This window comes from Parasteatoda tepidariorum, chromosome 5 (genome assembly GCF_982258835.1).
Source record: "Parasteatoda tepidariorum strain Cologne lab strain chromosome 5, Ptep-v5.0, whole genome shotgun sequence".
In the NCBI taxonomy this organism is placed as follows: domain Eukaryota; kingdom Metazoa; phylum Arthropoda; class Arachnida; order Araneae; family Theridiidae; genus Parasteatoda; species Parasteatoda tepidariorum.
This window is the reverse complement of record NC_141759.1, coordinates 16,551,353-16,695,531: the sequence shown is the minus strand read 5'-3', so window position 1 is coordinate 16,695,531 and position 144,179 is coordinate 16,551,353. Positions and strand designations below refer to the sequence as shown.

Genomic DNA, 144,179 nt, shown 5'->3' with positions numbered 1-144,179 from the left:
AGTTTCATACTTGGTATTCTTGGCGTACTTATTACTTATAGCTCCCTCATGATCAATACCTGAATGCACTGGATGCTTTAGAAAATAATGAGTCAAAAGTAAAATTTGCTTAAAGAAAATGGCAACATTGTGTATTGAATTTAAGCTAGAGAAAGACAAGATCTCTATCAAAATCTAGCAAATTAAAAGTGAAATAAAATATATACAGTCTGATTAAACTTTCTGACACTATTCAACTCGAATAATTATTTCAGTTTTTCTGTGTAGTGATTCGTTTGGCTTTGATAGCGTTTTAAGTTCCTGTTGGATGAAATGTTAATAAATCGTAACCCTTTGCACCAAAATTTTTAATGAAACTGTAACAAAACACACATCAAATTATCAAATAGAAAATATTTAAGCGAAACAAAATTAATAAATGTAAAGTAAAAGTTGTGTACACAAAAACATACATACCTATTAACCATAACAGTATGTAATATTTACATCAAAATATCTTCTTTAAGCAATTTATCAAAGTTAATGCACACATTATACAGAAAGAATTAAGAATCGGTAATATTCAGTATTTTTCTGAAAAGTTCTGTGTAGTAGCACAACAAACTGCTGTAAGTGAAAACTTTTTTTAAAGTTAATAAAGAAAACATATTAAAAATAATAAACTTAAAAATACATATACAGATATTCATTATCCTCGTATCTTTTCGAAGTGAATAAAAAGAAATAAAAAAGGGACACAAATGTGTCGTAAATCCAGAATTTAAGATTCTAGTATAGTTAAGGGCTCGTTACTGGATACAAGGCTGCAATCCCCAAAATGAGGAAAACAGTCCTGTATCTCAGTAATATTGATACGGAAGATCAATATTGCTGACAAGGGAAACTAGGGAAGTGTGACTCGCCAATTTTGAAATAAACTAGCGGGATGTATGCCTTATGAGGAATAATTTTAGAGGGCAACATTCGTTTCGGCCCATAGAGGGTCCTAAGAGAGATAAAAAATAATTAAGTATGTAGAAAAATCGGTATTTCATTACTTCAATGCAGACTATTAGTCATTGTAATTATCTTATACTCCAATTAATTTTATGGTACTTTCACGTACTATATAATGCATATTTATTGTCAAAATTGATTTCGAAAATTTTATATATCTCTAGTTTTTCAGAAAAAAAAAATTAAAAAAAATTGGCATTTTAAAAAAAAAAAAAATTGGCATCAAATTTTTTAAATTTTTTTTTTCAAAAAATTTTCCAATATTAAAACTAGTAAACAGTAATAAATTTCATTTATATGAGAGTCGAAATATAATACGCATTTTCCCAAACTGATGGAATTTTTTCATATTTAATGTGTATCCAAAAATGTGATTTATAATTTTTTTTTTTTCATATTGTTAGATCTTGCAAAAAAATCTGAAATAATTTATGTGATTGCATAAAATTAAATTGCATTTATAAAAATGTTTTCAAATTTGTTTGGCGGGAAATTTGAACCTAAAAAAATATTTCAGTTTTCAATGATTTTCTTTTTTTCTTGAAAGGTCAACAGTACTATATAAACATTTGTAAGTATTTGTCGCCTTAATAGGCACATTTTTTTTCTTAATTTTTTTTATTGCACAACTGGTAAAAAATGAAAAAAAAAGTTTCAAAAAAATTTTAATTTTTTGCCAAAAAATTAACATATTATTAAAAAAAATTGTCCTGTGAATTGTTCAATATTTTGTCAAAACATTGCTATTTTTGAAATATTATTCATACAATTATCTTTATACCTGATATCCTAGCTAATGCCAACTTTTAAAGTTAAATATTTCAAAAATTAGCTAGGATATCAGATATAAAAATAATATTATAAAGATAGTAATATTTTGACAAAATATTGAACAATTCACAGGACAAGTGACATATCACTTCAAATTTTGTGTATACAGTACAGTTGATCTTTTATGAAAAAAATCTAATTGAAATATTAAAAATTTTTTAAGTTCAAATTTCCCGCCAAACAAATTTGAAAACATTTTTATAAATGCAATTTAATTTTATGCAATCACATAAATTATTTCAGATTTTTTTGCAAGATCTAACAATATGAAAAAAAAAAATTTTTTTTTCGTAAATCACATTTTTGGATGTTACATAAGCTATACTCACAAAAAATTCCATCTGTTTGGGAAAATGAGTAATATATTTCGACTCTCATATAAATGAAATTTATTACTGTTTACTAGTTTTAATATTGGAAAATTTTTTGAAAAAAACTTTTTTAAAAATTTGATGCCAATTTTTTTTTTTTAAAAATGCCAATTTTTTTAAATTTTTCTTCCTGAAAAACTACAGATATATAAAATTTTCGAAATCAATTTTGACAATAAATATGCATTATATAGTACGTGAAAGTAGCACAAAATTAATTGGAGTATGAGATAATTACAATAACTAATAGTCTGCATTGAAGTAATGAAATACCGATTTTTCTACATACTTAATTATTTTTTATCTCTCATAGGACCCTCTATGGGCCGAAACGAATGTTGCCCCCTCAAATTATTCTTCATAAGGCATACATCCTACTAGTTTATTTCAAAATTGACGAGTCACACTTCCCTAATTTCCCTTGTGAGATACATGACTGTTTTCCTATCTCGAAATATACAGCAATGAAAAATATGATTTGTTTATGGTTAGACCATATGAGAAACTTCACCCCATATTTATTTTGAATACGGGTAAACACAACCGTTGTAGAAATTTTGGGGGTCGGATCTTCCGTCAAAAAAAGGGGCAACATGTTTAAAAAAGCCCTGCATATGACAATTTCATGAAATAAAATTTATATAATGCAAAACAAATCCCATATTTGTTTTTCTCTTTAATATATTTTTTTTTATTTAATACATTTTATTCATGATTCAGCTTTAGTTTTTCTGGTTCATAATATTTTCTTAGTTTGGAAACATGAACAATTTCTGTTTTTTTCTTTAGTAGGACTTTTTTTTTTTATCTGTTTCATAATTTACATCAGACATCTTTTGAATGATGCTATGAGGACCACTAAAAGTTGAAGAGAGTTTTCAAGTGTTAGGATATTTAGGCTTTTCGTTCATGGCTGCATCACCTGGTGAAAAAATTTTATATCTACAAATCCGAAATAGTAATAAAATTTATTTTTTTCGTGGTAACGTTTTGTGTTTTCGATTGCTATTTTCCTAGCTTCTTCGATTGGAGGATAAATATCCTCTTTTAAGAGACTTTCAAATGGAACTATGCCATTTAATAAATATGACGGAGGAAATTTTGTAACAGAGTGAGGAGTTTAATAATTTTGGTCACGGTATTTTTGAATAATTTTCATTAATTTTACACTTTAAACCTGTGATTATTGTTTGTCTTAATCTCTCTTCTTTGTAATTAGTTTTAGACCTATGAGCTGTAGTTAAACGTTACGATGCTTAAGAAATTTTTTAAAATGAGAAGATGTAAAAGCTACATTTCTATCACTTAAAATTTTGTTAGGTATTTTATTTTGAAAATTTTATGAAGAAAAGTTGTATAAGTTTCTGTTGTAATTGATTTTGAAGAGAAAGTCCACATATACCGAATCAGATGGTCAATAATTAGGGTCAAATACTTTTAAGATAAATTGTAATGTTTTAAACCATCAGCCCTAGTAATTTCAAGTAAGTCAAACGGTTTATCAACCGGAGACATTGCTTGTAAAAGCCCAAATCTTTTTTGTCGGGGCTTTTTATTCCTTTGACATGCGTAACAATGCTAAATAAATTTAGTTATATCAGATATAATATTTTGCCAATAATAAACAGGAGTAAATAAATTAATTGTCTTTTTTTGGATACCAGGATGTCCAAATTTGTCATGAGCAATTTTAAGTAATTTCAATCGTACCGAAAATGGTACCACAATTTAGTAAATCCTTTTTTACGAAGACATAATATATTATTAATTTCGATAAATTTTCCCGTTAAATTGTCTTTTTTTTTTAGCCTCAATAATTTCCGTTAATTGCAAAAGATATGATACCTGACTTCCAACATTGTTTACATTTAATATTGGATCTGGCGTTTCCCTTGAAAGCGTATCAGCTTCAATGCTTGTACTACCTTCTGTATATTTTGCTGTATAATCATACATGCTAAGGTGTGTAAAGACCAACTAAATAATCGCCCTTTAAAATTTTTAATATTTTTTAGCCAAAAGAGTATTGTCCGTATGTATCGTAAATGTTTTTCCAAAAAGGTAATGATGAAATTTACTTAACCCTTTGTTTACGGTGTACCATGTTGTACCATCACATGTGGTTCACATGTTGTTCCAGTCGTAAGCAAAAGGTTAATATGTTCACAATAGCAAGACATTCCAGCTCAGTGATAAAAAAATTCTTTTCATAATCTTACAATGAGCGGGAGTGAAACGCTGCGGGATACAGAACACCAGATTCATAACATTGTTTAAGTATAGCTCCAATACCATTTGTACTACCATCAACGAAAATATGACAATCATAAGAAGGACTAAATATTTCTAATATTGGTTTACTAGTCAAAGCTGATTTAAGAGATTCAAAAGATTTTTGACATTCATCTGTCCACATCCATTTAGTATCCGTTTAAATAAATTGTGTAGTGGAGCTCGAATGGTTGCATATTTATCCATAAATTATCCACACACTTTCAGTTGTTTTTCAGTTGAATTTCTTTTAAATTTTTCAAGAAATAACTTAGAGGAATATTTTTTTCATTTTAGAAGTGTTTAGTTCATGTTTTGCAATAAGGTTTAAAGCTTATAGTGGTTTGAGGGACCGTCAGTAAATTACGAAAGAAAACAAGTCTTTTCGAACACTCAATGCCAGAAATTCAGGTAATAAGCTTGTAACTTGTATCGATTACTTTGTTATTTACACTAACTGCACAAAATTTCGTAAATCTAGCTTAAATATTTATGGAGATATAAAGCATTTTTTTATGCAAGACCAATTTGTAGTCTTATTTTTTTTACATATTTTTATAAATATTCAGTAAAATTTAACGAAATTTTTGGAGCAATTTAATACTAATTATAAATTAATTGCTTTAATTTTTGAAAACAAAGTAAATAAAAATATGCAACATATGAGCATTTAAATAATTCCTTTGAGATGCGCATGCACGGAAAAACCTTTTGTATTGAATTGTATCTGACAACTAATAAAAGAATCTAATTTAAATATATTACAAAAATTTAATTAAAAATTTAATATTTCAGTTCGAGTAAATATTTCAGCAAACATTTCAAGTAATTTTCTATGTTGTTTCGTAAAAACGAAAAATGAAGAAAAAAAACCTTCCAAGTGATAAGGAATTTTATACATATTTAATTTTGTTCTTGTTTCCCAGTTATTACAAGGTAGTGTAACTTGAAATACCACATAATAAATTTTGTGGAAAAACACTCATTATTTTGTAAATTTTTTCTAAAAAGAAGTACAAAAACGGAATATATTGTTTTAATATACAAAACTTTAATATAAAAGTACAAAAACGGAAAATATTGCTTTAATATTTTTACGATTTTTAGATATTTAAATTAGATTTTTTTCCAATAGTTCCCAAACACAATTCACTACAAAATTATGAAAACAATTTTTCAATTTTTTCAGCTCATGCGCAGTGAAGAAGAACTAATATGGATATTCATATCCTACGCATTTTTTTAAATTTTAAAACAACTAATTTCTATTAACTTTAAATTGCTCTAAAAAAGCTATTTAAATTTACAAAATAATGAAGGAAGTATGAGAAATATGTTTAATGTAAATTCAGCCACTGTTTTATCTAAAAACAGCGTTTTTATTGTTGATTAATTAAGTCATTTAATTTGCACAAAAAAGAAATAAAATAACATTGTTTGTATGACTTAGAAACTCGTTATACATTAATTAAATGTTTTTTTTTAAACTTTTTTTTGTTATGGTTTTAAACGGTAACTTCGCACATTTTTTTTGAAGTTGCTCCAACAAGAAAATTTTTAGGTGATAAAATTATAATAATGTCTTAAATTTTTTAATGTTTTCGATCTGTAGTTTCATGCAACCGTAATCTGCTCTAAGATTCAACACTTTTGGTAAAAGCAATTTCACGTTTAGACAAACGTCATATACTTTTTTAAAATATGGAGATTGGACAGCAAAATTAATAAATGCTCGCAACATGCAACATTTCACAATTGCACGCTGTATGCAGTATTAATATTAAAGCCCATGCAATCTTTAACATATTATTTTGAAGTTAATGCATGAGTTTAATTTATTGTGGGTTATTAGTAAACATTGAGCTCTCTTCATAATATTAGACATTTTGAAGCGTTTTGAACCATTTATTGTTCGGCATTCCTACATTTCTAATATGCTTAGAGTTCGAACCTTACCTCGTACTTCGTAAACTAAATATTAATGATATATGGTTTAATTAACAATTTGTTAAAACTGCAGTAAATATCACTCGTATTATTGTACGAAGTTAAAAAGTCACTTCCTTATAACGCATTTTACTTCTTATTATATAATAAATTAGACTGTGCTTTTCGACCTATTGGGCAAAAGTAAATTTTACTATACTATTTTATTTCAGATATTTATTTTTGTGAAAGGTATATTGCTTTGTATTTAAAAATAAAAATAGTTAAATATGTTTTAAGATTGGCTAACTGAAATGTACCAAGTAGTTTTATGATATTTTTAGCATTTGAAAAGTCTTGAAAAAATTATTTCTTGATTTTTGCCACGCTTCCCTCTGTAGTGATTTCTTAAAGTATTATAGTTTTTTTTGTGTTTTCACCTGCTTAAACATTAATTTATAATGTGTATTGTTTTTCTTCTACAACTGTTTACACTTTGTACTTGGGTTTGTACACTTCTTTTACTTCATTGTCAACAAACTTTCAAAAAATACAAATGAAAATTGGCAATGATGGAGCTTTTTGAATTTTCTATTAAATTATTTAAAAAAATATATACATACTCTTGCATTTCACATATGTTTATTAATTAAATGAAAAAAATACTTAAGCAAATGAACCCATGAGGCTAAAGAGAAATACTTAAGCAAAAGCCATCAAGCAATTCTAATTTTTTTTACAAATTTTTCTCTCTTGGGTTGGCATTTTCTTTTCAAAAGATAACGTAACAGATAAAAACATGATTCGAAAAGATCAAAGATAGACAGAAGACTGGTTCCAAGCCACATCCCCATATAGCCTCCTATATAACTGAACAGCTCAATACTCTAAAAATATAGTTTTTGTAAATATATATATATATATATAGGGTTATTGATAATTCCCACCGGAGTTTCTAAGCGTTATAGTAAAAAAAGAACACGAATATGAAAAAAAGAAACATATGAAATTATTCCGAAACTGTTCAAGTTTTTCTTACATTTATTACAGGTGTTCTATGTGTGAACCCTTGGTCACACGGCATACATCAATGCGATAGTCCAGTTCCTGCCCGGAAGGAATTATGAATAACCCTGTATATATATATATATATATATATATATGTTACGGTGAATGAGCGAAATCGATGGTTTTCGACTTTCACCGTTGAATGTTGACAATCACATAGTCGCTTTGGTGAATGTCCGAAATATTTATTACATTCGATTTGATATGAATTTATTCGTGGATATAATTACATTTATTTGGTATTTTAATACTTACTGACGATAGATCAGAAGAAACATCAGTGTTTAGAGTATCGGGCCATACATTTACATTTGACCGGTATACATTTGCTCAGTATACCCTACACTGATGTTTTTTTAAGGTTAAGTGCCACACTGCCCGGTATACATTTGCTCGGTATACCCTACACTGATGTTTTTTTAAGGTTAAGAGCCACACTGCCCGATATACATTTGCCCGGTATACCCTACACTGATGTTTTTTTAAGGGTAAGTGCCACTGCCCGGTATACATTTGCCCGGCATTCCCTACACTGATGTTTTTTTAAGGTCAAGTGCCATTGCCCGGTATATATTTGCCCGATACTCCAAACACTGATGTGTCTTCTAATCTATCGTCAGTAAGTATTAAAATGTAGAATAAATATAAATACATCAAATAAATATAATAATATCAACGAATAAATTAATGTAAAATTGGATATAACAAAAATAACTCAAAAAAGAAACAGCCGTTTTTTACATTTAATAATTGCACCATTATTTTTAATGAGGTTATCTGTGTGCAATCTTTCCATACGCAATAAATAATGTTAGAACTCGCACCGGCAGAAAAATCCGCTAGTTGGAGCTTAAAATACGTAGTCTGCCACATGTGAAGTACAATTCACCTATATTAGATTTCATATGTCTGCTTCTCGAGAAAGACAAAAGCTCGTTGCAGCTAATCTACGGCTATTCTATAAAGAGCTTCCACTTTCAATATTTTACCGATTGAAGCTGTCTGTGCTAACTATTTCCCTCAATTTATGTTTTGTAGAACAAAAATAGAGAAAGTAAAAAGGTCATCAGTACTTTGATAAAAAAGAAAGAACAAAAATATCCTAAAACATAGTAGACAAGAAAATGGATGTATAATGTATATTGTTTATATTCGCCACGGATCGGTAAGTTAAAATTCTATCCGTGGGCCGGATGAAATCTTCCGGCGGGCCACAGTTAGCCCGCGGGCCGTAGTTTGTCCATCATAAACATTCATTGATGGAGACTCTATCATATAGATATTAGTTAATCATAAACATATGAGTCTTATTTCTCAATAAGAATTTCATCACTTACTTGATAGTTTGGCTCATCTATGTGTTTTGTCAACTTGAACGAACGGAAGGAAACTCTAATATTTATCATATTACTGGAAAAAAATGCATCAATTACATTGGGCAATTATATTTTTATTTATTTAATGCAAATTCATAAAGCTCAATTTGTCATACGGACTTAATGATGTATGTTATTCGAAAATGTTATAAGATATTTATTTAAGTTTTTTGTTCCCGAGAAATGTTTTTTTTTTCTAGTTAGGTAAAATATTTATGTAAATGAATGTAATTAAGATTCAAAGCAATGTATACAAAGATAAAGTAATTAGTATACTTCCAATACATTTTGAAATAAATTTAAATATGCTGTGAAATGAACTTTTTAATTTATTGAGTTTTCTGAACTTTTTGTTTTACTTGAGAGAATGAAAAAACTTAACTTACTTAAAAAAAAACAAGTAATTAACACAAAATAAAACTGAAAATAAGAATGCTAATTATTTATATTGTTGAGACATCGTATGGGTAATCTCATAAAGTAATTCAGTGAAATTAGCTCAATTGAGAGCTGTACTTGCAAAAAATTCAATAGTTTTAACTTAGTTAAACGATTTAAAAAGGTAGATAAAAGGTTTAAAAAGGTAGATAAAAGGTTTAGAAATGTAGATCTTTCTATCCTGTGAGCGTTTACCACAATACCACAAAAGTGCTTCGGACATTTTTTAGCATTTTAAAATTTAGTTCCGAACTCTGATAAAATTGTGCATAAAGTGTCATAGAAAATTATTTATTCGAACTCTATAAATTGTAGAACTGAAACGTTACATTATAAAAATTTAATTTAATGGGATGCAAAATGCATTTCGAATTCTTTGCTATATTTCTCATGGAGAGTTAAAGACTGAAATAAATATAATTTTTTTCTCTATTTTTTTAACTGGCTAATGGAAATTCTGAAATCGTTTTCGCTCTTCCTTATGTATATGTTACGTGATTGATCTTAATATTCTTGGCTCTTGGTAACTTACGTCTTTAGTTCTGTCTAACGTAACATATACACCGAAGAGCCATTACATTATGACCAATCTGCTAATAGCATGTAGAACCACCTTTAGCCCTCAAAACTGCTGGCTACTACTTTACCCAAAGTGGTGAAGAAAAGCACATTACTATATCAGGGTCATAATTTTCTTCTCACTACTTTGTGTAAATTAGCTATCAAGTATTTTTCACATTAAAAAAAACAACATAAAGGTGGATAAAATACACGTAAGAGTCCGTGAAGTTATTTTTTAGATAAATTATAAAGTTAACATCTTTAATTTACGAGGAGAAAAAAACTTAAGTTCGTACTTATATATTGTTTTTTTATCAAATGCGAGTAAATAATTTGTCATGCTTCATATATTCTTTTTTCTTGTGTAAGCAATATTTATGAATAATCATGGTTCAATATTGTAGCATTTAAAGCATATGAATTCCATATGCTTTTATATAACCTTGGTACTATCTTGGAATAGTACCCTTTCCTTGATTTAACAGAATTTTTACTAATGTAATGGTCATTTGAGTCTTGTACATTTTTTTACTTATTTTAAAATTATTAACTTACTGACAATCGCTTCCAAATGGGCACTATAAGAGAGAAAAAATGAGTATATATTAGTTTAGCTCAGATGGAAAACCAGTAAAAGTTTCAAAGAAAATGTAAATTTCAGTAATATTTAAGTAATCTTTTTTTTTGTATCATTATATTTTCAACTCCAAAAAGCATGTTGATATTGTCTTTAACCCCTTAACGCACAGATCTTGATGTTCCTCAGGATCCTAGGCTTCAAACCTGTGGCACCCCCCAAAGATAGTTTTTGTTCATCTGTTTTGATTTCAATGTTTTAAATGATATATTTCGTTTGAATACTCCTGATTAAGTTTTTGATGGTTGTTAAACAGCCAGATGAGTTTAGTTTGTCAATGATATTCTTCCAGAAGACACTATTGAAAACTCCTTCTAAGTGTAAAGATATTGCAAGAGTATATTTGCCTTCATGTTGGGCTTGTTGAATGTGCTGTTGAATACCTTCATTACTGCTGTTGTTGATCTATTTTTTTCCATTGAAACCGTGTTGATCATTGTGTAGTATGTAATTGGTAGAATATTGGTCTATTGGTAGGGAATTTATTAAGACCTTTCCCTAAATCGGAAGCATTGAGATCGGTCTATAACAGTCTGGTTTCTTTGGAATCTTTTTAGGTTTTGGTTTTAACACTATTCTGGCTTTCTTTAAAACGAGCTTTCGGCAACACAAACGATGTTAACTATCAACTACGAGTAACATTAAAAAAATTATGCACTTGAAAAAATTTCTGATAAAATTATAGTTAATAGTATTGGTACCTTGAGCACAGCAACTGTAAAATCCGTTTTAATGTCGAATTCATACTTAACATAAAATTCTGTACCTAATTTTACTGATAGACTTTTAATTACAGTGAAATCTCAGTAAATATTACAATAAAAACTAAAATATATGAGATTTTTTTACCGCAAAATTTTATAGAATGAATTTTACTATATAACTTACCAGCACTCACAACCAGTATTTATAAAGTGATTTAATCTGGAATTTTTTACAGTGTGTTATGGAACCCAGTATTCTTTGTGGTTCCTTTATTCTGAGGTGTACAATACGGAATTTACTGCCATGCATAATAATTTACTACTCTACATACTGTCACTGAGAGAGCTAATTGACCAAATCTTATGGCCAGATTGATATCACATTATTTCTTTCATTACTTCAATGCATGAAGAGTTTCCAGGGTTCTACATTCTTTAATTGGTGATCCTAGATCATTAGAATACGAAACTATAGTTCGTTCACCAGAAATTGAGACTTGGCTCCGCCTCCTGGGACGCAGAGTTCATTTCAGCGCGGGAGTTAGAAGAGAAACATCTCCGTTGTTGAAATTGAGACAACCCTTAATTTAAGCTAAACACAAAAAGTGAATTCTTTTTCAGTCACTTACTTTGCTTTATCATCTGTTATTATACCTTTTGTTACACTTGCAAATTAAATATAGTTTAAAGTTAAAAACTGCTGTTCTCCCAGCGAAATGTCTCATAAAGGACAAACTATTCACTCAAAAGAAAGAAATATCATAAAAAATGGTGCAAAATATCATCAAATTTATGAAATATTTATTGTTAAAAAAATTCACATAAAGTTTGCGAAATAAATTTTTTTGCCAAATGATCGCCAAATAGCAAAATTGTTCAGGATTGCTCATAACCTTCTCCCAAAAATAGCGAAATGGTATCGTCGTATACCACGTGATGAAGGCGAAGCCAAGTGCCAACTCCTGGTGAACGAGCTATATCATTCACGCATAAATTGCTCTGTGCCCAGAGAGCTTTAAGTTTTATTTTTGTGGATTAGTAACTGTGCGATTATGAATAGTTACAAAACCGTTCAGTTTTATAATTAGGATTATTTTAACAGTACCAGTAGTAAATGGTTTCAAAACAGTAACAATGAAATTTTTTAAAAATCATAAACAGTATGGTTAATCGGATGGACAGACTGCTGCCGTTTATTTCACTGTAATTTCAGAATGAAAATTCAAACATTGTGAGTCTAAAGACTTACAATGTAAAGTTTTGTTAAAAGTTCAAAGTACTCATGTTGTGTATTGTTGCGAAATTAAAGTAATCTCTCGTTCCAATTCAATTAAGTTTTTAATTTAGTTTTTTATTGCGTTATTTGGAAAAGAAGACCATATACAACAAGCCTGTATGGTATCTACCACTACAAAAGTACAACTACAATTACCTAGTATATAACACAGATTATCTCGATTCTTTGAAGGTGTACCTTTTCATAGATGACGGTTGACATGGTCCATAATTAATTCCCCACATATGTGATTTGAGCGTGATTTGTATACGCAGTAACGCATACTTCGATCTGGTAGCGCCTACTTTGTTGGATGATTCACATTGAACAGTTGAATTGCTATTTATGATTGTGACGTTATCCACCTCCTCACGCTGTTGCTGCTCAATCTCATCTGGATGATACTCAATGTCAGCCTGCATACACTTGACTGCTAAAGGCAACACAGGAGCGACTACGACTGTTAAGTTAATACACCTCTCACATTCAGCACTCAAAAACCCGGTGACCTCAATGACAGCTCTCCCAGTCTTTCACAAGTACAGCAACTAGTGGTATCAGTTCATCGAATTCTATCCCTGATAAAATTTTGGTGCGCTAGTATTGTGGTGTAACTTCCACTACGAATATTAAACATCAATTCACTGCCAATGATAATAATTTGAAATTCAATAGTATTATTTGGATTTATGTTGTATCTTATCTTTAAAAACATTCAACAATTTTATTTTATAAATAAATTATAAGCCCTGAAAGGAAGAAAGTAAACAAATCATGAAATACAGTCGGATCTCTATTTAACAAAATCACTAAATACCAATACTAAGCTCGTTATATGGAAAATTCGTTAAATAGAAAATCACCTTTTAAAATACTTAAGCAGCATAAAGCAGGTTTTAAATTCTTAAACACTAGACATAATTAAAATAGCAATTGATACACTTTTATCTTGTAAACTAGTATCTACTATTTATCATATAAATCTTAACCATAAAAGAAATCTGCATGGAAAGCAAGAATAGAGCAAAACATTATCCAGTGTTACACAATCATGCTATATACATTTCATTTTCAACTAAAAAAAGTCTAAATTTATGTATAAAATTATAGTTGCATTTATTATAAAAGTAATTTTAAACATACATTACCACTGCGTTAAGTTAAATTGCTACGGATGAAATCCGTTAATTTGAAGTGAGTTTTTCGTTTGAAGTGCAAACAAAAAGGGAAAGGGAATTTACTGCTTTCTCTAAGATAAATATTAGACAAAACAGTAATACATTTCATAAAGCAGTGGCTTCGAAAATTAGTTCAAGGTCATTTCCCCCATAAATTGCTTTAACAAGTTTAAAATGTTAAGAAATATTTTGGAAAATAGGGAAAGTCGATCTCAATGAAAAGTTCGTTAAATAGAAAATTCACTTCGTTGTATGAAAGTTATTTTACAAAAAAATTTCCAAAATGCTCTTGGTTCCTCGAAAAAATTCGTAAAATAGAGAAATTCGTAGAATGGAAGTTCGTTAAATAGAAGTCCGACTGTAATTATATTTAAATATATATTTACCAAGGGATACGCTTGTTCCTCATATTTAACTTCATATGTTTGCTCCCTTAACAACCAGCATTTCAAAGGAAAAACAAGTAAATTTATATTCTGTTTACATGGGTAAAATCATTAGAATTTTAAAGAAACATAGGGCGTATAAAAATTATCTTAATACTGAAGGCACTTTTGGGGTCATTTTGCTCATTTTTTGTCATTTATTATTTTGCTTTTGATGATACACTTCATATTCGAAGCTCACATTTGCTTACTTTTTCCAAATTGTGTCTACGTATACTGCATCAAAGTTTCATGCACTTTTGATGATTATTAAAGTAAATAATCATAGAACTATCTAAAACAGCCAAAAGGGGTCATCTTGACCCTCGTAGGAAAAAATCTCATTTTTGAAGTTTCTGACGGTGTTTGAGTTTGCAATATTTTAAACTTGGTGAAGAGGATGCATAGAACATGAATTTGGGTCTGCCGAGTAACAAAAATGTCACATAATAGTTTCCGTTAAATTATATGGCATCTTTGTTTAGATGTTCGAAGCAACTTAGTTAAACTCTTACTGAATTACAAATTCGATATTGCACCTGAAAGATACCATATACATCCTGATTATAAACAGTTATTTTTGTTATAATCTTGAACATGAAAACACTTGGTAAATAGTAATTGTTTGTAAGTCAAAATAAAAATTTATCGCATGATGAATGAGTCACAGACTTCAAGACTATATTTTCAATTGAACCAAAATTTTAAGAAAAAAATCTTTGATTGTTTATCCTTATTTGTTGAAAAACTGTCTCGCCTGAATCACAACTAAGGGAAAATATTGTGCTCGATGTATGGAATCACATCTAAACTCCGAGCATATCTGTCCCGCTAATTACAGATTTGCTTTATCTCAGCTTAATTTTGCTTTAATTTTCATAAGTTTGCTTTAATTTTCATAATCTCAGCATAATTTTGCTTTATCTCAGTAAAACGTGCAAATGAATTTTTTTTCGCCGAAAGAAATGCCCATATAATTTGGATTTTACGCACGAAAATAAATGTTTTTATATTTTAGCTTGTCTCTTCTACGTTATGATAATTCAAATTTTGTAGAGCAAATGGAAACAAAACGCTCAATATACAGGAGAAAAAAGAAAATAATGCCATAATTCTGAATAGTATTCATGTGAGTGTGTATGCAGACAACAGCGTAAAGTAATAGTAAAACTGACAATGACTGCAATGAAAGGAAGTGACAGACGAGTTCCTAAAGAATTGTTTTACGTTATTTAAAGCGTGAAAATGACTCACACTTATTTTTAATATCAATTGTGATATTGCTACTTCAGTGCGTGGATGGTTGTCGCAAAAATCATTCAACCTCATAATAACAAATTACGAGTTTATTCTTGAGCTTGTTAAAGAGATACGAACAAGTGTTTTGTGCATCAGAGATCCTATAATTAATAAGTTTTAAACTTTAAAATAACAGAAACACGCCATTTAACATTTTAAAACACAAAATAAAACTTCTGATAACTATGAGAGATGCTAGAAATTAATTTATCGATGCTTTGCTGTCACTTTCACTTTTCACTGTAGTAAGCCAGCATTAATGTCGAACTGGAAATGGCACTTCCATATTTCAAAATTTTGTTTTGTACTAATGCATATTGTTTATATTCGTATATTTTGATTAATTTCGTATGACTTGTCCTCCCCTGAAGGAATAATCTGTAATATAATATTGCAGTATATACTTATATTTTTATTAAGTCAAATGAAAAAAAAAGTACTCCTTTTTTAATTTCTAAAAATCCTTATATATTGTATTTTTAAAAATATTAATCAATTAAACATAATTTACTTTGGGTAAGACTCCAATTTCCCGAAATATTATTTCTTGAAATATTCACCGAGAAAGTATTGATTTTGAATAGTGAAGAAGAAACGGAGGTAAATGTCCCTGAAATTAGGAGATCCATATTTAAAATTTTAATTGATTTCAGATTCTGTAAATCAGATTGACAGTTTTTTGATAATGTGTGGTATCCTGAACAAATAGCTGATATATGAAATATCGAGTTAAAGGTAAAGTGCATTAGATTTGAGCAAAAGGTGAAAAACATTTTAATACTGGAAGAAGATTACTGCAAAAAGAGAGAAGAAATCTTGCATGAAAAAAAAATGCTCCTTCTCCTATAAAAGTCGGTTTTTTAGATTCTCTAAATTTTATTTTTAAACTATAACTAAGTAACACGGAATAAATAAGTAAATATTGAAATATAGATAACAGAGCTTATGCTTCAGTTTTTAATTTCTTTCTGCACTTTATACAAATACATTACTAAGAAAACCGGGTTTTTTCAGTTTTTGTTATGACATAGCACCTCGGTGAATTTTTTTTCATGATTATATTTTCTTAAAACACATTGAGATCGAGATTTAAGGATATGATTGGTTTGTCTTATTTACTTGTCAACCACTGCAGATTGAATTCTTAAATATATATGATGAATTTCTCTCAATTACTTTTAAAATAGAATTTGAGTTCATGCGCACGACCGGTTCGGCTTTTTTTATTAGTCTGCGCAGACTACTTATTAAATCTCGTGAGGAGGCTTTCTGATGTAGGAGGCGATGAAAAAAGACGCCAAAAAATAAATTTTTCCTGAGATTGGCAGAGCATAAAACTGAAAACCTACTATGTTTCATGGATATGAGTGATTGTAACTAGGCAGAGATATGTTAATAATAAAAATACAAAACTTTATGGTGTTGTTACTTTCGTTTGATAAACCCTCCAAAACATACATCGATTTTATTTTTACAGAATTGACTTAAAATTTAGAATTTTTTTCTGGCGAGGAAAAAAAATTTTAGCAGCTTAAATTTACATAATATTTATTTTTCATAACCTGCTTCAATATAAAAAAAAATAAAATCTATATAAAGATACAACTATCAAAATATTAGATTTTTGTCTGGTTTTTAAAATAATGGATCTTTAAATGCATGAATGTTCATAATTAGACAGCGATATACTATTAATATACTAAAACAAGAATTTGAGGTGTTATTTTCTTTTCTTAGATATAACACTTTAAACCATACTTGTATTTCTCCTTTCGATCGATGAATTTGTGAATTTTCTACGGGGGAGAGAAATTTTTGTTTTTGAGTTAAAAAAAAAACTTGTACAATATTCATTTTTCATTACCTACTTTATAAAAATTAAAATATTTATAAAATTCAACTATCACACATTGTCTTATGTTCAAAATAATAACTATTAAGTGCAACTGAAGACTTAAGTGAAAACTATGACCGACCTAAAAATTAATCATAAAAATATAGCGCTTATTGAAATAGCTTTCTGCTATGTTACTTACCGGCATGCTGGCTGACATTTTCTGTTGCAATATTTATTTTTTTCAGAAGGAAGAAATAAGGCCTTATTACCTGTTCAAAATAGGAAAAATGATTATTTAAAATATTCCCCTAGAAGACCCAGAGAAATTTGACTTAGCAACTAACAATGTGTTGTACTAATTACTACGCTTACTCTTTGGATTGAAGAATGCCTTAAGCATTGTTTAAAATACTATTTTTCAGACATCTCAACAAATTCTCTCAGAATTCTAAATAAATATAAAATCAAAATTGCCACAAATTATTTCGATGTTGTAGAGGAGAGAGGGCTAATGAGGAACCTGCATGTGTTAGTAATCACATAATTTTGATTACTTTGAATAGTCTATATCTTAAAAAATTAACTCACTTTGTTCAAAATCGACTTGAATTTTTTCAAATCATAACTTAAAATGAACATAAGACGAAATTAGCGTCACGTGCCTCAAATAGAGGCGGAGATTGTTCATGACGTCAGAATTCGAGGGGATGGGCAAACTGATTTAAGCGGAACAAAAACTTGTCACAGGGTGAAGCGATGTTGTTTACAAAAGAGTTTTAATTTAATTTTACTTTTCATAAAATTGTTCTAACATTTTGATATAATGCAGATAGAGAAGGATATTTTGTATTTAGAATTGATATTTCTTATTCAAAAATAACAATTTTATCATTCCGAAGTAAACTGGTTATGTAAACTGGTAATAAGTAAACTAGTTTATGCCTGGTGCAATATTTAAGATTAAGAATGCAAATATTTAAGATCAAGAATTGTAAGTTTTGACTGGAGATGCAAATAATTCTTAACCCCTTATTTATTTACTTTTATTTATTCTTAAAATCTTCTCCCCTGCAAAGCAACAAAAAATAAATAAGTATTCATTTGCAACTATTTTTCTTATCTGTAATTTTAAATTTATTCAATATAATTAACTGGACATGAAAGTTGTATTTTAAATTTCTATGCTATTATTAGCGAAAATGTGTTTGAAAAATGCATTTCGCAAAAAAAATTCTTAAAAAATTTACAATATATATATATATATATATATATATATATATATATATATATATATATATATATATATATATATATATATATATATATATATATATATATATATATATATATATATATATATATATATATATATATATATATATATATATATATATATATATATATATATATATATAGTGTTATATAAACAGTGTTCGTAGGAATTTTGCATGGAATACATTGGTGAGGCTTCCATGGCAGGGATGTTGGGTTTTGGCACAGCTATGAAAATATGAAAAAGCCACGAATTTTTGCTGCTCCTGATATTTAAACTGTGATGTCTATTTTTGCTATGATGCCATAGTAAAACATCTTTTGCTTTTAAAATAAATATTTATAATGAGCCATTTTATTAAATGATATCAATTCATTCGAAACACATTCAAATCATAAATTTTTTGTAATTAGATTTAACTTACCTGGAGAGCACAATTGCTCCGTATGAGGAGCATACCATATGTCCGTTTTAATGCAGCGACCTAGCGATTTCCACCTTTGTAATTTGCAGTACTCGATGCATTCCTATTTTAAAAAAAAAAAATTCGTTCAATCAGAAACAACATTTTTTTTTTTAAATATTTTAGATTTATTTATAATTTTTTAGGAACTTTCACTTTGAGTCGTGTTCCAGAATATTGACAAATAAAAAAGTAAGAATATTGAATTTGTTCGCACTCGTTTGCATGTAGGTTAAATCCAATGAAGCTACTCCATTGCTTGGAATTTCTGTTATTTTCTTCATCACACTTTTACAATTTATAAGATTTTACTGTATTTTTAAAATTTTATAATGAGAAACAATAAATCTATTCAAAATTAGTAACATGACATAAATAGAATGTAAGTGTTATGTGTCTTATCTTTAGTTTTTCTGATTTTTGCCAAAGATTTACTAACAGTTTGAAAAGAGGTCTATTGCATCACAAATCTATTATAAACATTACAAAAATAATAACAATACAGAATAGCGTGGTTTTCATGCTTTGGCGTAAAAATAATAAAATGCGTATATGTATGTAAAAAAAATATGTAAAAAAAATGCGAGGAACTGCAAATTTGACCGTAAGATTTTGAGAAAAGACTTAGCTTTGAGCCCATTTTCGAAGCTTATCATACTAAACTTATTTTCCAATAAATATTTTGTAAGGATTCGTCGAATTTTATTTGTATATAAGTTTATCCTTTGTGTTTCAAAAAATAATTAATCATTTCAAATCCTAAATCATTGTCAAAATTCTGCTTTTATAAATTTTTTTATTAATTTCAATTTCCTATGGAAACAATTCCATCATTAATGACCTCATTTTATGTTGAAAAGAAATAAACTCATTTACAAAAGTTTTTAAATACTACAAACTACATATATTTTAGAGTTAAAGATTTTAAATCTAAAATATATGTAGTTTTGAAATCTGAAATAAATAGGCAATTTTCGGACCAATTTTGATGAGAAAAAAATAAGTAAAACGTAGAGAGAGGTTTAACATAATTTTTACTGTAATTATGAGAACAAACTTTTTCTTTTACGAGTATTTCATTATAAAGGGATAACCTCAAAGGAACCTTCTTAATGATTTCATCAATCCCAGAGTTGAAATCTGTTTGTACGAAAAATTTTATTGTTTGAAAACTAAAACGAGAAACAATTTAACTATTATAATTCGTTTAAGCTATATTATTATTAATTAGTGGCCCCAAGGATAAGGAAATGCGTTGGTATCCCCGTTAACCATACTGTGAATGCATTAAATTATATAGCCTAAATAATTTTTAGCAAAGTAGAGTATATATATATATATATATATATATATATATATATATATATATATATATATATATATATATATATATATATATATATATATATATATATATATATATATATATATATATATATATATATATATATATATATATATATATATATATATATATATATATATATATATATATATATATATATAGGAAAATAGATAATTTAAAAGACTTAGGCTGATTAATATAAAAAGGCATTTTATTGCGTAATATGGAGTATGGAAAACAGTGTTCGTGGAATATTTACATTGATGGTCTCCCCATTTCAGGGATGTTTGGCTTTTGGCCCGGATTTAACTAGCCATGGAAATATGTAAAAAGACACGCATTTTTGGCCGTCCCGGGATCTTAAAGGGAGGTTTTGAGAGGGAGTGGTTGCAAGGATCTTCTTATCTTCATGAAACGTCATTCAATTGATAAAATTTAGAGATTTTGATACGCTAAAAGGATAGTGCCTTTCTGGTTCTGGGAAGTTTTTGGGACTATCTTAATGTGTACTTCATCGACGAATTATTGCTCATTAACTTCAGAAAATAATCTTTTATCTAGCCTTATCTGGCTCATCTTTACTTTTTATGGCTCTTTGTGAGAGACCGACTTCTACATCTTAAACATATGTTGTTACATATGGCTTTATTGGAAATATTAATCCATATACAATGTTCAACTTTAAGTGGACTTAAACAGGGAGTAAAAAGGAACAAAATTACAATAACAAACACTGAAAACACATGACAAACACATATTAATACAAAAAGAACACATAGAAAAAAATTAAAGTAAGAAAAAAAATATAAATATAAACAGTGAAGAATGAGGAGTAGTCCTTACAGAGAGTTCATGTGATCTCTGGCATCCCAGTAAAGTTTACACAGATCACCCCGCTCTTGGGATTGTTTGTCCAGTAAAGGGCATACAAGCAAATGGTCTGAGTTCATGGTTCCCGAAATGCAGATTTGGCACTCGCTAGATGGAAGGACACCTATTCTGTTGAGGTGCTCTGCCAAGCAGTCATGGCCTGTTGAGAGTCTGAAGTTTGCCACAGCCTTCTTACGAGGACTGTGACAAAATTTCTCCAACTGTTTTGGATGTTAGCCCAGGGTTTTCCAGTGGAATTTACTGCTTGATTGAGCTTTAGGTTGGTCTTAAGCTTCTCAGAAAATTGTTTTTTAAGGGAGTTTGGTGGAATCGGTTTATTACATTGTGGTTCGAGTGTCCCTTTCTTGGCTAGTTGGTCTGCCTTTTCATTGCCATTGATTCCTACATGCGAAGGGATCCACTGGAACATAATAATTTTGTTGGCATTCTCGAGAAAAATCAAATTATCTCTAATATCTGAAATAGTCTGAGTATCTGAATCATGGTTTATGGCAATTGCCTGGATAGCTGCCTTAGTCGACAAGGATTACTGCTTTAGTGAAGTAATTGATCTTATTCTTAAGGTTTTCCAGGGCTATCGATATAGCGAAGATCTCTGCATCAAAATTTGACATATAGTTTCCCATAGGGGCGCTGTGAGAAAAGAGCTTACTGTGTACTCCTGCTACGGTGCTGTCTTGTATTTTTGAGCAGTCAGTGTACACTCTCGTCCATTCTGGTTCAGGGTATTGCTCTTAGCATGCATAATGCATTATATATATACAGTGGTGGCCAAAAGTGTGGACACTTTTTGAAAGTTTCATGTTTTTCAACTTTGTGTGCTTGTAGAATATATTAATTTTCCCTTAAATACAAACATTTATATATCAAATTGAAGGTAATTTAATGTAGAATTTAATAATAAATACAGTATTACAATATCTGTATTACAAAAAAAGTTATGCAATTAATAGTAAGATCTATCTTAGATTTGCATTTTTTTAAAGTGATACTTACACAATCAATACTTAGTAGGATAACCCTTAATTTTTAAGACAGCTTCACAGTGTCTTTTCATCAAGTGAACGAGTGTTTGGAGTTCATCTTTCGTAATCACATTGTGGCAAGAATCAATTAAAGCTTCAATAAGCTGTCTTTTATTGGATGGACGTTTTTTTCGTACAAGAATTTTCAAACGTCGCCACAAATTTTCAATTGGATTGAGATCAGGGCTGTTTCCTGACCATGGTAATATATCTATGCCTTTATTTTGAAACCATGCTTTGCATACTTTTTCTGTGTAGCATGGAGCTGAATCCTGCTGAAAAATAAATGGTGCGTTGTTGGAGAAGAGATCCCTGATGGAAGGTATCAATTTTGGTTTCAGGGCAGTTTCGATGTATTTTTTGGCATTCAGGATGCCATCAATCACTTGAATTTGGCCCACACTATCTGCTGATATACATGCCCAAATCATGACATTTGTTGGATTTTTAGTAGTTGCTTCAATGCAATGAGGATGAAGCGCTTCACCTACTCTACATCTCACGTATTTTCTACCATCACTTCCAAAGAGCGATATTTTACTCTCATCACTCCAGATTACTTGCTTCCATTGATTTTCTGACCATTTAATGTGTTCTTTTGCCGACTTAACTCGTTTTTCGCGTTGCTTTTGATTTAAATATGGTTTTTTCCTTGGAATTCTAGCTTGTAGTCCAAATCCTGATAAGCTTCTTCTTATTGTTCTTGAACTTACTGCAATACCAGCTGCATTCATTTCACATCTAATGGCATCTGATGACATTTTTCTATCTTGAAGGCACAGCCATTTAATTTTTCTATCTGTAGTAGCACTTGTGCATTTTTTTCGGCCTGATTTGGCATCCTGAATGCCAAAAAATACATCGAAACTGTCCTGAAACCAAAATTGATACCTTCCATCAGGGATCTCTTCCCCAACAACGAACCATTTATTTTTCAGCAGGATTCAGCTCCATGCCACACAGCAAAAGTATGCAAAGTATGCTTTCAAAATAAAGGCATAGATATATTACCATGGCCAGGAAACAGCCCTGATCTCAATCCAATTGAAAATTTGTGGCGACGTTTGAAAATTCTTGTGCGAAAAAAACGTCCATCCAATAAAAGACAACTAAGTGAAGCTATAATTGATTCTTGGCACCATCTGATTACGAAAGATGAACTCCAAATACTCGTTCACTCGATGAAAAGACACTGTGAAGCTGTCTTAAAAATTAAGGGTTATCCTACTAAGTATTGATTGTGTAAGTATCACTTTAAAAAAATGCAAATCTAAGATAGATCTTACTATTAATTGCATAACTTTTTTTGTAATACAGATATTGTAATACTGTATTTATTATTAAATTCTACATTAAATTGCCTTCAATTTGATATATAAACGTTTGTATTTAAGTGAAAATTAATATATTTTACAAGCACACAAAGTTGAAAAACATGAAACTTTCAAAAAGTGTCCACACTTTTGGCCACCACTGTATATATATATATATATATATATATATATATATATATATATATATATATATATATATATATATATATATATATATATATATATATATATATATATATATATATATATATATATATATATATATATATATATATATATATATATAGTGCGCAAAAATAAACTCTATGGAAGTGCACCAAAATATATCTAGAAGAAAATTTGGAATCGATAAATAAAAAAGACATTTTAAAAAATTCTTTTGGTAGGACGGAGAATCTAGCTTGTTTAAAGTAAATGTCCTTGTATTAACTTATTTTTATCTCCAGAAGCTACAGGACATACAATTATCTCATTCAAGTCGAAAAATTTAAATTCAAAACGGAATTTTTCGACATCCTTAAAAATTTTTTTTAAGTATTAAGCCTTAAAAAAAATGAACTGCATTGATTTTTTAGTAAGTTGTGACTAACTATCAGCTTTTCAATCTAAGAACCTACGCCATTATCTTACGTAAAACTTATTTTAATATCGAGTGAAGAAATTTAACATATTGTGCTACTAAATGAATAATTCAAAAGATAAAAACTTCATTTACTTCGAAAAATATAAACATTATAGTAAAGTTTACATGTTTTGATACTTCAAAAATTCACATGAACTACCCTGTTTGTTCTAATGGTCGGATCTTCTAACTCTAGGATTCAATTTTAAAGATTCGAAGGGGGGACCTCAAATATGCTAATTAATTAATAAAGACGATATTTTAAGTTACGAAATTAGAACTTTCTCTTAATAATTAAACTTTTTTTTTCATTGATTTTAAATTCTAGTCCCTGAAATATTAGGTGTAGCCGCAATCCGGGAAATATGATTCCAGTTATTTGGTTACCCTAGTCAAAATTCTTGCTTTACCCATCAAAGAATTTCGATGGTTTATGATGATTTCAGTGTGATTCTTGATAGTCGATCTCCCTATGATTATCACTTTTCACTTTTTTTCTTTATAATTATCACTTACCCACTTTTAAATATGAGCTCATGGTTTTTAACATTTTTGTTAACTAATTTACGTGATTCAATGATGGAAAATGCTGCTTTAATACTATGATGGTTAACCATCAGGAGATGTTTGATTTTCATGGGCAAACAATTATTGAATACCTTATGATAGAAAATGTCATTTTTGTTACTTTGATGGTTAGATATTTGCTTATTAATAAACTTACATCTTAATGCGAATTAATTATTGTTCTACCAAACATCTTTTTTAATACATCTTCACTGTCCCTTACAATTGCGAGACGTGAATTTTGATGTTAAGCAAAATACGAACTTTCTTTCCTATATTCACATTTAATTTTTTTAGGTATTTTCGAATAACAAATTATTTTAATCAACGAAAATTGAGTAATTTATTTCTACTTCATTTTACACTGAGATAATTTAGAGTGCACTTATTAATTGGACTATTTGAGGCTCGTTAGTCCAACCATTAAGTTCGAGTCCTTGAAGATGAAGATCCAATCATTAGATCAAAAGTTATTCTGATTGGCCACTTTTATAGTATTATTTTTTTTATCAATATACAATAATTAAATTAACTCTTGCAAAATGGATCGAAATTTCTGACTGATACAATATAGTAGCAAATCATCCGCATGTTAAGCATGAAAATGTGCCTGTAAATTTTCAGATTGGATTTGTACTTTAAAGATGTTAAAATTAATGATTTTTAATTGATCTTACTTAATTTATAATGTTTATGTTAATTTGATTGGTATTTCAAAATTTTCCCTTAATTTAATGAATTATTTAAATAAAAATTACCAAACATCAGCCATCAATTTTAAGTTTTTCATTAACTCTCTAGAAAAAAGAAATAAAATCTGAACTGTAAAATCCTATTTTCAATATCGGAACTTGTATTTTTTGAAGTGCTTATTGTTCAATGAGTGTAAAAAATTGGAATGTTCTGATCGTAAAGAAAATTTATAAATAGTAAATAATTTTAACTAAAGTACAAAAAACAGTACAAATTTGAGACTTTTAATGTTTACTAAATTTATATAAAATTAAGAAAAATCTAAAGTATAACTATCTTAACATACTTTTTTGTTTAACGGCCCAGTGCCGTTGTTTTCATTCCAAAGACTTAAATAATCTGTGCAGTTTGTACTATATGGATGAGGAAGTCGGATGTCCTCTCTCTGAAAAAAAAATATATGTTTGTTTCTACTTTTTTCCGATAAATGAATACATCATAAAATCAAATACTTATAAAAAATACGATATTTGATGATTACTTCTGATAAGAGAAATGTTCAGTTTTTTTTAGAATGAGAAGAATTCGTTCTAATATCCATATTCATTCTAATATTCATTTCAATATTATTTTTAAACATATGCAATGATTTAAAACTGTTTTTATTTTAAACGAATAAAACTATAATTTTCAACAAAATTATTAAGCAAATTCAATCATTTTTTCCCCTGTAATTTGGAGTTAAATTCATCTCCATTTCCATTTTTTTTTAATGCTTGACTTAATCTAGTCAAATATATTTTGATAAAAATAATGTTTTGAACCTGAGTATACAATATGCCGTTTGTAACTGAAATGAACAAGCTGATAACTTAGCTTAAGAGGCAATTAATAAGGGCCAATATTTCAGCATCAAAGATCCACATTCATTCATTAAGCTTAAAGCTAAAACACAAATTAAGACGGATTGGCAACACTAGAGGGATCATCACCAACCGAAATCAGGAATGTTAATCAGAGAAATTTCACCAGATGTCTCATTCAAACCTTTAGAATGGAATAGGCAGCTAATCCTCTTCTTTACAGAGCATGGCCCCTTTAAAGAGTATCTAAAACGCTTCTGCCTGACTACTGACAACGCGTGTGCCGGTGGAGGAGTAGGAACAGTGTGGCATTATGCAATGGAATGTCCGCTTACCACATCCTAACTCTTTAAGCAACCAAAGCTAGAATTCCTCATAGACTGGAAGAGATCTATCTATAAGAATCCAAAGTTGAAACAGAAGATAACCAACCTGATTACTTTTCTAGAAGAACACGAGGAAATCCTGAAATAATTTTCATGAAAAAAATGACAAAATTATGCAATGCTGAGCATCAACCACTACTAAACTTGACCAATTAGCTCTGGATACTTTCTAATCAAAATCCCCTAACTAATATATTTTCTTCTCTTTTTTGTTTCTATTTACTACTTTTTTTCTCTTTTTTCTATCTGTCTTGCCTTCCAACCTTAACCATTAACCGATAAATGCCCTTTTAGGGGCATAGGAGTGGGGTTAAATGCATAGAGTTGAAATAGTTGGTGTGTGTGCCGTTTGTAACTCATTAATTGATTGTGCTTGGGTACTGAAATTTGGACTGCAGATGAAAGAGGAAGTTTTAGCCTCTGATCTGAAGAATCGTTCAAATATTTCCATTAGGTGGAGGGATGTGAGCTTTTCTCATTGGTTGATCATTACCCATTGTTTCAAGTTAAATTATATATGATTGTGTCTTATCAAATATTTAAGATATTATCAGTGATAGATGCTTCGATTAAACTTAATAAGTTTATTACACGTTCTTTTATATTTAATTGATTAAATATTATTATTTTTCGCCATGCTAGATAGGTGCAATGATTAAAAGGGACATTGTAGCATTAGTGCACAACATGTAACTAAATTGGTATTTTAAACTTATCGGAAATAACGTGTTTATTATGCTTATAATTATGCTTTTAGAAGATGTTTTTGTTAACTTAAGGGCAGCATATCCGATACATGAGAAGAATTTCGAAACCTCCAAATTTTTGGAAAACTCAAGGTGCCGACTTATATACCGATATTCGTTGAGCGCGAAATATTGATGCATTACAAAGCAAAGAGATTTATATCAATAATTCCGTATAAATTCATTCCCTTGAAAATCTGTTTTTAATTTGTCTTGTACAATAATTTTTGCATTTTCTGTCATCATATTTTCTTTACAAAAATAATTATTTTTATTAAAACAATACTTTAAACTACAACGAGGAATAAAATGCTAAGCATAAAAGGAGAGAAGATAATTTACTCAAGAGCTGTTTTAAAAAAAATAACTTCTGCCATCTCTTAATCAAATAAATGAGATCGATCTATACAACGGATGACTTACTTATACACCAAGGTCTACAGTAACATAGAAGGAATTAAAACAACAAAAACATTATATGTTCAAAGGAACAAATTTTTTTATTTTCTCCAAGCAAAGAATGATTTTCTGTCGTCCAGAATGTAATAAAATAAATGTTCGAATTGAGAATAGCACGTAATTATCTAACGATTTAAAGTGCACTGAAAAATTTTGTTCAAAATCTAACGATTCATTATAGAGGGGAGATTAGAAATAATCCAGTTTAAAAAACGGATAAATCTGATAGAATTTATTAATAATCCTTTTTTCCACTTTTAGTTTTAACTGTCTTACATTAATAATCAAGGTATTTTTGATTGTTGTGTTTTTTTTAATAATTGTCATAGTAATTTAATTTGTATAAATATTGTAGAACAATGTAAAAATGTTATCTAGAATATGTTGAGAAACAACTTAAATAATTTTTATCTAGTGTCAATAAAATAATTTATTTGTATTTTGGGAGAGTACTTTATTGCCTTTATATGATAATCAGGTGTATACGTAAAACTCAACAGCATAACTCTGGCGGGAACATTAAAATAATTATAATTTCTAAGTGAAACTCAAATGTTAAAGATTATAAGTTAAAATTCTAAAATAATTTACTTGCCATGGAGACAGATAAGACATTTAAAATAATTTATTTGCCATGGAGACAGATGAAACCTTTAAAGTAATTTACTTGCCATGGAGGCAGATAAAACATTTAAAATAATTTACTTGCCATGGAGACAGATAAAACATTTAAAATAATTTACTTGCCATGGAGACAGATAAAACATTTAAAATAATTTACTTGTCATGGAGACAGATAAAACATTTAAAATAATTTACTTGTCATGGAGACAGATGAAGCATTTAAAATAATTTACTTGCCATGGAGACAGATGAAACATTTAAAATAATTTACTTGCCATGGAGACAGATATAATATAATTAGATCCTCCTTTAAGAACAATTCCCTCCTGGTATGGGTTAACTAGATGTCGACGATTATGAACCACCCCAAAGATTATGGTTTCATCTGTGGCAGAGTAGTATTCCGCGGTCTGCAGATCAAGGCCCAAAATATATTCTAAAATGATTGAAATAAGTCATAAATTACATTAAATAAAACCTTCAAAATAAAAAATTCCGTTTGTACGTTAATGATTGTTTTTATAAATTTTTTTTCACCTTCGAGTCATAATTTTTTTTAACTCATATCAATTGTTTTACTTTAACTCCGTAAACGTAGTCACAGACAGTGCTCGAGTCAACTGACGAAATGAGTTTTTTTTTTCTTTTAAATCCGTTATTTTGTGCAACCATGAGCTTACCTTAGGTGTTTCGTAAAGAAAAGTCAACACCTTAAATAACTCTTGATTTAATGATCGAATTTTTAAGTATTAAGATTCATTCCCAATGATTTCGGAGATTTACCCTATATAAAGTCCATGTCCAAATTATTAGACGCACTATAAGATTTTGTGTAAAATCTTATTTATAAGGTGACATTATCTATCTTTTATGTTCTTACGCTACTGAAACCGGTTTGCGCTAGTTTACGTTCGTGTATTAATTGGTTAAATTAGACGAAATACAATATAAATTCGACGATAGGATAAATTAGACGATATATTATGTAAATATAGAATACTTATTATATCATTTATTATACTAGTATATTATAATAATTAGACAAAAGTATTAGACACCGAGCAGTTTTTTAATAATTACATGTTTTGCACCAGTTTATGCGCAATACTTTTACAGTTAAACATACATGTAATGGGTTTTTATTCAGGATATTTTTCATATACTTCCTGTTTGTATTTATTTTTAACGTATTGCATTACATTGCAAGCCAATTGGTACAGGAGCATTAACAAGTGCAAACCTGTTTCAGCAGTGTAAAAACAATAAAGCTGTATAGTATCACATGATAATTAAGATTTTATACAGAATCTTACAGTGAGTATAATAATTTGGTCAGGGACTGTATACAAACTAAATAGTGTAGATTATGTTTTAAGTTATGAAAACAGTCAAAAAATCACACTCTTCTTTTTCTTTGATGGATACCTGACCGACAAATTATGGGAAGGGATTACCCACAATACGAAAGATATGACTCCACAAGCTTAGAAAGGAGAGTTCCTAAATTTTAATTTAATAATTTATGCTTACTTTTCCCGTTTTCGAGATTTTTTAAAGCGAATTGCAATGTTTTTGCACACAGTTATAAAATTTTTATTTTAAGACAACACTGTTCCAAAGATAATTACGGATTCATTAGAAACACTTCCAAGATTTATTATGAAATCATTTGTTTTATCTTTTCTTTTCTGATTCCTAAGATTTTTTTGACTAGTGTTTTCATTTTCTCAGTGCTTAAATAGTCTCAAACGTATTTACGTTTTGACTTTTTTCTTTTGATAAGGTGTCTAAATGTATACGGTAAAACAGTAGAACTGTAAATGTAAAACGGTCATTAGGGAATTGCATTCATTTGAGAATGTCAAAAAAATTTCTCTTACGCGTTGAATGCCTCGAGGGTCACCGGTGATTGCACTGAGTTTGTTCGCAGGTCACCGGTGACCGGCGGAGCCAGATTATTAGAAACACATAATTCGAGTAAATTTTTAATGCTTTTAATATTATTATCTTTACTAAAATGGTTTGAAGAAATTAATGCAATACATACTGAGAAAATCGTTTTGCCAGATGGGCATGGTATGTAAAATTACCGTGGCATTCAATGTATTAATACGTTTTTGTAACTGTTTTCGTTTCAACTTTGCTTTTGAATTTACTCAGAAGACGCCTTGTCGGATCTCCAAACCTAATTGTGCTATGGTCTTGAAATTTGATCATCCAAGAGTAATAACTTTAGCCCGCGATCATAAAAATCTTTCAAAAATATAAAAGATGTTTTATAAAGGTTTTTGTTCGCATTAGTCTTTTTGGAAATAAAACTGAACATGATTCTGTTCAGGATTTTATTGCTCGTTCGTTAATGTTTAATTATTTTTTCACGTGCAATATATTTTAAGATAAACTTTATATAAAATGAACATAATATCAGGAAAATTAACTGAAAATAAATCAATTTGATTCTTTTAAGATACACTAGATATTTTATTTCTTGCAAAACCATACACAAAATGTTTTTTTTTTTTTCAAAATTATTTCATTATTGTCACGTTTTGTCTTCTTTTTTTAAATGATTTTAAGACAATTTTTTTTTTGTCACCGATAAGGATTACTATATTGAAGGGCAGAATTTGCGCGTGTATTATGGAAGCAACTATAAGGAAGGAAAAAAAATAGTGCGTGGAGTCCCTCCGCGCAGAAGAAGTGAAACTTCGTAATGTGGAAATGAAAATAGGAAGGGGTAGAAATTGATTTTTAGTGAAATCATATTGTTTCTTTAAGACAAACTTTATTAACAATGCTTACAATTCACAATTGATCGCATCTTTTAATTATCATTTTCGAGTGGAGAAATATCCAAATCTATAATATTTACAACGGGATTATGATAACTAAAGTAAGATACGAAATGTTTGAGTTCTATTTTTTCAATATTTCTTGCGAAAACTGCATCAATGGTAGTTCCCCCTTTGGTGGTTGGATCATTCCTACCATTTATCATTTACCATCCAAATTTGTCTTTAAGGAAGGTTAATAATGTTTCAGCTTCAGGTAACGAGAAATTCACATTAAAAATCTCCTGCAAGGATCACAGGCCGCTCACAATAATCAATTTCTTCACCAGTAACGTTTGCCAGAGCTTGTGAACCTGCAGTGGATAGTGGCAATAAAGATTTTGCAATAAATAATTTAATATCCCTCATGGCTGTATTTGGTGAAATATAAATGGCAATTAGAAAAGAGAAAACCTAACAATCAATTGATATTCACAAGAGACGTACCTTGACATAACCTTAAATCCGTGGCATTGTCCGTGGGATTGTTTTCACTCATTTTTTACGATTGTTATCCACCAAGTTTGAAAATAAAAAATACTACCCTATTAAACTATATGTGTATCAAATCAAACTAAAAAAATATTTATAGAAAAACAATACTTTTATGACTTTTATTATTTTAATGATAACTAGTGAGAACCAAAACAATATGGAAAAGAATGAGGGAAAACTGGATCCTACCACGTGATTTCCCGGCCAATAAAAGTGTAGCGTTAAACGTTGAACATAACCTTGTTGGAAGTCGTATAAGAAGTATCACTTCAATATCTCGTAAACTTTAAAGTTAACTCATACTTGCCAAAAGTGTTTGGATAAATAACATCAGGTGAAAACGGCTTGTTTATTTGGGATTCAATGGTGTAGCAAAATGCTGCCCTTCGTCTTCGTGAGACCATAGGAAATTGACTAACGCTAAAAAATAATGTTTTAATAGATTAATAATTTTTAATAAGGACAAAATATTAAATAAATAGATATGATTCACTGATTTTCATATTCATTATGAATCATTGATTTATACCAAATATATTTTCTCTCTCATTGATTCGATTTTTTTTTCTATTCATTACGCGTCTCAATATTTTCCCACTCGTTGATTCAGTTTCGTTACTCTACGAAAATGCTGTATTAAATTGCCGTACAAAATACTTGAAACCTTAGTACAGCAACCGCAATATCCAACCGAACATCTTTCTAGAATGGCGGTGTGAGTTGAATTGGAAAATAATGATATTTTTCTTTTAAAAATATTTCTTTATGAAGCATCAAAAGGCTCAGCAACAACTTAAATCTATTAAAACTGTTAAAATTTAATGGAAACATTGCTGATTACTTAAAGGAGACCTGGTTTCTATTAAAATATCAAAAATCTAAAATAGATCCTAAGTGAACTGGTTGCAGTTGTTGACTGCATTTAAGGTAAACCACTAAATTCGAGAATTTTTGTTCAATTTTGTAAAATTTTACGGTGGAGTTTTATGGCATTCTAAAGGTAAATTTCAATCTCGATTCTGCAAACTAGAGACAAAATAAAGCTGTTTCGTACAGAATGGAAATTTCTTCTCCTTGATAGTCCGAATTAATTTTTGTGGCAGCTGAAACTGATGTTCGAAATTTTCAGTCATTTAAATATTGTGAATCTTAGTCTTCAAGAAGCATAAAATAAAGTATTTCAAGCCGAAGGTAAAATTAGTGTTAGAATTGTGATATCATTGTCTCGTTTCGAATAGAGACTACAATTCTGAAGCATTTCTCAATCTGAGAGAGTCTTTTCAGTATTAGGAGAAAATCTATGAAGGAAACAGGATACTTATTACACAAAATTTACCAATTTTAACCTTTCAAACGTTAGTGTAAATGCATGTCCCTAGTAGGTTAAGTATACCTCATTTCAGTAGATATGCACAATACATTCTTTTGATTTTCCATGTTTCCATTTGGATGAATAGTAGCACTTGTAAAATTGTCAAAGTGGCATAGCTTTAAAATTTAGTGCATCATTTTGCGAAGAAAGTAACTGAAATAGAGCTAAAGAAAAGTGGATGTAGTAGCATAGATATTATTTATATTCCTTTATGTAGTTTTCAATCATGATTTGAAGATTTTTGAAAGTTTATCAAAAGGAAAGCGATAAAAACATATTCATTTTTATACCATGGCATCCCAGTCTATCTCCCAGTATTATTTTTTCCTTGAAACATATCGCTGGTTCAAAGTTAAAACAACACTTCTGCACTCACTTCTCATTGAATGAGAAGTGAGTGCAAAAGTGTCGTTTTGACTTTGAACCAGCGATATGTTATTCAAAATATTATCTTTCATTCTCTCATTGAATGAGAAGTGAGTGCAGAAGTGTCGTTTTAACTTTGAACCAGCGATATGTTATTCAAAATATTATCTTTCAATTATTAATGTTTTTCATTTAAAATTATCAAGGCTATGAAAAAATTTATTTTCTTCTAATAATTCACACTTTGAGTTTAAAACTATGAATGACAGAACAAAAAATTCTTTGATTATCATCCGTATTTAAAAATATAAATAATCTTTCACATACGAACAAGTCTTATCTTTCGCTTTCATGTCTTTCCTGCAGGTATAAATAATATTTGTTGGGCCAAATTTCAAAGCATCTTCCCATGAAGTATAAGATGACATGAAATCAATGTCCTTTTTTGGAACCTAGAAAAAATAAATTGGATTTAGATCATTCCCCGCTTTTTCATAAATTCATTGCAATAATATTTAAAAAAAATCACCTTGTTATATGAAAAAATTATTCAACTGAGCTTGAAAACATTTCGTTTTAAAATTTTGAATGAATTATAGTTTTCGCCTTTTTTAGCTTAGAAATTTGTAAGTAGTTTTGAATAAAATAACCCAACAATACTTTTAGAATTACAGAAAACGTGTATTATTCAAAATATATTTCCTAAAAGAATAAATCATTTCATAGTTAGAATTTTTAAATAGATTAAATTCATATAAGCGAGCATTATCACACGGCAGCATTATCAGCAATAAATCTAAAATCCTCGTAAGCTACTCACAATACTATTTAATGCTAATATTATTGTATTATTTTCTACTATGTTTTTATTTACCAATTAAATTCAGTTATGCAATAGTTTCGCAATAGTTTCAACTTTTTTAGCAAATTTTACGTTTGTGCCGTAGTTAAATTAAATATACATACATACATATATATATATATATATATATATATATATATATATATATATATATATATATATATATATATATATATATATATATATATATATATATATATATATATATATATATATATACACGAGTGTATATGCGGGACAATCCTCGGTAACTAACAAATCAAATGCGCTTCAGTTCTGCAAAAAGAATGCGCTATAAAACAAACCTCTATTTACGCTTTTACCTTAATCTGCGTTCATATTCTGTAATCTGGCAATCTTATTACGAAAATATTTCAAATCATTTTTGAACAGTACAGCATTTGTACATGCAAGTTAATTTGAATTCGCTACTTGCTTTAAAAATTACGTTTTGTGTTTTGTTCTCTATTTATCTCACATTTTATATTTTGTTTTTGCTTAATATGTTTTATCTCGTATATTTTTTACTTAATGTGTTCCATTTTCGTTCAAAAACAATTTTTTAGGGCTTCTCACACTACTATACTCATATATTTTGCTTCGGTCTTGTTTATACAATATTAGAAAGCACTCCTTTTTGCGGATATAACCATGTGAGCTGATGAAGGGATCATATCTTTTCATTATTTTGTTTTCTGGCTTTATAATAATATTTTTAAATATTTTTTTTTCTTCAAATATTTTTAAAAATATTTCATTTTAATAATTTTTTTTCTTTTCTTCTCATTAATCTATATTATATAATTTTGCATGTTTTCACTCCTCTTTTCTTTTTATCCTTTTTTACATATATATATATATATATATATATATATATATATATATATATATATATATATATGCCTCATACGAGTCTTTCTATATAAAATGATAAGCTTAAAACAGATATTTCTTATCAATTTTAAGATGTAGAAATCGGTCTCTCACAAAGAGCCATAAAAAGGCAAGTTAAACCAGATAAGGCCAGATAAAAGATTATTTTCTGAAGTTAATGGACAATAATTTGTAGATGAAGTACGCATTAAGATTGTCCCAAAAATTCCCAGTGTCAGAGTGGCGCCATCATTTTAGCAAATCAAAATCTCTCAATTTTATCATTTGAATGACGTTTCATTAAGACAAGAATATCCTTGCAACCACCTCCCTTTCAGAACCCCTCTTTAAATATCAAGAGCACCAAAATTCATGGATTTTCATATTTTCATGGCTAGATAAATCTGTGCCAAATCCCAACATCCCTGCTAGGGGAATATATATATATATATACACTACCGGTCAAAAGTTTGCGAAAATTTTGAAATCTACGAAAAAATGGTCTAAATTTAAATGTTCATAGAACTGCGAAAAATCATTCAAATTGCATGAAAATTTGATATGTTCTAAAGTGAACCCTCTACATTTAGTTACATATGATCAAATTGCAATACTTTATTTTTTGCGAACTGCATCCAGCTTTTTATCATGGGTTGTTTCTATGGTTAAAAAAGGTGTTAAGTTTGAACACCTGCCAAACTTGCAAAAAACAATTTTTATACTTTCTGTTAATAGAAAATAGTTATTTCAACCGTTCTATGTAAGCCCTAAAAATTTCAGATTGATTTGATTTTTTTTGACGAAGTTATAGATCTTTGAAAAGCATGTGTACTTTTCTCGATTTTTGAGCATTCCACATATGAGGTCTTTTGGTCTATACATCTTCTATCAAAGAACTTTTTAATTTTAATGTTTTCTATATTTTCAACTAATTAATATTGATTATAAAACAAATATTCTTACTCATCATTGTAATTACAAAGAATTTATTATGAATATAATTAAAACAATATCTCATAAATGTCACATTTCATCGAAAATTTGTTTGTTCTTGCAAACGATGCTCTGATATTTCGAATCGAAATCAGTTATGGGACATTTTACAACAGGAATGGAACTCTATATCACTTGAAGTGATTAATGGTTTGTTAGATCGAATGCCACGCATATGTAAGGCTATAATAAAAGCAAAAGGTGGATGGTTCGAGAAATCTAAGATTTAAATGTTAATTTATTTAATTACAAAATACGAATAAGAATATGTTAAATATTTGACCTGTTGTAAATAAAATAGTTAATATGTTAAATATTTGACCTGTTGTAAATAAAATAGTTAAGTAAAAATGCAAATTTTTTATACTATTGATATTATTTTTTTAGAATTATTTATGTAATTATTGTTATAACTTTTTATTTTAATTTAATGTAAAGTAAAAATATCACAACAAAACTAATACATATAAGCAATAAATATAAACAATAAATATAAACAATAATAGTTACAATAATGAATAAAAGTATTTGTTTTATAATAAATATTAATTATTTGAAAATATAGAAAACATTAAAATTAAAAAGCTCTTTGGTAGAAGAGGTATAGACCAAAAGACTGCATATGTGGAATGCTCAAAAATCGAAAAAAGTACACATGTTTTTCAAAATTCTATAACTTCGTCAAAACAAATCGAAACGATTTGAAATTTTGAGGGCTTACACAAAACGGTTCAAATAACTATTTTCCATTAACAGAAAGTACAAAAATTTTTTTTTGCATGTTTGGCAAGTGTTCAAACTTAGCAACTTTTTTCACCATAGAAACAACCCATGATGAAAAGCTAGATTCAGATCGCAAAAAACAAAGTATTGCAATTTGATCATATGTAACTAAATGTAGAGGATTCACTTTAGAACATATCAAATTTTCATGCAATTTGACTGATTTTTCGCAGTTCTATGAACATTTGAATTTAGACCATTTTTTCGTAGATTTCAAAATTTTCGCAAACTTTTGACCGGTAGTGTATATATATATATATATATATATATATATATATATATATATATATATATATATATATATATATATATATATATATATATATATATATATATATATATATATATATATATATATATACATATATATATACATACATATATATATATATATATATATATATATGTATATATATATATATATATATATATATATATATATATATATATATATATATATATATGCCTTTGAAGGCTAGATAATAAAAGAGACTTAGGCTTACTCTCTCAAAAGGGCATTTTATTAAGTTATATTAAGTATTAAAAACATTGTTCACTGGAGTTTTGCATCGTTTACATTGGTAGGTTTCCCTAGCAGTGATGTTGGGATTTGGCGCAGATTTATCTAGCCATGAAAATATGAAAAGCCACGAATTTTGGTGCTCTTGATATTTAAAGAGGGGTTCTGATAGGGAGGTGGTTGCAAGGATATTCTTATCTTAATGAAACGTCATTCAAATTATAAAATTAAGAGATTTTGATTCGCTAAAAGGATGGCGCCACTCTGACGCTGGGAATTTTCGGGACTATCTTAATGCGTACTTCATCTACGAATTTTTGCCCATTAACTTCAGAAAATAATCTTTTATCTGGCCTTATCTGGTTTATCTTGACTTTTTATGGCTCTTTGTGAGAGACCGATTTCTACATCTTAAAATTGATAAGAAATATCTGTTTTAAGCTTATCATTTAATATAGAAAGACTCGTATGAGGCATATATATATATATATATATATATATATATATATATATATATATATATATATATATATATATATATATATATATATATATATATATATATATATATATATATATATATATATATATATATATATATATATATATATATATATTGTAAGCTGAATTTGCTCTGGTTGTTTCTCTTGTAAGCCACGATCAACTATGGGATAGAGAGAGATAATTAATAAGAATGTTTGTACATTTTGCAATACGAGGACAATTTTAAAAATAACATTATACATTTGTAGATGAAAAGCAACAATTAAAATTATGATAAAAATGATGTTTAAATTAATAATTAAAAAAGGCCATTATCTACTGCAACCAAGGGAAAAAATAAAGTATGAAAAAAATTCAATATAAAGCCTCTTATATGTTTGAACTATTAAGATCTGTGTCGTCGTTTCTCCTCTGTGTGTCTAATGTTTTTAATATTTGACTGAATGAAATTTAATGAAAATAACTTTATTTAAACATAAAAATTATGTTAAATTTTAGATTTTTTTTATTTTAAAACAATTTTACATAAAGGGTATTTTCTATTTTTTGTAAATAAGAGAATGAATAGAAAACAAATAAAAATGTATATACAGATAAATTATAAGATATGCAGACAAAAACTTACACCGTAATATATATCACGTGTACTGCAGTATGATGGGTAAGAATCACAAAAGACTGTTTTATTTTCATAAAAATCACAATCATTTTTTCTACTTTCACAAAATACTTCGCGCCGAATTCTGAAAAAGAAAAAAAATATTTATTATTAAATTCGGGAAAGGAAGGATAAAGAAAAATATCTAAAGATTGATCGACAGTGCAATTAGAAATTTACTACTTTAGTTAATGATTCTTAGGTGAAGGCATGAAAAAAATCTATGGATGTTATGCTTGAAGCTATGTCAAAGCTATTATTGTAGCTATGAATGTCGCAAACGCGTGAAAAGTAAGTATTGAATCATGGAGTATAAAGCTAAATCACACTGTCATAAATAAAACTGAAAGTCTGACGAAATTAAATCAGTTTAGCCACTTTCATAACCCTATTGATTATAAAAAGAAAGATTATATATATATATATATATATATATATATATATATATATATATATATATATATATATATATATATATATATATATATATATATATATATATATATATATATATATATATATGTATATATATATGTATATATATATATTTATAAAAACGTCGTCTAAATTTTCCAAAATATTTTTTTATTTATTGTATGTTGCTACATAATATAGATTACATAAACACCACACAAAAGCTCTAATATTACGGTTTCAATCAAGAACCTGGAAGATAAAATCAGTAATTCATGTTTTTACAACATTAGCCCATGTCCAAACTGTCGTGAGTTCAATATCCCCCGGCATTAGACTCCTGAGTATTAAATAATGGAACACAAACGTTAATTTGTCGACTTACAAGTTTGCATAGCAAATCAATACCTCTGGGGTTACTGAATTGGAGATTGATTAGTCTTTGATTAAGATCAAAATTAAGATCTGTGGATGAATGAATCAGATTTACCCTGTAAAATGGGCCGTGACGTGTATGTGGCTGAATTCGTTTCATTGGCCACAGACTGTGGCACATAAAATTTTTGCCTTAAATTTGCTTGGTTATCACCTAATAGGCTTGTTGAAATTGGCAAGTGGTATTAGAAATATATAACAACATTGAATATTGTATTTATGAAACTTTATTTACTTAATGAATCTTTATTTTGTTACTATATGTTAGATTAAACAGAAATCCATGAGTCTTACTTGAATAAACAGTCAGAAAAATTAAATTTACTTGTGTTAAACTGTAGTACTCAATTATAAAAATCACTATAGTATAATGCATGTTACTTAAGACTAGCAATGATGATGTCACCTTCAGAGTCAACGTATATATATATATATATATATATGTTGCCGGCAAAGTATGAAATAAACGTCGTGATGCGGTTATTACGTAAATGATGTGCATGTTACTGTGAATGCCTGAAATCGGCGGTTGTTGACTTTCACCGGTGAATGTTGAGAATCACATGTAGTCGCTTTGGTGAATGCCCAAAATATTTATTGCATCCGATTTGATATTAATTTATTCGTAGATATAATTACATTCATTCGATATTTTAATAATTACTGACAATAGATTAGAAGAAACTTCAGTGTTTGGAATATCGGGCAAATATATACCGGGCAATGATACCTGACCTTCAAAAAATATCAGTGTAGGGTATATCGGGCAAATGTATATCGGGCAATGATACTTGACCTTAAAAAAACATCAGTGCAGGGTATACCGGGCAAATGCATACCAGGCTGTGGCACTGAACCTTAAAAAAAACATCAGTGTAGGGTAGTGTTTCCCAAAGTGTGGAACGCGTACCCCCAGGGTTACGGGAACAGTTTAGCGGGGGTACGCGTTCTCATGCGAAATATTTTGCAACAAACGAAAATTTCAATTTTTTTTATTCAAAAACAAAGCTAGTCATGAAAATTTACTATTACGTATTTTCCTATTGGCTATTTTTTGCAGAGTTACCAGTTAATAATAATTAGTGGTGTCAACAGCCAATTGTGATTTTTAACTTTTGAGCAAATTTTTTTATCACAGCAAAAACAATATCATCCTTCTCACGAATGCAAATAAATTTATTAATAAAACCTTGCATCAAAAAAGAAAAATAAATATATTTTAAAAAAAATACAATCATTTCTTTATTAGTGGTACATAGCGTTGCGAAAAATTTGGAAAGGGTACACAAAAGTCATAAGTTTGGGAAACAATGGTGTAGGGTATACCAGGCAAATGTATACCAGCTGCCCTTGACCTTAAAAAAATCAGTGTAATGTATACCAGGCAAATATATACCGGGTAGTGGCCCTTGACCTTAAAAAACCATCAGTGTAGGGTATACCGGGCAAATGTATACCGGGCAACGGCATTTGACCTTAAAAACCATTGCCCGGTATATATTTGCCCGATACTCCAAACACTGATGATTTCTAATCCATCGTCAGTAAGTATTAAAATATCGAATGAATGTAATTATGTCCACGAATAAATTAATATAAAATCGGATGCAATAAATATTTCGGACTTTCACCAAAGCGACTATGTGATTGTCAATATTCACCGGTGAAAGTAAACAACCACCGATTTCGGTCATTCGCAGTAACATGCACATCATTTACATAATAGCCTCATTAGGACGGTTATTTCATACTTAGCTTTCGAATAAAATTTGTTTTAACTATAATTTCTATTTCGTTAGATGGGCTAGCAAACATTTTTAGTAAGTTTACGTAATACTTCTTCAATGGGTTATCGTTCGCTGACAAAACTTAAAATATAACATTTTTAAAAAGTTAGCTAAATTTGTTTTAACCATATCTTTTAACTGTGGCTAATTAAACGTTTAGGTAGGCTAAAATGTTCTTACCATATTTACTAATAAACTAATGCTTTTTGTAAAAAAAATTAAAAATAGCTTACATTTAAAAAAAATTCATCTAAAAACTGGTTTTGAAGGGTAATATTAGTCTGCAACTTGCTTCATCACTGGCAGACTGCATACGACACGCGGAAACCATCAACCCCATCACATGACTCGTTGACCAGATTCTGGCTAGAACAGCCGGGAAAAGATAGTGCTGTACAGATATTTTTCACTTTTTTTATGATAAGGAAGAAGCATAAAAATTAATTAATTTTTAAGTGTTCAAAAGTTTTTTTTTAATTTTTGAAAATGTTGTAAACCACTTACTCATTATTACTGCAAAAAGTCATCGCTGGCTGTATTATTTCAGGAGGAGTGCTCTCTTTAACGCTAGTAACTGAGGGGTAGGTCCAAAAGTACTCTAAGAAAATTTCTGTTTGGTATAGAAATCCAAACGCACAAAACAAAAATACTAATATCTTAAGAATTCTACTTTTCCAAGTTTTGCTGCCAGCAATCTGAAGTAATATTGTTCTCGATGAATTTCCAAATACAGACTTTGCGTACTTTCGAAAGGAACCATCTCTTGTGTTTCTTGAAAAAGCTTTGCCGCATTTGTGATTAGTTTGAATATCTTGTGCCTGAAAGCAAATTTTTTTTAAAAATGACAACTATTTTTACTGTAAATACACAATTAGGCGACCTTTGTGCTAAAATACAAACTAAGGTAGACAACGTTAAAGAGCACAAAAATATTATTAAAAGCAGACAGCTGTTTCGGATGCTCAAAGGGCAACCTTCATCAGTGCAACAGAAAACAATAAGAGAACAGAGTAAATGTATATTGAAAGATGACGTCACAAGAGGGTTTAGAGCAACGGCCAATAGGAGGGAAGGGTAAATGGAAGACGACGAATAGGAAGCAAGGAACAAAAAGGGGGGGGGGTAATAATTCTTTTACTACCAAAAATTCCCTTGAGTTTGTTAAAGAAGTTAAAAATCTAAAACCTAATGGTTATTTGATGGCCTCATTTGATGTAAAATCACTGTTCACTAATGTTCTTGTTGAGGGGGCTTTGGAATGCCTAAAACTTAGACTTTCGGAATATCATTTTTCCCAATATGAGGTCACTGAATATGTTAACCTTACCCGTGTGTGTTTACAACAAAATACTTTTGCGTTTGACAACAAATTTTACCGTATGACCAATGGTCTTGCCATGGGAAATCCTTTGAGCCCTATACTTAGTGACTTCTATATGCATTATTTTGAGAGTAAACTATTCAAAATCTTAACTTTCCCCTTTTATAAAAGATACGTTGATGACAGTTTTGCTTTGTTAGAGGAAAATAATTGTAGTTTAGATCAAATCCTTAATGTTATGAACAGCATTGATTCTTGCATTCTGTTCACCTTTGAATTAGAGTCTGATCAAAAACTTCCTTTCTTAGATGTGCTTGTGACTCGGAATGATAATTCATTCCATACTACTGTCTTTCGTAAACCTTTTGCTGTTTCTCTTCCCCCCTCACTACAAATCCTCCCACCCTCCCAACCAAAAACTTGCATCTTTTCGGTCTTTTGTCTACCGCGCGGTAAATATTTGTTCTAACAATGATCTTCTTGATGCAGAATTAAATTACGTCAAAGCCATTGCTCATGACAGAGGTTATTCTCCTAATATTATTGATAATATTTATAAAAACTTAACTAAACAATCACATGCCGATAAACCTTCCAAAGAATTTTCTAACAATTTAGTCATTTTACCCTATTTTCCTAAAATAAGTCGGCAAGTTGCTAATATCCTAAAGAAGTTTGATTTTAATATTATTTTCAGTCCCATTGATAAGATAAAATGTTCTAATCTCAAGCAGCCCATTGACAGTCAAAGTAGCTGGGGTATATACCAAATTAATTGCCAATGCGGCCTTTCATATATTTTATTTTATTTTATAACCGTCGTTGAACAGCCGACCCAATTTCATGGGTTTACGACTACTTACGTTCAACTCCGTAGCCTTGTAATTTTGAACCAATCCAGAAGACAAGGAAACTCCTGGATCAGTACCCCCAGAGGTATTGATGGCCTTTCATATATTGGCCAAACTAAGCGTGCCTTAAAGTACCGTGTCAAGGAACATGAAGCTTATGTCAAAAAACAAGAATTTAAACGCTCATCTATTGCCCAACATTGTTGGGACTCTAATCATAATTTTAATTTTTCCTCTTCTAAAGTCATTCAAAATTGTTCTTCAATATTTGATTTAGATTTTTACGAGTCTTATCATATTTTCAAAATTTCCAAACTGTTGGTCAATGACCTATCAAGTGTTCCTTATATTTCTCCTGTTTGGAAATCTATGATAAAACCTAACTACCCCCCTCCTTTTTTTGTTCCTTGCTTCCTATTCGTCGTCTTCCATTCACCCCTCCCTCCTATTGGCCGTTGCTCTAAACCCTCTTGTGACGTCATCTTTCAATATATATTTACTCTGTTCTCTTATTGTTTTCTGTTGCACTGATGAAGGTTGCCCTTTGAGCATCCGAAACAGCTGTCTGCTTTTAATAATATTTTTGTGCTCTTTAACGTTGTCTACCTTAGTTTGTATTTTTACTGTAGCTTGTAAAATTGATAACTATTTTTACTATTGCTTTTTCATTATTGCATTCGTCCCGCAGTGAACTGATCGTTAAGACACGGTTCCCAGCAGATCACCGAAGTCAAGCATCACTGGCTGCGGTCAGTGTGCGGGTGGGTGACCACTTGGATCAGTCTGCGTAGGGACCGAGGTTGTGCGGTATGGGTCCTCGTTAAACTGTTCTACCGTAAAGTGCTCGACTTCGCGTGCAGGTCATCGGGCTACCGAAGGGGGGGGGGTGCCATCCCCTCTGCTGAGGATCAAAATTGTGATGGCAGGGATGTTTCCCAACAGCCTATTGTACAGCTCTAGTGCGACGTAAATGAACAAAACAAATAAAATCATTATTGCATTCAGTTTGAAAAAAAAAACTACAATAATAATGAAACAAGGATATCTTACTTAAACATACAATTTTTTATAAGAATTTAATAAAAGATGCATTATGAAAATTCGCAAGTCTGTTGTCTGAACTTCATGACAAAATTTCTGGAAGACCCATTTCTCTTTCTCCTCCTTTAACATGTCAAGAGTTGCCATGGTAGCCAGGAGTACTCATAAATCTTTATTCCATATAGAATACCATTGGTAGGGTGTGGAATGCAGATTATGTAGCCCGTTAATTTAACCTTTCTTACAGTGAGGAAAACCTAAAAGTCACTGCCTTGAAAATTTATTAAAAACAGATGTAAAATCTCCCCAGACATGTGCAGGGTGAAATTTATACAAAAGGGGGACCAACGTCATTTTAATATAAGCATTAGGTTTCTTCACGCCTATACAACTGGAAGGCCGGAAGCTTTTTTTTACCAAATAACGTATATTTTTGCCAGATGCTGACTATATAAATTCTCATAATTGTAATTGTATTTCAAAATTGCCATTAATGGTTTTGTGTAGTAATAACTAGGCCATTAAAGCTCCCGTGCTTTAACGTATCAGGGCATTTTATTTGTATTTTCTGACAGGAGGGTAAATTTTATTAATCGATATTGCTGCAAAACGATTGTCATTTATCGTCAGATTTGGTTTTAACCTGATTGTTTGTTCACCAAAAAAAAAAACTTTAAATCAGATCAGTCCGATGGTCATCCCGATTCCTGTGTTTATTGATCATTTACTTTGTGGGAAGTTTTTTGTAGGACATTATTTTAGACATACCAGAAAAACCGATTGAGAACTTTTTTTTGTTCGATTTAACAATGCAAACGAAGCGTATCGTCAAATAGAGGTATTTTAAAGATATTGGTTACTTCTAAGGTTTTTCTAATAGCAGCATGAAACACAAACAGCAGTAACTAAAAGAGTTTTTATGTCAAGGCATGAAATTTCTGTTCGAAAGCTCGATATTGGCGACCAAACTTTATTGCTTGCGGATTAGTTTTGTTTTATAAAATATTGCGTTTCAAATCAAAATACCAAATTTTTTCCTAGAGTTGTGAGTTTTTAGTTGAAATTTTTTTTAATGAAGAGCAATAGTCTTAGATCTTAAGATAAAGACTAAGTGACTAGCCCTGACGCAAAGGTGTGAATCAGAGAAAAACTGCAATCTATGACAACTGATAAGTTAACAGCTTTGTATCTTCTTGACTTCTTGGGTTGGTCTTCCAAAGAAAAATTCTAGAATTTGGGCTGGAGGAAAAAATAATTCATGTATTTAAACCCAAATCTCTTGAATCAGCAAATGAATGTGGTATTATAATTAACATTTCCTCACATATAACTTCTGACTGAGTTAGTACAATTGCCAAGTTGGCAAAGTTGTAATTTCGTTTACGGAATTTTTTTATTTGTTTATTTATTGAAACTTTCATGTAAGGAAGAGCAGTGAAACTATATTAGAATAGCATTACAAACTCTCCTTTAAACTAAGAAATCAGTTTTCGATCATCAACTGATAGAGAACATATTTGAAGAAAGAAATACCTTTCAAAGTTTAGTAAAATGCCTACCATCATTAAGTATGTTTACTGATAGTTTTTTACGCTGTTTTTGTCACAATCTTAAGCACTTACTATAACGATGGGACCAAAAAAGAAGAATGCTTCCAATTTAGTATAACTGCTGTTTGTTAGAGTTTGTTGCTTTTAATGTAATCATTCAATTAAAGAAGCGTCAGCATTATTAGCAAGTTATTATTTCATTACTCAATCAGTATAGCTTCTATACCATACATTTCTATATACAACAACAACCCCCTAAAACCTTTTCAAGGCCGTAGATTCCTCCGATGTTCATATCTTGCATGTTCATAATTGCAAAGTATCGATGTTCATAATTGCAAAGTATAATACAACTAAAACATGCAATTTAAAACAGGTATAAAATTATAATAGTTGTTTTAAAAAAAATATTGTTAATAATAACAATTCTTATTTTTAATACTTTTTTCAAAAACTATTAATTCTACGCCCAATAATTTTGTGTTTACCAAACGTCCGAAGATTATGTATCTATCAGTTTTTAAAATACAGTATTTCTTTTAATACGGTACAGTAATCTTTAGAGTTATGCTTAAATTTAAGCAATACAGAATTATTACCGTGCATACAAGACTTTATAACTTAAGACGTAAAAAATACAGAAAATACAATACCATGCATACAAGACTATAAGTAATTTAAGATGTAAAAAAGATAACATTAAATAAAAAACTTTTTTGAAACTATTTTAAATACTGATAACAGCAATTTACGTGTTTTACCTCATTCCGGAAACCACCAATTCTGCGTCTTGAAACTCTTTGATTTCGTCTGAACCAAGATTGCGAATAATTAGTACTCATCAGTCTCTGAAATAAAATAAGTCTTTTTTTTAAGAGACTTTGAAACTTCACCCTGAGCTCTCGACATTCACCGACTCCCTTGAATATGTATTTATAATTTTTTTTTCTCGAATGGAAGATTTTTTTCCACAAAATAAATATCATGCTGTTAACAAATGGAAGAGAAATTTACCAATCTTAAGACAATTGGCAAGTACTCGGATTTGAAAAATAATCATCAGTAATTAAAAAATAGTAATCTAAGAAATAAAAAATGTGTGATTCAGTAAGAAGTAATTTTAGTCGTTAACCTGACTTATAAATGTTAAAATTATAACATTAAAACAATTTATCCCCCTCTGTATTTCTTTTTTTTCTGTTTCTTTCTATCAGCAATAATACAAACATGGACTTTTGAAATAAAGATTCCGAGAGAGAATAAAGTAAGTTTTCTGCAACAGTAGAAAAGCAGTCTATATTTTTAGAGCAAAATAACTATATCTAATAATATTTTGTAGTTTTTGACTTAATATTAAGCACGAGCTTACGAGCTGAAGATCTCTCGAGACATAAAATTTTCTTCAACAATGAATAAATAATAATTTTAAAAGCAAAAAAATCCATAAAAGAAATTCCAGAAAAAAGAACATAAAACTGCACTAACATTTGAACAAGTGAAAGGTAATTGCAGATTTGTAGGCTTTGATGTTCAATTCCTTAAAAAAAAAAAAAAAAAAAAAAAGATGGATATAATCTTCAAATCATAAATGTTTTAATTTTCCATGGAAGAAAAACAGAGAAGAATTCTTAAATACTTCGACCACGAGTGAGTGATAAAACTACCAGGACTGCAGCTCATTACACATTTAAAATTGACATTTTGTTTTTGATTTTTAAAAAAATTAAAAAATGTATATCGAATGAGCCAAATTGAATAATAGTTTTCAAATGTATTGATTTGAGTTCAAAATGTCTTTCTTAGTATAAATTTATTCTTCATTACACATTAGTTCTTTAATTAATATATCCCAATAATGATTCTATAAGATAAGGTTGAAAGAGAAGGAATTTAGTTTAAATGAAATATAATTAAGAAGCTACATCATATTTTCAAAAAAATCTATTAATAAGCAATAATAAACAAATATTTTAAAGCAAAGCCTTCGATTTTTTTTATATGTAATTTGTTGCCACCTTATTTACATAAATGTTAAACTTCTCTGCACTGTGATAAAATTAAACTTATGCGAACCTTACATTCGCCCCCGCTAAATGTAGAAATTTACATGGTAGCGTAAACATAAAAGGTTCTACAACAGATATTGTCCAAGTCTTTCAGGTAAGCGTCAATTACGTCAAAGTATCAATTGTATCAAAGGGGATCGATTTGATGTTAGAATGATTTTCAGTTGATTTTAGAATAAATTGAAATGTTGAAAGAGACGTAATTACAGGAATAGGTAAGCAGAGCCTCTAAGTGTATTAAAATTAAATTTTTTTTTGTAAAGAACATAATTTTTTTCTCAATTAATACCACAGAAACAAATAAGTTGATCATGTCACTACCTTTTAAAATTCAAATAAGTGACATATCCTTTGAAATACAATTACATTAGAAAAGAAAAAAAATAAAAAAAAAATTTTTTTTTGTATATATTGTTCAGTAAACGTTTTATATTTCGTTATTGCATTTTTTAATTAAATTTTAGGTTCTTTCCGCGAAAGTGTTCCATAAAATCTCTTTACTGATGAGAAAAATTAAGTAGAGATGTGGAATCGTTGTAATAAAGAACTTAAAATTATTGTGTCACTCAACTCTGAAATTCAAAATTGTGTAAAACATTAAATGCTTTTAATTATTTGCTTCAAATATAATTTCCGAGTTTCATAAAAATATATATAAATCAAATCGCGCTCATAAGTTGATACTAAACCGATATGTTGGATATTTTCATAACTTCATTTTTTAAAGAACACAAGCCCTCGTTCAAAACTGGCAATGTAATGAGTTTTAATAAGGAACTAAAATTACCAAGTATTTTGAAAGGAACAACGAAATCAACTGTGGCGTTGCACGAACGAGCATTGAATAAATACCGAACGTGCTTCCCATTTAATATGCTTCAAAGCGCCGTAATACGTAACTAAAAGCGCTGTAGTTAGATGTAAAAGTTTCAAAATCAACTTTTAAAGTCATTTTTCGGAATAATACATTTTTACTTTAGCGGTAAGGTTTTCCAAACGAAATCGATATCCCTACACACCGTCAGGACCGTGTTACGTCATCACGTGATTCTTTCTTCATGCCCAATGGTATGCTACATAAAACCATTCTATATGATACCAGTCGCATAAAATCAAACAGGCGTGATCTCAATTTCATGTTGTTTTTTTTATTTTATGTGATAACTGGCGTTAAATATCTGGCGCAATTCTGAGTTTACGAATGTCAATTTTCAGTTCTATAGTCTGGCGATTTTGAATCCAACACAGAAGACAAAGTATTCCTAGGTTAAGCATTGGGATAAGCACGCCATCGCAAAAGGATTTTTTTATTGGAAAAAACTCACATTTAAATCACATGGAGGGAGAAAACCACGAAAAACTCCTACTGTTGCAGGATGGCTAGGGGATTTTAATCATGACCCGTCTACCACTATAGATAGTTAGCGTCAGCACTGTAATCAGTGCAAGCCGGAAGCAGAATTCTTATTAACCAGCCTAAGATGAGATTCGAGCCTGTGTCACCTCATTCGGAAACAAATGATCTCTCCTCTGAACCACCGCAGTTTTTGTGCTCTAAAATTTATTTAATTTCATAAACGTCGCTGAAAAGCCAAATCCAATTATGAATTTACGACTACCAAAGTGCAACTCTATAGTCAATGAAATTTTGAAGCCAACCCAGAAGAAAACTAATAGCTCGATCAATCATTGGGGCAAGCTAGCTTTCATCGAGGGGCGATTTATCTATTTAAACCGCATTTGCATTATATGGAGAAGAAAACCACGAAAACCTTCCTCTCAATGTCAGCCCGATGGCAAAGGCAATGTAATCATTATTCGTCTAACACTGAGGATAGTTTACGTCATAATTAGAATTATTCTTTTGCACGTGCAGGGAGCAGACTTTATATCAACCAGCCACCGTTGAGATTCGAGCCTGTGCCTCCTCATGCAGGAACGAATGCTCTTTCCCCTAACCCACTGTGGCTCATGTGATATCAATTCAATATTTTCGTATTTCAACTGATATTAATATTTGTACGTTCTTATTAAAACGTACATAAACAATTGGCGTGAGCATATATATCGAGAAATATTCATTTATCTGGCGCCTGCTAAACGGGTCCAACCTTATTTTTTTAGAAAATGTTGCAGTTTTAGAGATCGTTCTGAGAAAATATTCACCTTACTTTCGAGATATATCTTTCGCGGAATTTCCTTTTCAAAACTGAAAAAAAAAATAAAATAAAGTGGGTTAAAAAATGAAAACATTGAGAACGCCAGAACCAAATAGCATTCAGAAAGAGTTCTTTAGGAGTTGTTCCTGAAGATTTTTCTTACAAGTAGGAAAGAGAATTATGGCAAGAAGAAGTTACTTTAAATGGGTTACGTAATTCAAACATTTTTTAGGATCTGTAATATGTAATTCAAACATTATTACATGATCTTTCGGGAAATTATTGACCGTATCTTCGAGTTACAATAACACATAAACTTTTTGATGTCCCCAGTGGTTCCAGAGATAGATTTTGTCTATATATATTGAAAAAAAAATAAAGGAAAAGATTTAAATAAAATTACCTTCATTACCGATTTCTAGATCAAGAGTGATATCTGCAGTCAAGATAGTTATATAATAAACTATTTTCCTACTGTAGTACACTACGAAATTGTTAATAGCTTGTGTCGATTGTCAATGGCAACAGAATACATACTTTAGGGGGCTAAACAAAACAACGGGCAAAATAATTACAACCTCATTTTATTTTTAAAAAATCAATCACACTTAAAAAATCATTTCTCTAAATTGTCTTGTTTAATTAACTCATGACAAGTTCAATATGGATAAATACACGCTATCCTATGCACTAGTCCCATCCAGACATTTGTTCAATCAGGCTAATTGTTAGTAGCATAAAATATGAAAATCGAAACTATTATTATAAATTGCACAATAATCATATTTATGAATAATTTAATAACTCTTATTTTTGAAAACTTCAAATAAAAGAATCTTTTGAAAAGAATTATAAAAGTTAAGAATTTACGTTTTTATCGTGAAAGACTTTGCTGTAAAATTAATTGTACTATTTAGTTTTTTAGCGTGTTGCAATCACTTTACTGCAACTCTGTATAATTACTTTCTATGCCTGGCACCATCATACATGGCAATACTTTTACTTTTGTTACTTTACTTTTTGTTACTTGTACTTTGTTACTTTTTAAATTTAGTAAATTAACTTGTTTTATCGTTACATTTCATAAAAAAGTAATGATAGTATTTGGAACGAAAATGTCAAAAGAAATCGTTACGTTCCCTTCTAAAATTTCCTAAAAAAATTATTTTTCTTTATATATCTTTATATTATTTTATATTATTATATATTATTATATTATTTTACATTATTTTATATCTTTATAATATTTTCTTTATATATATTTTATTTTCTCTTCAATTTTTACACTTAAAGTATTATATATTCTGGACCCCTTGAATGTGGAATATATTTTTGAAAAACGAGTAAAAATGGAAAGAAACAATGTCTTTAACTTTTTTCGTTATTATCATCAAAATGTTACAAATTGATTGTTTTCATTTGAAAAACAAAACTTTTAACGAAATAATTATTATATATTTAATATTTTCACACACAGGGGATGGACAAAATAATGCAAACACTTCTATACTGAGACATATTTCTCAAACAAAACTTAAAGAATCATTTTATAACTTCATAAGTGAACAGATCAGGCGATTTCTCATACATAAAGACTTTAAAGGACAGACAATAAATTGCAAGCCGAAAATAGAGTTTTTGAACACCCTATGCCAAAAAATGTTATTCTAGGCAATAATTGCGCGAAATTTCGTAAGCTTGGCTTAAATACTTATAGAGTTATAAACATTTTATTAAAAAAAATTTTTTTCTTTACATTTAAAGAAAATTCAATAAAATTTTTTAAAAAAATAATAAAGCTAAAAAAAAAATTTCGAGCCATTTAAATTAAATTACAAAATTTTTGCTCTAAAATTTGAAGAAAAGAAATCCTTAAAAACTGTGTATAATATATAAGTAATTAAAGTAATTCTTTTATACTTCGCATGCGCAGGGGAAAAAAATGTAACATTTTTTTCCTAACTTTATTAGGGAATCGCATTTGAAAGCTAATGAAAAAATTCCGATTTGAACATCTTAAAAATATAAAAAGTTTTAAGCAATTTCCTGAGAAGTTTTTGTATTTTTAAAAATAAACTTCAAAAGTTTAAGGGATTTTCCTGAAATTTCATATTTCACTATTAAACAAGATTTATTAAAAATGAGACCGGCATTGCGGTCTAAATACTTACAAAGTCAAAGTCTAATACTATCCACATGTCAAAGATAAGTTAACATCTAAAATTCAAATGACTCTAATTCTGGCAGTGCATTTTTTTTCTCTAAGTGAACACTCTAAATTTGCTTATTGCAAATTTATTTATTTTTGTTTAGCTTGTTATGCCACATGGTCAATTTATAGTAATGAGTGTATATGATAGTTAAGTTTATTAACATTAAAATTGCATAAGTTGAATTTTCTCTCTTTCGATCCTTATTTCTGGACACATTTTTAATCTTGCTGAATTTGTATGTGTTGGTGATGATTTCGGATAATCTATAGCAGTTGAATGTATTAATACTTAACTGTGCCATGCTTAACCATTCCCTTGATAAATTCACAACAAAAATATAATTAGACAATTATTCCACTATACATCCAGGGCTAAAGAGAATACAAGGGCTAGTTCACTCCGCTCTTAGAGCTGAAGCTACGATTTCCCTCCTCATGACGTCACTGTGTCCACAGATCTCGGAGATCGCAAGCAAAGATATGATAACTTTGCATCTTTCTCTTTGTAAAAATAAGTTAGACTTTTTCTGGTTATTAGCCTTCAAACTTTACGTAATTAACACATTATTTCCGTTCATAAACATAGTTCAAAAAAAACTTTCTTGGTTATTATATTAAAAAAAATACCATTTTAAACTTATGAAAATGTTTTGCTAGTTGAGGAAAATGACACGATAAATACTTTATTTTAAAAAGTTCAGTTTTAACTTTAACTATTAAGAAAAATGAAGGCATATATCGACACTTTTTTTATCTACATATTCTTTTATAACGATAAGTTAAGTTAAATTTAGAATCCCTGATTTTAAAATATGTCGTTAATAGCAATTTGTTCATACTTAATCATTAGGAAACATCAACCTTAAACGTTAATTACTGAAACAAAATAATAATTTAGGTTCATAATGACATTAGAAGTTTTACAATTGTTTATAGACATTTAAATTTACGATGATATAATTTATAGATATTTAAATTGAAGAGAATATAATTTTTAAAAAAAATCATAAATATTTAGAATAACTACATTAAAAACTATGTTATGAAATTAGGACAATTTCAACTATATACTATATATTTTATTTATACTTTTTACTTACATTTTAATTTTCTTTGACTTTATCCATTCTTTAATTTTTTTCACCTACCTTTCTTTAAAAAGTAACGAGGCGGTTTCTATTTAAATAATGAATTTTTATAAAAGTTCTTTACGACAGAATAAACGTATTGCTGTTTTATATTAACTGTGTCATTTCGGAATCCATTCTTTACATAGTTCTTCATTTACTTTAGGGAACACGCGAAAAATTATACTTTTTCCTTTTGTTTTTGTATCAGAATTTTTGCAAGTTGCAATCGCGCAAACTGGCATTTCGATAATAGTTTTAAATTCTTGTAAATTCACTGCAAAAACTGAGGAAAGTAATTATAGAAAATAACAAATGTCTTAGAATATCTCGCAAAAAGAAATGATCCAATATTAGTTAGAGCTAGTAAGGCCAAACGCTCCGTTCTTGAAGTAAAAGTGCGAGCTTTGTGCCAAAGTGACGTCACTAGAGTGACGTCGGAGGATCGGCGCGGCGAGAGATACATCAAAGGAGTGAACCAGCACTTCTATTCTCTTTAGCCCTGCTATACATCACCCGAATTAAAGGTCCCCCATTTTCACATAACAAACCATACCTCATGGGGATCCAGGAGTTTTCTTGTCTTCTGGATTGGTTCGAAATTACAAGGCTACGGAGTAGAACATTAGTAGTCGTAAGTCCAAGATTGGGTTGACTGTTCAACGACGGTTATATATATATATATATATATATATATATATATATATATATATAATAAAATGAAGAATAAAACAAAGAAAAATTATAGACATATGAAATAAAGGGGGTGGGAAATAATAAGTAAAAAAGTAACAAACAACATCTTATTAAAAAAAAAAAAAAAAAAAAAAAAAAAAAAAAAAAAAAAAAAAAGGCAATTTGGCTTGTAATCTGGCAATCTTTCTGCGAAAACATTTTAAAATCATTCTTGAAAAATATCCGTCCATGTAAATTGTTATGATTTTGCTTTATAGTCCCCCCTTTTTAATGTTTTTTCTTTTTATTTTATTTAATTATCTGTTTTTACATATTATTTTTACTTTTTATGATCTATTTTTTTGTAGTTATTTTATAAAAAAAATTTTTGAGTGCTCCTCACACTATTGTATTAATATATTTTGCTTTGGCTTTATTGATACAATATCAGAAAGCACTCTGTTTTGCGGATATAATCGTGTGGGCTGAAGAAAAGATTATATCTTTTTTTTCCGGTTTTTTAATTAACATTTCATTTTTTTTTTATTATATGTTGTTTGTTATTTTTTTACTTATTATTTCCCACCCCCTTTTTTTCATATGTCTATAATTTTTCTTTGTTTTATTCTTCATTTTGAACTTATCTAATGAGTGCTGTTTACTTGCAGCTTAAGCGCAATAAATGAAACTTATTGTTTTTCTTAACTTTCTTAGTGTTTTCTTGTATTTATTTATTTATATATATATATATATATATATATATATATATATATATATATATATATATATATATATATATATATATATATATATATATATATATATATATATATATATATATATATATATATATATATATACACTGGTGTGCAAAACTTGAGCAACAAGTGCGTTTTTTGTCATAACTCTACAAGAAATCATCCGATTGACATGAAATTTGAATATGATGTACATTATTTTGTACTTAAACGATGGTAAAAGAATAATGGCGCCGAAATGAATATAAAGCTTAAAGTAGGGTATGGAACAAAAAAGGCTTTATTTGACGTATAGTGGCGTTACACATGATTGCCTGAAGAAGCGTAAGTACAACTGGCAGATGTTCCCTAGTATGGGATATGCCCTCCCCTTACTGTAATTGTTGCTTGGCATTGTCTCTCCATGCTAAACACCAGATTATCTTATAGTTCTTGGGGTAAACGTCTCCATTCCTCCTTTAACGCATCTTTCAGCAGATGGGTGCTACCAGGCGGATACTGTCGTGTCGCAAGACGTCTCCCTAATGCATCCCACACATACTCTATGGGATTTAGATCTGGAGACTAAGCTGGCCAATCCATTCGTGTGATATCTTCACTTTCTAGTAGCTCTTGAACATTAGCAGTACGGTGTGGCCGGGCATTGTCATTCATAAAAATGAAGTCTGGTCCAATGGCCCCTCCGAACAGACGCACATGGGGTAGGATTACCTCATTGCAGTAGCGGTCTCCAGTTACAGAACCTCGGTCGAAGATCTGAAGCTCAGTCCGCCCGTTTAACATAATGCCACCCCAGACGACAACTCCAGGACCACCGTAACGACCTCTTTCCGCGATGTTATTGGGATGAAATCGAGCTCCAACCTCTCTCCAGATCAACAGACGTTGAGAATCGCTTGTAGCACTAAAACGACTCTCATCTGTGAAGAGGACGCGACTCCATTGATGAGGTGTCCAGGTTTCGTGTTCTCTGCATCACTCTAAACGGTGCTGCCGATGACTAACTTTTAAAGGTATGCAGCGTTCAGGACGTCTAGCAAATAAGCCACCTTTGTGGAGGCGTCTGGCCACTGTAAACCTTGATACTTGTCGCCCTGTGGCTGTGCACAGTTGCTGAGATATGGCGCTCGCTGACTGGAAACGGTTTCTTTTCGCCTGGAGGACAATGTAACGGTCATCTCTTGGTGTTGTTAACCTTGGACGGCCACCACCAACCTTCCGAACAGCTGTACCAGTAGTTTTAAAGGCATTCCAAGCACGAGAAACAACACTTTTGTTGATCCCGAACTCTTCGACGACACTGGTCATACTACGCCCCTCCTCAAGCTTCCCAATCATTCTTCCTCGAGTAAAGTCGTCTAAATGATTTCTTGAGGACATATTTCACAAAACAAATCACTTGCACTTGCAGCGAATGTCTTTAACTACGGTGCTTTTCATCCTTTTATCACAGCTTTGACCTGTGCGCGCCGACCCACAAGGTTTACGTACACTTACATCACCTACGATGTTTTATTTCTAAAATTTGCATACAAATAATCTTTCTACTGAATTACGTGCATATTATACTGCAATTTCATGACTATCTTATACTTTGTTGGGGAGCTGTGGCCGAAAAACCACTTGTTGCTTAAGTTTTGTACACCAGTATATATATATATATATATATATATATATATATATATATATATATATATATATATATATATATATATATATATATATATATATATATATATATATATATATATATATATATATATATATATATATATATATGTTTCAAGCTATAAGCACCACTTCAAATATTTATCTCCTCGCTAAAACCGCATTTTGCTACATGCCGGTAAGTTTGATTGCTTTTTACTTTTATTTCATAAATTTTCAATTATATGTTTTGTGCGATATCGACATATATAAAGAATAATTTTTATCTTAGGATAATTATTCTTTATTCAGAAATATCGCATTTATAGCAATAAATGTGTCTTGATAACGACTATTGCTTTTACCATTCTTGTTTCTCTACAATTTAGTTTTTATTCTATTCATGTTTTTCATGTTAATTTGTGTTTATATATATATATATATATATATATATATATATATATATATATATATATATATATATATATATATATATATATACCAAGGACAACATCGATGAGACCACAGTCGTTACTCAATTTGCGAATAAAGACATTAAGATTACTACAATATACAGCCCCCCCCATACAACGAGCTCAAGGAGTCTCTCTTCCAGGACTACTTCGATAAAAGCATGGACACCATAGTCTTAGGTGACTTTAATGCAAAAAATATCATCTGGGGTTGTAATAGACAAAGATAATAGACAAGGACAATAATAGACAAGGACTTAGACTCCATACCATTGTTAAGAAACTAGGCATTACTTTATATGCTCCTACGGATCCTACTCACCCATATGGACATAATTATAGACCAGATATTCTGGACATTAAGATGACTAATATGCCTCCAGCATTTGCTCTCAATGTAATAAACGAGCTTAGTAGCGATCACTTGCCAGTGTTAATTAACACTAATTTGCATATAAACAAGAGCTCTATTGAGAAAAAGAATACAGACTGGCTCCTCTATCATAATATTTTAACTCTCAAACTAAAGCCACCTACCAGCATCAAGACTAACGAGGACATTGATACTGCTATCGATGGCCTAGGCAATATCATGCAAAACGCACTTATCGATGCCACTACTGAGAAAATTAAAAACTTGAATAACCTTAAATTGCCCAAACAGATGAAAGACAAAATTAGACTCAAGAACAAATACATTAAGTATTATAAAAGGACTGCGAATCCCAGTTACAAAATTGAGGCCAATAGGCTCAAAAGAATCATTACCGAAGAATGCCAAATTTATCGTAACTCCCTTTGGAATGATAAGATAGCTCCTCTGAACAAAGAAGATAATTCGATAAGGAGGATGGCTGGAGTTCTTAAGAGAACCCCTCAGACCAAACTTCCCCTCAACGACTCTAACAATAATAATAATAATATTGTATACACTAATTCAGATAAAGCCACTGTTTTCGCTCATACAATGTATGAGCAATATAACCTCAATGATGAGCCTTCATGCCCAAACAATGACAATTATGTTGAGAATACGTATACTAATATCTTACTCAACACCCCAGATATTAATGAAAATCAGCTAACCAATGATAGTGAAATAATTACCATTATCAAAAAACTTAAAAACAGAAAGGCCCCAGGGCATGATGCTATAACAAATGAGATGATCAAAAACTCAACCCCGAGTATCATACCAATTTTAACTAACATCTTTAATGCCTGCGTCATAAACAGCTATTTCCCTAATAACTGGAAGAAATCAGATATAATTCTCTTCCCTAAACTGGGGAAAGATGCGTCAAATCCGAATAATCACAGACCAATCAGCTTACTCCCAACCCTATCTGAAGTGTTTGAAAATATTATCAAAAATAGACTCAACTGCTATCTTGTTAACCTACCAGAGGAGTAATACGACTTCGGAGCTAATCTCGCAACTACGAAACGAATCATTACGCTAATGGAATTCATTAGCAGTGGCAAATTCAAAAAAGAAACAATGGCCCTTATCCTACTCGACGTCGCTAAGGCGTTCGATCGGGTATAAGGGTCTCATTGTTAAATTACATGAGATGAATTTCTCAAAAAATATCTTGTTACTACTCATCTCATATCAGAATAACAGATACTTCAGAATTAAGATCAACAATAATTACTTTGACTATTAACAGATAAGGGCAAGGGTACCCCAAGGGTCTATTTTAGGCCCCATTCCTTAAATCTTATATACTGCAGACTTCCCAATCAACAAAAATAATAAAAACAATGAACTCGTTGCGCTCTACGCGGACGATACGGCTATTGTCACTAAGTCTCTCAACACAAATAGAGCAATTGAGCTACTACAAGAGAAGCTGCTGCTCCAAATGGAGAACGAAGTTACACCCGGATAAAAGCCAATTCATGATAATTAACAGCTTGAAAAGGAAACTTTCAAATTTCAAAGGGAAACTTATTCGAAATATGCTAGGAGCATCTCTGGCAATCCGCAATAACCTTCTTAAAAAGGATCTCAAAATTGAGGATATATCCAACTATATGGCCATTTTAAATACAAAATTTTACAACAATGCTCAGGACTGTAAAGATGCCAACTTTAACAAAATATTTGACCCGGAGATTATTAGTGATAATGTTCTCTATAGCCCACTCACTGCGTTGTTTCTTGCGTCCGATTGCATACTTTCTAAATATTACAAAAACACTTAAATTTTATTTGACCTCGCTTTGATTTACACCATACACACACAGCTTATTACACCAGAACTCTGGTAATCCTGGTGAAGGAGCAACCCTTTTCTCAGGGTCCGATCCAGGTGACCCAGAGGACTGTTAAACTTAGAACAGTGAGCAACCCGGCATGAGCGGTTACTAACCGGGACGGCCGGATCACTATATTAACAGAGGACTATATATTATTTTATATATAATTTTGTAGATATTTACTTGTATATAGCTCTGTATTTTGTTTACTTATATTTGATTACTTGACATTGGAGTCTCTCCAACCTTTTCTTTGATCATATAATTGTTTTGTACCAACTTATGCCTAATCAATTTATGGCAAAATAAATTCGGTGAATCAGCTAGTGGCGCCAAATGCTGAGGTTCCACACATTTGCAGCGTTCCAACTTATCTTAAGCAAGGGAGCGTACGGAAGCTAACATAAATTTGCGAAATCTCCCTGTTGTCTGATACGTTGCTGGAACAGAAAATTCCTCTTGCGTTTCTTCATCAAATATATTAGATGATATTGGTATTGAACATAAGGACAGGAAGTTATAGAATAGGTTAAGAAATAGAAGAAATGCCTGAATACTATAAAGTTGCTTGAGTTCTTTAAGTATTGTAATGAATTGACGGCTAAAGCCGGGTTTGACTTTTAACATAGATGACAAAAATATTTTATGTCTTCTATGGATAATAATTAAAACGTGATGATAAAAATAATTTAAGTAGCATATGCTACATATATATATATATATGTAGTATAATAAATAAAAGTAAAAGGGACAAAAATAAGAAGAAAAAACGCGAAGAAAATTGAGAAAAACAATAATTGGTTTAAACAGTTATAACAATTTAGCGCCTGGTAAAAAATATGTTCAATATTTAAATTATTCTTCATGTTGTACCAGGTACGAAGAGCCTAATTCAGAGGGGATCTTCGGATCGACATCCTACTACTCTGAAAGCAAAATCGAGAGCAAAGGATTTTTTGAATTACATTCTATATTCGAAACTTTACAGTCTTATAAAGCGTGTGATAATTAAAGCAGAAAAACTTGCCCTAATATTCACAAAAAACATACAATTCTTAATAACGGCTGCTCCAAATCTTTTTGTAAAATTAAAAATGTAAATTATATGTAAATCTGTGGTTTTTGTAATATGAAATATGTTGGACAAACCAATAACTCGTTTAATATTCGAACTAATAAACACCGTTCTGATATAAACTGTAATAAAATTACCAATAACCTGGAATTGAATCATTTTAGAGACCATCATTTTAAATAGTGCCAAAAATTAATATTTCAGATGTAGTAGAAGATTTAGTTTTAAGACTGCAAAAAGAAAATTACTACATGCTTCCAAATGCAAAACAATTTTGCCGTATAGGCTATGAATGATACCTTCCAACATACACAGATTAACTTTAATAACTCCTCAACTTATTCACTTTTTCAGATTAAAGATAAGCGTACAAATCGAGGTAAACGGGGATCAAGAAGTAATAAAAACGCTCTTAATAGTGACAAATTAAATATAAGTTTTATTTCTAATGTGGAAAAAGATTTTAATAAACATTATAATATTAAACCAATTAAAGATTTTGTTTTCTCCCTTAAAAATAATGATGTATATAAGCTTCAAAATCTTATTATTAACTTTTCTTTTATTCATTTACACTTCAAAATTCTTTGTTTCGATATTGGAAAAGCTAAAATAAGTAAAATTTCCTCAAATAAAAAGAAAAATTTAGATAATTTATATTTCGTTATTAACTTTAAAAACCCTATTTTCGATAAGATCAAATTTCGTAATATTTTTGAAAATTTTAAATATTTATTTCCATTAAAAGATTTTGACATAATTGAAAGCTTTAAATATACTAAATCTCTTGGTTGAACTATATTTAATTATAATGATATAGCAAAAATTTAGGGAGGATTAATGTATCCGATTATGAATGTCACTGTGAAGAAGAGAAATATTTTGATTTTGTTGATAAACATCATAAATTTATCATTACTGGTAATTTAAATATTATAGAGATCTTAGAATTTAAGAATTTAATGCTAAAAGGCACAAAATTTTGACCCATTTACCATATATCAATCAATAAAATTCTAAAATACTTTATTAATGATCTCAATAGTTTTTGTTTAGATATCAAGTAGATTCTCTTTACCTTTAGGTATGCTACCAGAATGAAAATGGGGTGTTGATTATTACTTTAGAAACTTTGTTTTCTATAATAAGGATAAGTTAAATAACAGTAACAATTCAACAAATTTTTCTTAAATTGTTCAATTAATTTAGCAACTAGAAGAAATTTTTATAATTACCCCCATAGACAAAGCTAACAATAATTATGCAATCTTCTGCAAACAATTTTATGTTGAACTTTTAAATATGGTGTTAAAAAATAGTAAAAATTTTAAACTTAGTAATTTTAACAATAATATTGTGATTAAAAAAATTCCAGCTTTTTATAAGAAGTTAAAAATTAAAATTTTCAATATACAATTTCCTTACTTCATTATCAGCCCTAAATTTCATAAAATTCCTATAAAATTTAGAACAATCACATGCATGTCTAATACTTACTTAACTAAATCTGGCACCATTTTCTCAAACTATTTAAATAAAATTATTAACAATATTATCAAAGATGGTTTTTCTTGAATTATCAATAATGATCAACCGACTTTAGAATTTATTAAACGTAATAAAATTTATTCCATTGCGATTTTTGATTTCCAGGATCTTTTCAATAGCATTCCCTTTTCTAAACTATGTCCTTTAGATTTATTACTATGATTTTAAAAGTATCCTTAAATTGCAATTTTCATTATTGGGAAATTCTTATTAGTATTTGTCTTTTTAATATTTTGTATTTGTCTCTCTTAAATAATTTATTTTTGCATTATTATAAAAAAAAATTACACTCTTAATATTAAATTTGTTTTTAGATTTATTGATATTTTAATAATCTTTCATTTTCAAGATTTTACTATTTTATTAAATAATATTTACACCGAGGAATTAATCTTGCTTCGTAATCATGATGATAATATTAATTTCATTTTTTTGGATTTGGGTACTATAAAAGGGGAAAATGTCTGCTTTGTTGATTTATTCGATAAAAGAAATTATTTTAATTTTGATCTAAGTAAACTAATTACTTGGAATTCTAATGTTTCTAATAACATCTATTTAAATACCATACCATTTTTAATCAAATGAATAGAATTAAAAGAATGTGTAGTAATGTTTACTTATCCAAAAAAAAAATTATTAATAGACAAACTCTTTCAAAATCTGATGAAAAGCAGTGGATATCCAACTAAAGTAATTAAATTCTATATAAAATCATTGAGTAAATTGTATATTGTTGTAAATAAATTTACTAAAAAACTTCGTTGTTAATTTATACAATTTTTTTCCATGCGCAAATCCATTTCGCTCAAATCTGTGGCTAAAGTTATGTGCAAGGCATATCATGTTTCTTTCTCTTTTCTATTTTATTTATTTTTTTCTTAAATAAAACTTAATTTTCTAAAATTATTAAATTTCTAAGATTATTAATTTTCTAAAAATATTAATTTTCAAAAATTACTAATTGTCCATTACTTCAGACTATCCAGCATAATATTACCTTGTGCACATCCATTTTCGGGCTCATCCTTGGTAACTAAAAAATTAAACGCACTTCAGTACTGCAGTAAGAATGCACTCTATTGACAAAACCCATCTATATACGCTTTAAATTGTGCTTTTATTTTCATATTTTGTAATCTGGCAATCTTGTTATGAAAATATTTTAAACTATTTTTGAAAAAACTCTCGTTCATGTTAAGTTCATTTGAATTCGTTAATCGCTTTATAGACATCGTTTTATGTTTTATTCTATTTTTTTTCTTTACATTTTATTTTCTATTTCTGCGTAATATTTTATTTAATGTGTTCTATTATATCTGTTATAAATTTTTTGCCAATTTTTTTAGAACTCCTCACACTATTGTATTGATATATTTTGTTTTGGCTATATTGATACACTATTAGAAGGCACTACTTTTTGCGGATATCATCGTGTGCGCTTCTGAAAAAAATAAAACTTTTATTTTCCTGATTTTTATTATTTTTACCTTTATTTATTGTTCTGTAATTTTTTCCATTAATTAGTTAAAAATACAAAAAAAAAACAAAGAAAAGAAGGAAACAAATATATTTTTAAAAAGAGACATTTTTCGGTTTTCCTAGCACTATTGAAATAAAATATTTTTGCTGTGTTAATTTAAAATTATAAAGTACTCTATTTCGGGAATAAAATCGTGTGAGCTGACGTTAACATAATATCTTTTCCAAATTTTGTTTTCATACTTTTTAATCTTTTTTTACACTTTTATAATGCTTTTAGTAAAAATTTTAGCTTTGATAATTTATCTCCTTTTTCTACTTTTCTTTAAAAGTAATTTTTTTCCATCGTTGTCTTTGTTTATCTTTTCTTTTTGTTCCTTAATATATATATATATATATATATATATATATATATATATATATATATATATATATATATATATATATATATATATATATATATATATATATATATATATATATATATATATATATATATATATATATATATATATATATATATATAAATACAAGAAAACACGAAGAAAGTTAAGAAAAACAATAAATTTCATTTATTGCGCTTAAGCTGCAAGTAAACAGAACTCATTAGATAAGTTCAAAATGAAGATAAAACAAAGAAAAATTATGGACAAATGAAAAAAGGGGGGAAATAATAAGTAAAAAAATAACAAACAACAGTTTAAAAAAAAAAAGAATGAAATTTTATTTAAAAAAACCGGAAAAAAACGATATAATTTTTTCATCAGCCCACACGATAATATCCGCAAAACAGAGTAATTTCTGATATTGTATCAATAAAGTCAAAGCAAAATATATTAATACAATAGTGTGAGAAGCACTCAAAATTTTTTTTTACAATAATTACAACAAATAAAATAGAACACAAAAAGTAAAAATAACATGTAAAAACAGAAAATAAAATAAAAGAAAATGAAAAAACAGTAAAAAAAATGGACTATAAAGCGAGTAGCGAAATCAGATCTACTTACATGGACAGGAAATTTTTCAAGAATTTTAAAAATGTTTCCAGATTGCAAAATATGAAAACAAAAGCTCAAATTGAGTGTAAATAGAGGGTTTTAAAGTGCCGTTCTTACTGCACTGCTTATTTGTTATTCTGTGCAGTGATTTGTTAGTTACCAAGGATGGGCCCGAAATGGATGTGCGCAAGGTGCAAGTTGTAATATTATACTGGATAATTTTAAAAATTGACCATAAATAGTTTTAGAAAATAGATGTTTATTTAAGAAAAAATATAAAATAGAAAAGAGAAACATAAATTGCCTGTTTAGTTAATAATTTTAGCCACGGATTTGCACGAAATGGATTAGCATATGGAAAAATTATCTAAATTATCAAAGAAAAAAATTTTAATAGCCAAAATTGGCTATATACACACACACACACACACATATATATATATATATATATATATATATATATATATATATATATATATATATATATATATATATATATATATATATATATATATATATATATATATATATATATATATATATATATAATTTGACCTATGCAAGCAACATGAAACAACTTGAGTCTAAAATTAATCTCTCGATAATTACTCATAAAATGTATGAGTGAAGAAATAAATAGCTGATTAATCAATTGTTAAACTGAATAAATTGAAACAATGGAAGCATAATTTGGGCAGAAAGTATTCAATTCTTCCTGATTAAGCGATCCCCATAGAATAAAACTGATTTATGCAAATAAGTCAATTTTATTTTATGTTCATAAAATATTATAAGTTTCAAAAGAAGGGAAAAAGTATTAATACTCGTATAAGGAAATAAAAATAAATATTTAAATATATCGAATAAATCTAAGGCATGATGAACTGATCTTGCTGAGTAATTGACATTAACTTAGGAACAAATTATATTGTTAAATATTAGCTTATTCAGCCTAAAAAATTACTCGTACTTATAAAGCTGCAATATTTTTTCCAACCTTTCATTAGTTATCCATCTCACTGTCTGCAGTTATGATTATACGGTAATGAAATTTTTTGTTTTGTTTTAAATGTTGAAATTCTGTAAGCCTTTGACCCATTTATTTTTGATATTATCATAATTTATGTTAAGAGTAACAGCAAAAAGATTCGCAAATTAATTTTTGTCATAAATGTGATCGTTTATTTTAAGAGTAATTTATTTATTGTCATAAATGTTATCTTTTATTTTAAGATGAATGCATTTATTGTCATAAATGTGATCTTTTATTTTAAGAGTAATTCGTTTATTGTCATAAATGTGATCTTTTATTTCACGATTAATGCATTTAGATAACTTATTAAATTATTTTAAGAATAATGCATTTAATTTATTTATTATACTAGCTGAATGACCGTCCTTCATAAGGAGTAAATAAAAAATAAATTAATCAGTAGTGAGTAGGACTGGGCTATAAATCGATATATCGCGACATATCGATTTAACGCCTATATCGCAAACCGATACAACAACTTTCATTCCAAGCGATGCATCAGAAATCTGATTTAAGCCGTCGAGTGAAGAAGACGATATAGCGATATAGCGATACACGCAAGGACTTTCTCTTACATTCCGATGCCAACTCGCGCTGTGGAAGACGATATTGTTTCGTTATGTTGAGACGGCCTTGACTGATGAGCGGTAGAATCAGAATCACTTTTGAGACCTTATATCGTTATATCACATGTTCGTTTTCGCACCTTCGCGATTTGAAATCGCTTCTTGTAGATTATTTTCAATGGGATTAACTTCGTGATCGCCGTCGTAACCTTGTTCTGAACGCAATCTATTATTGAAAAGAATTTATGAAGAAAAGTTTCTTCATTAATTAGGTAAGTTTTTTATTTATTTTCTGACAAAACTTTTTTTATATTTTCATATGTGAAAATTATCGGAAATCTAATTTAAGGCACCCATAAGGAATTAAATTACAAAGTAAATAAATTTGTTAGATTATTTTTTTACTTTCTTTTAATTTATTAAAAACCTTTCGGATAAAACTTCTAATAATTTAATGGGCTTCTATTACTGATTTTAAATTTATAAATCTTGAGTTGTTTTTATTTTTAGAAATAAAGTTAAAACAAAACTTATTTTTTGGATATAAGTCAATAAGCTTTATTTGCTGAAAAGAATTTGAAAAGTTTGCGAATTTTATTCATTTCTTTCTCTTTTTTTTTCAATTACTACTTCGTTTTATTAGAGAGTAAAATTATTATTTTTTTTTAATTTTCGTTTTATATTATTAGTTAATTAGCTAAATATATTACCGAATATCACAATTCTTTTGTTTTTATTTTTAAGAATTTAATTAAGAAACTTTGCCTTACTTTGTTTTTCGTTCATAATTCGGTCATTATTTAATTTAATTTAATTATTTATATGAAATAATAATAAAAATAGTGTTTGAGAAGCATTTTTTTTCTGAAATTTATTTAGCTCTTTGTTTTAAGCATACAAATAATTTTTTAACAAACTTATTTTTTAAATTTTGTTCCTATGCTGTTATGTAAATATATTGATAAATTTCACTTTTATTTATTTTTTTATTTTTAAACTAAGAAATCTTTTGTTATTTGCGTGATCATTTTTAGAAAATATAACAAAACTTGTGTTTACTTCTTCATTAAGAATTTGAACATTACGATCGAACTTAATAATTCTGTAATTATTTACGCATAATAGTACAAGCAAATATTGATTTGTTAAAAAAAAATTCTTTTTCAAAAAAAAAAAAAAATATTTTTAACACTTTGTTTTAAGTGTCTAATGAATTTCTTAACAAACATTTTTTTTAATTTTTTAAATTTTCTTTCAATAATTTCAGCTAGATATCTTTATAAAATTCCCTTTTTATTTTTAAACTGAGAAATCTTTCAGAGAACGAAAATTTTAAGAAATTATTACAAGTCTTATGTTTACTTTTTAGTTTAAAATTCGAACATTTTTAATTTTAAACTTCGGCTTTTAGCCAATCTAACTTTTATTTTAATTAAAATATATTTTGAAATTTTAAAATCAGCTTTTGTTTAATAGCAATATTTTTTTTCATTAAGGGTGTTTTAGGGGTTAACTTAAATTAAGACTGCTTATACCTTATAAACGATAAAGAAGTGCAAATATTTCATTCTGTATCTACACACATTTTTTCAATAAATATTTTAAGTAAGATTTGTACATCTTAGTCAATTTATTTAATATCTTTCTTTAGCAAAACATATATATTTTCAAATTTATAAATTGATTTAAATCAATATGTGTATGAAGTCTTGATAGAAATCTGACTTTCTGTACCTTAAAGTAAATGAAATTCAAAAATACTATATCGCGATGCAAAACTGACGATATATCACGATATATAATTTCTAATATCGCCCAGTCCTGGTAGTGAGCAATACTACGATATTATGCACCAAAATGAAAAGCATATTATGACACAATTGAAGGGCTTAGTGGAAGAACCATGTAAGTGACATTCTTAGAGAAATTTATGAATCAGAGAAAATAGCAAAGTGATGGCCTCAATATGAGTATGGTAAATGTAACAGAATCGTTTTTGATTTCACGTTAATCATAGCACAACCTATCAACATTAGTTTTTAGTATGCTTGTACCATTTTCATTTAAAAACAAGGCAGTGGTAAATAAAATAAGACACAGAATTATTAATCCTTCCTATTCACCTGATGCTTGCACCATTTTTATTTAAAAATAAGGCAGTGGTAAATAAAATAAGACACAGAGTCATTAATCCTTTCTATTAAATCAATAATAAATTATTTCGGAGACTACTTTTTTTAACCCCATAATAGACTCTCTGAAAAAGTCACTTACCTGGTTTTTCAACTACGCTCTTCAATTAATAAAGCAAAAATAATATCCTTTTTTATTCATTATTATTTGTTACCCTTCCTGGTTTCTTTATAGTTTATTATATTAAGAAAAACGCGTTTTTTGTAGTTCATCGCATAATAGAGATTAACTGCAGTTCGCATCATTTGGCGAGAGGATAATGCTCGCAGCAGCCAATTGATAATCAAAATTTTCCCCTATAAGATAATATTCTCCGGCATATATCCCTTTCTAGGCGGCGCCAGACAATTATTTACCCAGCATTAGGTATTAAAACTGTTTAGTATTGGTGAAGTTTTAATAATTACCAAATATATTGATATAATACGTTATACCTCAAGTCATGATGATTCAGGGGAGCGTTCGCCTTCCAATGAGGTGATCCGGGTTCGAGGACTGGTCGATACAAATTCCTCACACTGTTCGAACAGACCACAGTGCTGAAGTAGAATACCCTCTTTGGTAGATGGATCATAAGTTAGAGTAGTCTTGCCGTCGGGCTAACCGTGGGAAGATTTCCTCTCTATGCAAAGCAAATGCGGGATAGTTCCATCAAAAAGTCCTCCAGATAAGCAAATTTCTCCCAATATTTGATCCAGGAATTCCCTTGTCTTCTGAATTGGGTTCAAAATTACAAGGATACGGAGTAGAACATTAGTTGTTATAAACCCGAAATCGGGTCTGCTGTAAACGACGGGTATAAAATAAAATACCTTTAAATTTGCATTAATGTATTTAGCGCTTATTGTACAACCCTTCAGCATTTGAATTTTGTGTGAAAATACACGTATCAATAGCAGCAAACAAAAGTAAAAACAAATAAAATTCTTAAGAAATCTTGATAAGGACGTAGGAGCTTAACTATTTATCTACCGACATTTAATTTACTGCTTAAAATAATATTTATAAGAAGTGGCGGAAAAAGTTCTTTTAGGTCTAATTCATGAAAATATTGATGCACTATCTTTGCTACCATTGGAAAAAATATGCTCTGAAACTATGGCAAACCCGTTATAGAATTCTTATTAAAATTGCATCAATTACCATAAATCCAGCAGTACATATTACCGGAATTAATTGAGCTTAATCTGAGTATGGCGATTTTCTACTATTCCCCTAAATGAATTTCCAATTATCCTTTTATCCATAAACTTTGCTTTTTTGCACATAGCTTTTTTTTTAAATTTTTAATTAATACATATTACCTATAATATTTAAAACATTATTCCAGTATTTTATTTTTCAATACTCGAACTAAGCAACTGAAACCTTCAAAATCTGACACTCTGACATCAATTGACATTCTGCGTTTGTTCTTTCCATTATTGCTTATTGGCAACAGCTGTTTATCGCTTATTTCATTTGAGATAACGATATCGGATAACGGATCGAAGCATTGTCGGTACATTCCTGTTTATCATTAATGTAATGTTCGTATGTTTATTCAAAATTTTGTCTAAATTACGATCTCGTCAAATTAACGCATATCCGTAGAAATAGGTATACCACATAGAGAATTTCAATATTTCAACGCTTTTGAAGAAAATAGACTTCAATATGTATTTACCTCGATCAATGGATAAAAGTCATTACAAGAGATAAAATAAGAATGCAAACGTGTTTTGTAATTTTCCTTATAAAATTCGAAAAGCTTCAAAGTGACGCGTCCCATAAACCTAGTGTTAAAGTACGCACAGTAAACTTTTTTGACCAAATAGAGCTATAAGCTACCAAATATCACTGATAGCTAAATTTAATACAATAACTCACGCTTATCCAATCAGCGAATTCCATTTCGTTTTTCGCTGATTCCGTTCGTACGGCTCGTAGAATGTTCTAATGTTGACAGGAGCCTTTATCGTGCTTCGAACTACTCGTATCCATTACTGTAAAAATCATATTTGTCTCCATAAATAAGGTCACTGAAAAACAAGAAACGCACCCTCTTCCTTTCATTCGCTTGGTTTCATCAAGAAGGCTTGCTGGTGTATTCGGCAAGTGGCATTAGAAACAACAACAACAGTTGTATGATAAAAGACTAATGGTGTATGATATATTTTTAACAGGTAAAATTACTTCTTATTTATTACATCCTGATATGTTTCACAATCTTTATTCCCAAGTTTAAATGGGCCAGGTTCATAAAATTTCGACATAAAATTTGATCAATTTTTTGGTTATAATCGATGAAATTGTACTTTTTTCATTTTTCTTTTAGTCTGTACCTCGCTTTTTTTCTAATAACTGTGACAGCTGGATGTTCGTCTTTTTTCTACAAAGAAAAGCCCCTGGATAAATGTACAAAGAAAAGATTGAAAGACAACCCAACCAAGGAAGATAAAGGTAGGTATTAATTTTCAAACTCTGAGTTATATTAACTTAGGGCAACGGTTCCCAATTCTTTTCGGCTTTGGAACCCCAATTGTAGCATCTTTTGGGGGTACTCCATGCTCATAAATAAAATTAGTAGCTGTGTCCAAAAAAGCTAACTAAAAAAAGCAATCAAAATAAACTGTAAATTATTTTGATCATATTTAAGGTATCCGACTAGTTTCGACAACTTTTTCTTTAAATATTAATATAAAAGGTTTAAGAAAAACTAGTTTATATGTTTTATAATGTACACAAACTCATGAAACAAGAAAAAAAAAGTTATTATTTATTATTATTTTCAAGTAGCCACTTTTAGATAAAAATAAGGCATTTTTTTGCATATACACTAAACACTGTAAGAAACATTCTATCACCCAAAACAAAAATTCCTTTGAGAAATTTATTTAGAAGGCTATCAACTATGTTTTGAGCTATTTTCTTAAAACCAAGGGCATATGCTACTGAGTTGGGGATCAATATAGTTAAAAAAGCAACTTTTTAAAAATTTCCGCTCTTCTCTTCGGGAAAAAACATGCATAAAATTGAAAGTTTCTTTTTCTCTCTTAGTCCCTAGTTCAAAACATGTGAACTATAATCATAAACACTCATGACAATTATTTTAAAAGCAATATGAGATGTCTTGTTTAAGATGCAAAATAAGAAAAAACCTGGTTTTTTGATAAACGCATTTATAGACTTAAAATCACTTGTCTACTTACTGTTATTACCTTGCACAAAAACTGATATAACTTTGTATTATATTGTGTTTTTTTGTATATTTGTATTGAATATTGCGTAGTGATTAACTGAAAACTAAGAATTTTAGATTCTTAGTTTTTTTGTCCCTTTCACAGATGAGGGACGACTGTGGGCAGTTCATTTTGTTTCGCTATAGTCATCAAAATTCACATTTTCCTGGAGAAAAAAACATTCATACATCATCTAGGCAATTTTTAAAACATAAATACAAATTTTGGTGCTTTCTTTTACTAATAAACTTCAAATTAATGACTTTTCCTTTTTTCATACTAATAAAATGCAAAGTTTTTCAGTTAAAAATTCAAATTACTTAAAAAAATCTTGAACATTTTTGTAGATTTCTAGAAAAGGACTGTTATAGCACATTTTTTTTTATTCAAAAAATAAATTATAAATTAAAAATCATGATTTTATTAAAATTGAACAATCAAACAAGACAATAAGTAAGAAAAATACATTTTACGTAGATAACATTATTCACTCCTTTCATTTTAGTATGCAAAACACACTATTATTTATTTATTTATTTTTGTTTAATTCACTGAGCTAGTGACTCACTGAGCGTTTCCCCATCGTCACTGAGATAAGAAAGAAGATTAAAATCGTCTATAGGAATATACACATTTCAAAAAATTTGACTCATTAAAAAAAACAAGGAAAAAAAGATAAAAGGAAAGAAAAATATAAAAAGAATATAACCTTGATTTCGGTTTTTATTTCATTTTAAATGAAATTCAGCATTATTTAGGCTACATAACTAAAAAAAGCATTATAAAACGAAGGAGTCATAGAATACATTATGCTCAATTTCAAGAATTATCAAATTACTTTCGAAACATAAAAAGTTTCTGGTTTAATAAATACAATTTCTAATTCAATATATCCAATTTGGTTTAAATAAATTCACAATGTATTTCATATAAATGTATCACAAAGAAAACTAAAATTAATTCAACAATAAAGGTTTAGAACATGTTTAAATATAAATATTTATTATTTTAATACATTGTTTGGATAAGTACAGGGGTTTGGACAAAATAATGGAAACACTTGTATACTAACGCATGTTTTGATCTTTATCAAAAATCATTTATAAAATCATTTTATAACTATAAATGTGTTTAGGTTACGCGATTTCTCATATTTATCAATGAAGGTTTGGGGGATCGACAATAGATTATAAACTTAAAAGCGTTTATGAACACCCTATTTCAAAAAATGTATTAATAAACTTGAAATTTGCAATAACTATTTTGCTTATTATATGCAATAATCACAAAAAATTTGGTAATCCCAGCTTAAATATTTATGGAGATTTTTATAAAGAAACAGTTTTTCTGTCCTGCGTTTCTTAGCTATAGTTTTAAAAATATTGAATAAAATTAACCAACATTTTTAGAACAATTTAAAATTAATTACAAAACTTTAGCTTTGAAATTTGGAGAAAAAAAAATTGTTGAAAACTGGGCAAAATGTAAGTAATTAAAGTAGTTCTTTTATAATGCGCATGCATGGAAAAATTAATCATTTTTTCTTAATTTTATAGTGAATCATATTTGGCAACTAATAAAAAATAGTCGGTTTTGAATATATTCTATATTTATTTTCAATTGAATGAAAAAGAGAGTCTTCTTTTATTTGACAAAATTTTATTTATCATACTAATCATTTTAAAGTTATTGTTATTAACATTCAGATTATTTTTACTTAATTCCCCATGAATCTAAAGGCTTTTTCAGATATCGAAAATAAATTTTTAAAAAAAGTAATATCTGTTGATGCGATTATAAGTTACACATGATTTAAGAGAAATGGTAATCCTTCATCAGTAACAAAACATATCATTTTTATGTTTTGCGAATAATAAAAATTGTGCTATTAATATTAAAAAAAATTTTACTATTAGAAACCTAGAGAAGTTGCGCTATGCAGTTCCCCCCCCCCCTCACTTTTATCAAATTAATAGGACAATCTGATAATTATGCTTACACCAGGGAATCTGATGACACATTCTGAAGGGAATTTCTGAATCAGATTATCATTTGAAAACTGGAATAAAAGAAGAAAAATTATTTTTAATAAATGACATAAAATGATTTAAAAAAAACTTTATCCTAACATGACAAATTTTATAATATTTACAAAAAGGAGTATAGATGAATACTCAGATTGATACTATTTCCCTTTTTTACTTTTAATCTATAATTATAATTCCCTTGTATTTTAAAATGCTTTAATTAGAAATTGTACTTTTAATTAAATAATAATTCTTCATTTCATGTTTGCCTCAAAAATTGAAATTTGGTGAAAAGTTGTAAGAAATGTTATGCTGTACGAAAGAAAAATGATTCGTTTAGCGTGATAAATACTTAATCAAATACCAAAATAGTATTAATACCAAAAATTACAAATGAATAAAAACTGAAAACAGGATAAGATAGAAACTTACAAGTTTTCTACGGAGACCAACAACTTGCAGAAGGTCTGCCAGCATCAGGCATGCAGATAGATTTTCTAAAAAATGCAAAAATTGTTATTAGCATGCATTTGAATGTAACGGATGATTCATCTTTGAAACAATGATATTACCTAAAATCTCTTCATATCTGTAGAAAATGTCCATTCTCGTTTCCTTACAATATTTGATTATTCTTGGAGTATAATATGATGCGAATTTCCCCAAGAAAGATCCTGCATTGGCATACATCAATGCAAACTATTATTGACGTCAACGGCCATATCATGATAAAAATACCGGTTCTCGTACGATCACCGAATAATAGTTTGCGGGGCGGGGATAACCTGGTTGGTAAGGCACTGGGCCTATGTCCAAGAGTTCGTGGATTCAATCCCCGCCGACAGAGGACTCCCCGTGTAGTAAATGGTGACTGATGGACGTTAAATCTGTCGAGTCGCAAAATCCTCCATGTCCCCATAACAAATCAATACCTCTGGCGGTACTGATCCTGAAGTTTCCTTGTCTTCTGGATTGGTTCAAAATTACAAGGCTACGAAGCTAAACATTGGAAGTCCTAAGCCCGAAATTGAATCAGCTGTTCAACGACGGATATAAAATAACAGTTTGCGGATTTTTACGCTCTTAAATGAATTAGTACGAAATTCAAATTAGTGGAATTCAAACAAAACCATCCAACCATGCTGTTTTTGCTCATGTTGGTCCAACATAAAGGTGTTCAAATTCTAATATGAAGTGATGGTCAGTCTTGATGGTACCATCAAGAAGAAGTAAGATGATTTTTGATGAACCATCAAAAAAAAAAATTTCTTAGGTAAAAACAGTTTATCTTCTATTACTCTCTATTTACACTGGATGTTGGCAATTGCTCAACGCATTGTGAGAAATACATTAATTACAAGACCTACTGATTGCAGAAAAACTAGGCATTTGAAAATATAGATGTTAGAAGTTTAATTACTTCTGTCAAATTCTGCATTTTATAGACTACAGGACAAGAGCGTGCATGCAGATACTTGAGCAAAAGAAACAGCAATAGGAATTGTGACTGGATCATATAATCTATTCAATGGTTAGCGTACCACATCTTTTCACTGCAAGATATTTAAGGGACTTCTAATGGTTTCCCTTAAAAGCTTATATAGTTATAAGTTTTAAACACATTGAACCACGGGGAAGCTTTAATCCTTTCCTTTCAAAAGTTTTGAAATTTCTGTAAACTGATTTTTTTCTGACTGCTTCCATTAATTAACTAATAAAAGGGATAATAATAATCAAGAGCAATTTATCCTAAACAACTTCCTTTAACATTTTTTTTAATCAAAAAAAAGTACAAAATTCATCGTGATTTTCTACATTTTAACTATAAGAAAAACTGAAAGAAGTCAATATATAAGTTTTAACCTTTTTAAAAACAGCGTAACCTGACTAAGTACACTCTTTTTAAAAATATTCACGGATCTTTAAGATTTTAAATGGTGGTTATAAGAAGGAGATGAATCTCTATCATATATATTTTACTTGTAACTTTCACTATATATTATATTTCAAATATACAAGTAAAAAATGTATTTATTCTAGCAGGCTCCTAAATAGCTAACATAAATCTTCAAAGAAAGCCTGCTATCTTAAACATAAATTTTCTACCACTATAAAACTCTTCAAGGTTAGTGGAAACTCTGAAGTGTAAAATTATTTACTTTTAAACACCTGTTCATTTTTTTAGCTACCACTAATTCTCTAAGCAACAAGAAGCTCTAAGAGCTATTTCTTAATTTTGATAATGTACAATTTACGGTCGAAGATATTATTCTAACGAAAAATTGCACAATATACTCACGCAAATGAATAGATTAAATTTTTCGCACAGTGAATGCGAAAGTTCACAACTCAAACTTTTTTCAAAATGCTATCTTAATCTCTTCGAGACGGGCAAGTCATATATGCATTCTCAAGTTGTTGATAATCAGGGTAAAAAAAGATAAAACTGGCAGTCAAACTATTTTATAGCAGTTTATTTGTGGGTAGGTAATAATAGTTTGCTATATTTAATTCATCATTACTTAGTTCAAATTAAAAAATTTTATAGTTACACTTTTGATATACTAGCATTTGATGTGTTCGATTTAAAGTGAACGCAAAAATAAGTCTGTCAAATTACCTTTGCTCAAACTTAAGCCACCGCTTTTTATTTTTTTCTATCCTGATTCTGATTCTGCACGACTACATTTAGGACTCGTCCGTCCCGAAAAGGTTAAGTAGTATAATTCCATTCGCCGAGTAAAAACGAGATAAACAAATCATAGCGACAATTTCCGCGAAGCCCGAATATTCTCGGGATATCAATTAATTGCAATATATACCCACCCGAGAAAATTCGGGATATCCAGGGAAGTGGTTACAGTGAAAATACAGGATTTTCCACATAATTTTCTTCGTTGAACTAACCATTTTATTTGGTTTATATCATTTGATTATCTTTAAATGTATCTATTTCAATTGTAAGAAATTATTACATAAATAAAAGCATTATAACATTTGAAATTACATGTGGTTAAATGATATTCTTAAGAACATTGCTCGATATATTTTTAAGTTATGAAACTAATTACTTTTTGTTCTTTTAGATTTCAAGAATTTAGGTCCTGCCTTGTTCGTGCAAAACTTTATAGGGACTGTGGAACCAAAATTGGAGCAATATGTATTTCTGCAATTACAATTAGAAGATATTGCTGAGAAATCTGGTTTGTAAGTACAGGAATTGGACAAAAATATGAAAACGCTTCTATATTTAATTCTATGCTTTCAACTCTATAAGCTCTTTTTTTAGCAGCAAATGTATTGGTCGAAGTCATGGCAAAAGGGTTGACCAAGCAAATTGAAAGATAGTGCTTGAACTTTTTTTGAAGTGGTATCATGTTTACCTACTAGGTACCTAATTTATCCATTCTAAACTAGGATAAACTAAATTGAGGAGGGAAAATCTCTTTCTTTTTCCTTCTGTTCTCTTTTTTCTTTCCTTTTTTTTAAAAAAAAGTTTTGAAATCTGCATTATTGTAAACATTCTTGAAGAATGCAATAATTATATTGAAATTATTTTTCAAAATTTTAAATTTTTTTAATCATTACTTATCGCAATTTTAGTCAACTTTGGCAACTCTGATGTAAAGAAATAAATAACACATGTTTGAAATTTTCAGGACGACCAATTGTCGAATCCTTTTTGGAAAAGTATTTTAAAAGATTTTTCATTCTTTTGTAATGTGATTTACTATCATTTTATGCACGACTGAATGATTTAAAAGTTCTTATGATACACCCCTTTGTTCCAACTCGTGGTGAAACTTTTTATATATTTGTGGAATTATCAAAAGATGCCCGGTGGCTGAGTGGTAGCACTTCGTGCTCCGGTGCCACAGGTCCTGGGTTCGATCGTCTGGCCGGGCAATGTTGACTCAGCCTTTCTTTTCTGCAGTGGGTCGATAAATGAGTACCATGAAAACACTGGGAAACTGAACACTGGGGGTTTCGCGTTCGACTGACCACCTAACTGGAACATCTGCTCCTGCACCCTAGAGCCCAAGGTCAAGAAAACTGAGATGGGCACAGTAAGCCTTGGCCCTCTATGGGCTGTCGCTCCACTGAATTGAGTTTTTTTTAGGAACTACCAATAATTCTAAAATGTTTAGTTTTTATTTGTAACTGCTTGGCTAACTCGAAATAGAATGGAAAATGGCTGCTAATGTGAATAAATGCCACGTTTAAATAACCAATCTGGATCGAGATGCTCACACTACGTCACTACTTGCAGGTATCCCAATACGAATAAAATGTTAAAACATAAAATTCCTTTTTCCAGATATCGAGTTTCACAAAATGAAACAGTCGAAATTTTGAAAAAACTCAACGAATCCCAAGAGGTGCAAGATGTGTTGCAGAAATGCAACCAATTCCACACTATTCCAAAATGCAACAGCACAGCCAAATACAGAACTATAGATGGAACTTGCAACAATCTGAAAAGTCCACACTGGGGTAGCGCTGATTCAACTTCTGATAGATTTGTTTCTGCTTCGTATAATGGTAAATACATTATGATAATTTCTATTTCTTATAAATATATTTCTCTTACACGGCGACAAAAAAAGCCTCATTACAACTCCCCGAATGGCAACGCTAGAAAATCGACCAATGATTGCAGCTAAAAATGTCACATGCCAAATCTAGCTGAGGTAGCTCACCATATAGCGCTTTTAAAAACGGAAACTGAAATAACCAGTGAGATCATTCTCACCAAATGTGATCTCTTCCGAAATTCACCCTATCAGCTGCGGCAATCTCATACTATTAAGCTAGGCAGAAGTGAGTAGTCTTTGTCGATAGATCTCTATTTTAGTATTTTGTCAAAAGCGTTTTTTCACGAATCGATTTTACATTACGATTTTTGATTTATATCACGAATTTATTTGTTTTATTATTGTTATTAGTTATTCATTGAAAAATGAGTCTCAGTCGTGCTGTTACGCTTTAAGATTTTATACTATAGCACATTTCTAATAGGTTTAACGAATTACATGTCATTTATTTGAATTCAAATTTATTTTAATGACTTTGTATTTACTAAAAAGCTATAATTTTTTTTTTAAAGTTTTTATATGGATTTGAATGATTGTTTTGAATTCTTAGAATTTTGTGCATTTGCAATGTACCTAAGTTAATAGCGAGCGAAGCGAACTTGGTTTGCGAAGCAAACCATATAAGATTGCGTAGCAATTTTCGGGGGTTAGCGAGCATCAGCGAGCAAGCGGCGCAGGCCACTAGTTTCTTATAATAGTTTTACTTTATTTTATAACCTTCGTTAAGCTGCCGACCCTTTTTTTGTTGGGGGGGGGGGGGTTACGACTACTAATGTAACTCCGTAGCCTTGTAATTTGTAATTTTGAACCCATTCCAAATATTGGGAGATATTTTGCCTTCGTGAAAAACTTTTCGATGAAACTAACCAGCATTTGCGTTGCATGGAGAGGAAAACCACGAAACCCCCAATGGTGAGCCTGACGACTCAGTTAGCCTCATTATTCGCTTACCACTGAGGATATTTTAAGTCAGCACTGTAGTCGGTGCAAGCTGGATGCGGAATTCGTATCGGCCAGCCATCGATGGAATTCGAACCACATTTATAGGCAGACGCTCCAGAGCCAATACGACTCTCTTATAATGGTTGTTATTATTCTGTTATGGCAAGTTGGTGGAGGGAAAACGTAGTGGAAAAGTTCACTTCATTAGAGGTGGAGAAAATAAAAGTACGCGAAATATGAGCGTTCTCCATTCGAAACTGGCATACCATTCCATTTTTTGACTGACTATGGTAGAAAGCATTTTAAGGCTGTTTTTCGAAGGATCCGTCGTAATATGAAATGATGCTTTTTTGTGAATTGTATGCTATTTTTAAATATGGTTTGAGTTTGCAACTCTTAGTATTGTTACTCATGACTGTGAAGTCAAGTTTAACCTATCTAAAGCCAGAGCTGTCAACGCTTATTTTGAAAATAGCGCAAAACGTAAATATAGAGAAAAGCCACAATTTTCTGAAAATGAAAATGTTGTTTTCTAATATTTTAAGATTTAAAAACCTACTCCAATCCTGCATTAGCTGGGCTTATAAAAATTTGCAAAAACTGAAAATAAGGGCAGTGATTTAGATAATTTTCATCTAGGTAGAAAAATTTCGCCAAATTGACTGGCGATTTTTAGAAAAATTTAAAATATTTAAGTTAGTTGTTCATTCTAAAGCCCATAATTCTTCACAGCAAGATTATATATGGAGTTTAAAATTATCGCATTGCTTTAGGTTTAAGGCACTTAAACAATGACTTATTTATTTTCCCTGGAGACAGAGTTTCGAAAAACAGAGTTAAATAAATTAAGATTATCTACTCATCTCTGTTCTACGTCAAATGCGGTGTCTATATCCACTTCCCCTAGATTCTCCGTTTCAATTTCTCTTCGGCTTTCTTAACCTTCTTCCGATGAATCTTAGAAATAGGTTTGCCGGTTGGCTTTACACTCACTTTGCCCAGGCAACTCTTGATGGCAGACCCATAATGCTTCTTATAATGATTGTTACTATTTCATATAATTGTAAATATATATAATTTCTGCAATAAATGAGTGAGTGGGAGGAAAGTACAATTAATGGAACTAATTAATAGAACTAATCCCCACATACAAGACATTCCTCTTTATAGGGTCATTCATCTTTACTTCTATAGTTATCATTATTATTATTATTAGTAGTAGTAGTAGTAGTAGTAATAGTAATTATATATTTAATATAGGTGTGAGTGGATTGCGAAAATCAGTTTCCGGAGAAGATTTGCCAAATGCACGAAACATCAGCATAAACTTAGAAAATACGGATGCTCCATCCAATCAAGTATCGGCTTTCTTTTCTTATTATGGACAAATCTTGGTCCACGATATTACCCTTGGTCCAGGTATATCTAGTAAGTGCGCTTAATATTTGTACCTTGTTCATAGTTCGCAACATAAAAGAAAATATATATTAATTTTAAAACGGCTCAGCATGAATAACTTTTTATCTGATAATTGTTTTCCTTGTGTTCTAAGAAGCAGGCTTAATAGTTGAAGATATTAAACCTTAGATATGCTGATCAGTTATATCACAAAGTATTTCAAGTAACAAGATCAGATAAGAAAAGAACTCACTTTTTTTAAAATAAACCTATCATTTGATGAATTCATTTATTTCCTCGTGAAAATATGGGGTTCTTAATATGAATCGAAATTTAAGTAAGCAGCCTTCTTTTTAATTCAGTTGTACCACAAAAACATCACAGCGTGGTTATAAGGTTCTCATAAGTGCCAGAAATATTTTCATCAAATCTTTTCAATTAAATATTCAATATTAAACCATAAGTTTTTTTTTAAACTTATTTCGTTAAAATTACCAAAAACAAGTATCTGCAAATCTCGAAATTTCTCAACCCTTTGATGCAGAATTTACCATAAATATATTTCCCCCACTTTTTTTCACTATTTCGTATAAATTTAGGTCAAAATAATTGAAAAATACTGTATTTAGCATTCAAATAATTTATACTTATGAAATACTGCATGAAATACCGCTGTCTTTTCCTACGTTCAATAAAATCTTCCTATCATAACTCACTTTCAAACACTAATTTCTCAAATTAGTTCTTATTTGTAGTTATTAGGTCTAAGAGAAACTGTTATTCACAGTTGGAATTTCTTTAATTTACAAAATCAATAATTAATACATTTTTGAACACGAAAGAAAAATAATTTATTTAAACTATTTTTTAGGATTTTATATTTTAGTACAAATGTAATTCCGATAATCTAACAGATATTTTTCTAGCAACTATAAGACTGTTTTTTGTAGTTAAAAATATTTTTTTCCTTTAAGAGGGCACATGATAAAACATATGCATGAGATAAAACCTATGTAAAAGAGACATCGGAGTCTCGTCTGCGTAAAAGTGTTAAGAGCAATTTATTTTTATTATTGTTATTTCTGTGAAATACCTTATGCCAAAGACAAGAATGTTAACACGTCACCATAGACCGGTGGAGCCAAGATTATTAGAAATTCGATAAATTTTATTAACTATTTAGATAATTCGATTAAATTTTTAATATTTTCATATTATTATCGTTACTAAAATGGTTTGAAGAACTTAATGCAATATAGAACGCACAAAAATAGTTTTATTTATTTACACAGAGATGCCCAAAAGTAAACGCCCATTTTCGACTAGGTTCTCATGGTCCTTAAAAATTACTTCTTAGATTAAAAGTTATTTAAAAGTTCTTATTTAAAAGTTATTATCTTAAAAGATATTTCTTATTTTAATCCTTTGCACTCCGAGTATTTTAAATGCTGTTTGATTTCATATCAGCACTACAGCATTTAAAATACACAATACACTATTGTTATATAATTTGAATAGTCTTAAAATAATGTGTTTACTAATTATTAAGGTATAAAATTTCTTAATTTTAAAAATGGTGACTGTAAAGTGGTGTGACAATTAGGGTAAGATGCATTTCCACGAGCTACCGAGAGGATTGTGCGGAAATAATATAATTAGTAATAGAATCAGTAGTTTTAAGAATAAAACAAGATTCCTGTGCTTCAACATGAGTAGATGTGACTACGATGGAAATAGTTTTAGCATTGTCGAAATTGAATTTTTGAAACAATGATTCAAACAATGAGCCGCAATTAATGACTTCTCATATTTTTGACTTATCTATAACGGACATATCTATCTAGTTCCTTATGCCTAAATTTAGAAACGCGTCTAGCTGGTATGCGGTAAAGGCTCCAGCAAGGAATGTGGTAAATGCCGCAGAGATTATCGAAACTAATAGTATCTTTAATAGTGATGGGCAATAACAGGTATTTTCAAATAACAGGTTCCAACCGCTTCGATACAAAATAATACCTGTTCCAAAATAACAGGTCTAAGAAAAAAATCTTCAACTTTTTTATACTTGAAAGATAGTTTAAAATGGCAAGTGTTTTTGTAACAGATACATATTTTTCTACTAATTTGACAATATTATTAGGAAAAGTATTTTTTTTTCTATGGGTTAATATTCTTTTCTAATTAATTTTTAAACAATATGAAAGCAATTATATATTAATTTCTCTTTTATTCTCTATTGTTAAGGGCTTTTCAATAATAAAAAAAGTAATTAATCAAACTTTTAACATGTTTGCCTGATAACGTTTAAAACTTCAGTCGAATTTAGAGAAGATTATGAAGTCCTTTATTTTTATCTGCTACAGATTTTGAAAAAATAATGTTGAGACATTTTTCTGTAAATTCATAAATAACATCTAAATATCTGTATTTCTTAAAGACAAGTGTTGTAGCATATTTCAAAAGTGTGTTGTACTACTTCAATTCAGTATCGTTTTTTTCTTCAGTAAAATATTTACTTTTATGAATTAAACTGAGATTTACTGGGGCTTTTTTTTATCATTCAAAGTATTAGTTTTGAGTTTTCGTTATATTTATTTCATCAAATTTTCAGAAAACATCGTTTGACTCACAAAAAATTTACTCACAAAAAAGTACACATTTTCTTTTTAATGCTCAAACGTGACAAAAGAAATATAAGACATATTTGCTTTATAAGTCTAATCTACAAAATATGAATTCTATACCATTTATACATTATGTAGCCAAATGCTCTGTTTCTTGTTCTCAAAGAATTCTAACTAAAAATTATAAATCGGTCCGTGACACACTGTGTATGATTTATCACAAATGCTTTAAAAGATCCAGCAGATCCAGGAGAACCTAAACATTTCCAACTATATTTTTTCGTAATATTCGTCCTCTAGAATTTAAAGTTGACAAAAATTCAATTAAATATAAGCTTAAATTCTTTTACTGTGTAAACTTTTTTACGAAATAGATTATACAAAAACTTGCTTTAAAGAAGACGTTTATATGATACAAATTACGTTTTGTAGAAAGCCGGGAAGTTCTGTGCTTATATAGAGGTTCTAGTTGCGTAACAAAATTTGAAAGTTTAAATATATAAATAAAGCTGATTAATTTTAAATCATTTGTTAAATCGAATATCTAGTAAACAAAGTTGTGTTTAAATTACTCTTTTTTTCAACTCCTACAATTTTGGCTGGAGCCCCTATTTACTGCCGCTCACCAGCCCCCATGATTACTTCACAACCATCGTCGTTTCTTTTTGCGAAATAGATCGTTTTCCCAGATCTGAAGGTACTCGCTTAATGTAAATATATTCTCTCCTCCGTTTAACCCTCTAACTACAATTCCCCAAAGATTTGTTTTGTGATTATTATTGCGATCCCTTTGTTTCCTAATCACTTCATTCTAACGCCACTTTCGTAAAATTATTTATATTTTCTGACATAATAAATATAGTGAATTTTACCGATAGTGATTTATAATTTCATTTACTTAAATACCTAAAAGTAGTCTAACTGCATACATTGCAACCCAGTTCAATGCAACTTTTTTAATATAATTCAAATAACATCAATTTATAGTTTTAAACTAAGAAAAATATATGTTTACTAAAATGTAATTGATTCAGCTTTACCAATTTGCACGAGCTAAAACATTCAACAAATTAAATACAACAAGAGCATAATCCGATATTTTTTTAAACATTTCTAAAAAAAAATTAAATATTCAAAATAAACACCAGTATACGAATTTAGCAAAATTTTTAAAGAAACAAGCCATTTTATAACAATTCTAAACTTTTCTTGGATTATATAAATAATATTTTCATTTTAAAACAATTGGCACATTAATTTAAAAATATCACATACTATGTAGCCTTTAATGATAATTTTTATATCAAGTAAAATTCGAACCATTAAGGGACAAAAATTCGCCAAATTAACTGTAACAGATTTTTTTCCTTTCCTGCAGAATATTATCATTTAAAAATATATTATTTATTTTCCTCAAAAATTCAAAATAAAAAAATCTCTTAAGCAACAAAATAATAGGCAATGCCAGAGAGACATCTATTTGTATACGAGTGGACGAAATTCAGCGAAATAACAAATCACTCTTTACGTAGAACATTGATTGAATTACCACAACAAATAACTACGACGGAAGTAAAGGACGCGCCTTCATTTAAAGATATTGAGAGAGTCAATTCGCAACCTCGAAGGTCACAGTCGATCTCGACCTCCAAAACGAAAGCCGAAAAAGAAACCCACAGCGAAAGCTAGGGAGGTGGGGGGCCAACGGCGTAAAGAGGTGTAAGGATTCTCCAAGTAAAACTCCTTCCCCCAAAAGACGATTGTAATTAATGCAGTAAACACAGTAGGCAGCAGAAATAAAAAATGTGGAGCACTTTCAAGTAAATGCAGGCCACAGTTACTCTATTGTAAATAATTCACTATTTCAAACAAAATATTCTGAATTTTTTATTAAATGTATAAAATTTATAAATTTAATTACCTAAAACTTCATTACTTAACTTCCTAAATAGGTTCCTAATAAAAATAATAGCTATGTAATTAGTTTTTGAGTCCTTAATCGCTAACTGTAGGCTTCCTTTGGCTAAAGGTTAGGAATTATTTCTCCTTTTTTTCCTCTCATTAGTTTCATTTACGTTTCTATTTCAGTACATAAAATAAATAATAGTTATTTTATCATTCACAAAATATCATTTGATATATTAACACGGAAAAAAAATATTTACGTATTATTCTACTACTCTTCATCCTCTCTCTGTACTATTGTACTACCCTTTATGCTTCGTCATCTGCATAAACATCGAAAGTCACAACTCTAAAACTTACAATTTTTATATCTTAATAATTAATAACTAGATTTTTTAGGAATTTCAAAAATTATATAAAAATATTGTACTAAGTAGTTTAAATGATTTCGTATTTATATATACATAAGTTCAGCATATTAAAGTATACGGAGTGCAAAAGGATTAAAGATAGGGAGAAAAAATATAGTGTTTGATAATATAGCTTGCATATAAAGAAAACATAGTGTTTAAATATAGCTTGAATAGAACATACTAAACATACTAAGATGTCTAGAACACATTAAATATAGTTTTAATAATTTTATCAACCCCTTTTTATATTGAAATAAAAACAAAAATTATTTATTGCTTATCATATGCCCGAAAATCCAAAGGGCATGTAAGACAGGTCACCGTGCCCAGCATTGCTGAAAATTAGCTTAAACTGCAAAATACTAGGAAAGGCTGTGACAAAATACTAGCCTGTGACAAAATATTGCCTGTTCAAAATACTAGCTGTTCCAAAATATTCCCTGTTCCAATACTAGCCTGTGACAAAATATTGCCTGTTCCAAAATACTAGCTGTTCCAAAATATTCCCTGTTCCAATACTAGCCTGTGACAAAATATTGCCTGTTCCAAAATACTAGCTGTGAAAAAATATTCCCTGTTCCAAAATACTAGCCTGTGATAAAAATAACAGGTTATTCCGATATAGCTTATTTAAAATATTAGGTGGTAGTTTTATTAATAATAGGTTGTTAAGACATAGAAGTAGAACCACAAGGGGGGGGCTAGCAGTGGACTAGCAATAATTTTAATTTTTTGTTTTTTTAATTTAAACCTTAGAAACTCTATTTTTTTGCTAAGAAATTTAAGACACCCTAAACGTATGTTAACAATATAATTGCAGAATAATCATTTCCTTAGGAGTGAAATTAAAAAAAAAAAAGGCATTTAGTGATTTACTTCGGACGCAAAATAATTTTAACGAAACGAAATTTAAGTACTATTATTAATTTATGATTGGAATTAATATTTAAGTTTATAGAACGACATCTAGTTTCATTGGAACTAAATTGTATGACTTCTATTACAGCTCTTTTATTTTTTAGACTATGAAAACACAGATATTGAGATTCACCATGATTTCACATATACGTTACAAAACTTATCGTATGCTACTCACGTCCCGCAGTGGACTGATCGTTAAATTCTGCTACACGGTTCCCATCTGATCACCGAAGTCAAGCATCACTGGCTGCCGTCAGTGTGCGGGTGGTTGACCACTTGGATCAGTCTGCGTAGGGACCGAGGGTGTGCGGTACGGGTCCCCGTTAAACTGTTTTACCGTAAAGTGCTCCAATTCGCGTGCAGGTCGTCGGGCTACCGAAGCGGGGATGCCATCCCCTCTGCTGAGGATCAAAATTGTGATGGCATGTCTTCGGATCATCCTCAGGGATGCTTCCCAAACCGTCGCCAATAGCCCATTGTGCAGCTCTTGTGCGACGTAAGTGAACTACAACGTATGCTATTCACGCGAGAAGTTTTTAATTTTTGCTGCTACAAGTAAACAGTTTTTTAAAGTCTATAAATTGCTTTTAAGTTTAGAAATATCATGTTTACACTTACAGGGAGGGGAAAAAAAGACTGTTGAAAACATTTTGTTCTATTGATCGGATTTTCACGTTTTAAAAGTTATTTATAATAAGTCAAATTCTTTGACTAAACCAATCTTTTGTTCGTTGAATTTGGATTATTTGTTTTTCCTTTTAATTCTATTTAGGCTTGTTAATTTTACTTTTTACGTATTCCATGCAAAAAAAAAAATTATATTAATAATAATAATAAATAAATAAATAAATAAATAAAATAAAAAATTTAAGCGAATTAAAAAATTTTATTCATTGTTCTAAGATATGTTTAACTAAGAGAAATATAATGTATTTTTAAAATTATTACTTAATTTATACTAATTTGTTTAATAATGGTTGACACAATTTTGAAAACCTAGGCACATTAACTCATGTATCATTTCAAACAACGAAATTTTAAATGACACAATGCAAAATTCGAATGAAGTCATGTCTTTTTTAAATTTCTTAACTCAGAAACGACTTGATCAATAATGTTCCAATTTTGCATTTTAAAATTGCCCAGTTAAAATGATGTAAAATTTACATAGCTTAAACTTTAGTTTTCTTCTTATTATAAATAACAAACAATAATAGATAATTATTTAAAATTAATTTTTACATTCAATTTTCTTTGGATAAATATATTTTAGAATTGTGTGATCAATATTTCCAACTAGCTTTAAAATTTCTTGAGATATGGCGATCTATACTCGTTAAATTATTAGATTTAAAACAGCTCTAAAAAAATTATAATACTAGGAATACAAAACTTGTATAGACTCTCGCAATGTCTGGCTACGGCCCTGTAATAATAAATAAAACGCGATTTTTTTCTCTTATTGTAAACTGTGTAAAGATTGCCAAAAAACAGTTTAACATTTCTAAAAAAAGTAGAAAAATAAATTTTTGCCAAGATAATTGAATTAAAATTTTTGCCTAATATTTTGGAACAGGCCTTTGGAAGTAACCTGTTATTTTTATAACAGGTATGATTAAATAACAGGTTCCAAATACCTGTTCCAGAAAATATTAGACATCTCTAATCTTTAAGATACTTTAATTTTATTAACAGGGTTCAAAATAACTGTAAAAACAAAACGGGTGCTTTTTGAAGACGTGAAACAAGTCAACTCTTATTTCCAGCTTGTATTTTTTTAAACGACTAAGGTTTTGAATCAAGTATGAAAAAAATGGGGAAAAAAACCTTTTTAAACAAAGAAACCCGAACTGAAAAAATGAAAAATAAACGTGAGAAAACAAAATAGAAAAAATCCACAGTAACCAAGAGGAAAAACAAAACAGGGGAAACCACGTCTGGCGAGTCTAGAAAAAGAGCATCTATTTTCGAGGCCCTTGAATTGTGTAGACTGTTATTTGCTGTTTATTTATTTTTGAGGCAAATGCAGTTTTTAATCTCACCGCTTCAGTTTCATGGGATTATTTATTTAACCCTATTGAAGATATTTAACTCATTCGTCTAATTGAATAGGCGTGCTGTAAAAGACAAAATCTAATTTAGTGTAATTATCTGAGAGGATACAGAGGTACCTCACCTTACCGTACATTGCCAAAGTTGAAATTGTTGTTTAACCCTTTCGAAGGCCGTGGGAAGTATACTTACCACCACTTTTTTACCACTTTTAATTTAGGTTTCCATTTGTTAATAACTTCAGCTTTCTTGAAGTGGGTTTGAATTAAATTGGTAACCATTTGTTAGTTTAAAAAAAAGTATAAAAGTTATAAAATGCATAATTCCTTTTGAAGTTTGTAGCATTTATAAAATTTATTTTATAAATAAAGAAAAATAAAAGTCAATAGGTAGTGTTAAATATATTTACCACCAAAAAAATTACATTTTTATAAATTAAATAAGTTTTTTTTCTTATATCAATAACTATTCTTAAAACAATTTCAATTCCAAAAATACTTTATTTTACCTTTACTAGAAATAAATGGCCCGTGAAAGGGTTAAATCTGCTTTTTGACGACTTTCTAAAGAACCAATTTGTTTTATACTTTTTTTATGATTTGGTTTCTATGTGTCTATTTAGTTGAAATCATTACCAGGAATGCCAAATGCTCCTGTTTCTGCAAAAGTTTTATTAAATTGGCAGCGAAATTAATAGTAAAACTTTTAGAATAAGAATAATTACTCCCACTATCACCGCGAGATATTTGCAATACAATTGTACTGAAGCCAACTTGCTCCGGACAGCAGATAAATATTTTCGAGTGGTATTTTTTTAATGTATGATTCTTGGTTCAGTAAATTCGATTTATTAGGTTATTACTCACCACTACTTCTAAATAATTAAGAGGCTTATATGATGCGGCACTTTGTTACAGGTAACCCGGGTTGAACTTTTTTAAAAAGTTGGACAAATTAACCCAAAAATCCGCAAGTTTAAGTGCAAGAATTCCTAAAATTTTTAAAAATATTTAGTCGTGTCCGGAGCAGTTAACATCTTGCTTGCTTTATTTAAACAACTGGGTGCCTAGGCCACGCAGCGGCCCCTAACCCATCCATCTTAAAAATATTATTACAGTGAATATAACATTTTGATTTATGTAACAGTGTGGTAACATAAAAATAACGATGATTAGAAATTTGTACAACTTGATCGATGATTTACATAAATTGCCTTTAAAAAAGAAGTGAATACAGCCATGATTAGGTCGATATACATGAGATACAAGCTTTATCTGTGATATTACATAAATTTCAGTTGAAATTTGAAATTGAGCATAAAAAATTGATGATAACATATATACACATGAGCGGGAAAATTATGAAGATTATAAGTAATGATTATGAAAATTATAAATTATGAAGATTCTACATAAATTTTTCTAAGCCATAGTGGCGCCATCTAGTGTGATAAACATTCAAGAATATAAATATGCATAGTACTAGAGATATTATCAAAAGTTCGAAAAAGAGGTCAGGTTTAGTCAAAGTGGCTTCAATCTGGAGTGGACTCACGCATGATTGCTTGAAGTAGTTGTAAGACTTCTCTGTTTTGAAATAGTTCTTTTAATTCTTTGATGATTGAGACAAGTCTATGGGCTTGACATGCCGTTGTTGGTAGAGTTATAGTTCGAGTTGCTCGAGAGTCCTTCCTGGGGGGACGGATGCTGCATCCCGTGAAGTTGGCGGTGTGTTCCTCACCACAGTTGCAGCATTTGGGTGGTGTAGTTTTGTCTTTATGGCACTGAAAAGAACGATGGTCGGCGGCACATTTAAGACATCTTGGTTGAGATTTGCACGTTCGCTGTGTGTGGCCGAAATTCTGGCAGTTGTAACATTGGATTAGGCTATTCCCGCCACGGAATCTTTCAATTTTCACGGGAAGGTCACAAATATTGGTAACTGAGTAGATTTGCTGATTTTGGTCTGTTTTGATCAATATTGTGAAAAAAAGTGGGAGGAGCCGATAGGCCTCGCCCACTTTTCTCTTAAACTGTATGACTTTTTGTGTTATAATGCCTGTCTTGGCCAATTCAAGGGAGATATGTTCTGCATTGGTGCCAACTGGAAGTCCACGGACTAGAGCTTTAATGCGCATGATTGGTAGATCTATTTCTGGAGTTGTGGGTGGAGCTGCAGTTGCATGGTAATCCTCCTAGGGTTGGGCTAAGTCAGGATCTACATTGGTTTCAGAAAGTTGCAAGGAAGTGGCGACATCTAGTAGTAATGGAGGGCTGCTATTTGTAGTTATGAAGGAATTTTCTTCAGATTTTTAAACGTTATTTTGCTTTTGCTTTTGCTTTATCCGCTTTTTTGGAGGGGGCTCTGCATTATTTTTAGCTGTATTTTCTGCATAGGTTGTCATTTCGCTTTTCTGTTCTAAATTTTGGCCTGCATCTTGAGTTTCCATAAGTTGAATTTTGAGTTGCGAGCAATTCTGGAGCACTTTCGCTGTTGTTTCAATTTGTTCATTGGTCATCCTTATCATTTCCATCCATTCTTCATTTAACATTCGTTCACCTGGACTCATGCTTTCCACATTTACCGTTTTTTCCCGTGATGTCTTTTCGGTTTGCCGTTTTCCGCCACGTGGATGATTTTGATATGTAGCCATATTCCGTGATTTGATTTTGTTGTCGAATTCTGTGGGTTCCTCATCCGTCGTAGAGTCACTGAGGTTTTGACGCCCGGTAGGCGTGCTTGTCTTTCCACCACGTCCGCAACGTCGAAGACTCATTTTGCAGTACTTTAAAAATTGAATTGAATAAGCTTAAACTTAATTTTTGTACTTTACTTTAAACTACGAGCTTCAAACTTTGCCACGTCCAGACATAATTGCGAGAGAATCATTAAGAACTACTCACCAAAAGGATTAAACATCAATAACTCAAAACATCAAAATTTTTTCCTCCTCAGGAACATCAAATGGGCGACATCAAAGGCAACTATCGGGATCACACCGAAATTTCAGTACACCAGCAGTTAATCATCTCTGAAGTTGCATTTTATATGGTTCTTTGAATTTTCAATATGTAGTGTTGGACAAATCACTTAAAATGAAAAATACCGAACTAGAAAAATAACATAGATTTCGTTACCACTAGGAAATATTTCTTTACAAAGAAGGAGCTGGGTGGCATCTTTTCAGGCAACTTGCTTTACAGTTGGCACCTATGCAGTTACTTTTAAAAATTAACCCGTTTTGTCCCGAATTTATATATTGAAATGATGCAAACAAAGGTTTTATGGAAAAAGTGGTATAATATATTATCGAAATTAATTGGTTTTTCTGCCGTTAGGGTATTCAAAAAGTCTTTGAGAGATCAAAAAGTGCTTGCTCCTTAAATTTCTAGATCTGATAGATCAAAAAGTGCTCCTTAAATTTCTAGATCTAATCAGAAATAATAAATCATCATGGTATCTGGGAATCTTTTAATTCACCCAGATAAATGAAAATGCTGAAAAAAGTTTCCCATCGCAATGAATGTCTTTGAAAAAAGGAACTGCCCTAAATATATGACGCTGAGCGTTAACCGGTTAATCGGTACAATTACATTGATTATATTTTTTATAAAGTTACTTGAAAAACATTTAATATAGTTTGTTCTAGGAATTTTTTTTTATTAATATTGTTTTACTTCTTTCAGGAAATGGAACCATAATACCTTGCTGTGTAGAAAATCCTGATCCCAACTGCATCGATATTGAAGTTAGTCCTGACGATCCTTTCTACAACCAGTTTAATTTGTCATGCATACCATTTGCAAGAACAGCTCCTTATCCGCAATGCAATTTTGGTAAGTATAATGTTTTTGTTAAAGATACAATCATGCAGAATACCTAATAACCTTTTGCTATTGATACAATTATGCTGAATGTCTAATAGCCTTTTGCTATACAATTATGCCAAATGCCTAATTACCTTTTGCTATAGACACAATTGTGCCAAATGCCCAATAACCTTTTACTACAACCTTTTTTTTTGAGCTGCCAGCTACTATGCTTTTTGCAAAATACTCTATAGAATGGTAGACAATTAACCCCTTAACTTGTGCGCTCGAGTAAATTCGAGCTCGCTAAACATGCCAAACTGTGCACACTCGAGATAATTCAAGCGGCGTTGTATTTTATGCTGCTATAATTTTTCACACTCGAATATAATCGAGAATTGAAAATAACAATATGAAAACTACGAAAAAAATCCTTCCATTGATATTTATCATTTACATAGGATTGTAAGCTATAACACTTATTTATTCAAGAATAAAATGTTACAGTGATGCCAACTTGCTCCGGACAGCAAATATATATTTTAAAGTGGTAGTTTATCAATTGTGATTATTGGTTTAATAAATTCAATTTACTAGATTTTTATCCACTACTATTTCTAAATAATTCACAGGCTAACATAATTCATCACTTTATAGTAGATATATCATGTATAACCTTTTAAAAAGCAAGCAAAAATAGTCAAAAATTTGCAAAATTTACTTTGTAGTTATTTACCGTTTTTATAATTATTTTCCGGAGCAATTGGCATACCGTTTTTTTAATTATTATCCGGAGCAATTGGCATCTCTGAATATATCCTTTTTCCATGGAACAAAAACGCAGTATATCAAAATTGTCCAACAAAAGAAAAGACAATGTTCTAAAGTGGGTTCTTTTTTTACATAAAATTTTTTTTTGGGGGGGGGGCTGGTTTTTTTTCAAAAAATCTGTGTGTTAAAGGGTTAAATAAAAGCTAAAGATTTCAGAAATTTTGCGATTTTTTTCAAACGTTATCCCCATAAGAGAGTTGAAGATTAATTTTCGTTTTATATGAAGTTTTGAATAATTTTCATGGTGTGGAAAATAACCTGAAATCAAATTTACAAAACAAAGAATTATACACTGAAATATAAACTTAGCTACCACTACAGGAAATTTTTCCAAAAAGCATAGAAAGTTGGCCGTCCTGAACTATCATTGACTATTATTGGTGAACCAGTATCATTGTAATAATGGGTATCTAATTACATACTGATGTAGGTATCTAATGTAGTTATAGAGGTAATAAGTTTTTTTTTCAGGCCAAATTGTGCATGGGCCGCCTATAATTCCTAGGCTATCAGGACTTCAATCCGAAACTGAGAGTAAAACCCTACTCCTTCTAAAGAAGAATTTAACGCCAAAACCTCTGAACGTTAGAAAAACGGTAGTTAATGGGATTTTAAAAAAAGAGCCGTTTATATCTAAGGATGATTGTTTCAATTGTCTTTAAATACCTTTTCATTTTGGTAGACGAAAAAATTGTCAAACTATTATTGACGTACTACTTTTCCTTGTAATAATTTATATCTAATAATCATAATATATTGATGTAGGTATCTAATGTAATTACTGAGGTGATAGATTTTTACCGTCCCTCAACTAGGTCAACTAGATGTAGAATTCTTATTTTAACTATTTTGCTCGTTAAATAATAAAAATTCGCTGGAAACGTTAAGTGCAGAAAATGCAAAAAAATTGTTCTTTAGGGGAAGGAACATACATCACATTAGTCTTGCATAATAGGGTTCCCACAAAATGTGATATAGAGAAAAAGACATTTAATACATTTGCGACCATCACTGTGTGCTATTTTGTAAAGAAAGTATAATTCTAAATTTTGCACCAACCACAAGGATTCATTTTGATTTCGATTGAAATGAATCAAACAGTCCTTAAGACTCTAAAATTATATTAGTAGAAACTTTAAGAAAATACAGTTTCTCTAGCACTCAATTACAGCTCAGACACCAGCTTAGCAGACAGGCTTTACAACTTTTGACGGATCAATGAATTCAAAAGAGACTCGCAAATAGAAAAATTATTGCAGCTATGAACAGACTAATACTCTATTACTACTTTACTGACTTACCCCTATTTATAAAAGTTTGGCGAGGAAAACCCGGAATTTTTTACATGATTCTAGACGATTCTCGTATAACTACGTAAATACTCAGCCCTGTTAAATACTAGTCATGTTCCTTCAATACTCGAATTTTCCCGAACTATCAGTTTGTCGCCAAAATGGTAGAAAAGTATCGCCAAATCACCAAGATTAAAGCTAAGTATCCAAAAGTGTCGCCAAACCGAGTTTTCCACAAGAAATTCGTAGGCTTTATTCTCACCCTAAATTAGGTTAGAATTCTGAGACTTTCTTTCAAATTTTCTAATTAAACTGTTTATTAAGGGTCTGCCTGCGAAATTTAGCTACATAACACGAGAATATTTTCGAAATTTTGCATATTTTTGCAAATTCGTAGCAATATTTTAGTGGTATAATAAAAATGGAAATTACTACCAACCGAAGTAAATTAATCACATCGGTAACTCTTGATATTGAATTTATAATTGAACTTCACAGATAAAAGGCAGCAGATGAATAAAAAGACTGCCTTCCTGGATGTTTCTCTTATCTACGGAAGTAATGATAAAGAAGCTCAACAAATGAGAGCAAACGATTCCTCGGGTAAGTATGATGTTTAAATAGTTAAGACTTTTTTTAACAAATAAAAAAATATTCAGGGGTTGAATATACACTGGAAAAACTAGACGCAGAAAACTGTTTCATTAATACATTAATATTCAGCTTCTCAATATAACAATTCAACTACTATCATAAATTACGATCATTGAGAAATAGTTCGATATCGTGGTGTTCGTGGACTTATATAAACAGGAATTGCGGATTGCCAGAACTTCGACAATGCTGTTAATAAATTAATGTCCTGAAAGATAGAAATTCAGTATGTTTCGGTTCCCGAACACGGATCCCACTGTGAATTTATGAATTTATCGCAAAGACACGATTCCCTAGCTGCGGGTAAGTGACAACTTTGATCAGTCTGCGTACGGGCCGAGGATGCGCGGTATAGTTGTTTGTTAAGCTGTTCTATCCTAAAGTGCTAGACTTCAAGCGCAATTTCATAATTACAATTGTACAATTACGCATAAATACAATTGCATAATTGTTCAAATGTTTGCTTATCGAAAGGTTTCAGAAATCTAACTGATGTCACAGTTTGATTCCAGAAAGCAAACAAATAGGTAACAGCAAGCATGTATCATAAACAGGGGCAACCATATTAAAACAAAGCATAGAGAACTTTAAGAAAGTTAAATACTTGTAACTCTTCTTCGCTTCACTTTTTTCTCTAACTACAATGTTGTCAGGCTCTTTCCGAGAAAATGTACTCATTTCTTTTCAACTTCATTTTGCTTCTTTCTCCACCTTAAGAACCATCAATATTCCATCATTTTTTATAAAAATTTTATTCATCCACTTTGTTTTGCTGAGTTAATCTTTCACTTGTCGTTATCATAAATATTTAATGTCTTAGTTGAATGAAAAGAAACCTCCATGCCGAGTTGACAAATGGTTACAGTTAATATAGATTTGTTGTGTAGGGCAGATATAATCTGCCACATTATTAGAGACATTTATCAATAGATTTCCACTCCTCATGGCATTCACGTATTATTTTTATAACCGTCGATGAACTGCCTACCCGGCTTTTGGGTTTACAACTACTAATGTTCAACTGCGTAGCCTTGCAATTTTGAACCCAATGCAGTAGACAAGAGAACTCCTCGATCAAGTTTTGGAAAAAATTAGTCTTCGTGGAGGAATTTTTGTTGGAACTAATCCGCATTTTGGTTACATGAAGTGGAAAACCACGGAAACCTCACGCAGTCAACCTGACGGGCAAGGGTACCCTAATCCCTGATCCGTCTACCACTGAGGATGTTTTACGTCAGCACTTTAGTCGATGCGAGCCGGGTGTGAAATTCGTATCGACCAGCTACAGCTGAGATTCGAACCTGGCTCACCTCATTCAAAGGCGAACGCTCTATCCCCTGAGCCACCACGGCTCTACTCACATATTATGAAGTAAAAACACCCTTTTTATTTCTTTAAGACTTGCGCACGTGAGCGTAAGATTTCAACATCACAGAAACACCATAGCGAAAGCGCCACCATATGCCTTCAGATTGACACAAAAACACACAGACAATTTATTATTTCATCTTTAGTATGTAGATTTTATTATTTCTTGTAATAATCTATACATTCAATGTTCTGCAGGTCGCCTAAATACTCGTCAAACTCCTTTCGGAGAAATACTGCCACGTGCTTCCAGCAACAAAACCCTGTTTTGTCCTGTCAATGAAATTGAGAAATGTTTCTTATCAGGTATGTAGAGAATATTCATTTTTAACACAGCTACCAACATTTACACTTGTAAATCTCAATTTTATAGAACCAAATATATTCCATGTAATAAATGGAACCAAAACCTATTGTAAGGTACCACCAGTTAGTCCTTCATTATTAGATTAAATTTACCTTTTTGTCATCCAAATGTACGGATACAGTCTTGTGTGCTCATTGCAAAGACGACTTATAAGCTCTTATCAAATTAAAGAACAGGTATCACAGTTTAAAGAAAGATATCACAAAGATACATGTAAGGCTACGTTAAATAAATATACATTAAAGATACCTCCTATGAAGCTTTGCCATAATCTGGTTGTCGGTTTTATCGCATCCGTAGCCCAAAAATTTCTTCTCCTGCTTGTTGCAATTAAATCTGGTTGTGGAAAAAGCACAATTAGAAACATTCCTCTGAATTCAAAAATTTTTTATCCTTCGGTAGTAGTTGGAAAGCCTCTCCTTTTCTAATCAGAGCAGAGGGTGAATTAAATCCATTAAGTAGGAACAGCCAGAAATCTTATTTTAATTCCACCTCACAAGGCACTGTATGTGCTGTGCGTAAAATGGAAAACAGACCACCCTAAATAAATTTTGATCTTATCATCGAATCCTCACGTTCTAGTACTCAATATTAATCGTTCGATGGGGTGACTTCAAATATCCTAATTATTTAAGGAAGATACTTTAAGTAACGAAATCAGACACGAAAAACTTACTTTCTCTGAATAAACGTACTTTTTTTTTAAGGATTCAGATTTCAGACCCCCAAACTATAGGGGGTAGCCACAATCTGGGAAATGTGGTCTCAATTGTTTAGTCAAGAGAGCGATCCAAAGTTTGGACCCCTTAATGTTAATTTTAATTTTTACTTATTTCGCTACATCTCAAGAACTTTTCAAGCGAATCCAAAACATTTTGCGACGTAATTATAAAATTCGCTTATCCAAAGATAATTCTATGAAAAATAACTTTCGGTAAATAATATTTATTACTTTTTATAACTTTATTTAATAATGGTCGGGAAAATATTGAATTGTAAGGCATAAAATTTTTAGCATAATTTTAAAAAGTAATATTTTGCATGGCAAAATACAAGATTCATACAAAATCGAATAGTTCCTGAAAAATTGAATTTCAAAAAAGTCGGATATTCGAAATTCGATTTTTCAGGAACTATTTAACTGATTTTGCTCAAATTTTGTATTTTGCCATGTAAAACCATGTTCTTGAAAATGATGCAAAAAAATCTATACCTTAAAATTTAAAATGGTTTTGACCATTTTTTTGGAATAATGAAAATTAATAAATAATTACTTAAAGTTACTTTTTGCATGGACCTATCTTAGGATAAACGAATTTTAGAATTGTTGGCAAAACTTTATAAATTCGAAAAAGTTCTCGAGATATAGTGACCTATGCCAGGGGTGGCGAACCTTTATGCACCAACGTGCCATTTTTTCAAAAAATTATTTAATGAAGTCATAGACGTGCCGTCAAATAATTTTGACTTCCTGATTATTGGGAAAATAATACGTATTACTAAATACTATCAGCTCAAATCTCTTTATTCACTATGAAAAAAGAATATATTTTGCAATGTCTCAGTTATACGCGCAATTCAACTTAAAGTAACATGACTCCTGTTGTTACAGATTAGATGACAAACAACTTACATTAAGGTTGTAAGATGTTAGTTTAAGCAGGACTGTTAATTTTTTTTGCTAGTTATTTATTGTTAGCTTGCTTTTTATGGTTATTGTTTATTTGACATTAATTGTTAATTTTTTGTTAATAATTGTTTTTTTGTGAATTATAATTTTATTTGTTAATATGCTTCATAGTGAACTTTGTGATTGGTGGCGTGCCCAGAATATTGTGTCACGTGCCACAAATGGCACGCGTGCCATTGGTTCGCCATCCCTGACCTATGCAAAATGTAAAATTAACATTAAGGGGTCCAAACTTTGGACCGCTCTCCTGATCAAATTATTGGGACCATGATTCCCAGATTGCAAGAACCCCTATATTCGTCAAAAAAGTATGCTTTTTGAGAAAGTATGTTTTTGTGCCTGATTTCGTAACTTATCGTCTGCACTTTTCAATTAGCTTATTTTAAGTCACATCCCTCCCCGATTCAGTCCTAGAACATGAAGGTCCAATCATTTGATCAAAAGGTAATCAGGGTGATTCGTTTTCTTTCCTTCTTTTTTTCGCACTGTACATGTCAAACAAGTTCATTTTGTACACAAAACCCTTATAACTTCTGAACTATTAACATTATCGTTTTGAGTTCGTTTTTTGTTTTCGTTTCATAGAAAATTACATAAAAAACAATACATAATTTGTTTAAATATCAGCATTTAAATTTAACTCTCTTTTTCACACCTTTAACCTCCCCTTATTAATATCCCTCACAGGATTCCGTACAGTTTTCATCTCCCGCCACTCAACGCCCCCCAAAAACGAATTCCAACAGGTCCCGGATTGTCATTTCGATATCTACCTCAAGCACTAAATTTACTTATAGGAGAGATTCTTTTAACCCCTTGGGGACGGGTGATTCAGAAAAGCATTCGTACAAAATCAGAATCAAGTTGCAATTAAATTAAAAACGGTAACTTAAATGTAGTCGTTACTAATTTGACAGACTTACTTTGCTTTTATTTTAATTATTGTTAGTTTAATCATATGTATAATCAATGTTAATTCAAAGTATAACTAAATAGTTTTATTTTGAACAAAGTAATGGTGAATTAAATAAATCAAAAAATTATAACTCCGCCTACAAATAAACTGCTAAAGAAATACTTTGATTACCAGTTTTATCTTCTTACCCTGATTGATGCGGTTTTTTGCTGTCACGTATTTGTGACAGTCGGCGCGAAAGGGTTAATCCTGAAATCATAAAATAGGGAAGTGTGATCATTTAATTTTTTGTCCAGAAAAGTAAATTAGCTGTTACTGCCACTTATTTTTATTCAATTATAGCCACTTTTAACTTTAAAAATATCTTACAAATAAGTAGATATTTCTAACTGCTAATAAGTAGTATTATGAGTAACAACTATCTTTTTAGGACAGCAAATAAGTTGGGAAGTAAAATATTTTTAATACAAGATTCCGCATAAATTGCTGGTTTATTATTTTTGTTTAACATGAATACAGAGCTGTCAGCTTTTCTATGCCTTTTGAAAAAAAGTTATTTTAGTGGTAGCTATGTTTATGTTTAAAGGTATTGTGTTTTTTTTTTTTTTTTTCATTTGAACACACTTTCCACAACACTGCAGATAAATGATTTGAAAGTTCATACGCAGCGCCACTTTGTTCCAGTTGTTTCTTAGTGAGGCTTTTAAAATGTTGTCAGAATTGCTTGAAATTCCTAAAGCTTTGAATTTCAAATGTGCACTAAATATTTTTCAAAAAGCGTAGTAGTTTGCAGGCCTGTGTATACATAAAATATCTGAGAATAAAAAAAATTTATGTTTATTTTTTAAGTAAAGACGAAACAAAAAAAAATTTCCTTTGCCACGATAAAACTTTCCTGTTCCAAGTTGGCTCATGTTCCTATTTCCGTTTCTAATATAGCCTATTTAAGTACCGATATTTTAAAAATATCTCTAAAAAAGTAGAGAAAAACATTATTTTACACGAATTTTGCGAAAACTTGTGTGTTCATTACTACGATGACTTATAAGCCCTTATCAAGTAGAACAGATATCACAAATTAGAGGTCACAAGATACACCCAAGAGTTACAGCGAGATGGTACGAAAAATCACTTCTGCAGATAGACAGTAATTCATTGTTTCCCTAGATTCGAAAACTATGTAAACTTTTCAGTTTAAAATTAATCTTCTCTTGTTGTTCGTTAAATAGGTGACGAACGAGTGAACCAGCATACAATGGTAATCTGTGTGCAGACTCTATTGGTCCGTTTACACAATACTATACATGACAAGTTGTTTGTCTTGAATCCTCATTGGGATAATGAAACACTCTATCAGGAAACCAGGTAAACATAAAACACTTGTGTTAACACTCTTTTCAGCCCATGAAACTGTTGTTGTAGTCAAGAAAATGAAGGCTGTAATAAATAAAGTGCAAATTAAATGAAACGATATAGTACTTCCAGAGGATATAGTGTACAGAGCCATCACCTCCTACATCAAAAAGCCTCCACACGGTCTTTTATAAGTAGTCCGCGCAGATTGCTTAAAAAGTGAACCAGTTGTGCGCGTGAACCCAAAACCTTTTATAAAAGTAATTAAGAGAAATGTATCATATATATTTGAGAATTGAATCTGTAGTGGTTGACAAGTGACTAAGGCAAGCCAATAATATTCATAAATAAAACAAATTTTTAATCATATATTTGCTACCACTTTCTTATTTTAACTAAATTTTGTATTAAATGACTCGTTCGGAAAGTGGATATCCTTCACAATGGTCTGATCGGACTACCTATAAAAAACCGTGTAGAGGCTTTCAGTTATAGAAGCTTTTATGAAGCGTTGACAGAGCACAAGGGATAGTCACAGTCCTTAAGTTTGCTATGTAGGAATTAATGGGTTAAAATACAAGTCATTTGGATAATTGAAGTGAAGGTATCGATTCAATTGCGACCCCACCAGGAGGTTCATAACAGGGGAAGCGCCTCTAATGGCGTATCCAGCGATGCCAACTTGTTCCTCTTTGTAAGACGATAGTTTCTAGTAGCAACTAAACTAAAGTTATTTTTAATTTAATATTTTAGGCTTAAAGTAATTTTTCAAGCGCTAAATATCAAGAATTCAAATTATCATATGAAATGCACCTTTATTGCTGGTATCTTGTGGCAACAGTAGTAAAAAGCAAGCGTAATTATCCTTACTCTACAAGTTTTTCTATTTATATCGCTACCAATTTATTAAAACTTTTGCAGATAGCGGAGCAGTTGGCATCACTGCGTATCGTTTATGAATTGCTATTCAATTTCCAGTCCTTATGATGTTCTTTACCTCCCCATAAGTTTGTAAACGTTTTCAAAACAAAAAACAAATTTTAAAAGCTTGTTTCATAATAACTGAGACGAATGGGGAAAATGAAGCCTAAGCTATTAGTTTAAAATACACACTATAACAAAAAAATCGCCACACCAAGAAGGAGTTGTCCGATTGAAACGAAAATTGGTGGATAGAAAGACAATGTACAGAATAGTAAATGATTAAAATTTCAGAACAATTGAATAATTTAATGCAGAGTTACAGTAACAAGTTCAATAAGGTGTTGACCCACCTCTAGCCTGGATACAAACTGCCACACGGCGTGGCATAGACCGATAAAGCTCCCGGATGGTCTCCTGTGGTATTTCCTGCCAAATTCGATCCAGTTGTCGAACGAGGTCATCATTCCGTGCCAGATGCAATCGCCTTCCTATCGTATCCCAGACATGCTCGATGGTAGAGAGATCTGGTGATCTGGCAGGCGAAGGAAGAGTTTGACAAGCTTGCAGACAGTTCATAGCAACACGTGCCGTATGTGGTCTGGCATTGCCCTGCTGAAAAACCAGCCCAGGGTGCTGCAAAAGGAACGATAGGAAAGCAGGTCTTAGGATGTCGTCGACGTACCGCTGTGCAGTAAGTGTACCTCTAATGACGACCAAAGGGGTCCAGCTGTCAAAGGAAATGGCACCCCAGATCATAAAGCCTTGTTGAGGGCCGGTGAGGCGTGCAATAGTGAAGGCAGGATCCCCCCCTCTGCCCTGTGCGTCTCCAAGCACGTCTTCGATGATCGTCGGGACACAGTTGGAAGCGGGATTCGTCGCTAAAGACTATACGTCCCCAGTCGGCATCATTCCAGTCATATCTGTTCAAAACATTCATGCATACGAAATTTCAAAGCAATCGGATAATTGCTTCTTGGTGCGTCGATTTTTTTGTTATAGAGTGTAGCTCCAACACCAGAGTTAGTTTATTTTTGTTTTAAAAAGATTAATCTAAAGTATTCATTCCTCCAAAATCTGATTATGTTTACATTTATGGACGTTAAGTTTTTTTTTTTCAATTCCTTTGTTTTGCTTTTAGGAAAATCGCGGTTGATCTAAAACCTGAATTTACAAATCTTTTCTTTCTTTTTTTAATTACGAAAGTAAGCAGGCTTTGCTCTAAAAGTTATGAAAGTACGTTCATAGCCTTAGAATCTTCTCTTTTTTTTAAAATTTTTTCTCAATAAAATGAAAAATAATGTTTGCCTTTAAGAAACAGGAACATGTAGTAACAAGTTAGCTTGTTTCTAAATGATCCTTAGCATGTTTTTTTGACAAAAGGATCTAAGTCGCTGCTCTAAAATTTACGAATGTACAGTCCGCAAAAAAAAAAAAAGATATCACCCTGAATAACTTTTGTTCTAATGATCGGATTTTCACGAACTAAAAGTCAATCTTAATGGTTCCTGGGGGTGACCTCAAATATGCTAATTAATTAGTGCTAACTATTAATTAAGTTACAAAATCAGACACAAAAACGTACTTTCTCTGAATAAACATATATTTTTTCTTACATATTTGGATTCTTAACCTTCAAAATATAGGGGGTAGCCGCAATCTGGGAAATATGGTCCCCATAGTTTGGCCAGGAGAGCGATCCAAAGTTCGTACCCCTTAATGTTAATTTCACTTTTTACGTTTTTAGTCATATTTTAAAAACTAATAAAGCAATTAGAAGAAAATTTCACCCAGTCATAAAACTCATTTACCCAATGATAATTTCACGAAAAAAATAATTTTTAATAATTGTTAATTATATTTTATTATTTAATTAAATTAAGGATGAAAAATTTTTGAATTATAAGGTATGAATTTTTTTATACCATATTAATCTGCATATTTTTCAATTGAAAAATCTAAAGTTTCAACTGTTTTTATTTATTAGAAGCTGAGAAAAATTAAAATGAATTATTTTTAAAAAAATAATTTGGCGACAATGAAGAAATGATTAAATGGGGCGATTAATATTAAAATGTGATAAACTTGCGAGGAACTTGACTTCGCGCGCTTAGCATAAAATTTCATTCATATTTTTTTCGCTAATAATCGTTTGCTTATCTTTTCATTTTTATTTTCTTAAGCTATAAAATACGATGTTTCTTTTTTAGTCGTCTAAAATTCTATTTGCAATTTAGTAGAGAAATTTGAATAAAACATTTTATTGAATAAATCACATTTTATTCAGAGAATGTGGAGTTTTATAAAAGCATGCTCCTGATAGAATATGATTATACAACAGATTGTGATTCTTAAATGTGATTATTTTTTATTTTTTAGTTTTTTTTCTCAATAACTGATAAAATTTCAATAATATACATACGAATGAATAAATTTGGAATAAAATATTCTTCAATTTCTTGAATATATATTTTATAAATATTAATAAAAATACGTAGTCAACATTTGTAAGCAAACTCTCACAACATCGCAAATTTCTCAAAATCTTATAGGGTAAACTAACCAGTGAAGGAATACTTAAGCTTAGCTTGTCTTTAAAAAAAAATCATAAAAATTTCAAAATTTGTAATTTTAGCTAAATGACGTATCTGTTATTAAATGCATGTCGACATATTTGTTATTAAATGCAAATTATGTAAAAAAAATTTAGATAACTTACATAATATTGTTTTAAGCTTTTGTTGGTTTAAATAATAAGTAGTAAGATAACCAAGTGAAGGAACAGTTCTTAAATTGAATAAACACTAAATTTTCCAGTGAATGAACACTTAATTTTGAGAATGTTTGATGCTCGTTAGGAATCCTTAGGCCACACAGATATCTGTCGCCCTGTAGATGCCTGAATTGACGGATGTTAACACAGGCGGGCATTAGGAAAAAAAAATCTTTTAAGTTTTCGTGCCCCCATTTCAGTACTGTATCGAAACATGTGGATGCTATTTGCTAATCATCTTTATCCAAAGAAAACCATGTAACTTAAATATCTAGCAAAATGAAGCAATTTTTTAAACAATGAATCATACAATATGCAGCATATTATTTCAATATCTTATTCTTAAACATAACATATTTCTATGTTTTTAAAATGCCACAAAACATTCAGCAATTCAATGAGTTATAGAAAAAAGAAATATCGTAAATTATAGAAAACCTTGTGAATGTGCATTAGAATTACTATACAATCTACATTTTATTTTTCAAGCACTTTTTTTTTCTTCAAACTTTCATGCCTAGAAGACTCGATTAAAGCTGTAAAAATCATTATCCCTAAACTTTTGTATATAGCTATTATAAGTTATGTTAATATGATTTTAGTATGAAATCCTCGAATAAACATAGCAAAAATAGCATAATCTAAATAATACCAGATAAAAAAAATCAAGTATTTAAATTCTAAAAACTTATAAATCGATTCAAATTTTCTTTTCAAAGGAGATTAAAATAATTTTTTTTTTTGCTTTTTGGACATAAATGAACTTAAAAATTGTCTATTGCCTAGAAACTTCGAGATGTTTTCTATTAACTATTAATTAAACCTCTCAGAGCAATCACAAAACATTATTTCAATTTTTTTACAGTCAGAAATTGGTTGCCTAGCAACTTAGTAAAATTAAGCGTTTCTCTTTTGAATCAGTCAATGGGTTATCTTAAAATATTTATTTGCGCAGGCGACTTTTTTTGGCGGTTTTCTGGACTATCGCCAAATATATAAACCTTTATTGCAACCCAATTTACGACCGAATTGTTTTAAAAATCTGTCTACCAACCCCCCTAATTCAAGTGTCTAGATTCCAAATATGTAAAAAAAAATATATGTTTATTCAGAGAAAGTACGTCTTTGTGTCTGATTTCGTAACTTAATTAATAGTTAGCACTAATTAATTAGCATATTTGAGGTCACCCCCAGGAACCATTAAGATTGACATTTAGTTTGTGAAAATCGGATCATTAGAACGAAAGTTATCCAGGGTGATATCTTTTTTTTTTTGCGGACTGTACGTTGATAGCTTTAGGATTTTATTATTTAATTTTTTTCGATAAAATGAAGAATAATGTTTGCCTAAAAATCTTAAATTTTATGTTTGAGAGTTTAAAAACTGTTGTACATTATTGCACAACAGGAGAACAGAAGTTATTCTAAAACTTATAGCTCTATCTTAATGGTTCTATATCTTTATAGCTCTAAACAAAGTTTAGATTCTTTTTAATCAACAATACATTAGTTGTTTGTAGAAATCTATATATATAAAAGTGAATGTGTGTCTGTCTGTCCTCTATAGACTCCTAAACCAACCGATAGAAAGCTATGAAACTTGGCATACAGATAGTTCAAAGCACGAGGAAGGTTTCTGTCGATATTAGAATATTCTGCGAAAAGCCGTTCCAGCGGTATCAGCGAAAATCGAAATGGAATTTTCTGATTGGTTAAAAGCTAGCCATTGTTTTAAATTTTGCTATAAACGATTCAGTTTTCAAATATCTTGAAGATAACAACAGTGATATTTTTTATCTTATAACTCTATTCATTTAGAAAAGTAAATTGCATATACTTCAATTTTTAATTCCTGCGTTTCGTTATGTCAGGTGAGCACAAGCAAGTAAAATCAATGAAAATAGATTTCTTAATTATTGGTCGTATCACGGATTCAGTTTAATAAATATAAAGACAAAAGCAAATTTCATTCAAATTGCACGTTTTCAAAAATATTTATATTTAGTATGTAATTTTAGGGTAGCACAATTAAATATAATTTTCGAAGATTTCCTTGCTGTGACAGTCGTCATTTGAAAACTATTAGTTTGTTTATTAATGCAAAGTTTTCAAATTCATCCATTTTATTTCTTTCATTTAAAAAATAGATTTTTGTTTTAAATTTTATGATTTTCATATTTCTTATTCATCGCATTTTTATTGCTCTTTTTATTATTTAAAATATATATGTGATATTTCGGTTTAGCAAATTTGTGACCACTGTCAACTTTTACATTTCTTTTTGTTTGTCAGAAAGAATATTTGCAAAAATATGCCGCCTAAGCAAATCGCGTTTAGTCGATCGACATCTCAAGCGCGCAAAAAGAGAACTACCCGTGTTTCAGAAATATCGGAGCAACGGGAAAAAAGACTTGAAACTAATCGAGAACAGAATGCTTTAGCCCTCTCCTTACAAACGTCTGAGCAACAGGAAAGAAGACTGTCAACAAATCAACTACGCACTACGCAAGCCCGATCGTCGGAAACATCACAGCAACGGGAAGCAAGAATAAATACCGATCGAGAACGCATTTCGCTATTCAGACGCTGCCAATACTCTGATTTGAATCTCAGTGCATTTCACTATGATCCGACAACAAACTATAGTCTTCCCCCAAGTGTCATCATCGGAGAAATAGATCAATTATGTGTGTTTTGTAATGCTCTCAAATTTAAAAGTGAAACAGCTTGAACTTGCTGTTCTAGAGGCATACTGAAACTACAAGATTTTACGTCGCCTGCCGAGCCATTATCAACCTTCTTATCAGGTCAAACAAACCAATCGAAACATTTTTTGACGAATATACGCCGGTACAATTCGTGTTTCTAAATGACTTCATTCGGTGCTACACGTATCGTGAACGAGAATTACATGCCAATAATCAAAGTGCAAGGCCAAATTTATCATCGTGTAGGATCACTTCTTCCATTGCCTGGCGCAGATCATAAATTTCTACAGATTTATTTCATGGATAACACAAATGATCAAGACAATCAACGCTGTCAGGTAAACAATGGCACTAAACGAGAAATTGTTACCGCATTACAAAAATTTTTCGATCAACATAATCAGTTAATTAGGCTGTTCAGAATTGCCCTTGACTAAATGCCATCCGATATTTACAAAGTTGTTATTAGAGCTGAAAAAACACCTGTAGGCCACCACAAAGGAAAATACAATGCGCCAACATTGGATGAAGTGACTATTGTTATAGTTGGCGAAGAATTTACCTCCCGCGATACAGTTCTTCATCGCAGAAATGGTGACGTTCAAAGAGTTCTCAGAAACGTATCGATCCTATGATGCATTGCAATATTCTATTTTATTTTGGCGAGGAGAGGAGGGATATTATTTTAACATAAAATTGAGAAATCCACAAACAGGCGAGAAAACCAATAAGAAAGCAAGAATAATAATGTGCAATGAGTTTTTATGCATATAGATTAAGGATTGCAAAAACGCTGATAATCATTATTTTAAAATGTCGATACTTATTTCATCAATACATTGTCGATATGTATGCGAAAATTGAAACTGAACGCCTACTGTAAATTAAATTAAATCAAATTACGTTCAGAAGAATACATTCATTTACGGGATGCAATAATTAATGATGGTAACGTTAATCCTAATGATGTGGGGAAAATGATTATATTGCCGACTACATTTGCAGGGAGTCCAAGGCACATGTATGAATACTCACAGGATGTAATGACACATGTTCGCGCATATGGGCTCCCAGATTTATTTATTAAATTTACATGCAATTCTGCTTGGGTTGAAATTAAAGAGCTTTTGTTACCAGGACAATCATAATCGGATCATCATGATATTACAGCACGTAAGTTCAAACAAAAATTAAAATCTTTACTTGATTTCATTGTGAAGCGTCATGTTTTTAGAGAGACACGGTGTTGGATGTACTCTATTGAATGGCAAAAAAGAGGATCGCCACAGGCACACATTTTGATTTGGCTTATTGAAAAAATCCCACCATGCCAAACTGATCAGATATCAGCAGAAATTCCTGATGTCGCCATAGATCCAGTCTTATTTCAGATCATTGTCTAAAATATGTTTCATAGTCCGTGTGCATCACCATACATGTCTGTTTGAAAATGCACTAACGATATCCTAGAGAATTAACTGCTGAGACTATCACTGGTTTTTTTCAAAATTAAAAAAATTTGCATTTCAAATCATAATCGCAAATCTCATTTACACACTTAAATTCAAAATTTAAATTCAAACTGAAAGCGTTGCAACGCACGCAGGGTACAGCTAGTGATATATATAATAAAAAATGATGTTTATAATTCTTAAACCTGTTTTGCTTTATAAAATCAACAGGAATATAGTCGTTACTCTAAATCATATCACCCTAATTCAATGCTTCTATATTCTTACGGCTCTAAAGAATTGTTTAGATCTTTTTCAAAAAACTGTTGTTTGTAAGGCAGAGAATCTGTGTTTATAATCCTCAAATTTGGATTTCTACAATCAACGCGAGAATATTGGGAGTTTCTAAAACCGGAGAATGTATGTTTATAACTCTAATATCCGTTATTTTTATTAATCAACGAAAGAGTATTTGTTCTAAAAGCTTGCAATGCATGCTAAAAGCTCGAAAATCTGTTTTTCTTTTCCAACAACTGGATAATAGTCGTAGCTGAGAATACATGTTTATGTCTTTAAAATATTTTTTCCAATGCCCACCTGTGTTATCATCCGTTAATTCAGGCATATACAGGGCGATTTTGTTGACCTCTCTTTCAGGGGCACCATATTAGGTGGGCCAATGTCGCTCACACAGTGAGGACAGATAGTACAGAAAAGGAAAGAACATCCATGCCTTGCCCGGGATTCGAACCCAGAACCCTTCTGACCCAGGAGCAGTTCCCTGCCCCCCACACAGGCCGATCGGCTGTCTTTAAAATATAATTTTTTCGATCAACAAAGGAATATTCTAATGCTTATGTTTATAAAAGATTTTTTTAATCAGCTTTTTTGATCTGAAAGCTTTATTGCTTGCTTTTTCAACAGGAGAATAGTCGTTGCTCTTCAGCAAAATATAGTCTACCAAGAATATCTACCATGGCTAGTAGGACCAGAAAGTATGAAGAAATACAATCTATCGGTGGATGCAGTTTCTTTGTATGATGAAAAAACTAGACCTTTCCTGTTCATTGAGTTCAATACTGCATCCTTTCGGTTGCACAGCATGTTGCCAAAAGCTGTGAGCACACATTATCCGGAGATAAGAATGAGCCTTACATACTCTTACTTCTGTCCAGTTTATAATGGACAGTTGGACGCCTACATCACTGGATCGTGTGAAGCCCCATCTGAAAAGTATGACCGTTTTGTGAAGGTTGATGTCACTGACTACTTGCACAGGTAAAAAATTCCTTTTATAAAAGATGGATTCTTTCTTGTTCCAATGTTCTAAACAGATACAAAAGCAGTTTTCACAGCTCTAACCTTTCTTGTATTTCATATTATTTTAGTATTAATTAATTCCACTTAAAATCCATTAATGTTGAAATAAACTAAGAAATTTCTAGTTTTGCACATTATTGAAGAATGTATGGGGTTTAAGTGTTTGTTTAATGTAGATTTTAACGCTTTCGAAATTAAACAGACTATGCTTAAATGAATCGTAATTTTTGAACGGATTCAAATAATTCGAGAAGCTAGGATTCCAGGATTGATATTAATGTAAAAGCCCGAAGGTTTTAAAGGTAAAACCTAGGATTTATCAGATTGGATAGGTAAAAGTTCTATCCTTTACGGTAAAAATTAGGAATTATCAACTCATTTCGGTAACAGCCAGATGCGAGAGATTCTGTTTTACTGTTGCCAAATTCATTTTTAAGAAACATTGAAATCCCTTATGTGGTTATCGAGAAAATTGTGTCTTAGTTCAGCTTTTTCACATGGAATCACCTTTCGTGAAATGGAATTAAATATTATATTGTTTTCTTTGTCCTTAATTTCATGTAACTTTTTGAAAAATAATTGTAAGACAGTTTCATTGGCACAATCTCAAATCATCTATATTTTTAATTAAATCAATTTATATATTTTCAATTAAAAATTTTAAAGTGTGTTTTAAACTTTTTAAGACACACTGTGTATTATATATACGGTTCTTTTGAGTTAAAAGCCGTTACGATGGTTAAATTTTTTTCGCCAAATCCAACACCAAGCATAATAATCAATCAACAATAATCGTTGTTAATTATTTTTAATAAACAGATTAATAATGGGATGTGAGTGCCATTTTTTGGTTCAACCTGCACTGACGACATTTTTTAAGGCTAAGTGCCACTGCCATGAATACTCTAAATTGTTTTTTTAAGGTTAAGTGCCACGGTCCAGTATACCCGATGATGAATGTTGATATAACTTAAGTGTAACTGATTGGTATACTATACATATACTGGTTGTTTTTTTAGAGTGACATTGCCTTGTATAGGGGATGGGTTACCTTTATGGTCACAAATTTGCTGGCCTAGAGTTGGCGATGTTTTTGTCCCCTATAATGAATCAGTACACAATATATATGAGAATTAAAAATTCAATCATAAATAATTCCTCGTTTTGGTGTCATACCGGAAGGTGTTGGTAACTCTCAGTTTAACCGCATAAGCTATGTAAATGTCCGAAATGAAGTCGTATTAAAAGTATATTTCGGTAAATCCTAAAGCAGTTTTGGTAAATCCTAAAGTTAAAAGTAAAGCCTAGGATTCGCTCGACTTCGGACTTTTACAGTAATATTGTGTAAAATCTAAAAAAAAAAATAATATCTTTTCATTGCAATTAGGAAAACGTTCGTGCCAAAATCAATGTACTTCAGGGTTTATATGGGTTTAAAATTTTTAAAAGTACTTTCGATATTTCAATTTTAAGAAAAAAATTACAAATTTCTTTTATTTCTACGCACTTTAAAATTAAAAAACTAAACTCTGAAGTTCGAAACTAGTTAATTTTTTTTTAAAAAATATTAAGAGTAGTCGAGAATACAGTTTTTTGAAGTGTACCTTTTTTCTGTTTTAAATTTTTAAGGACCATATGAACCTTGTGTTCGTATTAAGATCGTTAATGTAGGAATCATCGTTTTGCATCATCTTTTTTCTTTGTTTTTCTAATGTTTTTAACCGAAAATACTATACTGTCAATTAGAATTTTTTTTCCACTTATAGACCACCCAAAGCATCTTTCGGAGTTGATATCGCTGCTATCAACATCCAAAGAGGGCGAGATCATGGACTCTCAAGCTACACCGACGTGGTTGAGAAGTGCTCAGAGGGGAAAACCAGGATCGAAACATTTTCTGATCTCTTAAACAGAATGTCACAAGATAGTGTCGAGTTTCTGAAGAAAATATACGCGTAAGATTTTTGTTTTTTACCCTCAAATGTGATTGTTGATATAGGGACACTTTAAGCACACTTAAGAAGAAAATACTTATGTCAGTAAAAAACAAAAAGTGACTTTAACAGTTCGCAAATAAAAATCACGCAAGGTTTGATACTACACTGGAGCATCATATTCAGTATTGCTCCATCAATTCTGTTCAGTATTTCTCCATTCATTTGTGTTCAGTAATGCTTCATCACTTCTGTTCAGTATTGCTCCATCACTTGTGTTCAGTAATGCTATTCAGTTCAGTTCAGTATTGCTTCAGTATTACTCATATTGTTTGTTCAGTACTGCAAATGCGGCAAAGAAACAACTCAAGTATTCAATCGTGAAATAAAATTTACGTAATAAGCATATTATCCCAATCAAAGGGGGGGGGATTTAAAACATACTTTTTATAGTCGCAATGTATTTAATTGCTTTCCAAATGTTGTTAAGTTTCAAGAACGACAGATGGGTGGATGGGTACTTTACTTGCATCACACTACAGCTGCACAATGGTCACAGTGGTTGCCCGAGGACCTCACCTGAAGTCGAGCACTTTACGGTAGATCAGTTTAACAAGGACCGGTACCACGTACCTTCGGTCCCTAAGCAGGCTGATCAATGTAGTCACCCATCCGCTTACTGACCGCAGACGATGACGTTTGACTGTTGCTCTCCTGGGAGAAAAAATAACGAAGACATTACGATTGAGTGAAAGAAAAGAAAATTAAGAAAAGTTTCACAATATTTTAATATAGAGAAAATTTGTAAATTTTACGACTGACTTGTGACTAGTTGTGGCATTTTAAGAGTAACCATTTCTTAAATCACGAAGCCTTTTTTTAAAAAAATAGAAAATTTTAAAGATTAAAAGTGTTAATATTGTAAAGCATTTCCTTTGAATCTTTTCTCAAAATATGGTAAACATTGAAACATCTATTTCTAAAATATAAAAACATTTCAAGTAACAAGCACAAAATTAAGTTATCTTCAGAATATTATAGAATATTCAAAATAATTCTATATTTATTAAAAGTAATATTTTAATAAATGCAAATAGGTTGCATTTTCGACGAAAAATATCATTCGTTACCTTATTGCCAGAGTAACCGTTAATTTTGCCGTATATATCTAAATAATTAATTTTTTATATAATTCATTTATATAGTTTGATTATAAAGACAATAATGTTATAAATGAACTTAAAAAACTGAATTGTGCTCGGGACTTTTATCTGTTACTTAAGCGTTACTCCTCGTTTTACTCTTATATACAAAGTAGCATTTCAAAAATCTGAAAGTACTTTTTGCAACTTGTTGCATTAATTAAGAATATTACCTGATTTAAAACTTCATTCGTTTCAAAATTAAGAAATAAGAAACAACAGTCGACATGTTTCGATGTGCTTCAAAAATAGGCACCCATTTTCAAGACTTGCTAGACGTGGTTGAAAAGAAACAAGAATAATTTGAAAGAAAAAAAGCAAAATTGGCGACAAAAAATGGAAAAATAAAGCTAAGGAAAATGGAAAATTAAACTAAAAAAACCACTGCAGCCGAGAGAGAAAAAAAAGGATGATGTTGTAGTTCATTTACGTCGTACTAGGGATGCACAGTGGGCTATTGGCGACAGTCTGGGAAACGTCCCTGAGGATGACCCGAAGACATGCCATCACAATTTTGATCCTCTACAGAGGGGATGGCACCCCCTCTTCGTAGCCCGACGATCTGTACGTGAAAAAAAGGCTGAAAAACAGAAGAAGAAAACCACAGTGGCCGAGACGGACAACTCAGGGTAAAATGTATTTTCACACGCTATGCCGAGAGGTGCCGAAGAACTAATGTCGTTAACAAGAGAATCACCATTCATATGAATAAAACAAGATTCCAGGGCATCAAGATAAGCTGATGTGACTCGATTGGAAGTAATTTTAGCGTAGTCTAAATTGAATTTATGCTCAAGATTCCAACAATGTGCAATTGAAGATTCATAGAATTCTTAATAACAGACATATCTATCGTGTTCCTTAAGTCTGAATTTTAAAGCACGTCTAGTTTTTTCAATGCAGCCAAGTTTGTACTGATTATAGTAGTATTTCTTTAATTAAATTGTTATTTGATTAAGAATGTTTCTCAACTTTTGTATCTATCTCTTTTTTTTTTCTTATTTCATCAGGGACGTAAGGGATATTGATTTATGGGTAGGAATGACAGTGGAGAAACCGATAGAAGGGGGTGTGACAGGCCCTACTGCTACGTGTATATCAGCCATTCAGTTTCATCGTCTAAAATTTGGTGACAGTTTCTTCTATACACATGAAAATGGAAGATATCCTTTCACAAAAGGTAAAGGGAAAAAAATGGAAGTTGTTTTATGCTTTTCCTTTAGAAAACTATGATTATTTTTGTTTAATTATTAATACCCTTTTTAAAAATAATCCTTGAAATTAATCTCACTGAAACAACAAAAAATGTAATATTTATTGTCTGAAATATTCAAGGTATACCAAAATGACAGTCTCAAATTTACATTTTTGAAATCGTACAAAATCTTACACATTGATTTTCACGAACTCTTTAACCTCTTGCCTGCTGTGCCTGATAGCACTTGTTATTTTGGAAAATCAGCTGCACCACCCATAAGCAAAAGCTTGAGAGGGAGAAAAATCGTTTGCAAAGTCTAATCAATCCTTACTGATGAGTTTTCAATTTTTTTTTAATCCGATTAATTTCACTGAAATTTTGGATTTTGTCGTATAAAATAATGTAAATAAATTCGGTGTAAATAATTACCTGCCATACAATTCAAATTTTTCTTTCTGCAATAAGTAAATTAAGTAATAAAAAATAATAAATTATCATAAAATATTATATTTCACATAAAATAGTCTGTGGATGATTTCGTTTTATCTTTGAGGCAAAATATTTTAATATATTTCGTCAGTTTCTGATATAAGGCAAAATACATTTAAAAAAAACTGACTTTAAAAAGTCCAAATAGTTGACTATTTTCTTACCTAAATTATTGGGAACATATTTTTCTGATTTCGACTACCCCCTAAACCCATACTATTCGGGTAAAGAATGCGATTCCTATGTAAAAAAAAATGCGTTTATTCAGAAAAAGTACGTTTATGTGCTGTAAATATCATCTACACAAATTCAGTGACTCATAGAGTTATGCTCTTGAATCAGCGAATCCTAGTACGTGAAAATCCGATCATTGAAATCGAAAAATATTCGGGTGTTCTCTTTTTTTTTGCGCTCTGAAACTTGGCCAAATATATTTATAACAGGCCTTGAAAACCGATTCAGTTCTGAATTGAAGGCTACCAATGTTCAAATCTATAGCCTTGTAATTTTGATTCCTGACTATAACACAAAGGGATGTATTGTATCAAGCTTTGGGAGAAACTAGCCTTCAAGGAGGGCTATTTGAGGGATCTAATCCCCATTCGCCTCACATGCAGAGAAAAACCACCAAACCTCCTACGGTTAGCTCGACAGCAAGGGGACTCTAACCCATGATCAGTCTACCACTGGGGATATTTTACATCAGCATTGTGTTCGGTCAACGCCTCCTATAACTGAAAGCCTCCACACGGTTTCTTATAAGGTAGTCCAATCAGACCACTATGAAGGTAAACCAGTTAACGGAAGAGCCATTTAATAGAAAATCTAAAAGAAAGAAGAAAGTGGTGGAAAATATAAGTCTAAAAATTTGTTTAAATTCTGAATATTATTGGTTTGTCTTATTTACTACCACTACAGATTCAGTTCTCAAATATATATGATAAATTTCTCTCAATTTCTTTTAAAGTAGAATTTGGGTTCATGCGCATAACTGGTTAAAAGAAACCGTGTGGAGGCCTTCTGATTTGGAGGTGATGGGTCATTTCAACCTGCCATCGCTAGGATTCGTACCTGAGCCGTTTCATAGGGCGCTCATTTATCCCTGTCCTCTGAGCCATCACGGCTCTGGCTAAATATATAAAACATGATATTTCAAAGAAGCAGGAGCCAAACTGATGTTACATTGAACTATCGCTATCCTTTTTTTCCATTGGTCAATTTGACTTAAAATAATGTATTATTATTAATTTAAACGACGCACTTGCGAAAAATAATAATACTAATTACTGATAATACTAATTACTGATTTAAATTTCATAAATATAACAAAGAGGGGGCAAAATTTACGGTATATAATTTAATTTCTTAAAGGTAAATTCAATTCAAATATTTTTCAGATCAACTGGAAACTATTAAATCTTTCTCTGTGGCACGCTGGCTTTGTGACACTACAAGATATGATAAAGTTCGTAGATACCCATTTGCTGTACCTGGGAAAAAGTAAGTTAAACAAGCTTACATATATAAACCAGAAAAACTTACATATATTAACTGGAATTTTATTTTTTATATGCATTATTATTTATAAGCTTAAATATTTTCAATTTCTTGTTATTTCATTTTATATTACATAACTATTATTGATCAGCCGACGCAATTCTGAGTTCATAAATGTTAAACTCCGTACCCTTGTATTTTTGAACCCAATCCAAAAGACAATGGAACTCTTGCATCAAATATTGGGAGAAACTTACCTGCGTGGAGGTCTATTTGATTGAGCTAACCAGCATTTGAGTTACATGGGAGGATAACCTCCCATGTTAGCTTGAAGGCAAGGGGACTTTAACACGTGATCCCCCTTCCAATGAGAATATTTTATGTCAGCACTGTAGTGGGTGTTAGGCGTGTACGGATTTTGTGACCAGTCATCGTTGGGATTCGAATCCGATACCTCATTGGGAGGTGAGTGCTCTATCCCAGAAGCCACCACGGCTTTAAATATCTTGTTAGTGAAAGTTATTTTCAACCGTATTTTTGAAATTTAGTACTAGAACTGAAAACTACAAACAATTATCTTGCAAATGTCATTAGTTATAGTTGCTGAGAAACTAATTAATTTGTCTATTCTATTTTCAGTAATCCTGTTACAGCATGTCAAAAAATACAGCCTCTTGACTTATCATTGTGGAGAGAGAAACCATGACTTAGTGAAGCTAGGATTAATGAGATAAATGAAATTAATTCCATGTGTAACGATTTATCTTTGACATTTTTAGTGTTATATGGTACTGTGATTCCCAAATTTTTTTCGACTCCAGAACCCTATACGATCAACATTTTTTCGACGGAAATTCAATTTCATAACTAAAGTATAAAACGACAATTGTAAACGTATTAACCTATAAAAGTCAGCTTTATTTTGATAATATTTAAAGAGGAGGATGGCATTTTTCATCGTTTTATCATTAACTATTTTAAATTAGCTTTTATATCAGACAATTGGTTACTTGCACTGCAAGAAGGAAAAGATCACTGATACTCACACATATGATCTATGACGTCAGCATCGTTATAAGCAAATTGTCGTTTCAAAGTTGAGCTAATTTTTTCCACACAAGTTAAAATGTTAATTAACGAGAAAAAACTGTATTTCAAATAATTTGATGGATGATACGGCACCGTATTTAATTAATTTGAAGTTAATTAAATTAAGTGCCGTTTCACACATCAAATTTGTTGAAATATAGTTCTTTCTCGCCAACGTCTTTTACCTAACTTAGAATTATTATTTGTTTATGTATTTTATTGTAACTGTGTTATATTTTTGTTAACTCCGCCTGTATCTGGCAAACTTTGATGCATAATTAACTTAATTATGTTCCACGTGGCTTCGTGTCTGTCTTTGTGCTACGCAGCTCACCAAATTCTCCACAGCTGTTAATTTGGGAGAGAAAAAATGTCTGGAATCTGCCATTGTATAATGATACTGTATCGCTTTAAAAAATAAAATGTTCAGTAAAATAAAACTACTTAAAAGTGAAAAAAAACTATGAAACGTTGTTAAATAATTTTTAATCCATGAACAGTCTACCAGATTTACGTAATTAATCACAATTTCATCAGGTAGAAATACATAAAAACAAATAACCATTTGTAAAATAAAATTTCTTTTTTTTTCATACGTATCTACCAGTTAAACTAATAAGAAATATATTTTGTTGTTTTTTTCGTTTTTTTTTCTTCAAAAATTCGAGGAAAACTTTCGTACACAAATCAAACGCTCATAGTCCTCAGCCATTGGTTTGGAATGGTAACATGACTGAGCAATAACCAGGGTGGTCCAGAAATATATGTCAAAAATGTAAAGGGGACATAAATAAGCATATTTCGGATAGGAATGTGTGTGCAGTGCACATTAAAGCTCTAGCTTGTAAAGCAGAATGAATCAAAGGAAACTGAAAAGACAAAAGAAAATAAAAATTTATCAACAGTTTACAATAGGGGTTCAAAAGAGCAGCCACCAACAACGATACAAGATTCACAGCGACGACGCATGGATCGGCGTGCATTAGAAAAGACGTCAGGCTTGCCGAGCACATGTAAAGCAGCAACAGACGAGCGTTCAACAAGATCTTCTTCAGATGTGACGGGACTCTCGTACACCAGGCTTTTAATATGATCCCAAAAGAAATAATCCAAGAAGGTTAAATCAGGAGAACGCGGTGGCAAGGGAACTGGATCCCCCGTCCTATCCAATGCTGGCCGTAGACAGCGTCCAGGTGATTTCTGACGCTCCCTGTACATCCTGTGAACAGCTAATCTGTTTCCTTGTGCAGCCCATACATGAAATGCACGTCGGCAAGCTTCGCATTGGTGAAACGATGCATGCTGTTTCAGATCAGTGCGGGAAGTTATGAATCCAGCTAGCAAGCGCTTTTATACGCCGGAGTCATCAGCGCTCCCTACTGGGTCAAGGCGGCATCACAGCACACACAATCCTATACGAAATATGCTTATTTAGGTCCCCTCTGCCTACCTTTAAATTTTTGACATATATTTTAGGACCACCCTGTATATACATTTTCAGGGTGGCGGCAGTCAGGGTAAAAAAAATAGCGCTGGTAAACAAAATATTTCTACAGCAGTTTATTTGTATGCGGGGTAATAATTGGCTCATGGGCAACAAAGCGGAACAACTAAAAAAAAAAATCATGTTTTGAGATAAGTGAGTTTAAAGTTTTCATTGCTAATCAAAATGCTTTAGTTTGCTTAAATGAAGATTACCTTCAAGTTGAATTATGAGTTGTGCTTATATTGCTGCTGAAGGAATATGTTTTCATATTTACACCTGTTCTTAGTCCAAAATTCGTGTTTTTTTTTCAGTTGTGCCACTATTTCAGCCCATGAACGAATTGTTTGATTTCTTAATATATCACTACTTAATTCAAAATAAGAATTATATAGTAACACTTTGAACTAACATTAATAGTTAAAATTAAAGGGAGAGTAAAAATAAGACCTTTTAATTAGAAAAAATAAGAATAGTTTAAATTTACGCTACGTCATTTTATTTTTTCTCCATCCAGATTCTGCCTCAATACGATTACATTTGTGACTCGACCGTCCCGAAAAGATTAAAAGCCCTCTTGGAGATCACACATTCTTGGAAGGACAGGTTGAAATAGAGACATTTGGGAATCTTCGTTCAAGATATTTAAGGATGTATACTTTGCCAAGCCATTTGTCCGGACCGCTTACACTTATGATATTTGGTCTAAAACAACATTTTCCAAGTTAAAAAACAAGTAGACGACCATTTTACTTTGAATAAGCGCTGAAATGAAAGTAACGCCTACTTCATTCATAGAGTTTCACTCAAAATTGTAAACACTATAGGGTATTTATTATACTAGATAACGTAGTGTCCAGAATGAATATTTTATTTATTTTACTTCACTTTTTTAAAGCAACGGAGTACGCAAAGTAAAATGTTTCGTATAGTATTTTATTCATCTCAATCATGGCCGGTGAACCCCCCCCCCCCTCCTACTGATGTCCGCAGCTAAAAAATGGATAAAAAGGCTATGCACAATATTTCAACTATTTGCAATAATTCTTGAATGGAATACCATCCAATTAGAAGAAGGCCGCCCATGGCATTATTTTTATTTAATTATTTATTTTTATTTAACAATTCTCTGCTGAAGATATTACTTGCTGGCTACGTGAACAAATTGACCATTCTTCTTTTAAGTGCAGTTTACGTCCAGTTCAAAGAGGTTCGCCTAAAGCCCATTCACAATATTCCTTACTCTCTGTTCAAGAATCTAACAACATACCGAATATTCCGCTCCCGTCTGCCATAAACACATAGTTCTTGCAATAATGAACCACTTATTGCCAAAAAGTCAAATCATTCAGATTCTCGACGCAGCGCAAATCCCAACATTCCAACTACAGGATCTGTACTTCTTAGTGAAAATGATTGTCATTCTTTAAATTGTATCTACTCACTCGAATAAGTTTGTTACTATAACAATAATACAGAAATTTAAACCCACTGTGATCCGTGTGCAGACATTACCGTTATCCAACATTAGTGCGTACCTCTTAATACTGTTATTCACCCATGGACATTTGAACTGTTTCAAGCCGTCAGCCTTGAAACAAACCGTATTGCATGGATTTTTTAAACATTAAAGTTAGAAACATTGTTCATCTGGTGACCAGGGTTACAATTTGCTCCCAGCTTCCATATTTGCTCATTTTAGCAACACCAAGGGCAAACTAGATGCACTTACGACACTAACGGTTAAAAATTAATAGCCAATTGAACAGTAAAACTTGTAGAATAAAGATAACTACTCCTACAATAGTTACCACGGGATAACAACATTTGGCTTTGACTTGTTCTGATTATTCACTACCAGCATCTGGTAGATTTTACTCAATACCAGCATCTGGTGGATTTTATGATTTTTTTAAGTTTTAATATTACTTGCAATAAGTTAACAATTATAACTAAACTCATTGAAATTCTGTTACAATTCGCATGACAATGGTAGACAAAAATGACCGGAATCTGTCCCCTCAGTAGCCATCCATATCCCTCACTTTTCCTCCACTTTTAAACGCCGAATTTCCGCAATAGCAGAACTCTAAGGCGCATGCATGTGTTCATAACATTGATTGCCGTTTTGCACGATTTTCAGAATATATTATCCATTACATTGTACTTTCAATGAGTTATTATTTTTAAAAACAATATCAGCCATTATATCTACCCATGAAATTATTAAACACATTTACAAATAACAGAATATTGTATGTCATACAATTGTATGCCCTGCCCTGAATGAAGGTAACCATACCAATCTTCTGATGCTTACTGACAGCCGCGGCATGATTCAACACCTGACCAAACGGACACAACAACTATATGTTTTATGAACAAATTAAAGCTCATCTCCAATCAACATGATATTCATTTCCATTGGATCCTTTCACTTCTTAACATCTATAAGAATGAAATAGCTGATAGCTTTGCTAAAGAAGGCTTAAGTCATCATTCCTCCACTTCTACTCAGCTGACTCAAGAGAGATACTCTCTCGAATAAAACAACAAAACTGAAAACTTGTCACCTCCACAATATCACTGATAGAAGGGTAGGAAGCCGGGTCTTTATCTCACACTTCCAGCTTTAACAACAGCTTCCCGCTTCTCGCCAATGGTCACTTTAAGGCTTAGCCACCTGAGCTTCACACATCTTAGACTGCTCCGCACTTTTAAGGAAAGACATCTTTGCTTCCTCCCCTACTGGTTGTTGATTTCAAGCGCGTCAAAGGATTCACAGACCTGGTTTCATTCCGTCAGTAAAAATAGTAACATCAAAAGTTGTTTGGGCCATACCTATGTTAGACCTTAAAGTTTACTTAAAGAATATTAATTTTTTAAATTGTTATTACTACCAGTTTTTTTCAAAAATATGTTTTTGAATACAGTTTTATTTTTATATCTATTACATATTTTTTTATATTGAACAAGTCCTAACTACTAAAGCCCTCTTAGAGATAGCTTTGTCTTATAAGGGCAGCAGCAAACAGAAAAAATTTGGTTTTTTCTTTATATAATTCTTGTTAAAACGTAACAAGTGAGTTTACCGCTGGTGGGCAGTAATTTTTTACTTCTGATATTTGGTATACAACAATATTTTCTTAGAGTAAAATCGAGTAACCGGTCGTTACGCCCATTTCTCTCTTATAGTTTCTCTCCGAATTTTAAACACTGTAGGGTATTTATTAAACATAGTATCCAGAATAAATATGACTTTTTATTGCTAAAACTTATAAAAACTATGGAATATGCAATGTAAAGTTTTTCATATTGTATCTTATTCCTCTCAAATATAATGTTGTGAAAGGTAAGATATTTTTCATAAATTAAAAAGGCTTTGAAATTGGAAACGAATATTGTTTTGCTCTCATATTGTAGACCACTTTTCCTCATAAAGAGAGGGAAGAGTTTCATCTTAAAGCTTTAAAATTATTGTAGGCGTTAATCGTCATTGTAGGCCAGTATGATTTGCTATGAAGTATTTATATAGGGTTCAACTGCAAATGGAAATTACTTTTCAACAGACTGTAACGAATAATTAATTAATCTTGTGTGCTTGATTTATAATAAATAATTTTCTTGTTTGTTCATGTTATTACCTGTCTGTGTTATCCCTGTTCTATCTTCTTTTACCAGAATATTATTTAACTACCTAACATTAAGTTTACTAACCCAAATCATTTTAATATCAATGGCCTTTGATTCAGTTTGTAATCATATAATTTTCGGAGGTGGCCATTTTGGCTAGATACTCCAGTGCAACAAGTATTAGTTTCCGCAGCTTATCCAAGGACAACACTTGCTTCAAGCAAACTCTAAAAGCGCTCTTCGAGAATGGATAACAATTCTCAGAAGGGCAGAGAAAAGATAATGATTAGGAATTTTTATTTTAAAAATTGTGTCTCAAACGTAGGGAGGGAGAAAGTTGCCTTTTTTTTCTGTAATTTTTTCTCTTCTGGTATTTGGTAGTTGATACTTAAGCCTTTTCGCTTTTTCAAATGAGCTAGGAAATGCGTATTTTGTAATAAGAAAAATTGTTATTTGGCGACAACAACACTGGATTAACTTCTTCCAGATGGGCGAGTCATATATATATGCATTCTTAGAGTGGCGACAATCTGGGTGAAAATAATAGAACTGATAGGCAAAATATTTCTATAGCAGTTTATTTGGGGGAGAAGTAATAACAATTTGTTTTCTTAACATATCACTACTTCATTCAATATAAAAATTATATAGTAACACTTTGAACTAACATTTATTAGATATGTTAAAATTAAAGTGAAAGCAAAAATAAGACTTTTAAATTGAAAAAAAATTAAGCCTTGTTTAAATTTGCGCTACCGCATATTTTTTTTCTTTCCATCCTGATTCTGGTTCCGTACGAATACATTTATGACTCGATCGTCCCTAAAAGATTAAAAGTCCTCTTGGAGATCACAAATTCTTGGAAGGGCAAGAGGAAATAGAGAAAGAAACATTTTGGAATCCTCGTTCAAGGATGTAGGTTGTCAAGTCATTTGTCCGGACCAGTTACACTTATCATATTTGGTATGAAGCAATATTTTCTTAGAATAAAAAGAGGAGGACGGCCGTTTTACTTTGAATAAGATCTTAAATGAAAGTAACGCCTACTTCATTCTTAAAATTCCACTCTAAATTGTAAGCACTATAGGGTATTTATTATACTAGATAACGTAGTATCCAGAATGAATATTTTATTTGACTATTTTAGCAGGGCTCGAAAAAAAACTCAAAAATTGTACTCGTCCCCGAGGACGGCTTGTCCAACAATGTACCCGTCCTCCTTTGAAACTAACCCGTAGCTTCTAAATAAATAAAAATATAATTTTCTCTTATTTATTACAAATATTTATATAAATTGCACAATGAATTGTTACTAGGATTACAAATACTAGGATTGCATTATACAGTAATAAAAGGAATACTAGGTTACTAATAGGAACCTAGTATTTCTTTTATGAAATAATTTATTTCCTTTATGAAATAATTTATTTCTTTTATGAAATAATTTAAATGACAAGTGTCAAGTTATCTGGAATGTCAATTTATCCGAGGATACTGCGTTTTTTAAATGAACCAAATATGACGTTTGCCAGTTCCACAATCAAGCTAGTGATTTACAGAGGTTTCTGCACAAAAATCTGAAAGGGGTTTTCCATTTAGGTAGATGTTCATAATTGCATTTAACGCTTCTTGTTTAAGACCAGTACGTAATGTTTTTTTTTTTTTTTTTTTTGTAAGTTCATTGCTGAAAAGTCCCTTTCAACCGCTGCAGTATGGGGGACAGAGAAAACATCAATTCCACCATGCGCAGTATGTTACTGTATTTCTAGATTACAGGGTCATTTTTGAAGTGAGGCGCTAGACTCTTGCAAGATAATAAAAATTGAAAATGTATCACCAACATTAACGGGGAAAATGGCCGTCCTCGCGGACATCGGATTCGAGAAATTCGTTGTCCGCGAGGAATTTTTGACCGCCGAGGACGGGCGGACGGGTGGTTTTTCGAGCCCTGTATTTTAGTTTACTTAAAGACTATGGAGTATGCAATGTAAAATTATATATATTCATAGGAAATATCTTCATAAAATATCTTCCTGTAAAATAAAAATTCATAAAAATCTATATTATCTATATTTTCCATCTATATCTATATTTATCAATATTATCTTCATAAAAAATCTATATTATTTCATATAAAATAATATAATTTTTGTTTATTGTTTCGGAAGATTTTTTGTTATATATTTTAATTTGTAATCTGGCTGGGGTAATTGAGATGCCAATTGCACGCTTCTAACTTACATATAGATAGAACTTCCGAGCTGTTGACACTCTTAATAAAGAATCTCTCGTAGTTGCTCCTTAACGTAAGTTTTTGCTTTAGAAATAAATAATCAACACGATATTAGACAAGTAGCTCATAGTGTAATGTGTGAGAGTATGATATTCGCATTTTGGAGAAAAACTTCACGCAAAAAATAGGTGTTACTTATCCTAGTTTTTTATTTGGGGTAAATTCGAATTATCTTCTACATATATTATTTTGATTGTACAGTATACCTGAAGAAACGGTCTTTATAGGTGCTGAGAATTACAGCTAACCGTCATGACATAATTATTGTCTCGATGGGTATGACGACTATTCAAAATATTTTTACTCGCAAGTTAATTTGGAAGCATATATTTTTAGCATGACGTAAGAAGATTTAAAAATAATTTGCAAAGAAAATTCCAAAATATTTCGTAAAATAAAACTTTATTAGATGAATTAAAATTTTCGGAGGCAATGAAATTTCCATTGAAATAGACAAATTTATTTTAATGGAACGCAGCTATCGGCTGAAATTGATGCTATAGCCAAACATAGTTAAATAATGTTTCTCTTAGTAATTTGATTTTAAACCAGTAACCGGATTTAGTAAATTTTAAACCAATTTAAAACTTAAAACAATTTTCTTTTGTAGAAAACAAAGAAGTTTCATAATTTTTTCGAGGTACCTGCTTGAAATAAAAGTTTTGTTTATTTGTTTAATATCTGCTAGACAAGACAGATTTTCTCTCAGTCAATATAATCTGGACTTCTTTTCTGTGTTTCAAAGTGAACTGTTAGTAATCGACGAGTTAGAAGTGAAAATTTTCCTATTATGGTCAACTGTTAGAAGGGAAAATTGTGAACTTACTAATTAAATTGGAACCAAATTTTTTCCTTCTTATTTACATATTTTATCAATACTTAAAATTATTCTGATTATTTGTTCATTTCAGGGAAGATTGGTTGAAGTCATCACACTAAACCACCTTGTGCTCTTCGTCAAGACCATCTCCATCACGCATGAAAGCGAGACGGAAAAAAGAAAATACTGGTAGGGAACTATTTAATCTATTCACAACAATAAACATTTCACTGTAATTGTTTTTTTCATCATCATCATCATCATCGAAATATAACGGGGCGCCTGGGGCCGTTAGCGGCCTTTTTCCCATTCATCTATGTATTTAATCTTTAAGGTGGTTCGTTCTGGTAATTGGAATAAAAGGAAATTAAATATTTTGTATTTTAGTTAAAATTATGTCACTACAAAAATGAGCTGCAATCGGCCTGAGGTTTATGTCTTCTCTTAAGTTTTCAAAAGTAAAAATTTCGTTGAATCCTGCGGTGTCACAATATATGGTCTTTTCAAAAAATCTGAAGTTTTGCTTTGCAATGTGATGATCTAAAAAATCTATGTTGAGGTCGCTATGTATGTTTTTATTGCGGATAAACCATCTTACTTTTCTTATTTTCCTGAGGATTTTGTTCTGGCATATTTTGAGTTTTTTAAGGAGTGATGTAGAGATGTTGCACCAAGCTGGAGATGCATAAGTCAGGATGGGACGGATCATCGAGATGTAAAGTAAACGTTTAAGTCTGAGTTCCATTTTAGGGTTCTGAAGAAGGATTTGTAATCTGTGGCAGGCTGTTTGTGCTTTGTTGATGACTGTTTTGACGTGATCTTTCCAATTAAATTTGTAATTGTTTTTTTCTCAGCGAAGAGGCAATATAAAAATTATACTCCTTAAAAACTTTTGGTAGTTATGAATATTTATTATTCCCGAAAAAAAGCTAAAAAATGAAACTTGTTTGTAACCAGTTTTTACTCTTTTCCGTCTTGATATATATAGGCTTTCAGCCCTGATCTCTATAGCTATCTATCTCATACATGAAGGATGGCTACACAACAAACATACAGGTGCCGTCTTTCTGGATTTGGCTAAGGCCTTTGACAAGGTATGGGTCGATGCACTTATCTATAAATTAATTAAATACAATTTCCCTAGACCACTTACTCTAATTATACGATCCTACCTAACACACAGAAAGTTCATGGTCAACTGCAACACCTTTTTCTCAACCTTAAGATCTATTAATAGCGGTGTTCCCCAGGGGAGCAAACTAGGACCCCTACTATTTTTATTAATGGTACGGAGATGCCAACTGCTCCGGACTCGCCAAAATAATTAAAAAAAACGGTAAATAACTACGAACAAAATTTGCAAATATTAGACAGGTTTCGCTAGCTTTTTAAAAGGTTTAGCATGATATATCTGAAAAAAAGTGGTGAATTATATAAGCGTACGAATTATTTAGAAATAGTGGTGGATAAAAATCTACTAAATTGAATTTATCAAACCAAAAACCACAATTGATAAACTGTCACTTTAAAATATATATTTGCTGTCCGGAGCAAATTGGCATCTCTGATGGTATCCCTAGAGATCCTGGTATTCTGACTGCACTGTGCGCTGACGATAAAGTCATTGCCACACAAAGCAAGTATATCAGCGATATCAACAGGAATATTATTTACCATCTCCACACCATCATTGACTATTTCCAAAATTGGAAACTTGCCCTCAATATCGACAAAACTCAGGCGGTGCTATTCACCAGAAAAAGGACCTACAAGCAGGATGCTATCATTGATAACAACTTCTCTTTGAAGTGGAAAACGAAGGCCACGTACTTAGGTGTCATTATGGATAAAACCCTGACATTCAAATATAATTTTAAGAACATTAAAAGTAAATTCATAGCAGCAAAATGTGCACTTTATCCTATTCTAAAAAAGAATTCCCCCCTCAGTACTAATAACAGGATTCTGATTTTCAAAATGCTTCTTACCCCCCTATTAACATATGCAGCAACCGCCTTCGGGGGGGGGGCTGCAAAGACAAATCTTAAATTCTTATAGAGTGCTGATAATAAAACCCTCCGCAATATCACATATTCTCCCTGGTATTTCAGGAACAAAAATATCCGTAGTGACACCTGTTCGCCTAGCCTTCTTGACTTATACAAAAATAGATCTCTTAAGTATTTTTTTAAGAGCACTGGACACTCCAACCCCCTTATTTGGACTTCCTCTAACTACGACCCAGATGACCCTAAGTGCAGGAGACGGGCCAAAGGCAATTCTCTATTACTATAATAATCTCCAAGACATAAGCACATAAGCTTGATATTAATTGATGGTAGGCTATATAATCGGGTTATGACAACTTGTTCATGTAGGTGCATTCAATTAAACATGGTTTGCTAAGGCATTATATATACATATCATTTAAAGTTGGTAATAATTTAATACAAGTGGTAATAATTTCATCCACTGTATGAACCGAAACTATGCTTGAGCATACTGTTATAATCATGACATGAAAATTTAAAACAAATTAATGTTTTAAATTTTCATGTCATTTAAAACAAATTAATGTTTTAAATTTTCATTCATAATTTTCATGTCATGTCATGAGTTTAGAAATTATATGGGTTGATTAATATGAAAACCTGGGTAGCATAAGGTTTTAACACTATGGTAATGGATAGCATTGCAGGTGGATGTATTTTTATATTGATTATTAGTCGAAGAGTAGTAAATTTTAGCTTGGCGTTAGAAATTGTTCATAATTCTGTATGAAGTTAATTAAGTTAATTAGTTTACTTATAAGAGTTTTATTACTAATAATTTGTTTCTTCCAGGCTATAATGTTTTGTTTTATGGGGATTTTAAAGTGATAGGATTCTGTTAACAGGCATTTTGTAGCGTAGTGTAGTGGTGAACCAATTTCTCCACAACTGCAAAGTTTATGTCTTGACAACTGAAAGCGTTTCAAGTATGTCCTAAAGGGACCATGTTCAGTTATGAACATTATTAATTCTTTTGGCCATTTACTATTTTTAAAAGAAACTTTTGGAAGAATTTCGTAAGTCGTTCTTCCGTACTTGTGTGTGGTCCACAGTTGTTGCCAATAATTTAAAATGAATTCTTTTTCCTTCTTTTTAATATATGATAGGGGCATTCCCAAATTTGTTGATGTAAGATTTTTATCTGTGACTGCTTCCTTTGCTGCCTTATCTGCCTCTTCATTACCCATATGACCAGCATGTGCTTTTATCCAGGAGATTTCTAATTGTGGATGATTGATTAAAATACTTTGGATTTTTTGAATAATATTATGCTTTGTGTTGTAATTTTTGATAGCATGTAAGGCAGATAGACTGTCAGTTCAAATTGTTGTATTTATACAGTTATTTTTTGCTATATGGACTGCTTCTAAAATAGCTCTTGCTTCGGCTTGAAAAATAGTGTTCCAGATATAGAAAACTTCTAGCTGCCACACCTATTCACAAAAAATGTTCAGTCTACCGTTCTTTCCGGAGTAGTGAGGACGTAAGTTTTTCAACGGTGGTGCTAAAACTACCCTTTTTTAGGGCGGGGGCAAAAAAGCCCTATATTAAATTTTTTGAGCAAAAAATTTGCTAAACTTACAAATAAATTTCTTTAAAAATTAAATTTTTAAATTTTACATTAATTTGCCTTTTTTAATTTTTTAGAAACTTTCAGTCCTATCGAGATGTATAAGCTGAAGTCGCTTCCTTCAACTGCTTATTGAAAATCCATGAATGAAAAATCACAAGTAGCAGCCAACATAAATACGTTTCTAATAAAGGGAAGAATTATGCAAGTGGAGTAGTTACCATTCACAAAATTATTGCTATTTGCTGAATTATACTAATCTTCAAGTTATCTAGTTTGGCCTCTGGCTTGGAGATTTCTATGGGAAAAAAGACAATAGCATTCACGTGATCTTTTTGCGTCTGTTTCATCGGTTTCCGAAAACGATAATTGATGAGGTATCGAGAATAGTAATAATTTTTTGTATGATAACAAACACTTCAAGAGACATAATGTCATTTTTATTTAGAGTGAAAAAACAATATTTCTCAACTTTAATTTTTTTTTTAAAGTTAAAAGTTATATTTTTTGGTATAAGAAAATCTAGAGTGTGTGTGTGTGTTTTTCTTTTTATATGATAGCGATAGGGGAATTTAGTTATTTCATCTAATATTTTATTTATTAAATATTATGGCTTAAAGCCAATTTTTGTTTTTAAATGACCATTAAAATAAACTTTTTAAGAGATGATTTATGCTGAACAGTATTGTGGGAAAAATAATTAGAGTCAAGAAATTTTGCTTTTGTGTTATAAAAAAATTAAAAAATTTTTACTAAAAATATTTTTACTAAATATTTTTACTAAAAATCTATTCTTTAACTTATCAAAAGTAAACAAACATCCTCTTACTTTGTTTTACACTAAAAAATATTGCATTTAACATTACGTGAAAAAAATTCAGAGTAAGAAACTTCGTTTTAGTGCTTTAAAAAAATCATAAAATATTATTCTTAAATGAATTTTTTAAAGACAACAAAAACACCCTCTTGATATTTCCCATACAGAAAAGCATTTTATTTTTAACATTATTATATTATGTGGGAGGATTGCAGTATTTAACGTTGTTCCTTAACAATAAACATTTTGTGCGTTTTGCTAAAGAAAAATTAGCACTAAATAAATATAATGAAACTTTTTGAGACATGTACAAATATTTTCAACATTGTCACTGGTTAAATAACATAATCTACATTTTTGATTTCTTTTTTTAATGACACATAAAATAAAAAATATTGCTCAAACATTAAATAGATGTTGACATTTTTAACATTCCCTCCACATTATGTAATTACGCCCTTCAAGTCGAATTTGAATCGAAATCGAATTTCAAAATTGCCCGCCGATCGTAAGCCAAAAATTTTGAAAAAATGGATTTTAAACTCATTTTTGTCAAGAATTTCTACAATTTTTTTTTTAAAATGAAAAATCGGTGACTTGCTCTCAAAGAGTTTTTATTTCCTACGAAACGTAACGCATATGAATTGCAAAGATAGTCAGTAAATAATTGCATGGTGGAATAATTTTGTTGTTGCATTTATTCAACTTAATTTATGTTTCTATTATCGCTTACAACGTGGTATATTTCTCCCTGCTTGGTAAGATAATTATTTTTTAAATTGGAAAACATCCTCTGTCAAATTATAAAGTGGGCGGATCTTGAACTTGCTCAGTTCTTCCGATCTGATAGGGATTTTGGGCGGTGATGGATGGTGGACGTCAACACCAATCTTAACCCTTTCGCGCCGACTGTCACAAATATGTGACAGCATAAAACCGTATCAATCAGGGAAAAAATATAAAACTGGTAATCAAAGTATTTTACTAGCAGTTTATTTGCGGGCGGAGTTATAATTGTTTGATTTATTTAATTCACCAATACTTTGGACAAAATGAAACTATTTAGTTATACTTTGAATTAACATTGATTATATATATGATTAAACTAACAATAATTAAAGTAAAAGCAAAGTAAGTCTGTCAAATTAGCAACGACTGCATTTAAGTTACCGTTTTCTATTTAATTACAACTTGATTCTGATTTTGTACGAATGCTTTTCCGAATCACCCGACCCCAAGGGGTTAAGAAATTGATGATACAGATGGATACCTTTTTCTATGATACTCAGTCATCATCATACTACAGGAGAGTAGGACGACCGAGCTGTAATTTGTGAGCGTTTTTTGATTATGTGATACCTTTTAAAGAAAACAGAAAACTCAAAAAATATTATTTATTATAATTACTGGTAGTATCTGTTCATATGAATTTTCTATTCCTTAGACCTTTAAGATAAATTCTTAGACAACTTGATTACTGTGAAACAAAGAAATAGAAGAGTCGAGAAATATTTTTGTTTTAATTACTGGTAAAATTGTTTTCTTATACTTGTAATGTTAACAAAAATAATTAAGCTTGGAACACAAATAAATAAACGCAAATTTTGGATCTCACCTAATTCGGATGTAGGGATTGTATCCCCCTGTATTATCTTGTATCAAACGGTCCGTGAACTAATTTTATTTCCCATTTTTAAACGAAATATAAGTACATAAGTTTTTAAATCTTTTTCAAACAGGGATGATTAAAGCACTTGACCCAAACAAGTGTTACAGATTATTGGCAATTTACTTTTAAAAAGACAACAGGACTGTGTAATTTTCGCACATACTGTTTACGTCATAAAAGAATGTTTAGAGCGATTAATTTTCAAAATAAAATATATTTGAAAAAAAAAAATTCTTCATCTTTTGTGATTACTGAAATATCTTTAAATATCTTGCCTTTTGATGAAACTAAGTCTTTTTAATTGCAACGACAAAAGATTTGTGCTAAGAATTTAAATGAATATTGAAAATTATCAGAATATGTTTTTTTTTTCCTTTTTCATTTACAGATACAAATGATTTCTTCATTTTACTCATGTTTCTTTCTACATAATTACAGTCGGAAATACTTGAACTTGCATAGTTTGTTTGTGAGGTTTGTAAATTTAATGCTAATTTCCTTCGGAAAAATTCAGATGTATAGCAAAATGATTTTCAATTTAGTTTCTTGGCTGAATATTTAAAAACACATGACGCTAAAATATCTCATCTTAAATTGCAATATATTATCGCCTTCTTTCTTACCCACCTTACGTACTTCTAAAATGGTGACACTTAGTATTCACTCGAATGAATGTTTTTTAAAAAAAAAGACCTGGTTTGGGATTGAATGTGATATGGTGCTCCACATAACAAATGGTTCATATTTGAAAAAAAGAAAAAAAACTGCATTTTTTGTTCCTATATACAGTGACCTTTCACTTATGCACCTTTTTCAATTATACAACGATTTTTATAGGTCGCAATACATTAGGTAGGAAAATAACGGTAATCAACCTTCGTTTATGCGTCGCTCTAAAAATAAAATTTTCAGTTATGCGTCGAAATTTTAGGATAACATTTTAATTTTTCTTTCCTTTAAGTATTTTTTCTTTCTTAAGTACTTTTGGAAAGAATTATTATTATTTTTTTTTTTGCCATGGCAAGATAACCCTTTATAATATTTTTACAGAAGCGGCTGCAATCGTACTGGCTTCATACAACTCCTATAATCAATTTAAGACTTTGCAAGTGCTATGATTCATCTCACCTCTCTCTATGCGGTAAAGTGGGTAACTATGTGAGGACAAAACAGTTTTCGTTTTAAACTTCAAAGCTAATTTAATATATAAAAAATATCTTGCCTTTTGCAACATTATATTTGAGATGAATAGAATACAACATGAATAACAACGTATTCTATAGATTTCAAAAGTTTTAGTAAAATAAAAGTATACTAAGAGGCTTCGCCCCCTGCTCGCTGGCGCTCGCCAACCCTCGGAACTGCTTTCGCAGTTCATTTCGGATTGCTTTGCAATCCGATGCTCGCTTTACTCGCTCATTGGATACGTTCTTAACGTCTAGCTTTTTTATACTTTTTTGAACACTGAAGTTCCGAAAACTTTTCACTGTAGAAAATTCTAAACCTGTGCATTTCAATATTAATTTGAAATTCCAAACAGTTCACATATTTTTCTTAATCACACTATTCTAAATTTCAGTTGTTGAGAAAAGTAACTGTTGTAAGTGTTATAAATCGAGCATGCTATAGCGAGCCTCACGCTATTTTTGTTTATCGTGTAGAGTTGCACTTTCGTAATCTGGCAACTTCTATTTCTTGTATATTCTGAGTTTACTTTTTCTAATCGTTCTTTTCCTTTTTTATTTCTAAGTTCATATTAAATACTATCTAAAATAGCTGTCACCTTTATTTTGCTAACATTTACAACAGGTTATGGGCCCAGCATACAGATACAGGCAAGTTTTGTTTTAAAGTCTTTCCCACCAGAGGTCTAAAACCATGTGTTGTAAAACAATATGAAATAGTATTGAACGCCGGATGTAAAGCTTCGGCTTCGATGAAGATAATTTTGTGAGAAATTTTTTGATAATTCGATGAGAATTCACCCGATTAGACATATGATTCTCACTACGTGCTTTTGCGCGCCGAAGCCTATCGATTAAAACGTATTAGCGTTTTATATAATGTAGATTAGCCATATGATGCTCACTACGTGCTCTTGCGCGCCGAAGCCCATCAATTAAAAATGAAAACTGTTGCCAACGCGAGAAAAGAAATATCATCGGTTTTATTGATACATACGTATTAGCGTTTTATGTAATATTCAAAATAAAATAGTAATAACATAACACTTCTCATTTCTGCCAATGAAAAGGAACTATTTCAGTACTCATAACCAACCAATCGTTTTTTTCTCGGTGACAATCGGAGATAGATAGACAAATGATGCTCACTACGTGCTCTTGCGCGCCGAAGCCTATCAATTAAAACGTATTAGCGTTTTATATAACATGGATTAGCCATATGATGCTCACTACGTGCTTTTGCGCGCCAAATCCAATCAATTAAAAATGAAAACTGTTGCCAGCGCGAGAAAAGAAATATCATCGGTTTTATTGATACATACGTACGTATTAGCGTTTTATATAATAAGATTTATTCTGGTTATCATGCTACCTCGTAATGAAGTAGGCGTTACTTTCCTTCAAGCTCCTATTACAAGTAAGACGACCGTCTAGTCTTCTTCATATCCTAAGAAATTGATAGTTTTAAATCATACATAAAAATTAAAGGTAGCACAATTATCAGAAGACTATAGCCTTTCCTCCTTCTTGTCATAATAATTTGATCGATAATTCTCTTCTGTTTGTTTCCTTCCGAGAAAGTGCAACCTCTGTATAATATTGTACAAGGTTAAAGAGAAAATGTAACTTTAATGCCTACACAATCGAAACAGAAAACTAATAAAATATGATTTATTATAATTACTGGTAAAATATTTTTACATGCATTTTCTATTCCTTAGGTTTTTAAGATTGACATTTATACAACTTGATTACTGTGAAACAACGAAATAGAAGACTCGAAAAATATTTTTGTTTTAATTACTGGTAAAAATTTTTTAATATACTTGTAATGTTTACACAAATAATTAAACTCGGGAACAAATTTATAACATTTAGTCAAATTTTTGATGCACCCGCTCTGTTTACCCCATAAAAGAAGATTAATGTTTAGAGGGAATAATTTTCAGAATAAAATATATTTGAAAATAATACAAAATAAATTCTTCTTCTTTTGAGATTAATGAAATATCTCTTTTAGAGATCTTGTCTTTAGATGAAAATTAAGCCCTTTTGATTACAACAATAAAGGATTTGTGCTAGGAATTTGAATAAATATAGAAAATTATCGGAATATGTTTTTTTCCTTTACTGATACAAATGATTTCTTCTGGTTACTTATGTTTCTTTCTACATAATTACACTCGGAAGTACTTGACCTTGCATCTTTCGTTTGTGAGGTTTGTAAATTTAACGCTAATTTCATTCGTTAAAATACAGATGTATATCAAAATGATTTTCAGTTTAGGTTTTTGGCTGAATATTTTAAAAACATGTGACGTTAATATATCGCTTCTTAAATTGAAATATATTATCACTCTCTTCCTTACTCACCCAACGCACTACAAAAATGGCGTCACTTTGTATTCACTGGAATGAATTTTTTTAAAAAGTTCCTGGTTTGAAATAGAATATGATATGATGCTCCATATATTAAGTGGTTCATATTAGAAAAAAAATTGCATTTTTTGTTCTTGCATACCTTATTGATGATAGGTTAAATCACAATAATTCAATCACTAAAAGTTATGAAACCTCCGCCCAAAGATAAGTAGATAATACATTGAACCTATTTAATAAATTAAAAAATTTTTATTAATTAATTTGAGAAAAATGAAAAAAAATGTCAAAATAAAACTTTGTTCATGCATTCAGAAGTTTTAGATTTTTCATACTAATACGTAGATTTTCATGTCGATTTGATTAATAAAAAATTGCTAACAAATTTATTTAGAAAATTAGTTATTGAATTGTTATGAAATTTAATTCAAATTTGCAATTATACTGTCAACTTGTAGCACTTCGTTTTATATGTTTTACGAGTTAGACAATAAAAAGAAGAAATTTTCTTTCATAAATTTAATTCATAAAATATAATATTTTTCACAGCAACATTCATTTCATTATTTTTTTTCGTTTCTAGGATATTTTTATTACATTTTTACGTTATTTTTATTAATTTATTGATATATATTTATTTTGATGTATCGTTACTAATAGCAAAGAAATTGTTTCTAAAGCAAGCAGGAAGATTGTTTAATTGCAACGCATAACGGTTCTGAGAAATTATTTTGCATAAAAAAACGTTCTTTTACTTGTATAACTTTCAATTTATTTTTATTTCTTTACTAGACGCCTAAGGCGGCCAGCTGTCCGCCACGCTAAAGGTTTTCACAAATAAAGTTTTTTAAAACATAGCAGGAAATCTGAAGATTAATGGACAATTAACGTGTTTCTGTCCTGCAATTTTGTCTTCATATCCAGTTCTGTTGCAGATGTGTTATAGCTCTTGAGGATGTTTGAAATTATATAGCTACAACGCTTAAGAAAAAAAAACTAAAATGCTAAATACATGGAAAGAAAACGAAAACGAATTAATTTTTTAGGTATCAATTTCTATTTCAAAATAATTTTTTATGGTATTAAATTCGATTTCTATATCTGTTACGTCAAGCACTCAGGTATTTGATCTAGTTGTGCTTGTATAATTTTGATCTAGTTGCGCTTTTTACGTCATTTTGTTAACATCGTTTGGTTTGTTATTTCTAAGTTAACTTCCAAAAAATTGTCTGGCATCAGCATTTTCATTCTTTAAGTTGTTTATTTTTTCTTTTGGAATTCGTTCTTTTTTAGCGAAATGTTTTTTAACCTAATCGAATTCTTTGCCGACTGTTCTCTGTATATATAAAGAAAATAAAGTAAATACTTTTAAAGTGTTGTGAAAAGAATTTTTAGTTGTACGAAGTACTACAATATCGCTACAAAAGTTATCGTCTTCGCTTAAGAAAAAAAATAGAGCGTGGAAAGAAGAAGAAAAACTTATTATAACAATTATGAACAGCGACAAATATATCAAAGCGGAGCGTTCTATTTACGTATCGAATATGTTGCCACATTTTTGATACAAAAGTTAAACTTTTCTCCACTTTGATAAATGTAAACTAGTGCGAACCTTACAATTAAATTATTAATTCCTTCGTATATTATTGGTTTAAGTTGTCGAAAATTAATATTTCAATTGTAAGGTTTGCATTAGCATACATTTATAAGAGTGGAGAAAAGTATATGCATTTTTTAATAGTTTTTTGAATATGGCTCCTTGAAGACGAAAAAGCATAGATTTTCTTACAAAATGACTGATAACTAAATAACTAATCAAAATTTTTGAAAAAGAAAAAAAATACTTCTTCATTATGTCAAAACACAATTATGGGTCGAGTTTCGTGCCTGGGCGAGGCTTCGGGGGCGATATACAGGGTGTCCCAAAAGGTCGTTTACAAACTTAACATGCTGGTCTGTCATATCATGATGAACAAGATTTACATAGGAACTTGTGTCCGAAAATTAAAACTGCGACCGCTAGTGGGCGGTAATTGCACGAAAACAGGAGAGTAGGAAAAACAGTCATATCAGGCGTGGACGTTGAAGGAGAAGGATGAATGAGTTCAGTAACGCAGAAATGGTCGACATGCATTACGTATACGGCGCCGCTGATGGAAATGGACGAGCCACGGCACGGACGTACCTTGAGCGCTTCCCAAACAGACGTCAGCCAAGTCATGTTTTGTTTGGACGATTGCACCGCAGATTATGTGAATCAGGTGCTTTCGTAGCACGTAGCCACATCGGTCGAGAACGTGCTACACACACACCTGTCGTAGAGGAAACCGTGCTACAGATGTATGCCATCAACCCGCAAAGAAGTCTCCGAGAAGGCGAACGTGTCTTTGGTGTAGCTCGTTCCACCATAATGCGCATACTGCACGATGGCATGCAACACTCTTACCACTTCCAAAAAGTACAGGCATTGTGCGCTGACGATTATCCCAAACGAATTGCATTCTCACGCTGGTATTTGCAACAGCGGGTCGCACAGCCAGATTTTCCATCGTGGATTTTGTTTTCTGACGAATCCTGCTTTACACGGGATGGTGTCGTGAACCTGCACAACATGCACGTATGGGCGCATGAAAACCCAAGATGTACACGTGCCCATGCACATCAACAACGTTTAAGCGTAAACGTTTGGGCTGGTATTATCGGTGACATTTTGATTGGCCCTTAGCTTCTACCTGAACGCCTCGACGGAAATACCTATCGCATTTTTTTAGAAAGAGTTTTGTCGGATCTGATGGGTGACGTTCCAGTCGCTACACTCCGAAACATCTGGTTTCAGCATGAGGGAGCGCCTGCCCACTTTAGCTACGCTGTTCGAGAATACCTCGATAGGATTTATCCTAATCGCTGGATCGGTAGAGGCGGACCAGTCCCATGGCCGCCGTGATCCCCCGACCTGACTCCCTTGGATTTCTACCTGGGGGGACACATGAAGTCCATAGTGTACGAGACACCTGTAACATCGGACATGGATCTTATCTCCAGGTTCGCGGAAGCGGCAGCACGTGTCCATGACACTCCTGGCCAATTTGAACGGGTTCGTGAATCCATGCGCCGACGCTGTGAAACGTGCATTGTGGCGAATGGAAGGAATTTTGAGCATTTGCTGAGATGTAATGATGTTTTATAATAAAAATCATATTAACACCGCTGTCGATATCATTTTTTTTTCTCCTCATCCAAACCTGCAATTACCGCCCTCTAGCGGTCTCATTTTAATTTTCGGACGCAAGTTCCTATGTAAATCTTGTTCATCATGATACGACAGATCAGCATGTTAAGTTTGTAAACGACCTTTTGGGACACCCCGTATTGTGATTACAGACACACACACAACCGCGTTAATTGTTATGTATATATAGATTCATACAACTTTTCTTTTCCTCTTGTTTGTATTATAGGTTATAAAGTAAACTGGCATCCGAAATTTTTATTCTGAGCTCCTCTGACATAGCTTATGAAAGGATTGTGCTTTATATTTCATTTTTTTTTCTTTATTGAAGAAACACTTATATTTTTTGCCCTACTGATAATATCTGCATGAAATCAAATAAGTAACATAGCTTTTGGAAATGTCTATCTAGTGGGTGTGAAACGAAGACTACAAAAAATTTATAATGTGCTCTCTAGATTGACAAATTATTCGTCACAGACTTTTGGAAAGAATTTCCATCTGTCATGGCAAGCAAACCCTTTGTAAATATTTTACAGAAGCGGTTTCAATCAACCTGGTTTACAACTGCTAAAATCAATTTAAAACTTCGTAAGTGCTTTAACGCACTACTCTCTATGCGAAAAAGTGGGCTACTAGGTGAAGGCAAAACAGTTTTCGTTCTAAACTAATTAGATATAAAAAAAATATCTTACCTCTTCAACATTATGTTTGAGATGAATAAAATATAATATGAAAAATTTTACGTTGCTTACTCTATAGATTTTAAAAGTTTTAGTAAAATAAAATCACTTTCATTCTAGAAATTACGGTTATTTCTTAATGATGTAGGCGTTACTTTCCTTCAAGTTCCTATACCAAATAAGAATAATACGACCGTCTAGTCTACTTGATATTATCCTAAGAAATTATTGATTTATACCAAATATCAAAAGTAATGGTGGATTTACAGTCATCAGAAGCCCACTTCCCTTCCCTTGACTAAATAAAGCGCACATCTTATAGTGCTGGCGTTTTAATTTTACTTAAATATTACTTATTTTTAAACTTTGGTGCATAAATTTAAAAATTATTTTTTTTTATTAAGATGTGCTTATTCGAAAGAAAGAAAACAAAACTTTTTTATGTATTTTTTTTTGCTCTTGCAAAAGAGCTATGAAAAATACTCCTCTTAAATAAATACTACTCTTAAGCTATACAAAATTTAAGGGGATTTATTTAAGTTTTCTCTGTAGGCTCTGCAACAAGAAATTCGACAATTTTGTATTTAATCATTGAATATTTTTGAATTGAATTTGAAAACAATAGTGAAGATTCAAAACATGATTTATACATTTAACTTCAGATATTGGTTTAAAAAATGTGCTTAATAAATTTTTCAACAGGCACTGTTTCGACAAATAACTAAAGAATTTCTCAATACTTAAATGTAAAAAAAATTATTTAATATCAAGCCATAATGGAATTTTAAATTTTTAACTGAGTGGTGGAAAAATTTTTATATTTCACAGAATTCAAGTTTTAAGTATTTTTACAAAAATAATAAAAAAAAAACTTAAAAATTGTCGCAGATACAGTGTCATATCCCTTCATATTATAACTATAACTGCCATAATCTGTGTTTTACCTTTTTACATTGAATTATCAAATCATCATGATTTAATACAAATAAAAAAGATTTTAAGACCTTGAAGTAACTATAATCGTATAAAAATTTTGAAGTACATACTTAATTGTTTTAGCGCAAGAGAAACGTGAACGAAAGGGAGGTTATCGTAGTAATGCAGACAACTGATTTTGTTCTGATTGGTCCATTCATTTCCGGGTGACGTCAAAGTACGCTTCTCTTCGGATATTCTTGAGCTAAATACTGAATTCCTGAAAACAAAATAGTTCCTCATTGTTTTGATAACTATCAATTAATGGACAGTCAGACTTTGGAGAACTTTATGAATTTATGTTTCTCAGGCTAAGATTGTGTTCGATTTTGGTAAAATAAAATTGCCCCCAAATGTCGGAACGAAAATTAGTTTTGAGCTACTTTTGAGACTTCGGCCCACGGACTGAGAAGTCAGAATTTTTTTAAACACTTTGGAACTAATATTTTATCTTCATAAAGACTGTGGCTGTTGGCGAGAAGTCAGAGGCTTGTGTTAAGATGGCTTCATACCCAAAGCAACAGCGATACGAAACACTATTTCGCTTCTTTGTTGCAGTGTGTCTGTTGCAAGTGATTGCAAGTACCTTTACACCGCATGCGACAACAAACCTGTTTCCTGGATAGTGTATGCGCACTTTTCTTCTGTATCTAGTTTTTGTTTCATAACCCATTTTATCGTTATTTTTTAAATTTTTCTTTGTGTTTATAATATTTTGTATATCTATATTATCTATATATATATTTCTCTTACACGGCGATAAAAAAAAGCCTCATTACAACTCCCCGAATGGCAACGCTAGAAAATAGACCAATGATTGCCGCTAAAAATGTCACATGCCAAATCTAGCTAAGATGGCTCAACATATAGCGCTTTTAAAAACGGAAACTGAATTAACCAGGGAGAGCATAAGCTAGGCAGAAGTCTTTGTCGATAGATCTCTATTTTAGTTTTTTGTCGAAAGCGTTTTTTTTTCACGAATTTATTTATTAAGCGTTTAATGTATTACGAATTTATTTGACAATTTTTGATTTATATCACGAATTTATTTGTTTTACTAGAATTTATTTGTTTATGCAGGTTTTTCCATTGCAATTCACTTATTTAAATTTTTAATAGACTTAATTATAGCCGAAATTTTAACCTTTTTAAAGAGATATCAGTTTTAGAAATTTTATCTTAAGATTTTATACTATAGCACATTTCTAATAGATTTAACGAATTACATGTCATTTATTTGAATTCAAATTTATTTGAAGGACTCGGTATTATTTATTGAAGGACTCAGTGCAATTTTTTTTTGAAAAATAAGCTGTTATATGGATTTGAATGATTGTTTTGAATTCTTAGAATCTTAGCATTTGCAAAGTACCTAAGTTAGTAGCGAGCGAAGCGAGCTTGGTTTGCGGAGCAAACCATATAACATTGCGTAGCAATTTTCGGGGGTTGGCGAGCGTTAGCGAGCAGGGGGCGCAGCCCACTAGTATTTTATATTTATATTATTTGTTATATAATTTTTTTATATATTTATATTACTTTATGATTTCAGTAGAAGATTCTTTATAAATTGCCGAAATAAACTTTGCGTCACATTTTGACAAAAATTGTATCAAGCATTTATTCAAAATTATTTATTTATTTTTTTAATTTTTGTCTTATAATTTTGTCCACTAATTTTCAATACTTAGGTAATCTTCTTACGGAAAGAAAATGTATTTTTTCTGTCTAATTTTTTTTCGGTTATAAAACGTATTTTCATTTTCTTAAATAAAATAAATTAATGGAATATTAAGAACAATAAAAATAAATCAAATAAAATAAATCAAGTAATAATATAAAATTAAGTAATTCAAAAAAAAAAGTTAGGAAAAAGGAAAAACAGAAACGATTTTATTAAAAATATTTCCTGTTTATATTATTGTATTTAAAACTAAGTCTTGTTAGGAAAATTATTTTTCAAAGCATTGTTGAGAACAATATTTTGAATATTACAAATATATCGCGTTTACAACTTAACATTTTATATAGAAGTGATAAAAAAGATTTTATATCCAAATACAAATGCCTCCATATAGAGTTTTCTTACATTCGCAAGTTGTTAGGAAGATAGGATATAAACTTGATAGGATATAAACTTGAAACGAAAGAGGCTAACAACATTTCTCCTTTCCCAAAACAAAAAGATGCCACCGAAAAATTTAAAATTAGCCATTTTAGCATATTTTGTACTTTTGTCACCGATTTTGGTGTCCGTTGCTAAATTTTTCCTGGATGAAACCAATGAATTTAATCAGAATGATATATACGGTTACACTGTAACAAATTATCCTTTAATACTAACTATTAAAGCAGTAAGAAAGGTTTTTGAAGGAATTGTGCTTTCTGTGTGTCATTTAATGGCATTGCTTTACTATACGCTTTGCTGTGCCATCTGTTGCCGTATAAACAATTTACAAAAAACTATATTGATCGTTTCTGCCGAGAACTTTAAGAGACCAATTCAAGTTACTGTTATTGAGCAACAAAAGAGCATTTTTACGTTTTTGAAGCAATTGGAAGACATATTTTCGGTTTCAATCTTTTTCGTAATTTCTTCTTATTTTTGGCTGTGTTTTTTCTGTGCGGGATTTTTGACTGTAATTGATATGTCACTCAAGGAAACATTTTTTAAATTTCAGAACATCTTCATGCTTTTCAGCAATTTTGTTCCTTTGGTTTTGGTGACGTGGCAGGCAGCTCAAGTGCCCATCCAGCTGGACACTTTAAAGGAAGGTATCTCAGAAAAAATGGATGCCAGATATTTGCGGGGACTCAAATCAGAAACAGAAATAGATCGATCCTTGTTTGAAAAGCCCAGTGTCGTGCTGTCTGGCCTGGGGATTATACACTTCAGTAGAAGTTTCATACTCGGCATTCTTGGCACACTTATTTCTTATGCCTTACTCATGATCAAAGCCAGAATATATTGGATGTAGTGAATAGTAATGAGACAAATGTAAAATTTGTGTTAAAAAACTGCAATTATTGTACATTGAATTTAAGCGAGAAAAAGTCATTATCGCTATCAAAATCTATTTATTTTATTGTATCGAATGTGAAAAGATTGTCCGGTATGCCCTAGATCAAAGCTTTCTTAAGGTTCAGTGCCACTGCCCTGTATGCATTTAACCGGCAATCTGAACACTGATGTGTCTGCTAATCAATCATCAGAAGAAATTAAAATATCGATAAAATTTAATAATATCAACGAATAAATTAATACCAAATCGGATATAACAAATATTTCGGACATTCACCAAAGCGACTATGTTATAATTGATGTTCACCGGTGAAAGTCGACATTCTCTTGATTTCGGACATTTACCGTAACATATATACACACTAGATATTTTTCATCTCAAATGCCATGGTTTTAAAATTGTAAGCAATCTTTGCAGTTCATCCGATCAGAAGAGAGATTAACTGTACAAAACATTACTTGGTATGATTTTATTGCTCGTGGCTCATGATTGTAACTGTCACAAGTTTCCCCTATCAACTCATTTTATCCGATACATATCTCATTCAAAGGGCCGTAAGACACGTATTTCCACAGTATCGGAATTAAAACAGCTTAGTATTGGTGCATTCTCAATATAATGCTTTATACCTACATTGGTTTATTTAGTACCGATTACAGAGGGGTTACCTCATTTAGACATTCTACGAAATGCATTAATCAATAGCAAATAACTGGAGCCGAAATTTCAAAAACAAATAGCATAAGGCTTAAGAACATGACAATTTCTCTATCTGATCTTTGATATATATATAAAATATTTCTAAGTAGTGGTGTGAAAAATCTTTTAATTCAAATGCATAGAAATATTAATACACTCTTTTTGCTATCACTAGAAAAACTATGATCTACGAAATACCGTTCGTAAAAGTTTTAATAAAACTGCACCAATTACCATAATACCAGTTGTACACATTACTGACATAAATAAAGCGATATCTGCGGATTACGATT

At 30.6% G+C, this 144,179-nt stretch overlaps 2 protein-coding genes, 1 long non-coding RNA gene and 1 pseudogene across 3 annotated transcripts; 2 read left to right on the top strand and 2 right to left on the bottom strand.

The window, feature by feature from the left end:
- Positions 1-17,241: 17,241 nt before the first annotated feature.
- On the bottom strand, positions 17,242-25,853 carry LOC122271949 (uncharacterized). The gene is made up of 3 exons (XR_006226689.2): positions 25,754-25,853; positions 18,892-18,994; positions 17,242-17,463 (listed from the first exon to the last, which is right to left on the bottom strand). It is a non-coding gene; the product is annotated as an uncharacterized LOC122271949 (long non-coding RNA).
- Positions 25,854-32,011: 6,158 nt separating this feature from the next.
- Positions 32,012-47,077, bottom strand: LOC147808605 (uncharacterized). Its single transcript, XM_087165214.1, has 5 exons — positions 46,903-47,077; positions 41,883-42,196; positions 38,710-38,827; positions 33,877-34,001; positions 32,012-32,231 (listed from the first exon to the last, which is right to left on the bottom strand). The coding sequence occupies exons 1-5, from the start codon at positions 46,981-46,983 to the stop codon at positions 32,081-32,083; spliced, it is 789 nt and encodes a 262-aa protein (XP_087021340.1). The 5' UTR covers positions 46,984-47,077; the 3' UTR covers positions 32,012-32,080.
- On the top strand, positions 42,500-45,579 carry LOC147808606 (uncharacterized; annotated as a pseudogene).
- Positions 47,078-65,539: 18,462 nt separating the features above from the next.
- Positions 65,540-117,000, top strand: LOC107442805 (salivary peroxidase/catechol oxidase). The gene is made up of 14 exons (XM_087163461.1): positions 65,540-65,671; positions 70,739-70,863; positions 76,756-76,876; positions 77,988-78,211; positions 80,467-80,634; positions 92,206-92,355; positions 94,950-95,054; positions 96,672-96,779; positions 100,676-100,811; positions 109,577-109,930; positions 111,739-111,927; positions 114,119-114,288; positions 116,193-116,295; positions 116,932-117,000. The coding sequence occupies exons 1-14, from the start codon at positions 65,661-65,663 to the stop codon at positions 116,996-116,998; spliced, it is 2,031 nt and encodes a 676-aa protein (XP_087019587.1). The 5' UTR covers positions 65,540-65,660; the 3' UTR covers positions 116,999-117,000.
- The last annotated feature ends 27,179 nt before the right edge of the window (positions 117,001-144,179 follow it).

Coding starts and splice junctions, on each gene's coding strand:
- LOC147808605 (XM_087165214.1), bottom strand. CDS start 46,983: ATGAGTACTAATTATTCGCAATCTTGGTTCAGACGAAATCAAAGAGTT. Junction 42,197..46,902: donor TTGGTGGTTTCCGGAATGAG/GTAAAACACGTA, acceptor ATTTGCTTTCAG/GCACAAGATATTCAAACTAA. Junction 34,002..38,709: donor CACGTGATATATATTACGGT/GTAAGTTTTTGT, acceptor TATTTTTTCTAG/GTTCCAAAAAAGGACATTGA.
- LOC107442805 (XM_087163461.1), top strand. Junction 109,931..111,738: donor GTCACTGACTACTTGCACAG/GTAAAAAATTCC, acceptor TTCCACTTATAG/ACCACCCAAAGCATCTTTCG. Junction 116,296..116,931: donor TTTGCTGTACCTGGGAAAAA/GTAAGTTAAACA, acceptor TTCTATTTTCAG/TAATCCTGTTACAGCATGTC.